A 121,896-nucleotide genomic window follows, 5' to 3' on the forward strand; every position below is an offset into this window, starting at 1 on the left:
CTCAACAAGAAAGGGATCCTTGAACACTCTTCTTGAGTTAATTTTCCAGCTCTACCTAGATGCCAGAAATCACTGCTTCTTGCCACACCAACAAAAGACATTTCTGGGAGTTATGATAAAAAAGTAAACTAGGATTACTAGTTTAGTGATCACTTTCATGGATCACTAACTTCCTGACTTTGGATTTCAGGGACATAGGATGTCAATTTTTCATTTTGCCAGATGAAGACATTAAAAAATAAACAGATGGGGGAACCTACTATCTATAATCTGCAATGACCATGATTTCATAAAAGAAAGGATATTTTATAAAACATCAAAAAGCTGTACTATGAGAACAAAAATTAAATTGGATAAATGTTTGCTTTCTTTTTAAAAAGCTCAACATTTTGTTCTCATTTTTCTTGTTCCATAAAAACAAGTGAGCAGTTGATCAAGGCTGGCAACAGGCTGGACTTTGGTAACAAGTGACTGCAGAGCAGGCTTACTTCCCCTAGCACTGTGTGCCCATGGCAGCTCACTCAGTGCCCCCCACCCCACCCTAGCCCACTAGCACTGCATACAAATGGAGCCTGTGGGTAAAGACTGGGACAATCTAACTGTGCTCTTGACACAGTTTAGGATTAAGTGAAGCCACAGATGTGATCAACAAAAAATCTTGAGCAAAGATATAAGAACAATGACAATAGTAAACTTCTAGTAAACTCCAAGTTCCATAAAATGCAAATTGACTATGCAGGAGTCCCAAATGTACCACGAAGTATAGACATGGCATGTTAAAATTAAAATATACTATACCTTGACTTTTACTCATCTGAATCTAAGATGCTATGTTGAACTAGTATGTATTAACTAAATAGTAGAACTACAGCGGACAGCATACCCAGCCAGAAGGAAGGAGGAGGCTGGGGGCTAGCCCCAAATATGCCACTAAGAGGGTCTATACCCTTAGGTAAGTTTAATCTTTCTCTATTCAGTTCAATTAAAATGATCTCTAGGGCCAGTTCAACTTGAAAATTCCTAATGTCATATACAATGGTGTGTCATCTCTCTGAAAATTTACAAGGCCTCAGGGAATAAGAAGGATGATCTACATCTTATAAAAAGCTGACCACTTAGATTGTCCTCTGAAGCATAAGGATCCACATTATGGGATCCCCAAAGTATAACACCTACCACCCTGAACCAAAGAGCTAAAGGGTACAACCTGATTAGTTCCTAAATCAACACACATTGACTTAAGAATCCACCATAGGCAAACAAACAAAAGTAAGTGTTCTCCAGGTCCTTCCTCCTAGAGTTGTACTGCGTCCTGCAATCAGTGGATAGGAACCACCACTTAACTGTGGCAGACATGTCCCCTGCATTATCTCTTAAACTTTGACACAGTCCTGCAAGTCTGGCATTATTATCCTTATAGTATGAATAAGAGAACTGAGGCTCAGACTGGTTAAGTATAGTCCAAGGTTACAACATGAGGGACAGGATTCAAACAGAGGTTTCTCTGACTCTAAAGTCCATGTGCTTTTCCCCACAGTGGCCATGTTGCATCCCTACCACCTTTTTCTTTTTTTTAAATTAGTTTGGGGGGTGGGAGACCGGGAGAGAAAGAGAAATGTCAATTTGTTGTTCCACTTATTTATGCATTCATTGACTGCTTCTTGTATGTGTCCTGACTGGAAATCGAACCCACAACCTTGGCATATAAGGATGATGCTCCAACCAACTGAGCTGCCTGGCCAGGGCCTCTTTCATGCCTTTAACATGCCCAGGAGACTAGATCAAAAAACCTGGGGTGCCTCAGACTAATGATCCCTGTATTCACCACTGGTCATTTCTGGTGAATTTCAGGAATCCTCCCTTTAGGTGTTAACCTTGGGAAGACATGCTACTCTCTCCTCTCTGAAAGCTCTTTCCCAGATAGACCAACAAGGTATTCAAGTGCCCACAGGACTTCTGACAGTATGAACAGTCTTAGCATATAAGCTCTACATAGAATGGCAAGTTTTGGGGTCAGGTCAGAACTTGCTACTTAAAGCAGGGAGATCCAAGATTCTAAGACAGAAGACTCACCCAAGTTCACCTGATACAAAACAGGGAGCTTCTGGGGCACAATGGACCCTTGCTGGTACCTAGCACTGGGTGTGGGTTCACATGGTGGTCCTGGATGAGTTTCTTTAGGATCCTGCCAACTCCACTGAAATAAATGTTGATGTAAATTCTCTACATCCAAACTTGTAGGGAATTTTTTTAAGAATTTATTTGAGCCAAAACTGATGACAATGCTGGGAAACAAGATTTCAAATGGTCCAGAGAATAATGGTTTTGGTTACTTTTATACATTTGGAACTAAGAAGAGAACATAAGAGTGATTACATGACGATGGGATAAAGAAAGGAGGGCCTGGATTACATGATAGTTACCAAGATTATGTGCTCTCTTAAGGGTGGTTACACTTCCGAGGGGTCTGAAAAACAGGCATTTCAAAAATGTGTTAACCTAGATGCTCAAAAACAATGGACAGGGCTTGCTTAAGGCAAAAATAAATCTTTTACTAAAAAGTTACTTGCCTGGGGTATGACTAGCCATCATGACCTGCCCAGTTAGGAATTTGTGATCATATCCTACTGGGAGGTTAGTTTAGACTAGATTTATTGCAGTGTCCATTTTTCATCCAATTAGTCTGACATTCAGTTCCAACCTGGTTTACTCAGATCAACGGTTAAACCCTCGCTAATTTGAGGCATCACCTGAGATCCTGTTAGAATCTAGTTACAAACTAAGGAAGGAAGGAAGGAGGGGGGGTAGGAAATAAATTAACATGTGTTATAAACCTCCTATATGTCCAATTCCCCACATCCCCTTAATCAGCTTACAAATATTTCTCACTTAGTATACATAAAAAGATGTAAGATTAGGATTAATGCCCCAATTTTTAGAAGTAGAGATTAAAGTTGAGGTAGGTTAAAACTCTCCTAAAGCCTGGATTCTAAACCAGATCTAATACTCAAGTTCTACTGCATTCTTCCTACTCTCCCAACTTGCCCACACAGAATATTATATCAAAAAAAAATGTTGGTGAAATATAAGTCACAAACCATAAAATTCAATTCAGTGTTGTTTTTTAGTACATTCACAAAATTATGAAACTATCACTACTTTATAATTTCAGAACATTTCCATCATCCCAAGCCAATCATCAGTCACTTCCCATTCTCCCTTTCCCCCCAGTCTCTGGCAACCACCTTCTGTCTATTAAATCTTTCTATTCTGGATATTTCATATAGGTGAAATCATATTATATGTAGCCTTTTGTGCCTGGCTTCTTTTTGCTTAGCATGTTTTCAGGGTTCATCCATGTTGTAGCATCTACCAGTACTTCATTCCTTTTTAGAGTTGATTAATCCATTGGATGGAAATGCCACATTTTTTTACTAGTTAAGGAGTTGGACATTTGTATTATTTCCACTTCTTGGCTATTATGAATAATGCTCCTATAAACATTTATGTACAAGTTTTTGTGTGGGCATATGTTTTTAATTCTCTTGCGTATATATACCTAGGAGTAGAGTTGCTGGGTCATATATTAGTAATTCTATGTTTAATCTTTTGAAGAAATGTCAACTATTTGCCAAAGTGGCTGGACTATTTTACATTCCCATCTGCAATACATGAAGGTTCCAATTTCCTCATATCCTTGCCAACTCATCTTCTGTCATTTCCATCATAGACATTGTGAGGCTGTAAATTGGTATCTCTTTGTAATTTTGATTTACATTTTCCTAATGACTAATGATATTCATCATCTTTTCATATATATATTGGCCATTTGATTATCTTTGGAGAAAGTACTCAAGTCGTTTGCTCATTTTTAAATTGGGGTATTTTTCTCTTTATTATTGAGTTGTAAGTGTTCTTTATACATTCCATATACTAGGCCTTAATCAAACATATGATTTGCAAATACTTTCAATTATTTGAGTTGTCTGCACTTTCTTGATAGTGTCCTTTGAAGAACAAAAGCTTTTAACATTGATGACGTCCAACTTAACTATTTTTTCCTTTGGATGCTTTTGCTTTAGGCATTATATCTATTTAACTATTGCCTAACTCAAGGTTATGAAGATTTATACCTATGTTTTCTTCTACAAGTTTTATAGCTTAAATTCTTACATTTAGGTTCTTGGTGCATGTTAAGTTGACATAGTGTGAGGAAGAGGTCCAATTTCATAATGTTGCATGTGGATATTCAGTTGTCCCAGCACCATTTGTTGAAAAGACTATGCTTTCCCCCATCAGATTGTCCTGGAACCCCTGTCAAAAATCAGTTGATTATAAATGAACAGGTTTAGTTCTGAGCTCTCAACTCTTTTCCACTGATCTGTATGTCTACCCTTACGCCAATACCACACTGTGTTGATTACTATGGCTTTGTAGTAAGTTTTGAAATTGGTAAGTGTGAATTCTCCAACATTGTTATTGTTGTTTTGTCAACATCATTTTGGCTATTCTGGGTCTCTTGTAGTTTTCAGTGTACAAGTTGTGTTTCTTTTGTTCTTTTTTATTTAATCTTTATTGAATATCTTCAAGTTTATTAATACTTTCTTCTTCCAGTTCTAACAAATCTGCTGTTAAGTCCTTCTGGTGATTTTTTCATTTTAGTTATACTTTTCAACTGTAGATTTTTTTGGTACTTTTAATCATCTCTATCTCTTTATTAATATTCTTTATTTTATGGGTCTTTCTTATATTTTCCTTTTATTCTTTAAACATATTTACAACACTTGAGTTAATGTCTTTGTCTAGTAAGTCCAACATCTGGGCTTCCTCGGGGACAGGTTCTATTGGTTGGAGTTTTTTTCCTATATATAGATCATATGTTCTGTTTCTGGTATGTCTTATGATTTTTTTTAAAAAGCATTTAAACATTATAATGTGGCCATTCTGGACACCAGATTCCTTCCCAGGGTTTGTTGCAGTTCCCATTGGTTTTTATTATTTATTGTTGTTGCTGTTGCTGTTGTTTGTTTAGTGACTTACCTGATTTAATTCTGTAAGGCCTACATTCTTTATCATGTGTGGCCACTGATGTCCCAGCTCAGTTAGCTTAGTAGTCAGCTAACAAATAGACACAGATGTCTTTAATGCCTGTACCAATATGTTCCCCAACCTTCGCCAAATTCCTCAGTGGGTGTGTTTTGGGGCATACTTTCACTGACTAGATATGTAGTTTGCAGCTCTGCCATAGCCCTATTTTCCTGCCTGTACAGCTCTGCCTGTACAGAGCCAGAAATGAGAGATTAGGACTTTCTTGGGTATGTCCACAGCCCTATACACACACGTCCTTCTAGATTCCCAGGAATTTGTCAGAGCTTTTCAAAGGCCCCAACCAACATTTTACTCCCCAGATTTTTCTTTTACATTTTTTGTGCAGCTCTTGGTTAATCCCATTTGGAACCACAGACCAGGCAGCTGCAAAGTTTTTAAAAATCTCATTCTTTGTTTTTAACAAATACCCTAGGAATAAGACTGTTTGCACATTCTGAGTCAGGTCAAATAAAGACAATTCTGTGAGGATGCAGCTTTTATAGAAAGCTCCAAACCTATTCTGTTACATTACACTGGCTGTCAGTCTGCTAGTTTTCATGACAACCATTGTAAGGCTGTTGGTTTTTAAGGCTACTATAGAGATAGGGTGAGGGGATGGGAATAGGGCAAGTTAAAATGCCCTACTACTCACTGTGCTTAAAAAGATTCAGCCATTTTTCTTAAACAAATGCTCCCCAGATTGTTGCAAGCTTTGGTTAATATCTAAAGCTCAGGAAAAGTTGATTTTTGACAATTTTTGTTAGTGTTCTCATTGCTTCTCAGGAGGAGTGATTTTTTTCAGAGGTCCTCACTCCACCATTCCTTAAGTGCTTCTCTTAAAAAATAGTTCGTAAGTATCACTTTGATTCAATTCTACATTTTTTGTTTTCTTTCTACTGACATAGTAGAATATTTCTGCCCTCTTTTTTCCTTCAGTGAGTAATCAGAAAAGAGATACGAAAAACATGTTTTCTGATTTTTTAAAAGTAGTTTCCTTGCTCTACAGTGCAAGATGGAAAAAACTGTTTCTTTCTGAGTGTAAATCCAGAAGCACAATGTTTTTAGTTCTATGCTAGTCACAAAATGAACTGGGAAATGGATATGTAATATTCCAAGAAAAGATGTTTTTTATGCCTGAGTTTCCTACAGGGAGAAGAGTGGAGCTTCTAAATGAGCCAGGTATGTAATGATTACTCAACCCCTAATTTCACTTTGCCAGCATTAAACCTTTCTCCACAGATTTCTTCAAATAGCAGGTACTGAGGTGTGTGAGATGCAGAATAAATCCATAATCAGTACATTCTCTTTCTTGAGCAAAATTGGAATTGATAAAGGATCATGGTGACAAATTTCAGAAGCCAGGGTGTGGTTAGAGCAGAATTTGCATGTATGACCTCACCCAGGAACTCCAGCATATAAATAGGTGAGGTCTTACCCAGCTCCAGACCGAGCAGTGTCCAAACAGACCAAGATCATGGCAGTCCTTGGGTCCGTGATGCCATCCCTGGGGCTGTTTCTGTGCCTTGGAATGCTGTTTATTTCTGCCAGTTCTGCAAATGACAGTGACAGCTGCATGTCCTTCAATGAAGTCATCCCCACCACTGGCATCATGGCCAGTTCAGATGTTTATGAAGACAACAAGGTCTACACAAGTGAGTAGAAGCCATTCCCTCTGTTGTCTTTTTTCTCTAAGGGGAGTTTACAAGAATTTCATAACATAACTCTCCATCTCTGTTGTCATTTATACAAAATATGCGTTTTTGACCCAAATAGGCAGTGGGGACAGAAAGAATGAGAATATGTGAGAAAGTGGGTTGGGTAGAAATATTTCTGCATACTCCCTGTGCCAACTTGAGTGACAAGGAGTCATTAAATCCCCTCAGGCTGAGACCCAGCAAGAGCACACCCACGGCAAGTCCTGACTTAATATTGGCATGTTTATTATCTTAAGTGGTGATAATTGCATCACACTTTGTAATCTTTTCACACCCATTTAATAAAACAGTGCCACTGTGGATGACCGTCTGTTGCACAACTCCAGCAGACATTGCTCACATTTAGTACACAAGCAAAAAATCCAGTTCGCTGGACAGGGGAAGTATTGCTATCCCATCTTCTATATAAGGAGCCTGAAGCTGAGAGAAGTTAAATGACTTGCTCGGGGTCTCACTGCTAGTAAGTGGCAGAACTGGCTCTTGAATCCTGTTCCTTTCATTCCTAATCAAGTTTTTCTTAAAGGTGCCTCATAATATTTTATAAATATCCTAAACCTACAAGTCAAGGCAAGTGCCTTCTAATTGCTTTCATAACAACATTTAATATAGTGGCTTATATGTATTAATTCATTTAGTCTTCATGACAACCTATTAGGTAGAGACCACTGTCATTCTTGTTTTGTAGATGAAAACACAGAAGTAGAGATGCTAGTGACTTGCTCAAGTCACAGAGCTACTTAACTGGTAGAGCTGGGGTATGGACCTGAGCAATCTATCTTCAGAGACTCTGCCCTTAACCACTATACTATATGCCTCTCAATTATAGTAATGAGAGCTGATACTTACTATGTACTGAGTACTGTTCTAGGGGTCAATGCTATTATCTTCCCATTTTACAGATGACAACTAAAGCATAGGTAAGTCAAAGTTTTACCCAAGATCACTAGTAACATAACCAATATTTGAACCTAAATAACAGTCCAGCTTTGTTCAGCCAGGCTGTCCAGCTTCAGAGCCTGTCCTCTTATACTGTGCTATCCTGCCTCTCTTGCAACTCTAACCAAGTTTTGCAGATACTGCAAGGGTGATAGCCACACCCATGGTCTACAGATTCCAGGCTTCAGCAGGTAAATGACTATAGCCTGTCTTCATACACCCATGCCAGCTTATAGGTTGTTCTTTTTTTTTTTAATTATTTTCATGGGTACTGTCACTAAACGTCTCAATTATGATAAGACTCACTATGTCCTACTCGCTCAGGCGGTGGATCTTGTCCTACAGGGCAGGGAGGATAATATTGTAATTCAAGATGAAGATAAGGAGGGCATATATGTGACCATGTATATGCTAAAGGACCTGGGGGGCCAGAGGGACTACTACAAAGGAGATGATAGAGCTCTGACTTAAGATTCTCTCTCAGGTGAAGGATTTTGCTGTTGAAATGGAACAAACAGAAACCTACCTTGTAAAAGTAGGGTAGGGGGTGCAGAGATGGGGGGTGATGAGCTTTCTGAAAGCAGGAAGGAAGGAGAAAAAAGAGTCAAAAGATGATTAGTAAGACTCCTTAAAAGGGAAAGACCCCTTGAAAGGGAACATGCTAGGTGAAAGGGAAATTGCGGCATTTACAGAGGTAGTGGTAGAGCAGAAAAAGGAGAAGGAAGAAAGGATGCAATGTACTTCCCTAAAGTTCATCTGATTTCATCTCAGAATGTGCTACAGTTCTGTGATACACTGTAGGAATGATTTAAGTTGAGTCAAAACCTTGTGCCCACAAGAGTTTGAAGTGCCAGATTCTATACCTATGATTACAAAACACTCTCTGTGATTTCCCTGTAGAGTGTCATTGCAGGACTCGGCTGGCCAGGGCACTAACTTTTACAGAAACCAAGTAAATGCCCACACAAACTAACTTCTCCTTATTTTGATTTTGAAAATCTCTAAATATCAGTGTTTGTGTCAACATTGGTAAGTCGTGTATAAATGGCTTAGCAGGTCTCAAGACAATTGCAGTTTAGGCAATATCTTACAACAGGTTCCCTGGGTCTGTCTTCACATCATTGAAAGGAACCCCTAACACAATGACATTTATGTTAAGACTGTAGTAGGTCAGCATCTGCCTCCATTTTTTTACTTCTATGGACTAGAGGGATGTAACTTATCTTTTTTTCCCGAATCTTCAGCTTTAAGGGTATTCACTATACAATATTGGATGCACAACTTTTTAAATCAATTAGTAGTTATTGATGCAGTAGGAGTACTGATGCAGATGAAACCACAGTACACAATTGAGCCAGGATGTAATTAAGCACTCAACTCTACAGTAAAAAACATAAATGTTTCAGCAGTGAGAGGAAAAGAGGCTGAATTGACCCAGCGGTGGGTCATAAGCAGGATTTTGGAAAGTTAATGGGGATGAAATGTGTGATAAGAATGAAGTAAGAATTCCACACAGACAGCAAGACATGAACAAAGACCAGGTCCAGGTCTTTGCCATGCCAGTGTGTCTGCAGAACCAGAGGAAGACTGGCTGCCCCTAGAGTGGGGGCGCAAACAGCAGTGTGAGGTAAGTTATGAGGGTCACAACAGATACATGCTGGGTACTGTAACTGACAGAACAGAGGCAGAAATGTTTAGATGCTATAGAAATAGCACTTTAAAGGTTTGGGAAAGGAGTGTCTGGATGGAAGTGTTACGTGTGGAAGTCTGATCTGGCTGCAGCCTGAAAGGAGAAAATCGTGGAAACCAGAAATCCAAATAAAACAGATGCCTAGGAGAGAAGAAAGGAGGACATGAGCCAGGGTGAGTGAGGGAAAGCAGAAGAAAGAACAGAGGCAAGAACATGCCCATGGGAGAGCTGACAGGTTTGGTGACTACCTGGATGACAGCATCACTTGTCACAGTCCACCTCACCACCATGCACACATCTAGGATGAATGCCAGGTTCTCACCGAGCAAGTCAGGGCCCACAGGACCTGGTTCAGCCCACGTTAATTGGCAATCATAAATAAATAGAACAGAGAAGTGTTTTGTGCTAGAAATAATAACAATTGAAGTTTATCTAACATCCACAATGTATTAAAGTCTTTGCATTGTTCCCTTTACTCCTTTCAAGATAAGGTATCATGATCTCCATGCGAAAAGGATAACATCATTATGTCCAGACCTAGAACTAGGCCTGGTGCAAAGTGGGCATTCAATAAATATTTGTGGAGTGAATGATGAAGAATAAGGAAACTGAGGCTCAGAGGTGAACTGATTTGTTAAAGCTAGAATTCAAAACCAGGACTTCCTGATACTATTGTTCTACATGATCCATGATTTTTGGTTTGTGAAGGGGAAGTCTTTGAAGGAATTTTGGGAGTTTGAAAGTACCCTGGTAAACACCTTAGCATTGAAGAATTCCTTCAAAAGGTATCTTTTAAGGAAGGACAGGAAATATTCTTTTGAAATTATCTCCCAATTACAGAATTCTGAAATTAACAAATGGAATTAACAATTGTCTTTGGGGTCCCCTGTGAGTACATGCCAGGCTAGGTCATAAGACTCAGCTGAATGAAGAAGGTTAGGGAACTCTAAGGGGTCATTTGACAGTTACCTGGATTAGGGCCCTAGGGGGTCAGAGGCACCCTTTCCCTCATCCTCAACAACAGAGACCAAAAGCTTCAGCATTTCTAGGACTAGGAAACAGGCTTAGCTTTAATTTGGCAATGACATTGCCAATTTTCAGGAAGCACTTGCCAGGGGGCCCATTTGACCCGTTCACATGCACCAACCCTTACTCTTCTGGCATTCCACAGCCCCTGAAAGAAGGGCAGGGTACATTCATCTGACAGATGAGACCCAGGCTCAAGAGGTTAAGGACAGCCTTGAATCTCACCCCTGGTGCATAGCAAAACCAGGACCAGAGAACAGGTTTCCTTTTATCTACCTTTTTTTTTTTTTGGTAGGTTTTATTTATTTACTTTCAGAGAGGGAAGAGAGGGAGAAAGAGAGAAAGAGAGAAACATCAATGTGCGGTTGCTGGGGGCCGTGGCCTGCAACCCAGGCATGTGCCCTGACTGGGAATCGAACCTACGATGCTTTGGTTCGCAGCCCGCACTCAATCCACTGAGCTACGCCAGCCAGGGCCTTTTATTTACCTTCTACTGTAGAAAATTTAGAAAACACAGATAAGCAGTAGGAAGAAAAGAAAAATCATCTGTAATCCCACTACCAAGAAATCATCGTAGTTAATATCTTGATAGCTTTCCTTTCAGACTTTTTTCAACTTCCATAAAAGTGGGACTGCACTATATGTACATGCTATGTGTAACTTTTTTTCAGTTAATTTTGATTTCATGACCCTCATCCCTTCTTGCTACATAGGTGGCTGATTGTCTCCTTATTATTTCTTCCTAGTATTTGTTCCTGTGACTTACAGGACCAACTCGGTGGTCCTGCGAGCACTGGACACGAACAACAACTCCATAGGCTTCTGGTACAGAGCAGACCTGACCTGCAACAACAGCGTCGTGTACTTCCTGAAGGACACACATGAAGGGTCCTTCAGCGCCAGGTGGAGATCTCCTTCCACGAATGTAACAACAGTGGAGATACAGTAAGAACCTGTACATAGGATTTGGGCTTTTACAATTTCATATTGGGTTTATGCAGTTTTATACTGATCTTGGAAGACTCAAAATATAATCTAGATATGATGTGGAAAATTCAGTACCTACACTCCTCTTCTGCCTCACCATTTTTGGCCTACCTTTTACCTGTAGGAGTTTACACATACACACGCAAACACTCACACCATGTATGTTCAACATAAACAGAAAGAATTGGTGTTAAAGAAAATACATACATGCATTCATAATACATATATATGTGTGTGTATAGAGAGATTTTTTTTCAGGACTATTGCAATAAGAGAAAAGAGACAGTATAGAGTCAGGCTCAATTATGAATATAACATGGGGAAGTGGAAATGTATAGGCAAAGAAAGAGCAGGGTAGGAATCAGTGAAGAGAAAATTACTGAAAGGAAACATCGAGGCCTGTAAGAGGGTGAGGAATTTCTAGCTAAACTGCCCTAACAGGATTATTGCTGAAGGGCATGCCAAGGGGATGAAATATCACCTGGGGGATGGTAGAAAATGAGGAACTCAGTCGGACATTAAAGGTTATCAGATATCAAGGGTAAGAAGTTCTTGTTAGTCCTGACTGGTGTGGCTCGGTTGGTTGGGTGTCGTTCTGAAAAGCAAGAAGTCACTGATTCGATCCCCAGTCAAAGCACGTACCTGGGTTGCAGGTTCAGTCCTAGGTCTGGGCGTGTATGAGGGGCAGCTGATAGATGTTTCTCCCTCCTTCCCCCCTCTCTAAAAACAAATAAAATCTTCAAAAAATATATTTAAAAAGAAGTTCTTGTTAAACTGACTTAGAAGCGTTCTTGCTAAATCTGGATTTTACAAGCGGTGCACAGATGCACTGCCTAGGAGGAGGTTCCAAAGCTGAACCTCCTCCTGACTGAAGTTTGATCAAGCAAAGAATCTTTGTCACTGGGCACCCTGTTTGCTTCAAATTCTCTATATTCAAACTGGAGAATCATTTCTTAAAACTGGTTCCTTTTAGAAATAGCTTGCAAACAGAAAGTGTGATGATTGTGTAATAACTGGCTTCCTAGTGTCACACCAAATGGACACACTCTCATTCCAAGGTGAGACCAAACAGGGGCTCACATTGCACTTTAACAAAAACCTTCCTCCCAGCCAAGGATTTGTCACCAAGTTTATTTAGAGACCCAATGTTGAGAGGTCCTTAGAGTTCTGGCCTGTCATTTTGGGCTGAAAGCACAAGTCTGACCATCAGTCTGTGTCCACTGTGAACAGCAACCAAGTCTTTGTGGATAGTGGTGGTGATGATGCGGACAAGCCACCCTACACTCACTTGCCACGCCCAGGGCCTGCTTGGACCTAGATGGCTCCCACAGAGTGACCTGCAAGAGCAGAGTCCAAAAGGAGCTGCTACAACCCAGCCTCACAGCTAGAGCAGTCTCTTCAAGGCCAGCCAAGGCTAATTAGAGCAACAACTTTTCCTTTCATCTCTCCTCATTACAGCAACAAAAGATGAAAGACCAAACAGGGACACTATGCAAGAGAAACAGCACATTCCCACTGACAGTGTGGTCTCTAGACCTTCCTGACTCATACCACGCTTTGATGCACTGGCTTCTCTGCTTGTCGGCAATGTACACACACAGCCTTGATCAGCACGGCCGACAAGGAAAGGGGAGCAGCATGTGTGATGGGAGATAAAGAAAGCAGGGAACTCCTCTGTGCTGGTAGGGCACAAAAGGGGTGTGAAGAGTTGTCTGGCCATGAACTTTACAATGAGGTTTGGTGAGGCAAGGCCATTACAGAAATGATTACTGAGGTTAAACATCACATCCTCAAGAAAGCATTTTCTAAAATCCCAGATAAGTTCCAGATCCCCGTTTTTACTCTCACACTTCCACTGCTTTGTCAGAGCACCTATTGCCACTGTGATCAATTACATAATTTGTTAATTGATTATTCATTTAAAATCTGTCTCTCTGAAGGGACTATAAATGCCACAAGGGTAAGACTATGCCTGTTTAGTTCACCACTGTCCCGTCAGCACCAAGCACAGTGACTGGCATGTTATGCACTCTCATTAACTCACTGTTGAATGTATGAACAAGAGGCTGATATAATAATGGACCTACCTATATAAGAACAACACACCAAATTCTACAGATCATTTAATGAATATTAAGCACCTACTATGTGTCAGTCATTGTTGACAACAGAGCCTGCTCTCAAGGTGCTGGCCCTCCAGTGCAGGGAGAGGCTCATAGCAAGGCAATGCAATAGAGGTGCACATCTCTTTGATCTGTCTGGATTAACGATCATAGGGAAAACAACATCACAGAGTTACTGTTAAATCTGTGGCCAGATGTGGTCTGGATGGATGTTAGAGGTAGAAGGACTGGCTTGAACAGAGACCAGAGGTATATACCAGCCTGTGGAGAATTCAGGGTGATGAAGTTGGCTGGGGTGGGGGATGGACATGATCTCCTCTGGAGCAAGATCAGGGAGGATCTTAGTTAAGACAATATAGAGCAGACCAGTATTTAATGATCTGCTAATTGTGCTGTACAAAAAGTAAGCACAAAAGGAACTAACAGGTTAGGATCCTCTGGAAAGGCAGAAATGTGAGCGGAACTTGTGAATTCCACAGCTGAGGTCCTCACCATTATCTCTCATTGATTTACCCTCCACAGAGCCTTTGCTGTCAATGTACAAAAAATGGCTACATTTTCTTCTCTGAAACTGAAAAAACAAGGTAAGTTCCTTTGTAGACCATTTACATATCTGACAGTGAACTCAATCAGCCTGGAAAGTTACTTTATGGGTACCCAGGAAAAAGTCTTTTAGTCACACAATACCCAGATATCAATTGAGCCTTCTAGCACCTTGAAACTTACTTAAGATTAGCTCAACCCCTTATCTTATGCCTTGTAGGAAAAAAAGTCATCCCCAAGACTTCTGCCAATTTCTAGGGGCCTTATGTTCCCACAGTCACCTAAGGCTCCAGAATGCTGCTTCCTCAACCATTTCTATTCAATGCCACATAGACAGCAACATGAAAGTCAGCTCCCTCCTCAATTTCCATAGGCTTCCAACTCACATAAAACCTTCACAGGTATAGCAGACTTTATAGGGAAGAAGTGGTAGGTTTGCACAAAGAAGAACTGACAGCATAAAAATACCAAAAATTGCATTCATTCTCGGAATGTCCTTCAGCTACCACCACCACTGGGAATTTGCACTGTCTCTCACAGGTTGTAGTCCTCAACTTCAAACTGTCATGAGGCCCCTTGCCCTTCCTTTCTGCTCTCTGTCCCTTTCTTTCTCTCACCTATAGAGAGCTAAAACAAATTCATGAAATTGAAGTCCAGAAAATATTGGTAACTTGTGTAAGGTCACACCAAAGGTAAATGGAAAAACTAGGACTCAAATTCCTCATCTTATATTTTTTACACTTTTCTTAGACTTACGTCAAAACTATAAAGACAATCTTTTTTTAATGAAGTTTTTAAATACAAGGTTCAACCAAGAACAAGAAACATTAACCTTTCTCAATGTATCAGTCCTCCTCAGGAGCCCCCAAACACTGCAGTACATCTACTACTGCCTATTCCCACCAGTCATACACTGCAAATGTGGTCAAAGGGGTATCCATTTTCAAAAACAAATTTTAAAATGATTATGCCTAATGAAACTATTACATAAAAGCCTTAACTATTTCATTGGTGGTTTTCCCTCTGTGAAAGAACTGGATGTTATTTTCTTCCTGAAGGACACTTTCAGTATGAACAGGAGTATAAATGCTAGGAAAGGTGGGGGAAAGTTCATTTCTAGTCAGGACTCCTTATCTCCATGCTAATAAAATCCAGTTGAAAAAAGGAAAATATAGTGGTTGTGTCAGACTTTCTGGTTCAGTGAGATGCCAGAGAAACGTCTGGGGAAATGCTAAATGAGATAAGGCAATGCCACAGACCTAAAGGCACCTTCCAAGCAGGCAGAGGAACCATGGGCCTAAGCAAGTTGCTGGACAATTCCCTTCCTTAGTCCCTTCCATGGTCACCTCAGACCCTTGAAGGCATTACTGCCAAGCTCCAGGTTTTCTGGAATCAGACATCCCACCCACCATCCACTTCCCGCTCCCCACACAGGGTTGCAGGCTTGGCTTTCTCTGCTTCTCAACAAAGGCAACCTCAGAGAACCAATGTGTAGTCAGATACTTCATGGGAAAATGACCAGTGCCTCGGAAACCACAGAAAGAGATTCAGGGGTTTGCACAGAGTCTCTTTTCACTTACTTTAAAGAAGGAGTAGCCACCCTCAGGTCTGAATGGTAACCAGTTTTTTTTGTTTATTTGTTTTAATCCTCACCTGAGGATGTGTTTATTGATTTGAGAGGGAGAGAGACTGACAAACATCGAGATAAGAGAGAAACATTGATTAGTTGCCTCCCACAGTGCCCGGATCAGGGATCACACATGCAACCTACGCACGTGCCCTGACTGGGGATTGAACCTACAAACTTTTGGTGTATGAGACGATGCTTCAACCAACTGAGCAACCCAGCCAGGGTGGTAACTAGTTCCTATAAGCTTTACATGCACCTTTAAAATCAGCAACAAAAAAATAATTGTGCCATTCAGATCATATTTGCACTGATTCATCTAATACAATATTAAGGACACTTGAGGGCTGACAACCAACCCAACAGCAAATTCGGTAGTTACATAAGTATCAATTCACTCCCCTGTAGGACTGTGTACACCTTAAGGGTACAGAGTGTTCTTCCTTTTTTTCCTTGACATTCTGTTCCCCTGAGTTTTCCCCTCCTCTACAAACATTTGGCCCTTGGGACATTCTTACTGAATTCTGTTCATGAACTCTGGCTCCAGTGTTCAATCAGATTAGCCTCATTTCTCTAGAGCCCACCCACTATCCACCAGAAGCTCTGATGCCATTTTTTTTTTCCAGCAACGATCACCACACCATCATACTCCACGATCTCCACGAGCAGGCCAACCACAGCCCGAATCCTGACCACAACCCGAAACCTAAATCCAACCTCAACTCCAACCACAACCAAAAGCTTGGCCAACAGAATCTTCCTCAGCCCCATCACAGATGCCATTCAGATCCTGCTTGTCTTTCTCACCAGCAAACTCCTCTTCTAGAGGATACTAGAACAATTGTTCCTGCATCTACTGCATCCTCCTAAGTTCAAGTTCAAGCCAGGGCTCCACCGTGTGTGAATGAAGGACTTGTGCTCTCAATGTACAACTCTACTGCCACTGCTTTGGACCAAAAAGGGGACTGGGTTGAGTAGCCAGTCCACTAACTGGTGAATTTGGGGCACACAGATATTCAACCAGATCTTTCAGGACACAAATTAGGCTTTTTGTAAACTCTTAGACCTGGTCGGGGTATAACCTGGAATTCTGGCTCTAGTTTTAACATGTTGACAGCCAATTCCATAGCCAATCTAAACTTCTGTTCATTGCCAAATGATTCCTCTGTGTTCCTGAGTCTCTGTGGGAAGCATCTTTCCTCACTTTCAGGATGACCTGATTTCTGCCCAAACCCACGCAGGTTACAGAGCTTCTATGACACATGTGACTCAACAAGGAAAGGAGAAATCGTCCTTATGCTACTGGCAACACGAATAGCATTTGAAAGGCAAGAAAATAGGAATGTACCATGTCTGAGCAGCCAGAGGGAAAGATTATGACATAAAGGCTTTATTTTTTATGTCATAGCAAATAAACAATATTTCAAACAAGAATAATGTGTTAGATTCAAATGCCTTTTAATAAGTGATTAATTTAAAATACAGAGAATGTTATCTAATTTTATTCACTTGTGTGAACACATTAAAAAATAATAGATGAGAGGATGTGTTTTCAAGGCCTGACCTATGGGTAAAATTTTCTCAATTTTAGTATTCTTCAAGTGTAAACTGGTCATTTTTCACCAAATGGTGTCTTCCACTAAGAGAAATGAGCAAAATATTTATAATATTCATAATGCAATATAAAACCAACAGCAAGCGTGATATTGCCAGTAATAACCAACAAAGTTTTCTTTCAATAATTATGCTAAATTCTAAGATGCCAACAACCAGTAACTGGCCTTCCTTTAGGGACAGTTTCTGTCCATTTCTTCTTTTTTTCTGTGAATAGGCCATACTTTCCTATTTAGTAGGTCTTTTTTTTTAACTGGACATTTTGAATATTGTAATGTAGTATCACTGGAAATCATATTCTCCCTTCTCTCCATGGTATGCTGTTGCTGCTTGTTGGGTCATCCATTTATTTAGTGACTTTTCTAAACCATTTTTGCAAAGACTGCATTCTTATTGTGCGGTCATTGAAGTCTCCTTTGTGTAATCTGCACAGATTGTGCAGTTAGCCAGTGTCCCAATTTTCTTAAATGTCAAAATTTGACAGCCTTTCTTTATAAGCATTCTCCTAATAGATGTGAGGATTTTTGTTGTTGTTTTAAGTTAGATTCTAGAGTTCTGAAAAGGTTGACTGACAGTTTCTGCCAGTTTGTTTCCCAGATTGCTTCAGTGGACAGACCAATTCTTGGAGTTCCTTATTTCACCGTTTTCTGTGACATCACTCGGTAGCTACTGGTATCCGCCAAGCACTGAGCTAAGCACTTTACATGTACTGTCACATTTAATCTTCACAACAACTCTTTGAAATACAGCCATTTACAGGTGAGGACACTTAGGCAGAGAGAGAAATATTATTTTCCCAGAGTCACTCTGTAAGTACGAAGCTGGGCTTTGAAAAGAGGTCTGTTCCACTTCGGAGCCTGTACCCTTAACCAGTCAGCCTAAGGGTTCCCTGAGCAGCTCCAGCATCACCTGAGATCCCCCAGAACAACTGGCCCCTGGGTCATGTGACAGGGAGAGGGTGTAGGTGTCCCTTGCTGACACAAGTAGGCTGCGCGCTCCAGCAGCTCTCCTCTATGCCTCACTTCCCTGCTGCCACCTCCAAGATGACCAGCAGTGAGTCCTGCCCCAGCAAGCTGGGAACACATTTCATCTCAGGTCAATGTGGAAAGTGTGACAAATACCCAGCAAAGATACTCTCTGAAGCTGGGAAATTTTTAGACTCAAAGAAATCTGGGTGAATTCAGGCAAGCAGTACAGAGGCGCCTGAGCAAGAGTGCTGCATTAGCAGACAGGTAGCCCATTCTATTCCAGCTCTGCTGCAAAGTATAAAGATAACCTTAAACAAATGCCTTTATATTCCTCCACCTCAGTTTTTTCATCTGTCAGGTGAGAGGTAGCTCAGCCATCTTTCAGGTCTCAATTTTAATTTCTATCATTGCTAGATATAGCTCTAAAGGCCTGGTCAGAGATAGTAAATAGGTGTTATTTCAATGCCGTATCTGACTGACAGAGAATGCTGGGAGCACTGTTAAGAAGGATCCTGAAGCAAAATCCAGGCTCAGAAGTAGTGTTGTACTCAACAAGTGATGTCTTCTTTGGGCTTAGGAGACAGGAATTCAAGCAGCACAAGTTCCAAGTATTTGCCATTCCTGGTCACTCTTTAAGCAGGGTGGGTAGCAGAATAAGAGCAAAGGGCTACAGAAGTACATTCATTCTCACTATTCTCAGGAATAGCTAATCCTGGTTCTCATGTTTGTAATTAACCTCCTCATGGGAAGTTAATTTTCCTAATAGGAAAGTACAATACACCAAAAGGGAAAAAATGCACACAGGCTACTACATGGAAGCCCATAAGCTCTAACCTCATGCACAATAAAAAGATGAACAATAGATGGAGACACCTCCAGTCTTGAAGCTTCTTTTTTTTTCAGTTTCCGTTTTATTTTTTTATTTTAAAAAGTTTATTTATTTTTAGAGAAAGGGGTAGGGAGGGAGAAAGAGAGGGAAGGAAACATCGACTGTCGGCCTCCCACATGCCCCCAAATGCGGACCTGGCCTACAACCCAGGCATGTGCCCTGACAGAGAATCAAACCAGTGAGCTTTAGGTTTGCAGGTGTGCATTCAATCCACTGAGCCACACCACCCAGGGCCCACCCATCAAGCGTGTAAGTACAAGGTACTCTAGCCTTCAGGGTCTGCTCCTAAGCTCTTTCTTTTCCTAGAAAATCTAAATAATGGGCGAAAGGCTTAAATTATTCTACAGAATAAATAATTGAATCTGGAGAGTGAAAATTAAAATGATTTTATTTTATTTTCAAAGATTTTATTTATTTACTTTTAGAAAGAGGGGAAGGGAGGGAGAAAGAGGGAAACAAAAATATGCAAGAGATACATACATCAGTTGCCTCTCACACTTCCCCAAACGGGGACCTGGCCTACAACCCAGCAATGTGCCCTGGCTAGGAATCGAACCAGTGACCTTTCGGTTCACAGGTCAGCAGTCAATCCACTGAGCTACACCAGCCAGGACATAGAATTATTTTACTTCTGATTGCTGGACTTTATTTTTTTGAATGTGGCCCAGCAGCAAAACTAGGACATATGGGCTACCCTTACCTGGCTTTGTGTAAGTTGCATCCATATAAATAGATAGAATGAAGTTAAATATATATACCTGATATCAGTATAAAACAATTTATTAACATATGCAAAAATATCTATTTGTTTATGCATACATATATAAACCTGTACTTAAAAATAGCTGTAGAACAGATGTTTGAGTCCAACAAACTCAAAAAAGCCTTTGGCTTAAATAACTAAATATATAGACAAAGCACATTTAAAGAGCTTGGGAAAAATTTTAAATAATTACTTTAATTGTTGAGCATGGTTTTCTTTTTAAGCCAAACAGACATTGGTTCAAATTCCAGCTCTCTACTCACTGAGTGACTTTGAACAATATAACTCCAGATTCCAGGTCGGTGAACCACAGCTAACTCTTGCCTTAAGAACATGGTGACTAAGACACCAGGCACATAGTGGCTAGCATGATGTTAATTCGTAATTCAACAAATGCCAAAAACCAGAAGTTAGTTAATTGCACAGACATCAATACAGTCTCAAATGTAGGTGGAATACATTATACCCCATAATCTGGTTAGGGTACCTTTTTTTCCTTTCCTAAACACAGTTCTCTCCTTCAGGAATGCAACCTTGACTTCCCCCCCAGTACTTTGGGAATTATTAAGGGTTATTATGGAAACAAATTAGGCTTTTGTTTGCTGAAAACACATATTGCCACAGATCTGTTTAGTTCTACATTCTAAAGGAACTCTGTCCTCAGAGGCCAAACAGGTGGCATGATAAGCATTCTTGACTTCTGGTCAAGATAGTGGCACAGGTAAACATGGCTCACCTCCTTACACAACCACATCAAAAATGCAACTAAATTTTAGAACAACCATCACTCAGAACCACCAGAAATCAAGTTGAATGGAAGTCTGACAACTACTGAATTAAAGAAACCACATCCATCCAGACTGGTTTGAAGGGTACAGATGCAGAACAGGCTGGTCCCACATATACATGTAGTAGACAACAATTTGGGAGGGATATTTCAGGAGTGAGGAGTCCCAGTCCCACCCTGAAGGAGCGCCAGGGTTCCCAGCCATGGATCCAGTTCCAGGAAGGTAAGTCCCCATAACTTCTGGCTGCAAAAACCAGCAGGGATTGAGCCATTGGAAGAAACTTCAGGAGTCCCAAGCACTTCCTCTTAAAGAACTGACTCTTACCAAAATCACTCCCTCTGACCTCTAGTACTGGGGTAGCAGCTTGAAAGGCACAGTGTCATACAGGCAGGAACTGAAGTGTCTGGCATCAAGGCAAGAGCTGGGGGACAGCTTTCTCCCAGACGAAGAGGTGGGCAGAGGCCATTTTCCCTTTTCTGAACCCTCCCCCACCACAGAACCATAGAGCCAGCAGGCCACAGCTGAGACTCCATCAACCTGCTCACACTGTTTGCCCTGCTCTGGAAATCCCAAAGCTCTGTCCCACCCACTATTGACAGTGGCTTTTCCATATGAATGGATGGTTTGGCTCAAACTTCACAACTTCCTAAATCCTCTCAAACAAGCAACAGCCAGCCTCAGTGATCCCCAACCCCGTACCTCTTGCTAAGTATCCACAAGCCCTGTTCTAGCAGTGCCAGCCTAGATTCACAGCTTGGCTTTGCCTAGGGATCTCCAAGCCCAGCACAAGTAACAACCATCTCAGGTTGCTTTATAGCTCAAACAGTATGGCCCCTGGCAAAACATAGGTGGGGGCTGACCTTGGCCTGCACCACCCAGGAAACACCAGGCCCAATGCACCCAGTGGACAGCTACAGACCACATCAGAGCATCACCACTCTGCCATGGCACAGCTGATCCTCCATGGAGGGTGGAAGTTGGTGGTCAGTGGTCACTGCCAAACCTTGTAGCTGACTGGCCTGGGTTAATCCCTCCCATTGATCTGCCAATAGCAACCAAGGCTCAACTACAAGAGGAGGGTGTACTCAGCCAACACAAAGGGCATACCTTGAGTACCCAGGTTAGGTGATAGGGGCGGCTCTGCCTCTGAACTATACAGGACACCTACTATATTAGGCTGAGCTACCAATGACAGGGAGTCATAGCAGCTTTAACTAATACATAGAAGCAAACACAGGGAGACTGCCAAAATGAGGAGACAAACAAGAATGACCCAAACGAAAAAACAGATCAAAACTCCAGAAAAAGAACTAAGCAAAATGGAGATAAGCAACCTGTCGGATGCAGAGTTCAAAACACTGGTTATAAGGATGCTCAAGGAACTTAGTGAGAACCTCAACAGCATAAAAAAGATCCAGTCAGAAATGAAGAACACATTAATTGAAATAAAGAACAATTTACAGGGAAAGAACAGTGGAGTGAATGAAGCCAAGAATCACATCAATGATTTGGAACATAAGGAAGCAAAAACCAACCAATTATAACAACAAAATGATAAAAGAATTAAAAAAAAAAAAAAGAGGATAGTGTAAGCAGCCTCTGGGACAACTTCAAGCATTCCAACATTTGCATTATAGGGGTGCCAGAAGGAGAAGAGAAAGGGCAAGAATTTGGAATTATATTTGGAAAAATAATGAAAGAAAACTCCCCTAATTTGGTGAAGGAAGCACAGAGCATCCCAAACAAGATGGATGCAAAGAGGCCCACTCAAAGACACATCATAATTAAAATGCCAAAGCTTAAAAATAAAGAGAGAATTTTAAAAGCAGCAAGAGAGAAGCAGTTAGTCACCTATCGGGGAGTCCCCATAAGACTGTCAACTGATTTCTCAAAAGAAACTTTGCAGGCCAGAAGGGAATGGCAAGAAATATTCAAAATCATGAAAAGCAAGGACCTACAGCTAAGACTGCTCTATCCAGCAAAGCCATCATTTAGAATCAAAGGACAGAAAAGAGAGCTTTCCAGACAAGAAAAAGTTAAAGGAGTTCATCACCAAGCCATTATTATATGAAATGTTAAAGGGACTTACTTAAGAAAAAGATCCAAAGTATGAACAGTAAAATGGCAATAAATACCTATCTATCAACAATTGAATCTAAAAAAAAAACAAACTAAGCAAATAAGAACAGAGACAGAATCATGGATATGGAAAGCATTTTGATGGTTGCTAGACAGAAATGGGTATAGGGGAATGGGTGAAGAGGTGAGGGGATTAAGAAGTACAAATAGGTGGTTGCAGAATAACCATGGGGACATAAAGATGGTGTAGGAAATGGAGTAACCAAAGAACTTATGGACCCCATAGACATGAACAATGGTGTAGGGATTGCCTGAGGGAGTGGGGATGCTGGGTGGAGGGGGACAAGGGGGAATAAATTGGAACTGTAATAGCATAATCAATAGAATATAATTTTTTAAAAAGAAGCATTCTCTGCAAGACAAGCTGAGGCTCTCTCTGCCTGGGTTAAACCTACTCCCCACAGGCTAGGACAACAATTATGAACCAACCTTGTCAATGAGCCCTGAGTCTGGGCTGCTAAGTACAGTGTGGTCTTAAGGACAGCAGTTTACTGAAAGATCCTTGATTCAGAATTCTAGCTTATCTTTAAATTAGTAGCTAGTTAGGAACTACAATAAATTTTACCCACAAATGAAAATGGAAAATTTCCAGGAAGATAAAGTTAGCCAGATTCACAGGTTTGGAGGAATACTTAGGGGATTTATTTTATGTTGTGGTTGTTATCTAAACTCAAGCACATAAAGAATAACTAAACCACTTTTTGAAGTATGTTTGAAAGTTTGGTATTAAATCTCAAAAAATGTGACCAAACCAGGTTCAAGTTCCTTAGAGATGGCAGGCACTGTCACTCATTCACTGCCTAATTATTCAGCATCTGTTATGCAGCAGGCACTGAATTAAGTCCTGAGGCAAAAAGAATGAATAAGGTAGACAAGGCTCTGGCACTCATGAACTTGACATCCTTGTGGGTGGCACAGACAATAAATAGCAAATAAATAAGATAAAAGGAACACATATCTAATTTTAAAACTGCAAGATAGGGGAGTATACAGATATTATTGACAGAAAATAACAGAGGGTTTCTATCTATACTGGGTGATCAAAAGGGTGACATTTAGGCTGGGATCTGAAGACTAATGGGTTTTATGAAGGGGGTGGGGTAGAGGACAGGGGCAGCATTCTAAACAGAAGAGCATGACAAGAGAAAAACTTTAAGATGTCCTATGTTAAATTATAGCAGGCTAGAAGAAGTGACAAGATTAACCAGTGAACTACAACAGACCAAAACCAACAAGAGTACTCACATTCCTGAATGTATGTTGAAACTGCGCATCAAGTTTCAGGCAGCCATCTAGAAAGACCAGCTTACCACCAACCATAATATCTGTCTGCCATGAACCTTCCACACTGTTGCCCACAACCAATCCAGAAGCATCCCTCATGGACTTTTCCCTTATGGGCTATCTACTATCCCTGAACTTTCTCCCCTTCACCTTTTCCTGCCCTATTTATCTATAGCCAATGTAAATTCTTAAAAAAACAATTTACATCTTTCTTCCCCAAACTCATTGTATGAAAAAGGCCTATCAACCCTAGGATGGCAACGTGTCTGTATTCTCCATCATACCCTGCTGCTGCTGCTGCTGCTGCTGCTGCTGCTGCTGCTGGTTTAGACTGCATGCCCTAGGACCTGGTCCTTTTCTGGCTACAATGAGGCTCAATAATCCCCTTCTGTCAGGGCAACTTTCAGCCTTAAAGATTTTTGTTAATCTTTAAGGCAGAAAATGCACAGATCTTGAAGAAGGGAAGAAATTGGTGGGACTTAGGACCTGAGAAATGGCCAATATGACCAAAACACAGCGACCAGCTTCAGGCTGGGGAGTAGGATGGTTCATACAGAGCTTGGCAGGCTAGTGGGAAGTGTTTGGATTGTACTTTAGAAGCAAGAGGAAGCTTTCAAGGAGTAACAAGGTAGGGAGAGGAGTGTTGGTAACAGCAGTGCAGGAGAGAACCACAGGGAAAGCAGATCAGTTAAGAGGCGTGTCAGTAACCCAGGCAAGAAATGCTGGCAGTTGGACTGGGGTGCTAGCATTGGAAATACAAAAAAATCATTATATAGGTTAAAGGTAAAACCTATATAACTTTGATAGATTAGATTAAGAGGTGAGTATCAAGACCAACTCCCAGATTTCTGGCTTGAAAAAAAATAAATGGATGGTAGTGTCATTTTTAGGGAAGATTGGTGAAGAATAAATTTTGAAGGAGAAATCAGAAATTCACTTTGGAAAGGTTAAGTTTGAGATGCCCCTGAGATACCCCACTATCCATCTATGGCTCTGTCTGTGAGCAAATACTTTAAAAGGTAAAAGACAAAACTAGTCCTTCTATTTCTTCAGGTTGTTATTGGCCACAGTGCTCATATTAAGATATTTGTGAAAAATGAAAAGGGCTTTTCAATTTATTTCATACTTATCATACTAAATGGGGAATTTTTACTGACTAGTAAACTGGCTGGCTGAAGGTGAACTTGGGCTGACATAACAAGAACTTGTTTCTTGGGCATCTTTAAGAATAAAAGCCTGGGATATCATTTCTTTAGCCAACAATAACAAAAGAGAAAAGGAGAAAGGAAAGAAAAGCAGTGTTCTAATTATCTTTTTAAATGCTAACACTCCTCCTGTCTCAGTGGTGAGGCAACTCGTGGGAGAGGGTGGGTGGATTTCTGAAGGACACAAACCAACTGCACAGCTGCTTAAAAGCACAACTGCTGCTTCAAAATCCACCAGCGCAAGAACCACCTTCCCCTGCTCTTCTTGTGGTGATAAGCAGTTCTTTCTGTAGCTATGTGGACACAGTGTTTATCTGGGACATTTTCCAACAGTGTCTTGCAACAGAATCTTGCTATAAAGTTAAATTGTGTAAAACTAACAATGATTTTTGTATGTGCAAGGGAGGCTAGAAATACCAGACATAACAAAAGCAAAATGAACACAATCTGTTTCCCTCTTTAAGATAACTCCATTTCCAAGACAAATATAAAAGTCTGGAGTTTAAAAAACAAAATGGACACTTATTATGGGTCTAGTCTATTAGTGATCACATATAAGGGCTATACCTCAGCTGATATTATTCTGGCCATTTTTATAACCCAATGGTGGTGACTACATCAGCAATACAAACTATTGCTGAATTCTGGTCATTCTGTTAAGTGATATGGTCAATATAATTTTTTTAACTTCTCACCTTGGAGTTGTTTTAATTTCAAGGATCATGTTTCAAAGATTTATATTTATCTAGAAACATCCAAACTTATAAGAATTTTTATGAGTTTGAGTTAAACTGACAATTGGCTAAAAACAAAAATCCCAACAAATTGAGAAAATGCTCCAGAAAATGACAGTTTTGCACTTTATTTTATACATTACAATCAAAGGAGGAGGCATAATGGGGTTACACGAAATTCACTGCTGATGCATTAGAGAGGTGGGAGAAAGCAAAGCAGGGAGATCTCTGGGACTGGATAAAAAGTGAAACAAACAGACACATACTTCTTTTACAAAGGTGGGCATAAAAGAGTTAACAGTTGATAATTAATGTGATGGTAACAAGGGGATTTTTGGTCCCTGTTTTGTCTTCTAAGTTAAAATTGTCCACGTTGCCCTAAGGTTTGGAAACATAAACAGATATTCAGAATAATAAGTTTACTGATGTTCTATGAGATTTTCAATGTGCTATTCCTCAGTAGAAAGGCATATTTCAATAATAAGCTATGCAAAAATGCAATGAACAATGTGCACTGAAGTAGCAATGCCATTAATCCTGTACATCCATCCACAATGTACTGCCTCAGATGATAGGTGTTTCTAATTTTCATTGAATAAACTTGTGCCTATAGCATATCCTAAAAGAAGTAATCCGAGTTCAATCTATTAAGAAATCTGTTTCCAGACTTTGTGGTTACACCTTTATAAATACCTCTGCTATTTATATTAGACCAGAAAAAAAATGAATACTAAAAACGAGGTAATTAAAAAAAAAAGATTGGTTCTTCTTTCAAACGGTTCTACACCAAAACATTTTGCTGAAATGAAGTGACTTTTTTTTTATTTTTAGAGAGGGGAGGGAGGGGAAAGAGAGGGAGAGAAACACTGATCAGTTGTCTCTCATATGCGCCCCGACCAGAAACTGAACACGCAACACCAGCATGTGTCCTGACTGGAACAGAATTGGTGACCTTTTGCTTTGTGGGAGACTGTCCAACCAAGCCACACACTGGTCAGGATTGAAATGAAGTGATTTTTAATCTATATAAAACAGACTCTCTAAACGATACTCAGGATAAATTACATATTTGGTTTTAAAATATATTTGAATTTAAACAAGTTTTACTCACAATGATTTCAATAAATGAGGCACTCCAGAATACAATGTGGAAGTGCAATAATTATGTGATAACTTCTTAATAGCCCAAGAAGATAAAGACATCTTTCAAATTTGGAAAGAAATTAAATCTTTCTATAGTATTAACCCCTAAAGGCTATTCTCCTTTATAGGCTACAATATTGTTGTCAGTTTCATATACTTTTACTTTATAAAGAACTCCCACAGGAAGAAATTTCTGGAGACTTTCCCAGATATATACGGCTACATTTTCTGTTGTGCTGTAGAAGAAAAGGAAAGATCAAAAGACTAATAAGTAAAATGTCATGTTTAATATTTTCAGAGAACAGAAATTCTATTTTTTAAAAGGTGTCATTAAAAGAACTTTAGAAATCAAGAAATAATTAGATAAAATGTTAAAATCAATTCTTCTTTCTTACTATATATTAGGTAAAACAGTCACACCCACCTTACAACATCTGCAAAGTATGGCACATCTAGATCCAAATTCTTATGATCAAGGGGCTTCATAATTGCCTCCTATAGGCAAAACAAAGGCAAAACACCAATTCCATTTATGACTCAAATTCCAAAGTGTTCCACCTTTGCCTCTAAAACTTATCACTGAACCACTAACTCAATACATTTAAGTATTTTATCTGTCTTACAAAGCATTTTCAGAAAGTTTAAAATTGTGAAATAAAGTAAGTTCTCCATAATGACTGGTTATCCTAATTATTGAAGGCACAGAGGTTAAAAAACCAAGAAGTAGAGAATTCACTGGAGCTCTCTCGTAACAAGCCACTGTGATTTAGAATTCAATTTACCCTTTCCTGTATTCTGTCCAAAAAGTTACCAGAAATACTTCTCCATAACAGTCTCACCTTCAAGACAATGCCACAATGTCAATGGACAAAGATTCAGTGAATATCACATTTTATAAAGGAGGCTAAGACTGAAATTATGTTAATAGTTCTAAATTTGTCCTATAAGGAGTAATTTAAGAATAACCTTGAACTCTTAGAAGAAAAACTATAAAACATAAATGCTATTGTTTCCTAATGCTCACATATATTAACAAATGTTTTCCCATATGAATGGGCAAGAATTGTTATTGCCTTAATTCTAAGTTTTTATCTAAACTGTACAAAACTAAACATTGTCTAGGCATTTACTTTTAGCCAGATTGTACAAAATCTAAGCAATCCAATTTTCCATATAGTATGGTCCAACAAGGGTACATTAATAATAAAAATAGCAATCATTTTTGAGCAAAACCAGAATCATAAAAATAGGTCCTAAACCAAACTAACTTTAAAATAGATCAAATGATATCCACATGGATATCAATAAAATAACTATCTTTGTTTTATCTTCAATTCCAGTTTAAGTCCCAACTTTTCCATTGAAGCCTCTTCAACAGAGCTCTTGCTAACTTGACTGTATGCCCCAAAGAGTCACTTTTACTGATGGGAATGTGTGGTGTACTTCAAAGTGCTATACAAAGGTGTATTTATTTCATTGTATTGCTTGCTTGGTATATCTCATATTTCTCATATTGTTGTCTTGTAGTATTGTATAACACTCTATGAATATGTAGTTTATGACCCAATTAAACGCAAAAACTGTCTTTACAGCTTTCCAGAAGTACTTTGAGCACAGTACACTTTGTTCATTTACTCATTCTTATTCATTTATTCAACCAACTTACTGAGAACTTAGTTTTTTCAATTTTTTAGTTTATTTAAAAAATGTTTTCACTTATACTTTACATTCAATATTATTTTGTATTGGTTTCAGATGTACAGCATAGTGGTTAGACAATCATATACTTTACAATGTGTCCCCCCAATATTCCCAGTACCTACCTGGCACCATACATAGTTATTATAGTATTATTAACCATATTTCCTGTACTTTACATCCCCCCATTCCCATGACTATTCTGTAACTACCAATCTATACTTCTCAATTTCTTCACCCTGTGAGAACTTATTCTTTACTTTCTAGAAAAAAAATAATATGAGCACTCCATGTGTAAGGGCTATGTCTCATTCATCTCTGCATTCTTAGTACTTAGCTGAAATAGTGATGCAAAATAGGCAAACTTGAATATGTGGATGATAAGTAATCTGAAAGAGGTAATGACAATCAGTAACAGCATTTTATGAAACAAATGCCAAATTTTAGAACAAAAGTCAGACACAGAATTGAAGCAAAGAACTAAATAAACAGGTGAAATGATAGCATAATAAAAACCAAGCTGAAGGAACAATACTCCCACCTTTGTAAAGGATTAACCATATGCCCTAGGGCAAGTCAGGTAACTGTTAAGCATCTCTCAATCTAAGGCATAAATAAATTGGCTTAGATATCATCAAAGGTCTCTTACAATGAAAGAATTAAATGATACAATCAGTAAGTCCTTTGCTGAACACATTATTTTGTGTTATCCTTATAATGAAGTGTCCTACTGACTTTATAATAATGCTAGAGTAAATAAAACAGGATCATGTTAAAATCTTCAATCAAAGGCATAAGGAAAATTCAGAGAAAAAAGCTTCAAGAAGAAAGCTGCATTTGAGAGAACAGAAGTATTTGTTAAATAGAGGAAATCAGGATATGTCAACAAGCAATACAATATGAGCATGCCACATTTATTCCTGTGATTGTTAATACAACTGTGACTAATTTTCATAAAGTCACCCAAACACCATTAGAAAAACATGAAAGAGTTCCCCAACTACTCCCCCACTCCCACAACCAATTCCACTCACAACATCACAGGACCTCTGGAGATCCTTGATTAAGAAAGTGCAAAGGGAACCATCAAATATTATGCTTAGAAGACAGCACATCATAAGCGCTGAACAGCCATTACCTCCATACACCCTTTGAGGTCAGTCAAATTCATAACCATTCCCGTAACAGGATCAATCTAAAAAGTATAAACAAAGGTGAGTATTATTACAATATGCTCATCATATTTAAACCTCTGCTAAATTAGTAAAGGCTATACACTACGCAGTAATTGTGCCTACATTTGTCTTCATGCCCAACAAAATCATCAGTCTCAACATGGGAGCACCAAATGCTCCAGGCATCCTTTCACCTGTACTGCTCTCCTACCTGTCCACATATAGCACATTGAAGATGGCATTTTGGGAGAGGAAAGCCCTGGAATGGCAGCAGCTCACATATACAAAGGACAACAGTAAAGCAATACTGACTGGAGCAGAATTTTTCAACATAGAATCTATCATGTTGGCAGAAAGGACCCAAGAAACTATACAAACCACACAGATATATTCAGCACGTACCTCTCCATGTACTGTCACCACAACTATGGGAAAGAAAACAAAATACCAAAAACCAATATGACTTTCAACGAATTAACATCCAAGCACAAGTTAGCAACATAAATTATGAGATCTCTGCCCTGCAAAGCCATATTTATATTTCCCCCCAAACATCTGCTCTCTTGGTTAAGATCTTTTATCAACCAAAGCAAGAGTCAAACAAGACAGAACAGCTTAGCAGGACCTTTAGCGAAGCAGAGGAGCTTAGCCAAAGCCAAAACGATATAATTCTCCTTATAATGTTGATGTACTGGTTAGGAATCTCCATGAGGTAGGATCAAGATGCTGCTCAATCACTGCCTGAAAAAGTAAAAATGTACAGGAAGAAGTCCAGCCACACATCGGGTTGGTCCAATTTGGGGCAGTACCCTTCTAAGCAAAAAAAAAAAACAAAAAACTACCACTGGACCTAAAACTCTTTTGGGGTTGGGGGGAAGCTAAAACTCTATCCCTTTACTTAGATGAATGTATACAGTTTACAGTAATGCTTTGTAAATTAACAAGTGCTTATATGAAGCATTTGAAAAGTCTTCATAATCAGAATGCTTTACAAATTAATAACGTTTATATTTGTTCAGCTCCATATGAACACCGTGGGATATTATATCATAATATGATTATATGAACAGACTAAGAATGAGAGGTATCATATAATAGATCAAGTAAGTGGCACTAACTAATCTAGAAATCCTGATCTTCCAACACTTTTCCTGGTCTTTACTCCATCATACCATATGCTATAATACTCGATGGCTTATGTACCTGTTTTTTTGAGATATCAGCTATATCTCAAAGAATCAACTCTCTTACTCTTGCATAAATTAATTACTTTCTGGAAACACTGCCGGCAAAGCTTTAGACCCAACCTATCTTCCTAGCATACAGCATATTCCTAGCCAATATTCCTCTTTTGTTGGTCATTACTTACTCAAAGAATATAATCTAATTTTAACATGAGCCTCAGCAACGCCTAATTAGAATAAAACATGGTGTCAAAAGAATCTCATGTACACTAAGGCCAAACAAAAAATTTAAACCACTCATTGTTTTCAACTATCTGTAAAGGAGCAGACAACTAATTGCAAGGTAAAAGTTAAGGCACGTCCAACAAAGGCAACAGCTGTTTTCATTTTGAACTTCCATTTAACTTCTCATTCAAGACCCAAAGCATTACGTTCTGTCCATACGACTTTTTACTCATTAAGATTATATTTGCTAAATATTCTTCTACACTTATTGAAAAGGCTAAAATTGCATCCATTTTCCTCTCACCTTTGTAATTGTGCCCATGACCATTTGGATTGTTACATTTCCCAAACAGTTTTAAGTTTTCTTCATTGCTCAGAGACTTGCTGATCAGGGGAAAAAACAAAAACAAAAACAAAGTCAACATGACACCAGTTCAAACACCCTCTATTCCCTACATTTACTATTTGTTCTAGCCTTTGAAACCCTTCACAAATTATTAATACTTTGCCTCACCACATGGAGAATCATAAATCAATTGGATTTCATAATTCAGCTTTATACCAGGAAACACTGAACGCTCCCTAATTAGACTAACGTACCATACAAATTAGCATAAACAAACTCAACCTCCTTTTCTTCCACAGCAAGATTCCAAAAACTGATCTGCTCGAGGTCTTTCCATTGTTCAATTCAACAAACATTTACTGAGTACCTACTACATATTAGGCACAGCTGAATGATAAACAAAAGATGCTTATCCTTAAGTGGCTTAAGATCTCATTGCTCCTGAAAAATAATTACATGACCTATTAGTCTCTTTTTTAACAATCTTGCTTTATTATGCCTCAACTACTGCCTACTGATAACTTCACCAATCCACTGAGGGGCATGCAAATAAGGGAAATTTTTAAATTTCAATACTCAGTTGTTGTTCTAGGCAGATAACTCTTTGCTTAAGGGATATTTATACCCATATCTATCCAATTTTTTCATCTTTAACGAGTCCTTACTACAGTCGTATATTCAAGCTTTGTTATACAACCCTTTTCTTTTTGAGACCCTCTTTATTATTTCCCTCACCTTCTCTTGCTCCTGCACTTCTTACGTGTGGAGTGCTACTGTTTACACAGCTTTTGCACAAAATTATCTCATGGTACGTTCCACAATATTGACCAGATTGTACACTCGACACACAAGCAGTGACATTTGCGTGCTGAACACTGCTGCATCCTGTTAGCTAGCACAAGACCTGACAAGCACGCAAGAAATACATTATTATCCTTATTTTACAGCCGAGTAAGCGGATGCTCGGGAGTGGAACTTACTAATGAGTGGCAAAACTCTCCTCAGAGTCAAAGAAGTCAGAGTTTCTTTAGTGCCATAAAACATTCAGTGTTCTGGGTTCAAATTCCAACTGTGCTGCTTGCTCCCAGAGCTGCCTTAGGAAAAGTGAACATCTGCATTCATGGTACCTTCGGTAAAAGGGGGATAAAACTCGGCATGTTGTAATTCTATTGATTCCGGTAGCTCCTGGCATGTAGTATTAGCTACCACTTACTGAGTGTTTACGATGTGCCTGACACTGTGTAATCTGGGCAAGTTACAGAAACCCTCTGAGATAACGAGGAGAACCTGAGGGACAATGAATTTGCTTCAGGTCACAGATCCAGCGGAAAAAAACATCTTACTCCGCAGTCGGATCGGGATACACAGCCCGCTCATTGCCTTTTCACAAGATGCTGGTCACTCCAGTAGTCACGTTACGGCGTAGGCAATGAAGCCTGGCAGCCATCAAACAACGGCGGGCGCGTCCCGCCCCAGCGTCGCGATGACGCGCACACCTGCGCCTCCTGTGCCGGGCCCCGCCCCCACCCCTGACGCTGTGGGACAACCCACCAGTGGAGCCGGTGGGTCGCGCTGAAGGAGACCAGGCGGGAGACTTGCGCCCTGCGAGGACGGCAGGAGACGTCAGTACTCATTTCCTTGCAAGCCTGCGCGCACGACCGGTACCTCCTCTCTCTGCGGGCGGCAGGGACTGCGGTGGGACTTGCGGTAGGGTATGCGGTAGGGTATGCGGTAGGCGGAGCTTCCCCGCGGCTGCGCAGCCTGCTACACCCTGCGGCTGGGCTCCCTCTGCCGGCCCGGAGTACCTAACGTCATGCCTTATGGTAGAATGGGATCTCGGGATAGCCAAAACTCAAGTGGGGATGGGCATGGTTAGCAGCGGTCAAATGAGTAGGGTTTTAATGCCGATTTTTATTTCTGTTGAGCCTGAGGTCACGTCACTCCGGGTACACTTTGGGTCCCAGAGGGACTTCTGTGAGACGCTCCTCCCATTCACTTCTAGAAAGCCCTGGATTACAATAGAAACCTCTACTAGCTGGTTACTCAGAAAAACCCAGGGGCCGTCTTTCAGCATAAAAGGAGCAGGAATTCCAGGGCAAGTGCCGGACTACGTGGCTTTCAGAGATGATACTGCCTTTAGACTGTTTCTAAAGATTCTTATTAAGGAAGATTCTCAAGCTGTCCTCATGCACAGGCATGCATGAAATCGCTTATCACTCCGGGTCGGCATAATGCGGATACATGCACAGGTGAACACGTACACTTTAGCAATTCTATGTCAAATGTAGACACCTCCAGAATGAAAGGGTCTTGTTTACTCACACCTACTCATAAGGAATATCCACACATCCTACCGGCACCAGTACCACGTCACCTCTTGCATCCATTCATGTTTTCATTAAATATTTAATGAATACTTTGAGGCTGGAACTGTTGTAGGCACTGGGAAGGATAGATGAAATCATGAGTGTGGTAGAAATATAAGCCCAAAAGGTAATTTCTCTCAAAGTCTCAGGTCTCCAGCTATATATTGTTTGTTCTGTATTAAATTATTTATATGTTATGTAGCAAACATTCTTTACACACTTTTCAAAAATGTTTCTAGCTCTGGCTGGTGTAGCTCATTGGATTAAGGGCCAGCTTCTGAACTGAAAGGCCGCCTGTTTGATTCCCAGTCAGAGCACATGCCTGGGTTGTGGGGCCAGGTCCCAGGCTGGGAGCTGAGAGAGCCAACCAGTCAATGTATCTCTTGCACTCTGATGTTTCTCACTTTCTTCCTCCCTTCTCCTCTCTCTAAAGATAAATAAATAAAATCTTTAAAACAAATGTTTCTCATCTCCCCTTTGTGCTGTAAAGAAAACTTCAAAGAATTGTAAACTTCAGAGATTTAATATAGAAAATATCTTTACAGATAGAAAAGTACAGGCCCAGATAAGTGAATGACTTAACCAAGATCACTTATGTTATAAACAATATTTCTTGGGCATTGACTACATTGGAGGTACTCAAACAGTGGTTACACGAACACTGTACTCATTCCAAAAAATAGTTTTAAAAATCAAAATAAAATAAAAGGTAAGAAATAGAAGGAATTTCTGAGAAATTACTTTACCTATTTGCTTGACTAAAATATATCATTGAATTTGCAGTTCTTGCTCTAAAACTTTTTTGTTAAAGCTAATTCTGTATAAAGGTACTCACTAAATTCACCCTCAGTGATCCCACCATCAACTGAATTGTAACCCCTCCAAAAAACTAGTATATTAAAGTCCAAACCCCCAGTACCTCACAATATAACTTTGAAAATAGTGGAAATAGGGTCTTTGCAAATATAACTAGTTAAGACAAGGTCACTAGGGTAGACCCTAATTCCTTTTCACCTCACTTGTGGACCATATATCCCTCAAGCATCTGGACACTGGCCAGTGATGAGTTGGGCTTAGGGAGAGGAAGAGGCCCTGCCTAGGCTTTGAGCCTTAATTATATGCTCACTCGGTTTTACCAAAACTTTCTGCATTGGGTTACTAAGCATATGCACCTAGATTATAAAATAGCATTCATCCCTTTTCGTCTTCAAGAACCTCATAGATTCCAAGGCCAAGGCAGAATTCAGGCATCCTTGGGTCAAAATCTTATGATTGTATTACTAACCTTTATATGTTTGAACCTCACTCCCCATGTAGTAGGATAGAGTAAAGGTTTATAAACAGAGGAAAGACATGATCAGATCTGTGTACTTCCCAGATGACAACTAGTTTCCTTCACCTTTCAGACCCAGGTTCAGATCAAACCTCCCTGTCTTCTCTGGGGGAGTACCATGCCTTTTTGAGGACTTCTGTGAGATATCAGGGGATTTATGTTCTTATAATTATCTCAGCCTCTAAGCTCCCACATCTGATATATTAGTCTTCTTTAGGCATCTTCTTGCCATTGTGTACCTGCTACTGTTCTGTCTCACTAACCCAAACACAAAACTTACAATTTTTACTTTATTGTCACAATGTAAACCTTCATATGTGGCATCTGTCTGCATGGAACACTTCACTAAAGAGTTAGGGTTTGTGATGTTTACAAAAACTCCTAAAGAAATTGAGAAGAAACTATATTGGTCCAAGACTGTGTGCAGTGACCTAATCATGAATTCACATTTGCTCCCAAAAGACATGTTGGGCGTGTTCTACAGCAATATACAACATGCAGAGGGAGTGTGGAAGGTTTAACTGGCCTGGGATTGGAATTCAGTGGAGGGAAAGAGTATAACTGAAGGAACAGAGAACAAGGGATTTTGAGGGTATTGTCAAGAGTGTGGTTTAAGTGACAGACCTAGGCTGACTTGTACTATTAGTGATAACTGGTGGGGAGTTTAGAAATGTGACGATTAAATGGTCTCTGATGCCACCTGTTGCCCAACTAAATGAAGAACCACCAACTTTTCATTAATCTCTGAAGAACTACCATATTTTGTTGTGTATAATGTGTACCTGTGGGTTCATGGCCATTATACACAGGATTATTATACCTGTTATCATGCCCATGGTTTGTAATCATTATACCCATGTATAATCAGCATCCTCATTTTTCCCTCAAAAATTTGGGCAAAAAACTGCTCATTTTATGTGGCAAAATATGGTATATACCCGAAGATTAGAAGAAATTCCAGATTTTGACTGTGTCCTTCAAAACAACACTCTGCCAAGACTGAGTTGGGGGCAGGGAAGGAGATGGTAGTGGGTGCTTCAACCACAGCTGCAGAGAAACAGTCAGTTTAAAAGAAGCCATTAAGCATGACACAGCAGGCTTCCTGTCCTCTATGAGGACCTGAGGACCACTGGTAACAGACAGACTGTGATAGAAAAAAAAAAACAGGTGATTTTCAGATCTATATTCATATTCTACTGTCTACAATTATTTGTATTTCTTCTCCCAAGTGTGAGGACTTCTGTCACCCACCTATCTGTGATGGTAATGACCCAGTTCTAGTTTTTCTTTCATGTATTCTTATTACCTAGAAGATATATCCAATAAATACAAATTTAAAACTCTCTTCAAGAGGTTGTATCAACACTTGTTTAATGTCTTCAAGGAAAAGCCCTAAGAAATATAAAGCCATAATTACCTCCTGTATTCTTTTTAACTGAAATTTAAAAACTGAAACTTAAAAACCAGTTGTTCATGGTTTGGAAGGTAAGGTGGCCTTTTTGGTCTCTCTTTTGTACAGAGCACATGCATTTTAAACCTAGTTCCAAACCCTATGCTTCTTCCATCACATGGTGACGTAGGTGCCGTGAAACCCGTAAGGCATTTGCACAGGCACCTCTGCTCGGCCCAGTTCGTCAAAGTTCTTGGCATCCAAGACTAAGAGGAAATTGCTTTTATTCTAGAGAAGAAAAGACAATAATGAAAGTTATCCTTTCTTTCCTATCAAAAATATGTCTGTCCTCCACTGGTCTCTAAAATTCCTAAGGGAGAGACCATATCTTATTCATCTTCATGTCTGTCCCTGGCACCAGCATACTGCCTTGCCTCTCCATTTACTAAACATTTGCTGAAAGGCTGAATTGGACTGAAAGGAAATTAGGGATGAAATTTATACCTAGAGTGAAAAAATTACATTGTTTATATCAATCACCTTAATAGGATCTCTTTGAGTTTAAGGATTTATCTGCCCCTTTTCAATTTCCTGAGACACAGAAATTCTTTCTTCCAAATTAGAAATGCTTCCAGCCCTGGCTGATGTGGCTCAGTTGGTTGGAGCATCTCCCCATGGGCCGAAAGATTGTGGGTTCAATTCTAGGTCAGGGCACATACCTGGGTTGCAAGTTTGATCCCTAATCAGGGTGCTTGCCCTGATCAAGCTCTTATAAGAAGACAACCAATCAGTGTTTCTCTCTCACATAGATGTTGCATAAATGTCTCTCTCTCTCTCCCTCTCTCTCTCTCTCCCCTCTCCCTCTGTTTTGCCCTCTCTCTCTCCCCCCTTCCCTCTAAAATCAATGAAAAAAAATGTCCTTGGATGAGGATTTTTAAAAAAAGAAAAGAAAAGAAAGGAGGGGATAATGAGAGGAAAGGGGGAAGGGGTTTTCAGGAACATGTATAAAGGACACATGGACAAAACCAAATGGGGGTAGGATCATGGGTGGAAAGTGGGGATGGCCGGGGTTGGGGAAACTGGGGGCGTGGGAAATGGAGACAACTGTACTTGAACAATAAAAAAAATGTGGAAAAAAAAAGAAATGCCTCCAATTTGTGTTGATTTAGAGCTGTTCAAATGTAGCATTGCCAGGCAGACTGAGATCTGCCCAAGTATAATTTACAGGAGTGGTAAGTCCGTGGGATGAGGACTAACACCTCCTAAGCCCATGGCAGACCTGACAGATTGATCAGAGCACATTTCTCACCAAACCCTTTAAAGGGCTTAGAATTCTACACACCAAACAGCCACTAATACTTGGTCAAAACTGGTACTCAGCCCTGACTGAGGTGGCTCAGTGGGTTGGGCATTGTCCTACAAGCCAAAAGGTTGCATGTTTGATTCCTGTTCAGGGCACATGCCTGGGTTGCAGGCCAGGTCCTCGGTTGGGGGTTGTGCAAGAAGCCAATGGTTGTTTCTCTCCCTCTCTTTCTCCTTCCCTTCCCCTCTCTCTACAAATAAATAAATAAAATCTTAAGAAAAACTAGTACTCGGGGAACCTGTTTGCCACAAAATTGCCCTATATGAAAAGTTAGATATTATTGAGCTACCAGGGCTTCCCACATTAGACTTTTGGGTCACTCAACTGAAATTGGCAGCACAGATGGTGGTATGAATATTAGACCAGAAGAGAGAACACTGAAATGAAATACTGGCTTTACTAGTAGGAGATCTATTACAATTCTCTTTCAACTGCCTTCAGTTACAAATTCCACATGTGTAAATGGTATCCCACAAAGTTGTTTTGGTGACTAAATAAGATAAAATGTATACAAGTACATTGTAAATACATTCTTATGCAAACTAAAATTATCGTAACTCTATAAATAGAAATTTAAAACAATAAAAAGTATGGATTATGATTAAAAGGGTACACAAATAGTAAGGAAAGGAAGAAAAGAGAGAAGGTGGCACAATGGGAAGTAAACTAAACTATAAATGGCATCACTAAATATAACCCTTGCAAGCCTCAGTGTTACTTTTCATTCTGACTAGTGACAGAGAAATACATTCACCTGGTTGGGGGTTATCACCACAGAAAGAAGAACCCCGCCATCTTCTTCACTGGTCCCTGGTACTGGAACAAAAACAGGTTCTGAAGGATAAAAGCCATCTTCTCTCCAAACCTGTAAGTCCACCCAAAAAGTATTTAATAGAAAATTAGTGAGACTTCCAGCAAGATGGAGGAATAGGTGGACGCACCATACCTCCTCGTACAACCAAGATTAGAAAACCAATAATTTACAACAATAATTTACTATCAGAATAACACCCAGATCCGGCAGAGGGTTTATCTGAATGGAAGTCGGGCAGCCAAGAAGCTGAAGTAGACACGTTCATCTGGACTGGTAGGAAAAGACAAGCCGGGCGGGCGCAGGGCTGGCTCGGGTCAGCGGTGCGCGGAGGTCAGGGGAAGGTATGGCGCGAAATCGGCGCAAAAGCCATCCGGCGCGCAAGAAGGCAGCGGTGATCCCTGAGTACGCAAGCTGCGGCTGGCAGACACAGAGGGGTAGCGATTGTGGACCAGGGCAGAGCTCGCGGCCCAGAAGCCCAGACAAGGGTCTGAGTCCAGGGGAACGGAACTACCGCCATTGTTTTCTCCCGCCCCGCTCCCGCCCCACCCCCACATATAACATCACAATCTAGCGACTGGGGTGCCCAGCCCCAGTGAGCACCTAAGGCTCCGCCCCCCACCATAACAGGAGCGACCAGACCGGAAACAAAAAAGGAGAGACAGAGGAAAAAAAAAAACCATGTTTTCAACAGAGCAGATCAGTCCCCCAGGACTCATCCTTTGGAGCGACCAAGAATTAGCCAATCTATCAGATGCACAGTTCAAAACACTGGTGATCAGAAAGCTCATGGAACTGGTTGATTTTAGACGAAATTTAGATGAAAGAATGCAGATTACCATAAAACAGATGCAGGAAGACACGCGGAGGAGAGCCAATAGTGAAAGGAAGGAATATGAGTCTCAAAACAATATAGTGGACCAGAAGGAAGATAGAATCAACCAAGCAGGAAAGCATGATGAAATAAGAATTCAAAAAATTGAGGAAAAGATTAAGAGCATCCAAGACACCTTTAAACGTTCCAATATCTGAATTATAGGGGTACCAGAATCGGAAGGGGAAAAGCAACAGATTGAGCACGTATTTGAACAAATAATAAAGGAGAACTTCCCCAATCTGGCAAAGGGAACAGTCTTCCAAGAAATCCAAGAAGCTCAGAGAGCCCCAAAGAAGTTGGACCCAAGAAGAAACACACCAAGGCACATCATAATTACATTAGCCAAGGTAAAAACGAAGGAGAGAATCCTAGAAGCAGCAAGAGGTAAGGGGACAGTAACCTACAAAGGAGTTCCCATCAGACTATCAGCTGATTTCTCCAAAGAGACCTTACAGGCAAGAAGGGGCTGGAAGGAAGTATTCCAAGTCATGAAAGACAAGGACCTACATCCCAGATTGCTCTATCCAGCAAAGATCTCATTTAGAATGGAAGGGCAGATAAAGTGTTTCTCAGATAAGGTCAAGTTAAAGGAGTTCATCATCACCAAGCCCTTATTTTATGAAATGCTAAAGGGACTTATCTAAGAAAAGAAGATAAAGAAAAGACATGTATAGTAAAAGGACAGCAAACTCACAAATATTAACAACCACACCTAAAGCAAAACCAAAAGAAACTAAGTCAACAATCAGAACAGGAACAGAAGCACAGAAATGGAGGGCACATGTAGGGTTAGCAGCAGGGGGGTGGGAGGAGGAGAGAGGGGGAAAAGGTATAGAGAATAAGTAGCATAGAATGTAGGTTGAAAATAGATAGGGGGAGGGCAAGAATAGTACGGGAAATGTAGAAACTAAAGAACTCATAAGTATGACACATGGACATGAACTAAAGGGGGAAAGGTGGGTGGGAGGGGGGTACAGGGTGGAGGGGAGAGAAGGGGGGAATGGGACAACTGTAATAGCATAATCAATAAAATATATTAAAATAAAAGAAAATTAGTTATGATGTGGAAGCTTTCAACAGCTTTTTTTCCCCTCCCGAAATGACTTTTGCTGTCAATATAATATTCCAGCAGTAAAAAAAAAAAAAAAAAAAAAAAAATCAGGCTTACTGAGTCGAATATAGGAGAGATAGAGGGAGCTTTTGGAGCTGCAGATTCCATCGCCATCAAACACAGTCTGTGAAATTACAATTTCCCACCAACCTGAAATACAGGTATGCCAGCAACCTTCACCCCATGATTTCTCTCAAAACAACACCAAGCACAGAACTATTTTTCTGGGTCTGTGGTTCATTTAGATTCCCTAGGGGAACATACTCCTACCTATGTAATTCCATGGTTCTCACACTTAATAAAACTAAATGGCTGAGCTGCTTAAATATTAAATAATCTCAGAAGCTACCTTAAACAAAACAGAAACTAATTCAAAGGGCAGAACAGATCTTTAAAAGGTATGTAAAAGGAAAGAGATTTTCATTACCATCAGTGTCTTGTTCACCACGTCAACCTTGATCAGAGAATCCCCCACCAAGTGCCGAAAGCCACAGCCGTAGAAGAAATGATACTTTTTGCCACTGCATTGACCATAGTTGATCTGGGGAAATTCAATACCTCCTTCCTCTTCTAAGTTTTCAGGATGTAGATTTTCATAAGAGCACCAAATCTAAAAAAGGTCCCAGAAGGATTTGTAGTGATTGCTCAATATCCACTTACTTTCTTCAATGCAGGTTGGAACAGGAGCAGGGGGTGGGAATTGATACTCTGTAAGAGTTTCTAACAGGGCTTGGAAACAGAGGTTCTATGTAATTTTTTAATATTGTTCCTCTTTCCATCATGTATACGAATGCATAAAAAATTATCAGGTTTTGTGACTAAGCCGCTAGGAGGTACAAGTGGGCTTTCTATTTTACTAAAGCCAAAACATTGATAGCTGCACAATGATCTGCCTGTGATAAGCACACATTATCTAAAGGGTAGGGATGGTCAATAACAAACTCAAATGTTTAAACATTTTACAACCATTAGAAAGTTGCACATATCTATTTCAAAATACAAAATGGATCAGTAAACACAGTGCTCACTCCCAGCCAGAATTGTGCAGTTCTTGTGCAAGCAATGTACCAGGACCTTACACTGCTCAGACTAATGTTATGAAACTTATTGTGAATCAAACATTGTGGAGAACAGTCAATGAATAAAAAGACACCAGTAAAATTCAAAGTCTTAGTCTAATGTTCATTCATAGCTTACCTTGCCATCAGCCTGCTTCACGGCACTGGCTGAAGAATAGGACAGTGGGTTGAGGTTCTCCCCCTCAGGGGCATTCAGACTGACATGTAAGGGCAAAACGAACCTCCGAGGGAAAGATCTGGCTATTGATTCATAGACCTATTCAGGAAACAGAAATAAACAGGTGGAAAATTGTCATTCATAGCATAACAGCATATCCCAGTAATTTAAATTCAGGCAATACTATTGGCATTCCTAAGTAATTCATAAAGGATCCTTTTCATTCATTCATTTATACAACCAATACCTGCTGAATACCTACTATAGGTAGCATTTTAGACACTGGGAATATAGCAGTGAACAAAACAAAATCTTTGGCCTCATGGGACTTACAGTCTAGTAGAGAAAGAATGACAATAAATGTTATTCAATTAGTATCAAATAAGCAAATGATTAAACTAGCCCAAGGTGTGATAGTGATAAGTGCCATTAAAAAAACACACTACAGGGTGAGGGACGGCAGTGTGACAAGGGCTGCTCCCTTCCTCGGGTTTGGTCAGGATAGACTTCTGTGTGGAAAAGGGTTAACTTAGCAGGCCTAAGTTGCTCAAACCCTGCACATTCTCAAGAAAGACCTGTTTTCATATCTGGCCCTTGTCTGGCACCTTGGACTGTTCTGTCTGGTGAAAGCGTTTTGGCATGCCTGATGCCTTGAGTCACACTGTACTAGTTAACCCAGATAGTTTATGCTAACAATGTCATTTATAATGAACCTCTACTTTCTCTATGGTGGTCTGGAGCTTCAGTAACTGAGGTTACCCATGTAGGAGCTATATGTCTATGTGCAGATCCCCAACAAAAACCCTGGACAACCAGATGCTGATGCATGGGTCACCAGCCAGCAGTGATCACAGAACGCTGCAGATGGCTCATCGAAACTCGAGAAAAACATACACAGAGACAACCAGGTCCTGTGGAAGAATAGTAAGAGCAGGGCCACTCCTCACGTGGGGAGTGCCTTGGCCAGCCTCTCTCCTGGAGGGCGCTGCTTGGCCACCCTCCCTGGTGGGGAGAGTGTGCCATTCCCCCTCTGGAGAGGCTTTTTATTGGTTTCATTTCCATAAGAATTCAGGTAAAAGCTCATTACTTGTTATGAGGAAGTAAGGATCAAACAATAGATAACAAGGAACTCTGAGGGTCTATTTTGAGTCAGGGTCAAAGAGCTGTAAGACTTTTAAGGAACAAAATGACTTCCTCCTTGGACCGTTCTCATTCAACTAAGAGCATTCTAAACAAAGCAGGTCTCACAGGATTTTACATATTCTTTCTTAGCCTGATCACCCAGGGAATCCGCCCTTTTCAGCACAAAGCTGCACCATCCTGTCATTGTTTCAGGCTTAGGTGGAGCAAGGGAAGTGAGGCAACCAAGAGATAAGGAGATTTTCTCCCAGAGATGAGGACTCAGGCTAAGTCAAAGCCGAGGAGCAAGGGTCCATCACCCCCTTTTGCTGTAGCCCCCAAAGTCCTTCTTTTGGGGGCCTCCCACGTGATCGTGCCTGTCTTAGGTCGTTCCCCCCTTGGGGAATCTTACCCATCTTTGGCTAACCGACCAAGCTTTGGGATTCAGTTATAAATGAAGCAGCAGAAGCAGCGCTCCTGCCAGGGAGATAAGCTTTTGTCTCCTTGCTGGCTTACAGTCCAAGGCCACTCCCTCAGCCTTAGCCTTGGTGGGGGTTACAGCTTCTGATACCAGGCAGGGTGGTTCCCAACAAGATGCATGCTTCCAAGGACTCTGGTATCCTTCAGACTTCAACCCCTGCACCTTTTCCTTTTGCTGATTTTTATGCCTATGAATCTTCCCAGTGAATTATCCACAGGTGGTCTTAGGGACCAACACAGCCTCTCTGCAGAGATGATGTTTAAGCAAGAGACCCTAGTAAAATCAGTATATTTTTATGACAATAAGATGCTTTAAGTACATATTTCTCCTTTAAAATGTTGTAAGATGGAGCCAAGGTTGCGGGTTCAATCCCCAATGAGGGCACATACAAGAAGCAACCAATGAATGCATAAGTAAGTGGAACAACAAATGGATGTTTCTTCTCTCTCTCCCCCCTCCCTCAATCCCTTCCACTCTCTTTCTAAAAATTAATTTTAAAAAATATTGTAAGAGGGAGAACTGTCATTTCTCCCCATATACCTAGTTCATATTATCTCCATCTCATGCAGAAATACTTTTACTGAGTAAAGATTTAGCGCTATTTTGAAGCTGCATAAAGAGTTAGCTTTTTAAAAATTACTTTTAAATTTATTTAAATATTTTTTTTCTTTTGCAAAACCATACCTGAACAAAAAGAGACTTCCAATAATGGTAGATTAGATAATGTGGATAAACTGTCCCTTTGAGAACAGCTAGAACACCTAGACAAAATGTTTAAAACAGCTGTTTGAAGGCACTGGTGAGCAAAAAAAAAGCAGGGAAGAAACACGGGATGGCGATTTGGGAGGAGGTAAACTAGGTATTGGGGGTAACTCTTCCTCTAAGGACATAAGTTGTTTTTAGGAAAAGGCAGTAAATGGCTGGAGAAAAATCAAGAATTTTCTTTAGTGAACTTTTTAATTTTGAGATCATTGCAGATTCACATGCATTGTAAAATACCAAAAAACAAATTATTTAAAAATGGGCAAAGGGGACTTCCAATCAAGATGGTGGCATAGGTAAACACAGATTGCCTCCTCACACAACTACATCAAAATTATAACTACTCTATAGAACAACCATCATTCAGAGTCATCAGAAATTGAGCTGAATGAAAAGAAGACCTACAACTATGGAATTAAAGAAGAAACCACATCGAGACTGGTAAGAGGGGTGGTGATGCCTAATGGACTGGTCCCACACCCACATGGGGCAGATAAAAATCAGGAGGGATACCTCAGGAGTGAGGGGTCTCAGCCCCACACCAAGCCCCACAGCCCAGGCTTCCAGTGACAGGAAGATACGTCTCTATAACTTCTGGCTGTAAAAACAGGCAGAGATTCAGGTTATGGAAGACAGAAACTTCTGGAATCCCAGGCAGTTCCTCTTAAAGGCCTCATGAACAGAATTATTCAGACTCATTCCCTCTGAGCTCCAGCATGGGAGCAGCAGATTGAAAGGCATCAGAAACATACACAGAGGAACTGAGTTGTCTGGTATCAGGGTGAGAGCTGGGGAACAGCTTTCTTCCAGACAGAAGTGCTGACAGAGGACACTGTACATTTTCTGAACCCTTCCTCCAAAAGCCACTAAGCCAGCAGGCAGGTACCATACCTGAAACTCCATCAGCCTGGCTCACACTGTTTACTCCACCCTGGTGATTTCCTGAGACTCTGCCCTACCCAACTTTCAGGCTCACCCAAGCTGTTTCCAGTGGCTTTTCCATGCAAATGGCTTGCTTTGGCCCATGCTTCAGATTCTCTTAAATTCTCTCAAATAAGCAGCATCTGGCTTCAGTGAGCCCCGTACCTCTAACTAAGCTGGCCCAGGCCTGCCACTAGCAGCAGCTGGCCTTGGTTCACAGCTTGGTCTCGCTTAAGCACCTACAAGCCCAGCCCAAGTACCAGCCATCTGCAGATCATTTTGTAGTTTATGCCAGGTGACCCCAGACAGAACACAGACAGTAGCTGGCCTTGGTCATGCCAACAGCAATCAAGTCTCAACTACAACAGGAAGGTGTACACAGCCTACATGTTAGACACACCTTGAGTACCCAGCTAGGGAAGCCATGCAACCAGACCCTACAGGACACCTATTACATTAGGCCACTCTACCAAGCCTGAGAAACGTAGCAGCTCTACCTAATACATAAAAACAAATAAACACAGGGAGGCTGCCAAAATGAGGAGACAAAGAAATGTGGCCCAAATGAAAGAACAGAACAAAACTCAAGAAAAAAAAAAAAACTAAACAAAATAGAGACAAGCAATCTATCAGATACAGAGTTTAAAATACAGGTTATAAGGGTGCTCAATGCATTTAGTGAGAACCTCAATGGTATAAAAAAGATCCAGTCAGAAACAAAGGATACACTGATTGAAATAAGGAACAATAGCCCTAGCTGGCGTGGCTCAGTGGATTGAGTGCCAGCCTATGAACCAAAAGGTCGCTAGCCCAACTCCCAATCAGGGCACATGCGGGTTGCTGGTCAGGTTCCCAGTAGGGGGCATGCAAGAGACAACTGCACACTGATGTTTCTCTCCCTCTCTTTCTCCCTCCTTCCCTCTCTATCTAAAAAGATGAATAAAAATTTTTTTAAAGAATAATATACAGGGAATCAACAGTAGAGTGGATGAAGCTGAGAATTAAATCAGTAATTTAGAGTACAAGGAAGCAAAAAACACCCAATCAGAACACCTAAAAGAAAAAAGAATCCCACCCCCCCAACCCCCCCCCCCCAAAAAAAATGAGGATTGCATAAGGAACCTCTGGGATAACTTCAAGCATACCAACATTCAATCATGAGGATGCCAGAAGGAGAAAGGGAAGAGGAAGAAATTGGAAACCTATTTGAAAAAAAATGACAGAAAACATCTCTAGCTTGGTAAGGAAATAGACAAACAAGTCCAGGAAGTGCAGAGAATCCCAAACCAGATGAATCAAAAAAGAGGCCCACAACACAACACATCATAATTAAAATGTCAAAGCTTAAAGACAAAGAGAGAATCTTAAAAGCAGCAAGAGAAAAGCAGTTAGTTACCTATAGGAGAGTTCCCATAAGACTGTCAACTGATCTCTCAAAAGAAACTTTGCAAACTAGAAAGGATTGGCAAGAAATATTCAAAGTAATGAAAAGCAAGGACCTACAACCAAGATTACTCTACCCAGCAAAGCTATCATTTAGAATCAAAAGCAGATGAAAAGCTTCTCATACAATAAAAAGCTAAGGAGATAATCACCACCAAACCATTATTACATGAAATGTTAAAGGGTTTTCAAGTGAATCTAAAAAACAAAACAGAGCTCCCAGCCATAGGAAGATAAGCTCTGCTTCCTCACACAACCAAAAGAAGGATAACAACTAATTTAAAAACAAAAAACAACCAGAACTGCCAGAAAATCAAGCTTTTTGGAAGTTTGACAATCAAAGAGTTAAATAAGAAGCATTTATCCAGACTGGTAAGAAGGGTGGAGACAGGCAGCTGGGGTGGCAAGGACATGGGACAAAGCGGTAGCTGGCAGACCAGGGCAGGCAAGGTGGTAGCAGGATACCCCACATTCATGTGCAGATAAGCCAGGAGGAACAACTGGGGAGTGAGGCAAACCGCACAGCCTAGGGTTCTAGCCCAGGTAAATAAAGCCACAAAATCTCTGGCTGTAAAAACCTGTGGGGGTTGCAGTGGAGGGAAAAATCTCCCAATCTCATAAGATAGTCTGTTGGAGAAGCTGACAGGATCTTAGAATGTTCACAAGCCCACCCACCAGGGAATCAGCACCTGAGAAGGCACAATCCACTTGTGGGAAGTGAGAGAAATGACTGAAAGCTGAGCGAGAGCTGAGCAAACTAGCAAGAGGCATTGTTCCCTCTTCACCCCACCCCCACAGACATGCCAAAACACAGCAAAGTGGGTTGTGCCACCCTGGTGAATACTTGAGGCTCCAATCCTTACAACGTAACAGCTGCACTGAGACAAAGGAATATGGCCCAAATGAAAGAACTGACCAAAACCCAGAAAAAGAACTAAACAATGAGGAGATAGACAACCTATCTGATGGAGAGTTCAAAACACTGGTAATCAGGATGTACACAGAAATAATTGAGCTCGTTCCCAAAATGAAGGCTATACAAGTGAAATAAAGGAAAATATACAGGAAACCAACAGTGAATGGAAGGAAACCAGGACTCAAATCAACAATTTGGAACAGAAGGAAGAAATAAACATACAACCAGAACAGAATGAAGAAACAAGAATTAAAAAAAAAAAAAATGAGAAGAGGCTTAGGAACCTCCAGGACAACTTTAAACATTCCAACATCTGAATTATAGAAGTACCAGAAAGAGAAGAGGAAGAGCAATAAGTGGAAAAGTTATTTGAGCAAATAATGATGGGAAATTTTCCCAATCTGGCAAAGGAAATAGACTTCCAGGAAGTCCAAGCTCAGAGAATCCCAAAGAAGTTGGATCTAAGAAGAAAGACACCAAGACACATAATCATTAAATTACCCAAGATAAAAATGAAGAAGAGAATCCTAGAAGCAGCAAGAGATAAGGAGACAGTCACCTACAAAGGAGTTCCCATCAGACTGTCAGCTGATTTCTCAAACGAGACCTTGTAGGCAAGAAGGGGCTGTAAAGAAGTATTCTAAGTCATGAAAGACAAGGACCTACATTCAAGATTATCCAGCAAAGCTATCATTTAAAATGGGATGGCAGATAAAGTACTTCCCAGGTAAAGTAAAGATAAAGGAGTTCATCATTACCAAGACTTTATTATATGAAATGTTAAAGGGACTTATCCAAGAAATAGGAGATGATCAAAAATATGAACAGTAAAATGACAACAAACTCACAACTATCACTAAACAAACAAAAAAAAAAACAAAAACAAACTAAGTAAACAACTAGAACAGGAACAGATTCACAGAAATAGAGATCACATGGACAATTATCAGTGGGGAGAGAGAGGAGAGAGAATGGGGGAAAAGGTACAGGGAAAAAGAAGCATAATTGGTAGTACAAAATAGACAGGGGAAGGTTAAGAGCAGTATAGAAAATAGAGAAGCCAAAGAACTTATATGTATGACCCATGGACATAAACTAAGGGGGGGGGGGGGGGGGAATGCTGGTGGGAAAGGAGATGCAGAATGGTGGGGAATAAAGGAGAGGAAAAATGGGACAACTTTAATAGCATAATCAATAAAATATATTTTTTAAAAAAGGTAAACAACAGATGACAGAAACAAAGCCACAGGGGATTCAGATAATACAGTTATCAGACATTAACAAGTCTGACTATGTTGAAGGAAATTCTTTTAAATTTGGAATTGTAGCAGAGAACTAGAAATTATAAAAGAAAACCAAATCAAAATTTTGGAACTGAAAAAGTGCAATCAGTTTAAGAACTTAGTGGCTAGGTTTAACAGCAAAACACAGCTGAAACCTGCACACAAATGTTTATAGAAATTTTATTCATAATTGCCAAAAACTGAAATCAACCAAGGTATCTTTCAATAGGTAAAGAGATAAGCAAAGTGTGGTACATCCATACACTAGAATATTATTAAGCAATGAAAAGAAATGAGCTATGAAGCAACTGAAAGACATGGAGAAACCTTAAATGGGTGTTGCTAGGTGAAAGAAGCCAGTCTGAAAAAGCTACATACTATATGACTCCAACTACATGGCATTCTGGAAAAGGAAAAACTGTAGAGACAGTAAAAAGATTAGTAATTGCCAAGGATTCAAGGAAGTAGATAGGTAAGAACAGGTAGAATGCAGTATTTTAGGGTACTGAAATTATACTATTAAGGTAGATATAAGACATTATGCATTTGTCAAAACCTGTAGAATGTAAAACACAGAGTGAAGTCTAATGTAAACTATGGACTTTAGTAATAAACTATCAATATTGGTTCATTAGTTGTAACAAGCACACCACACCAAGGCAAAACGTTCATAGGGGAAACTGGGGAGGTAAAGGGGAAGGGACTATATGAGAACTCTCTGTACTTTGTGCTTTATTTTCCTTTAAACATAAAACTTCTCTAGAACACAAGGTCTATTAGTTTTTTACTCTACAGCAAACAGAATACTTAACAGTAAAATGTTGAAAGTTTTTCTTGTCAAACTGAGAACCAGATAAGGATGCCACTGACATTCAACAATGTACTTCAAGTTCATTAAAATAAGGCAAGAAATTGAAAACCAACAAATGCATTAATCTGACACATATTTTTGTTTTGGTATGTGTGTGTATAAACTGACAAGCTAATTCCAAAATTTATACAAAATTGTAAAGGGCCAGGAATGACCATGATACTCACTATAGAAAAAGAATTAGGAGGACTTGGTCTACTAAACATCAAGAATTTTTATATAGTGATAGTTATTAGAACAATATGGTACTGGTCCAAGCATACCATGAAACACAATATAGTCTAGAAACAATAATAAATATATGGATACTTAATGTTTCAGAATTAAAACTTCCTCTAGAAGATAATATAAAAGAATATTTTCATGACTTTAGCACAGGAAGATGTCTGAAACAGGATATACAGTGCTTTACTCATAAAGGAAAAGATTGATAAACTCAATTTATGGAAATGAAAAGGCCAAGAAAAACTTAGGCATTCTTAAAAAATAAAAGAGCTAATTGACTCATATTGCAGATATCAAGACCTGTCATACGACTATAAAACATAAATAAGTTAGTAAGTATAAGTAAACTTTAAAAGCAATATTTTCAAAAGATTTTAAAATAGGAAGTCCAGGAAGCTCAGAGAGTCCCAAAGAAGGTGGGCCCAAGGAGGAACACACCAAGGCATATCATAATTACATTAGCCAAGAGAAAAATGACGGAGAGAATCCTAGAAGCAGCAAGAGATAAGGAGACAGTCACCTACAAAGGAATTCCCATCAGGCTGTCAGCTGATTTCTCAAAAGAGGCCTTGCAGGCAAGAAGGGGCTGGAAAGAAGTATTCCAAGTCATGAAAGGCAAGGACCTACATCCAAGATTGCTCTCTCCAGCAAAGCTTTCATTTAGAATGGAAGGGCAGGTAAGTGCTTCTCAGAGAAGGTCAAGTTAAGGAGTTCATCATCACAAGCCCTCATTTTATGAAATGTTAAAGGGACTTATCTAAGAAAAGAAGATAAAAAAAACATGTATAGTAAAATGACAGCAAACTCACAATTACTAACAACCACACCTAAAGCAAAACCAAAAGAAAGTAAGCAAACAAGTAGAACAGGAACAGAACCACAGAAATGGAGATCACCTGGAGGGTTAGCAACAGGGGAGTGGGAGAGGGAGAGAGGTGGAAAAGGTACAGAGAATAAGTAGTATAGATTGTAGGTACAAAATAGGGGGAGGGTAAGAATAGTATGAGAAATGTAGAAGCTAAAGAACTTATAAGTATGACACATGGACATGCACTAAAGGGGGGGGAATGTGGGTGGGAGAGGGTGTGCAGGGTGGAGGGGAGTGAAGGTGGGAAATGGGACAACTGTAATAGCATAATCAATAAAATATATTTTAAAAAAAGAAAAAAAGATTTTGAAATAAAACCACAGCTAAAAACAATTTATATTGCATAACCCCACGAAAAATTTTACCTTGGACTCAATATCAGAAAAAAATGAAATCCTTCAGCTACAGGAACTAATATACTTTATTAGAGAATTACGGTTATAGTCCTTTTTGCTATCCCTTCCAGTAAATTTAATTTACAAAATTAGTACTCAAGTGTCATAAGCAGCTAACAACAAGTGCTTCAAAACAAGTGCTTTCTATTAGGTATTAGGTAAGTACTTCATATTATTTTTAAGTATTAAGTAAGTAAGTGACAAAGCTGTGTCTTTAAAACCATTCTCTCTCCTTATTTGCCAAAGAGGAAACAGAAACAGCTAATTCCAAACCAAAACCAGGACTTGGCTAGTTAAAAATTATTTTGCCAACACCTGACAAATCAGAGATACCTACCTGATCAAGCTCCTTCCCAGCTTTCCTAAGATTCTGCAGTTGGTAAAGGTCTAGGTTTCTTCCATTATCTTGACAGCACAAATCAATGATAACACAGCCCTGGTCCTCAAAAGCATTGATTTGATGAAAAGTAACAAAAGGTTTTGTGTAGTACATTCCTGGAAGAAGCTGCAGGGGGAAATCAGACAGTGAAGGAAAAAAAAAAAAAGACATTTCATTTTATTTTTATTTTTTAAATATACTTTATTGATTATGCTATTACAGTTATCCCATTTCCTCCCCTTCACTCCCCTCCACCCTGCACACCCTCTCCCACCCACATTTCCCCCCTTTAGTGCATGTCCATGTATCATAAGTTCTTTAGCTTCTACATTTCCTATACTCTTTTTGCCTTCCCCCTGTCTATTTTCAACCTATAAGCTATGCTACTTATTCTCCATACCTCTTCCCCCTCTCTCCTACTCCCACTCCCCTATTGCTAACCCTCCAGGTGATCTCCATTTCTGTGGTTCTGTTCCTGTTCTAGTTGTTTGCTTAGTTTCTTTTGGTTTTGTTTTAAATGTAGTTGTTAATAATTGTGAGTTTGCTGTCATTTTACTATACATGTTTTTTATCTTCTTTTTCTTAGATAAGTCCCTCTAACATTTCGTATAATAAGGGTTTGGTGATGATGAACTCCTTTAACTTGACCTTCTCTGAGCACTTTATCTGCCCTTCCATTCTAAATGAAAGCTTTGCTGGAGAGAGCAATCTTGGATGTAGGTCCTTGCCTTTCATGACTTGGAATACTTCTTTCCAGCCCCTTCTTGCCTGCAAGGTCTCTTGAGAAATCAGCTGACAGTCTGATGGGAACTCCTTTGTAGGTGACTGTCTCCTTATCTCTTGCTGCTTCTAGGATTCTCTCCTTCATTTTTATCTTGGCTAATGTAATTATGATGTGCCTTAGTGTGTTTCTTTTGGGCCCACCTTTTCTGGGACTCTTTGAGCTTCCTGGACTTCCTGGAAGTCTATTTCCTTTGCCAGATTGGGGAAGTTCTCCTTTACTATTTGTTCAAATAACTTTTCCACTTGTTGCTCTTCCTCTTCCCCTTCTAATACCCCTATAATTCAGATGTTGGGAGGTTTAAAGATGTCCTGGAGGTTCCTAAGCCTCTTCTCATTCTTCTGAATTCTTGTTTCTTCCTTCTTTTCCATTTGGTTGTTTCCTTCTTCCTTCTGGTCCACTCCATTGATTTGAATCCCAGTTTTCTTCCCATCACTATTGGTTCCCTCTGCATTTTCCTTCATTTCACTTAGTGTAGCCTTCATTTTTTCATCTAATTTGCAACCAAATTTGACCAATTCTATGAGTATCCTGATCACCAGTGCTTTAAACTGCACATCTGATAGGTTGGCTGTCTCTTGGTTGCTTAGTTGAATTTGCTCTGGAATTTTGATCTGTTCTTCCATTTGGGCCATGTTTTGTTTTGGTTTTTCTTGTGGTGCCTATTACATATGAGGGGTGGAATCTTAGGTGTTCACCAAGGCAGGGTAATCCAATTACTGGGTTGTGATGCTGTATGCTGGGGGGTGGGGAGGGGTGGTCCGAGAGGGAACAGTGGAATTTGTTCTGCTTTCTGTTGGCTTTCAGTCCCTTCTGCTGCCTCCCCCAGGCAAACTGGGCCCTCTGGCACTGATTTACATTGTGGGTGGGCCTGTGTGCATTCTAAGACCCTGTGGGTCTCTCCAGTGAACTTTCCTGTGAGGCTGGGAGTCTCTCCCTGCGAGTCAACCCCCACAGGTGTTTTCAATCAGTGTTTAGAGGCTTTATTTCCCAGTGCTGGGACCCTGGGCTGCTCTGTCTCTCTCACTCCCCACGAATGTGGGACCTCCTGTGCACAAATGTGGGAACTCCTGGTCAGCCAGCTGTCTGGTGCACAGTGCCTCACTTCATAATCGCCACCTCCCTGGGTCTGCCTGTTGCCACCCCACCCCCAGGGTCTGCCAGCCACTGCCTGCCCAGCCAGGGTGCCTTGTGTGCCCAGTGCCACCACTTTTTCTGCTGCGACCCCTCTCCACCAAGTCTCCCAACTCCACCCTGCCTACTGGTCTGGATGAATGTGTCTATTTTAACTCCTTGGTTGTCAGACTTCCATACAGTTCAATTTTCTGTCAGTTTTGGTTGTTATTCTGTTTCTAAATTGTTGTCCTTATTTTGGTTGTGCGAGGAGGCACAGTGTTCTACCTACGCCTCCATCTAGGCCAGAAATCCTATTTTATTTTTATTTTTTTCCTTTAGGGAACAGATGCAACAAGTACAAATTAAGACACACACACACACACACTCACACACACACACACACCACCAGCACCACCAGCACCCCCACATCACCATTACATGACAGGCCAGATTGGTGCAGAAAGTAGTACTTGAAATGCAGAAGCAAAGATGCTCTGATTTAAGTATTGCTTGTTTAAGTCACCTAACCTTGTATCAATCAACAAACTGGGGCAGTTTAATATAACTACCAATCAGCTGTTAGAACTTAAAAGTCCTCATGAAATATGTCCCAATGTTTTAAAGGATAGATAAGTCTTATATTCTACATGGTTAAATAGAAAACACTGCTATTAAATAACTTATGATAAATTTAAGTGATTAATCTTTGAAAAATGCATTCATTATTAAAGTGGAATTTTTATAATAAAATAAGAGTATAGTAAATGTAGGATACTATCTCTTTAGAGAGGGGAAAAATAAACATATATCATGCTGCTATTAATCAGGGGTATAGAAAGATAGCCAATATTCTTTGGACTTTAGTAGGATTATCATATTTACATATCAAGAAGTTGTAGAAGCAACTAATTAAAGTATGTTGCTGCCATGACTGGTGTGGCTCAGAAGGATGGGCATCATACTGCAAACCAAGGGGTTACCAGTTTGATTCCCAGTCAGCATACATGCTTAGGTTGCAGGCCAAGGCCCCTTGTTGTGGGCATGAGAGAGGCAACTGATTGATGTTTCTCTGGCACATTGATGTTTCCTTCCCTTTCTCTTTCCCTCCCTTCCCCTCTCCCTAGTAATAAACATATAAGATGTTTTTTTTAAAAAAGCATCATTGCAAAAGTTACAGAAGACCTTTGCATGAACAAAATTCTCTTTTGCAAATATTATTATATGGAAAAACCCATGTTAAGAGGGTTTCTAGATGCCATTTTAATTGAATCAGATAATTAAAAGGATAAAGCCATTTCCTACAATGTTCTAATATGGTAAATCCACTATATTAATTAATAAGTAGCTAGCCCTACCTATGGAAGAAAGTAATATTCTTGATTAAGAGTCATGCAAGTAATGCCCAGAGAAGATAAAAATCAACCAAATGAAAATTTGCCTTTATTTTCAATCACCTTCATAATAAATACTCTTAAAATACCCCACCTGTCCAGTGTGCTTATCCACCACATGGAACCGTGTATTGTACTGGGGTTCCCAGCTTATTCCATCAGAAAAAGCCTTCCCCCGAATTTTAGAAGTGATGATTTTCCTCAGGTTCATCTTTACAGGTTGTTCAATGAAGATTATATAGTTCTTTGTCATTCCTAAAAGGTTACAGCCAACATTAGAATGTCATTTGGTAAACGTGAGTGGTCTGGAATGTGACAGGGACTTGTCTGAATGCTTGCACACATTACCACCCACCTAAACAAGGCACGCCAGAAACAGTGCTTCACTGCTGCCCAGCCTCGTTATACAGGTTTCCTGTTCTGATGTGCAAATGGGAGCTGCTTGAACACTTTGGGTTCAGTACCCTCAACTTGCTTTTTATCTTTTTTTTTTCTTTTAAGATTGTTTTGGTTTAAGAAGAAAGTAAAGAAGCATAATATTAAAGTGTGGTTTATGATCTAAACCTTTATTCTTTAATCCTTTTGCTATTTATACTGGGGGTAAGGATCCAGGAGCGGATTGGCTATAAAGGTTTAGAATACAAAAGATAAATATTCTGAGAAAAAGCTGAAGCAATCCACATATAATTTGAATTTCTCTGCAAAATATAGTTGAGATCTTTTCATATATGATTATTTGTGGTCTCTAAAGTTACCTGGAATTTCAAATCCTATCAATTAATTTTTACGGTTAAATTTTTTTTACATTAAGACTTGAACCTTTTAGAGTTGTTTCAGGTTCACAATAAAATTGAGGGTAAAGTGCAGAGTTTTCCCATACACCCTCTGTCCTTATGCATGTATAGCCTCTGCATTATCAACATCCCCCACCAGAGTGGTGAATTTCTTATAACTGATGAACCTACATTGACACATCATAATCATTCAAAGTCCATAGTTTACATTATAGTTCACTCTTGTGGTTGTCAATTAATTTTTTACTAATTGCTTATACTAAAGTAACTATCTTTTCAAGCAGTCATTCAGCTAGGGTGAGAAGTATATTACTAAACAGAATACCTGGCTGGCGTAGCTCAGTGGATTGAGCGTGGGCTGGGAACCAAAGTGTCCCAGCTTCGATTCCCAGCCAGGGTACGTGCCTGGGTTGCAGGCCATAAGCCCCAGCAACCACACATTGATGTTTCTCTCTCTCTCTCTCTCTCTCTCCCTCCCTTCCCTCTCTAAAAATAAATAAATAAAATCTTTAAAAAAAAAACAGAATAAATGTAATTGGAATTAAAATGCAGCCTTGGTCTCATTGTCACCATACTCTAATAAACTGTATTAACATAGTACTTGTCAAAGCTAGTCCTTCTGCTATAGTAACATAAAAGCCGACCCCATTGCAATTTGCTTCATCTCTGGACTCACCAAAGCTATGGTAGTAAGAAGGTTTCAAACTCTCTGTAGAAGCAATAGAACATATCACCTTGGCTCCTTGGATTGTGTCCCCAAGGTCCACCTTCTCTGGAGGAACTCGAATAATATTATAGCAAGAGCCTGGAAAATGGGAAATTTGGTCTTAACTGCTTTACATACATTTTAAGAATAAAAGATAACCCTTGCATTTATGGACTAGGCAAAAGCAGTTAAAAAACTTATGCAGTATGCCTGGTACCCGTATTTCATGAAAGGTTATTTCAAACAGACTTAGATACTAAAAATATATAAACTTTATGAAAATCATTAGCTAAGGTTTTGAAACAACACACAAAACAGTTTATTATATTTTAATGCTCTCAAATGGTTATCCTCTTGCTCTCTGAAGATGAACTCAATCTCTACTTCATAGGAGAAGATAAGGTAGCATCCAGGAATACCCTCAAATTCTATTTGTCCCTCTCCCCACTCCCCAATCCCAGCTACTACAATCCCATTTGCATCCCTGTCCAAACCTTCCCTCTGGTCCTCTGGATCCCAGGGGTGGCTTGAGGTCCCATTTCATCCTGTCTCATCAGCAGTCATTCATCTGACTATTACCACTTCTTCAATAATCAACTCGGGTATCCATCCACTCCTCAAGTAGTCTTCCGTGAGTCCTCCCCACCCCACAGTCATTTGTTGCCCCTTCTTTATGCCCTGATTATCTCTCAGACAGTCACAGCGCTTATCTCATTGTCCTGTAATTATCTATTTGTTTATCTGCTTCTAATGGGAAAAGAGAAAAACAAGTAGAGGTTTTTAAGACCAGATTTTTCTGCTGGTCTTAAGTTCATTTTTGCATCTTCATTTTTGCATCTTCAGTACCAAACAAGGACTAGCATTTAGTAAGAATACCATAAACAGCTATTGATGGATTTACTAACAACATGTTTATTAAATCATTCAATGAATGAGCAAATATTGAGGTCATATTAAATTATCTTCCTAGTATTAGAATTACCAATGTAGGTTCAAAAGAACTGGGGAAACTTACAGGTTTTTTGCAATCACAAAGCTTCTTTGGGAACAAGATAACCCATAGAGTTCTCTATTCAGTTATTCAACAACTATTTATTGAGTGCCAACTATATTCCAGGCACTTTTCTAAGTGCCATAAGTACCATATTCTAGATACTTGCATATAACTGTACAAAACTTTTAAAAGGCTCTTCCTTTATAAAGCTCAAATTCTAATAAATCATACAGTAAGTAAAAATATAATACATCAGATGGTGGTAAGAATGGAAAATAAACCAGGGAATGGGGACTCGGAGTAAGTATAGAAAGATGGGTATTATTATTTACAATTTTAACTATGGTGGTCTTGGAAAGCTTTACTAAGAAGATGACATTTGAGTAAAGATCTGAAGTGAGTGAGGAAGAGAGTCCTGAGGATATCTGGGGGAAATGTCTTCCAAGGGGAGAAAAAGAACAAATGAAGAGTCTCAGCCAATAGTAAGGTTGGATTTTGGATATATTTTGAAGGCATTGCTGTAATTATTACTTTTTGACCAATTGGATGTGGATGTGAGAGACGGAGATGTGAAGGAAGATTCCAAAGTTATCATCCTGAGCAACTGGAAGGAGGGAGTTACCATCAGGTGAGGTGGGAAATATTTTAAACAGAGAAAGTTTAGGGGAAAATATGAGAAGTTTGGTTTTAGACAAGTTAATTTTGTAATGCCTATTAGACATTCTAGTAAAAACACTGAGTAAGCAATTAGACATAAAATACTAAGAAGGTCTAAGTTGGTAATATAAATGTGTTTTCAGAGTCCATTATATATAAAATATTATACTTTATACAGTGATCAGTTATTAAAAAATTAAAAGAAAAGCTCTATCATTCAAGAGTACTATATCACCAAGTAATTACATATTTTACAATATTACTGACAACTAGTTGGATTGATTAAATGTTTTAGAGGATTTTTGTTAGTTTTTTAAATATCTAGAAAAGCTAAAACAATTAAAAGCCTTTTACTTACTAAGGTTAGAAATTACCAGCACTTTATTAGAATGAGAATTTCTAAATTTCCCCCAACCACATCTTAGGTCGTTGAGCTGCCCGCAGCTACACGCACATTTGAGTTCCAGTTCAAAAACTCCTCGCTGAACCAAATAATTAAGCAGAAGAAAAAATAAATCCAGTTTCAGTTGAGATTAGAAGATAGTCCCTGTCTTGGCAACTGGATAATTGACAATTACTCAATCCACTAACTGTAAACACTAGTAGTCAATGAACTGTTCTAGCTGCAAGACATGATGGAATGAGCAAGGGAGACAGACACCCAGGAAACACCCAGCAGAGGAATGCCTATAAGAGTGACCTGCCCAATACCGTGAGTCCAACTCCAGAAGATTCTTCAGGACTCCCTAAACAGCAAATTGAGGCAAAGTAACAAGCACAGCCTTTGGTGGTTGATGGTAGGGTTTCTCAAAGATCCAGGGGCCACTTGCACCAACATCACCTGGGACCTTGTTAAAATGCACCAAGGAGTGAGGGAGTTATTAAATTCTTGGTCCCTTTTCAGGTCTGCTGAGCCACAAACTGTGAAGTGCAGTAATCTACATTGCTAGGAAGCATTCCAAACAATTCTTAGACACACTGCAGGCTGAGAATGTCTGATCTAACAATTATTTTAGAATACACAATTCAGAATGGTTAAACAGTATTTCTCATTATGAACCAGTTACAAAGTTATCCACTTGGATTTTTGTGATCAAAACAGATAGCTGGACAAAACACTGCTGAGTCAGTTAACCCACTTGCTGGAACATTTTACCTAAAAGGATGTTTGCTCTTTCCTATTACAGCTTTGAAGAATGCATCTCTACCTAAGGTCAGGTAACAAAGTAGAGAGAGAGCTGGGTACCCTGTCTCTACCTGAATCAGTAAAAAACAACCTTGCAGTATTCATTTTCTTATACACTCACATGTGTAAATATGGAGAGGTAGAGATGAATAACCACAAAGCTGATTACTCACCAAAGTTACACATTAATCTATACAAAAGGCTTTAGGATATAGATGAAAGACTGATTCACAATTAATATAGTCAGAAAGATCTAATACACATTCTTTTCAAACAAAGACATGTTGTAGTCAGATATAAGAACATGAATTTGGATGTCCTGAGAGTCTTCCATACTCATACCTGAATAATTATTAAGATAGTCTAACAGAGTATGACTAATAGCAGCTTTGTGTGTGGTTCAGACTTAGTGCCAGGTCTGGTTTCAGACACAAGCTTGCCTAAGAAAGTATCTTAACTTCTCAAGGTTCACTGCCCTTGTCTATAAAATGGAGTAATAACAGTACCTTTCTCAGAGAGGCATTATAGAATTGAATGAGAAAATATATAGACGCAAAACTTACAAAGTACTTACAAAACTCAACACCCCCCCCCCAAAAAAAAGAAAGAAAGCCAAAAAACTAACCCAATTAAAAAAATGGGCAAAGGACCTAAATAGACACTTCTCCAAAGAGGACATACAGATGGCCAATAGACATATGAAAAGATGTTCAACATCACTAATCATCAGAGAAATGCAAATAAAAAACACAACCAGATACCATCTCACACCTATCAAAATGGCTGTCACCAATAAATCAACAAACAAGTGCTGGCGAGAATGTGGAGACAGGGGAACACTTTTGCACTTTGTGGGAATGCAGACTGGTGCAGTCACTGTGGAAAGAAGTATGGAGATATGTCAAAAAATTAAAAATGAATCTGCCTTTTGACTCAGCAGTTCTACTTCTGGGAATATATCCAAAAGAACCCAAAACACTAATTCGAGAGAACATAAGCACCCCTATGTTATTTACAATGCTTAAGACCTAGAAGCAGCCAAAGTGTCCATCAATAGATGAGTGGATGAAACAACTATAGGATATTTACACAATGGAACACTACTAGGCTGTAAAAAAGAAAATTTTACACTTTGTGACAGTGTGGATGGACCTGGAAAACATTATACTAAGTGAAATAAGCCACTCAGAGAAAGACAAACACTATATGATTTCACTCATATGTGGAATCTACTAAACAAACTGAACTAGCAAGCAAAGCAGAGACACTCATAGATGGAAAACAGCTAGTGGTGGGGGAGTTTAAGGGGTGGAGGGTTTGAGCAAAAAGGAAAAAGGACTCATGGACAGGGACAATAGTGTGGTGATTGCTGGAATGGAAGGGTATAAGGGGACTAAATGGTAATGGAAAAATAAAGACTATATATTTTTTAAAAGAAAAGAGAAGATATAGAAAAATGCTTAACAACACCACATACTAGACACTTGATAAATCTTAGCTATCATTATCAGCTATTAGAATGTCCTGGAGCAGATTAGTAGGCAGTTGGGGAAGTATGAGGATGACCAGGAAAGAGATGTGATATACACGGTTGTAAATGCAACTGCACTGTAACCTTAACTTACTTTGTGATGTATTACTCCCATTATAAAAATAAATTCTTTCCCATGTGACAGACAGTGCATCTTCGCTATATCTTTGCTACAGAATTCTAAATTTCTTATAATATAGTACTTCTTAAAAATTCAAGTTTAAGAAATACATATTGAAAATCTCTACAATGCTTATGAGCCAAAAAGCACCATGGAACATTAAAATATGAGTGATTCTGAGGTTAAAAAATCAGCCTCATAAGCATAGCTGACCAAATCAGCTAAGCATATATGCAAAAGCACCACAGAACACATACTCAAAGATAAATTATATACTTTAAGTTCAGTAATGCCACTTCAGAGATTTTTTTCTGAACCTTTCAAATGAAGTTTCATATGTTTACATCTAAACCATAATAGAACCCTAGGAAGATAGTTTCCTCCTAATTATTATTATGTTTTAATCCTCACCTAAGGATATGTTTATTGATTTTAGAGAGACAGGAAGGGAGACAGAAAGGGACAGAGGGAGGGAGGGAGGAAGAGAAAGAGGGAGAGAGGGAGACATCCATGTATGAGAGAAACATCGATGGGTTGCCTACTGTACTTACCCCAACTGGGGATCAAACTGCAACCTAGTTATGTGTGCTCTGAACAGGAATTGAACCCACAACATTTTGGTGTATAGGACAATGATCCAACAAACTGAGCCACCCAGCCAGGGCAAAATTGCAATTATTTAAAAAAAAATCCCATCCCACTTTACCATGTGGTCCATAGGAGTTCCCCATATTGTATGCTGTTCCATCTGGGTCATAATGAGGATGTGCAGTGGCTCCATTCACAGCAATGAATTTGCTCCAGTCTACCTGCAAATTTAAGACCATCAGAGACTTTTAAACGTTACACAGGCAGATCTTTATTTCAATGCAGAGAGTAGAGATGTGTCAGATACCATTAAAGTATCTGCAACCTAATATGAAAACTGCAACCTAAGCCCTAATATTTCACCTTTGAGAAATCAAAATCATTTTCCCACTAAAGAAAGAAAACCTAAGACCAAAAATATAAAAACAAAAACCCACCACTACCAAACAAAAAGTGGACAAAAATGCTTATCCAATAAGGGTAATTTTCCCCCCAAGATCATAGAAAAGTTCAAAAGAATAAGAATTAAAATTAAAATGTTGGTCCAAAATATCATTTAACTTTTAATTAATGTGTTCAGCTAAAGCAGTACAGATCTAGACAATTTCCAGTCCAAGTCTACCTACAGCTAGGAAAACCATGAGCTGGACAAAGTAGATCTGTACTGTTGTATTTTTCCTTTACCCTAGGCTTCAGATATTAGGACTAAGGAAGAAGTCTAGAATTATGGAAAAGCAACCCCACGAGTCATTCTAATCAGGACAGAGTGTACACCATGAGTAATTTTGGTTTTGTTTGGTAAAGGTTCCTATTTTTATTCAAATATCTACTATACTGAGAACTACTTTTGAATAGAAAGAACTTTGGGGGCCTATTTTATTCATTTTTTAAACCTACATTTTACCTTTTCTGTCTTTTCCAGAGTTTCAATGTCCAATTTATTCATAAAGTTGGTCTCAGTACTAACATAATAATCTCCCTTGTACCGCACATAGTTGACATTCGTGTTGTCGGTTATTGCTGAAACCAGATCCCAGAGTTACTTAAACACCACAATAGGAGACAGAAAGCAGTTGAGGCATCCTTTCATACCAAAAACATCTATTTCAAGATTTATATAGATTGTTATATATCATAGTAATTTAAATAATCAACAGTGTCATGTGCAAACTCTAGGCACATTAATAGCCACTTACCAGGCAGCTCAAACTTGGACATGAAACGTTCAAAAATATTCCTGCATGGATCAGGGAGAGCCAGTGTGCCAAATTCTGAGATCACAATTCGATTATGAACAGTGTTGGCCTTATATGTATCACTCTGTAGAAACTTGCTCTTATATGTCACTGCACCCTTCTCTATCCTAAACTGGTGAAGCAAAGCCATTCCATCAAACCAGTGATTGTACCTTCAAATAGGAGCAAACATAGAAAAACAAATATTAGCAAGAAAAACATGGGGTCAAAATGAAAGATTTCAAACATAGTGATAAGGAAATGGGATGAGTTCCCAGCACAACCTGAGAACATGAAATTAAGTGATGCTTACATTCCTTCTGACCCTTAGCCCTGCTGAAGACCTCACACTTCAGAAGGCTAAAGAAAAACCCTATGCCCATGACTCCTAAAACAATTCTGACCTTGACCTTTGAAAGGAGTAAATTCTGAGATATTCTAAGTTAAATAACAGCAGTCCAGAGGGTTGAAGGAAGAGACAAGAAGGGGTTTCACTTAATTTCATCAGTTAACATCAGGGCAAAACCAATAAAAGATTGCTTACATTCCTGAGTTTAAGTTGAAACGTTGAGTTAACTTCCAGGTGGCTATTTCCATCATCTAAAAGAGACTAGCCAGGCATCACCATATCAGAGGACTTCTTGCTTACACAAGAACTTTCCACAATCAATCCAAAGAAGCAAACACTTTACCCTTACAGACTGCATCCATACTAGAACGGAGCCGCCTTCACTTTATCCCACCCACCTTATCTGTAGCCAATATAAATTCTTACAAAACAATTTACATCTTTCTCCCTGCTACAATGTTATATAAAAAAGCCCTTCAGCTCCAGGACAACTGGCATGCTTTTCTTTTCCACCTAGCTGTGTTGCTTGTTTAGATTTCATGCCCCAGGACCTGGTCGTTATCTTGCTAGCAATGACCCAAAAAATCCTTTCTTTTAAAAAGGATTTCAGCAGTGAAAGTTCTTTGTTTTACACCTAAGAGAATTGCATAAGAGGATATGAAATGCTTGACATTTCCCAAATTCAAATGGGTTTCTAAGATTTAAAAAATAGTTATTTTTATATCTTATATGTATTACATTGTCCATTTACTTTAAAATGTTTCAAATTTATCAAAATTATGCAAAAGTCAACAAAAAAGATAACTGCTATTACTGGATAATGATTTTTGTCCATATAATTCCACTAGAAATTATCTATTTAAATAATGGAACATTGAAAAATTCTAAGGAAAAGTTTGTGGTTTTACTTTTAAAAGGGTTTAACATCATACAGTCTTTTCATTCATGTCCTTGACAGTTTGAATTCTTAATGTCTTCACCATGGGTAAGCAAGGCTATCATCACCATCTTAAAAGTCATTTCTTTTTATTGTGGTAAAAAACACAACAAAATTTACCATCTCACCATTTTTAAGTATACAGGTTAGTGTGAAGTTTGTTCACATCACTGTCAAACAGATCTTCAGAACATTTTCATCACAGTGAATTATATTTTTAATGTAATGTTGGATTCTGTTTGTTAATAAAATGCTTATTAGCACAATGTTAGTACTATATATTTTTAGCTTTTCAATGATATTCATTAAATATAAATAAATAATGGTTTTCTTTTTGCACCACCTTTATCATGTATAGATATCAATATTATCCTTGCTTCATAAAAAATGGAGTGTTTCCCTTTATTTTCAATTCTCTGAAGTATCCTTTTTTAAAGTATATTTTATTGATTATGCTATTACAGTTTTCCCAATTTTTCCCATTTATCCCCCCTCTGCACTGCACCACCCAACCCTCCAGCATTCTCCCCCTAGTTCATGTCCATGGGTTATACATACAAGTTCTTTGAATTCTGTTTCCTATACCATTTTTTACCTCTCCCCATCTATTTTATGCCTACCAATTATGCTTCTTATTCCCAGTACCTTTTCCCCCATTCCTCCCCTCCCCCTTCCCACTGAAAACCCTCCATGTGATGTCCATTTTTTCTGATTCTATTCCTGTTCTACTTGTCTGCTTAGTTTTTGTTTTCATTGTTTTTCTTTATTTTTTAGGCTCATTTGTTGATAGTTGTGAGTTTGCTGTCATTTTACTGTTCATAGCTTCTTATCTTATTCAACTTCTTAGATAAGTCCCTTTAACATTATATATCAAATGGCTGGGTGATGATGAACTCCTTTAACCTGACCTTACCGGGGAAGCACTTTATCTGCTCTTCCATTCTAAATGAAAGCTTTGCTGGATAGAGTAATCTTAGATGTAGGTCCTTGCCTTTCACGACTTGGAATACTTCTTTACAGCCCCTTCTTGCCAGTAAGGTTTCTTTTGAGAAATCAGCTGATAGTCTAATGGGAACTCTTTTGGAGGTAACTCTTTCTTTTCCTCTTGCTGCTTCTAAGATTCTCTCCTTATCTTTAATCTTGGGTAACTTAATGATAATGTGCCTTGGTGTATCTCTCCTTGGGTCCAACTTCTTTGGGACTCTCTGAGTTTCTGGGACTTCCTACAAGTCTATTTCCTTTGCCAGATTGAGAAAGTTTCCCTTCATTATTTGTTCAAATAAATTTGCAATTTCTTACTGTTGTTCTCCCTCTGGCACCCCTATAATTTGGATGTTGGAATGTTTAAAGTTGTCCTGGAGGTTCCTTCATTTTTTTGGATTCTTGTTTCTTAATTCTGTTCCAGTTGGGTGTTTATTTCTTCCTTTTGTTGTAAATCATTGATCTGAGTCCTGGTTTCCTTCTTGTAACTGTTGGTTCCCTGAATATTTTGCTCTATTTCACTTTGAGTATCCATTTGTTCTTTCATTTTTCAACCAAGCTCAATCAGTTCTGTGATCATTTTGATTACCAGGGCTTTGAACTCTCCATCAAATAGGTTGGCTATCTCTTCATTGCTTAGCTCTCTTTCTGAAGTTTTGTTATGTTCTTTCATTTGGGCCCTATTTCTTTGTCTCAGGGTACCTGTTAAGTTGTAAGGAGGCAGGGCCTTAGGTAGGCCTCACTCAGGCAGAGCAATAGTCCTTGTTGTGCTGTGGCACTGCCTGTGGGGGAGGGGCCAGAGAGGGAACAATGCAGCTCCCCTGCTCAGCTCTAGCCCCACTTTCCAATAAACCCTTGTGTGAGACTGGGAGTTTCTCCCACTGTGGAAACCCCTGCCATAGTCCACAGTTAGCTCTGAGTCTGTTTCCATTCATCCAGCCCCGCCCATGCAGTCCTTGCCCAGGTTCTCTCTGTCCACTGGTCTTATTGGTCTGGTTGGTCTGGTTGACTGTTTAATTACTTGGTTGTCAGAGTTCCACAGTTTGCTTTTCTGGCACTTCTGGTTGTTCATTGATTTTAGATTGGTTGTTATCCTCCTTTTGGTTGTGCAAGGAAGCAAAGGGTTTCTACCTACGCCTCTATCTTGGCCAGAACTGTCTGAAGTAACCTTTTGAGCATTGAGACTATCTAATAGTTGAAGGTTTGGGAGGCTATTCTTGTGAAATAATCTGGGCCTGGTGCTTTCTTGAGAAGTACGGTAGTTCCTTAATGAGCTTCTCTTTCTTCTCTACAAAAACCGATTTGCTTAAACTTTCTATCACTACCAGTTTTGATAACCTGTATTTTCTCAGGAAATTTGCTCTTTTAAAGGGTTTTCATATGTATTAGAAGAGAGGTATGAAAACGCTCTTGTAATTTTTTTATCTATTTCAATGGTTTCTTTCCCACTGTCATTTTTTATGTAGTACATTTGTGTTTTCTCCCTTTTTCTTATCTTAGCTAGTAGTTTTTCTATTTTGGCAATATTTTTCAAAAATATTAAAAGTATTAAACAGCCCTGACCAGTGTGGCTCAGAGGGTTGGGTGTCACCCCACAAAGTGAAAGGTCACTGGTTTCCCGGTCAGGGAATATCCCTGGGTTGCTGGTTTGGTCCCCAGTGGTTGGGGTGTGTACAAGAAGCAGCCTATCAATATTTCTCCTTCACATTGATGTTTCTCTCTCTCTCTCTGTTTCTCCCTCCCTTCTCCTCTAAAATAAAAAACAAAATAGTTTCAATAATTATTGCTGTTCTAGTATAACTCCTTCCAAAACCACAATATGTAGAATGAAACACAAAAAAAGTCTGGGTATAAAACCAGACAACTTCCTCATTTAATATACTTCATCCTCTTTTCTTCCCTTCTTGTTTTTCTTTGCTATCATTTCATATTATTGACCCACATTGAAGTCTCAATCAAAACCCCTGAGTAATTTTTAACACATACTGTTGTTAAACTACATCTCTTTCATCCTTGTAAACTTTCTTTTCTTCATTCACATTTACCTTTAATAATTCTCAACTTCCTAGATTCCATCTCCCAAGATCCTTCCAGGCCCTGTCATTTCATGCATTCATATATTCAAATCAACCAACACTTCCAGGAGCTGTGCCAAACCCCATGCTTACAGGCACATTAATAACTATGCCACAAAGTGATTACTGCAGCAATGGAGAAATGTTCAAAACTGCTTTTCATGCACAGATGCACAGAAGGAGCAACATGATGTGAGGACGTGGGAGTCAGGGAAGGGCCAAAAGGGAAGGAAACATTTGGCTGGTTTGTTAAGGGTGTTTGTCAGGCAGAGAAGGGCATCCTAGGGACAGGTGATTTTAAAAAAACAGCTGTGAAGGCACATGGCATCTTGGAGGAAGAGCCAGTTAATCAATTAGTGTGGGGGGAGGCAATGATGATGGAGACATAGGCCAGCACAAGGCCTACCAGCACTTAGACTTAGGGCTTGAAGACCTTCAGCAGGAAAGCCTGGAGTTTTGAAACTGGAGACTGAAACTGTGAGACCCGCCTCTTAGGTCACTCAGGACATGGCACCAAATATGGGAAAGAGGAGCATCCAGGTTGGGAGAAACAAGCCAGGAAATGAGGAAACAGTTCCAGTGAGAGAGGATGAGAGCCTAAACTGAAGCTGTATAGTCACAAAATCACAAAGTCCAGAAACAAATCAGAGGTGACTGGTAAGAGGGGGTCCAAAAAGCCACACCTGAATGACTAGCTGGATGACAATAGTGTAACAGAAATGGAGGATATGTGAAGATCTAGTGTTGGGAAAAAGCAAAGAGTTCAGTGGTGAATAAGAGTCTGAACTCTTTGTAGAACATCAGGGTAGAGATGTTCCACAGCCAGCTGGCAAAATACAGGTGTAGTGCACAAGGGGTGAGGGTGGGAGGTGCTTGTCTGAGAGGATCTATGTGTGGTAAGTATAGCCACAGACGCAAATGAGAGGTAATAACTACCATCTACTGAGCACTTACTACTCGCCAGGGACTGTGCTAACCACTTTACTGTATCTTTTCATATATAATTTTTTCACACACACACATTACTGTGACAAATTATCATTTCCATTTCACACACATGGACACCAAGCTTCTGAGCAAGAACAAGCCCAGGGTCACAATCCTGGTAAGTGTGAGAACAAGAATCGAACTCAGTGCTGACTCCAAATCCTGGGTGTACAAGAAAGGTGAACTACAAGAAGTTATTTGGCAGGAAAGGGAAAGAAAAGAATGAAAATGTACTAAGTGGCAATTTTCATCAGCCATTGAAAGAGGCTCTGTATGTGCCTGTCTCCTTTGCTCTTCAAACCCAACCATCAAAAGCGATATTATTAGCCCCATTTTCCATGTGGGAAACCTCGCTCAAGATCATAGCACTGATAACTGATGAAAATGGGACTTGAACCTCCTCCATCATACTCCAAAGACAGTATTTCCACAATCCTGAAGAAAGCATACAATGAGAAAAAAGGGAATATGCAGGGCAGAGAAAGGGATATATCGGCATTAAAAGAACAAGGAAGTGAAATGAGCAACAAAAAATTATTTCAGAACACGCAATCAGAGGGAAAGAGAAAATATCATGTGGGAACTCAGGGATAAGAGAATTTTAAGATGGGCGACCAGTAAGGTCAAATGTTGTACAAAAGTCTGGCTGAGGACTAAGGATCCCATTGCATTTAATAATTAACAGGCATTGGTGACCTTTCTGAGGACAGATACTGTAGAGTGGTGGCGTTTAAAGCAGATGGCAGTGAACTGACAAGATGTCAGGAAGTATAAAAACAGAAGCAGTGAGGGGAGAAGAAAGGACAGCTGGAGATGAAGGTGGAACAGAGAATGAGGGTGTTGAGGATAAGAGGACATGTGCAGGCTGAGAGAAGGGGTTAGTGAAGGAGAAACAGAAGCAGGGGGCAGGGTATGAATGATGCAGCAAGGTTCCAGAGGAGAGGAAGATGGTGGGGAGGCAGGAATGGGTATGTACGTGGGGAGATTTGGAGGTAGGAAAGGGGGAAACTGAAGGAGCCCAAATCTAAATGCCCCTCTATTCATTATGAAGTAGATGGGTTTATCTGTTGAGAGTGATAGGAACAGGGAGAATGAGGGAGGCTTCCAGAAAGGGACCCTGTGGGAGGCTGGAACCAACGATGATGGCACCAAGGACTCAGTAGGGCTAGAAATCATAATCTTGTCATGAATCAATCCTCAAGTTTACGTGATTTCCTCTAGCAGGCCGGAATGGTGAGTGGAGGAAACTACTGAAATCGGTCAGAGGAAAAGCAGCAATCACCAGGAAAGTGAGGATGGTGGTGAGAGTGTCTCTGAAGTGACTCATTTTGGGATCTGCACCAGGGAGAAGAAATTAAAGCAGAGCTGATAAACTGAGAGGACAGAAAAGAACAAGGAGAGGAGAACTTGATGCCACTGCACATAAGTTGAACAGGAATGGAGGAGTGTGAAACTGGAGTTTAAGCAGAGAGTAGAGTTTCAGAGTTTAAGATTTCTAGGGTAGGTAATTCTGTAGAATAAGTTCCAATGTAGCCTTGCTACATGGCATTGTTGTAGTGGCACAGAGGGGGACAATCATGGCAGTGGGATGGCCAAGGAACTAGGCCTCTCCACTACCTTCATCATGGATCCTGGAGTCATTCCAGGAGACTGGTAGATATTGAGATGCTGAGAATATTTACTACTCTGCCCAGATTCATATCACTTAAAAACAAACAAACAAAAATGATAAGCATACCTTCAATGAAATCAGTGACAAAAATTTTTAATTGAAAAATGTCATGTCATGTCACTACTATGTCTGCATGCTGACAGAGACCTATTATATGGCATCTAGCCAAGAGATCAGAGATTCACAGCTAATGGGGCTATGCTTATCCACAGATGAAGGGTTACAAGGACTAGCTCTTCTCCCTTCCTTTTAAGTCTAATCTGGGAGCCAACCACGAAACCAAGTGTCACTGCGTCTTCTCTTTGACCTGAAGATATCTGTACTCGGTATCCAAGAGACAGGTCAAGACCCTGTTGTTGCTATAAATGCCTACTGCTGGCTCTGAAAAAACCGATTTGAACGACAAATCAAACACTCATGAGGACCAGCCACACCACCCACTTCCCTTACAAAGATGTTATCTTTAAAAGAGGCCTGTAATGAAAACCTAGGTATGAGTAACTCTGCTGCTTTGTTTAAAATTTACTACATCTACTTCTGTAGCAGATGAAATACCATATGCCTTCTAAAGAGGTTGTTTCTCTGTGGAGATTGAACCAGTAGTTTATTTTTTCCTTCTCCTCCTTCTCTTTCATTTTGCCTCATAATCTTTTTTCAAATTATAACTTGTATGAAATCCAAATCTGTGAAATAGGGAAAAGAAAAACAGAGTTTATCTAGTTTGGGACAGGGTCAGCTCACTCACCCTCTTTTTTTCTGTACCCAAACCACCTCTCCATTACCCTGCCCCCCAACCCTAGTCTCCACCCAGGGCCTCAAAAGTAAATTCTTAAGGGACTCCTGAGCAGCTGTTGGGATGAGGGACCACTGCATTTTATTGCCTTTGAGCACTATCATAACAAGTCTATTATCCAGTGAAGACAAGATGCAATAGATTCAGCAAATTAAAATACTTGGGATATTAAGAAATACATCTTGTTTCCAGCCAAGATGGAGGCATAGATAGACACACTGTGCCTCCTCGCACAACCAAAATAAAGACAACAATTTAGAAACAAAATAACAACCAGAACTGACAGAAAATTGAACTGGATGGAAGTCCGACAACCAAGGAGTTAAAATAGACACATTCATCCAGATCGGTAGGAAGGGTGGAGTCAGGCAGCCAGGCGGAGAGGGGTTGCAACACAAAAAGCGGTGGCACCGGGCACAAAAGGTAGCAGCTGACAAACCTTGGGTACACAAGATGGCAGCGGGTGGACCCTGGGCACGCAGGCAGCGGCTGGCAGACCCAGAGAGGTGGAAATTGTGAAGTGAGGCACGGCACGCAAGGTGGCTGGCTGACTGGGCAGTCCCACATTTGCACACAGATAAACCAGGCGAAATTGGGCAGTGAGACAGACCATGCAACCCAGGGTCCCAGCTTCCGGAAATAAAGCCTCAAAATACCAATTGAAAAATATGTGTGGGGGTTGAGGCACAGGGAGAGACTCCCAGCCTCACAGGAGAGTTCATTGGAGAGACCCAGAGGGTCCTAGAACATACACAAGCCCACCCAAATGGGAATCAGCACCAGAAAGGCCCAGTTTGCTTGGGAGAAGTGGCAAAAGGGACTGAAAGCCAACAGAAAGCAGAGCAAGCGCCATTGTTCCCTCTGGACACCCCCGCAACATATAGTGTCATAACCCAGTGACTGGGTTGCCCTGACCTGGTGAACACCTAAGGCTCCACCCCTCATACATAACAGGCATGACAAGAAAAAAAAAAAAAAAAAAAAAAAAAAAAAAAAAAAAAACAGAACAAAACATGGCCCAAATGGAAGAACAGATCAAAATTCCAGAGCAAATTCAACTAAGCAACCAAGAGATAGCCAACCTATCAGATGTGCAGTTCAAAGTACTGGTGATCAGGATGCTCATAGAATTGGTCAAATTTGGTTGCAAATTAAATGAAAAAATGAAGGCTACACTAAGTGAAATGAAGGAAAATGCAGAGGGAACCAATAGTGGTGGGAAGAAAACTGGGATTCAAACCAATGGAGTAGACCAGAAGGAAGAAGGAAACAACCAAATGGAAAAGAAGGAAGAAACAAGAATTCAGAAGAATGAGAAGAGGCTTAGAAACCTCCAGGACATCTTTAAACCTCCCAACATCTGAATTATAGGGGTATCAGAAGGGGAAGGGGAAGAGAAACAAGTGGAAAAGTTATTTGAACAAATAATAAAGGAGAACTTCCCCAATCTGGCAAAGGAAATAGACTTCCAGGAAGTCCAGGAAGCTCAGAGAGTCCCAAAGAAGGTGGGACCAAGGAGGAACACACCAAGGCACATCATAATTACATTAGCCAAGATAAAAATGAAGGAGAGAATCCTAGAAGCAGCAAGAGATAAGGAGACAGTCACCTACAAAGGAGTTCCCATCAGACTGTCAGCTGATTTCTCAAAAGAGACTTTGCAGGCAAGAAAGAAATATTCCAAGTCATGAAAGGCAAGGACCTACATCCGAGATTGCTCTCTCCAGGAAAGCTTTCATTTAGAATGGAGGGGCAGATAAAGTGCTTCTCAGAGAAGGTCAAGTTAAAGGAGTTCATCATCACCAAGCCCTTATTATATGAAATGTTAGAGGGACTTATCTAAGAAAAAGAAGATACAAAATATGAACAGTAAAATGACAGCAAACTCACAGTTATTAACAACCACACCTAAAACAAAAACTAAAGCAAACTAAGCAAACAACTAGAACAGGAACAGAACCACAGAAATGGAGACCACCTGGAGGGTTAGCAACAGGGGAGTGGGAGGAGGAGAGAGGGGGAAGAGGAACGGAGAATAAGTAACATAGATGGTAGGCAGAAAATAGAGAGGGGGAAGGCAAGAATAGTATGGGAAATGTAGAAGCTAAAGAACTTATGACACATGGACATGAACTAAAGGGGGGAAATGTGGGTGGGAGAGGGTGTGCAGGGTGGAGGGGAATAAAGGGGGGAAATTGGACAACTCTAATAACATCATCAATAAAATATGTTTTTTAAAAAAGTTATCTGTTAAAAAAAAAGAAATATACGTTGACCATGCCCCTAATTTTTTATCTATTTCCAATAACAGCTAGGAAAGAACAGTTGGACCACAATCAGATTCCCATCAAGTTGTAGCTAACAGAAAGTAGAATGTATGGCTACCATGGCTTGGGGAAGAGAAGTTATTGTTTAATGGGTACAGAGTTTCAGTTTTGCAATACAAAAAGTAGGTGGATAGTGGTGATAAAAGCATCAATGTGAATGTACTCAATGCTGCTGAACTGTACATTTAAATTATTAACTGTAAATTTTATATTATGTGTATTTTACCACATTTTTTAAAAAGGTCATTGTTCCTGAAATATCATCCAGCCTTTGAAAATAATGATTATTCAGATTTCATAGCAACATAGATAAAAAGCTGATGATAGTGTAAACTATTTTAAACCAAGGCAAAAAAAATTGGTTACTATCATCTATATTCATATATCCTATATCTACTTAGATATCCATATATATATACATATACATATACTCAAATGTATATATACACTCCTATATCCATATATATATGTATACACACACATACTCATATAACTGGGTAGAAGACATGAATAGACATTTGCCCAAAGAAGACATACAGATAACCAATAGGTACATGAAAAGATGTTCAATGTCACTAATCATCAGGGAAATGCAAATCAAAACTACAATGAGATACCATCTTACATTTAGTAGACTACATATTATCAAAAAAGACAAGAAGTTGTCCTGGCCAGGTGGCTCAGTTGGTTGGAGCATTGTCTCACACACCAAAAGGTTGCAGGTTCGACTTCAGGTCAGAGCACATATCTGGGTTGTGGGTTTGATCCCTGGTCGGGGAATGTATGGGAGGCAATCAGCATATGTTTCTCTTACACTGATGTTTCTTTCTCTTTTCTCTTTTCCTCTCCCTTCCTCTTTTTCTAAAATCAATAAACATGTACTCGGGGTTGAAGGTTTTTTTTTAAAGACAAGAAATAGCAAGTTTTGGCAAGGATGTGGAGAAAAGGAAACCCTTGTGCACTGTTGGTAAAAATCTAAGTTGGCATAGCCAATATGGAAAACAGTATGGAGGTCCGTCAAAACATTAAAAATCACTAACAATAGAACTGTTATGTGATCCAGCAATACCACTTCTGGGTATTTATCTGAAGAAAACAAAAACACTAACTCAAAAAAATACATGCACCCATGTTCATTGCAGAATTATTTACAATAACCAAGCTATGGAAACAATCTAAATGTCCACCAATAGATAAATGGACAAAGAACATGTGATACATATGCTATATATACATATCATATATACAATGGCATATTATTCAGCTATAAAAAGAAGGAATGCTTGCTGTTTGTGACAACATAGATGGACCTTTTAGTCATTATGCTATGTGGAATAAGTCACATAGAGAAAAATAGAGAAAGACAAATACCATATGACCTTACTTATATGTGGAATCTAAAACAAAACAAACAAATAAACAAAAACCAAATTCATAGATATGGACAACTTATTGGTGGTTGCAAGAGCTGTGAGAAACAAAATGGGTGAAGGTAGTCAAAAGGTACAAACTTGCAGTTATAGAATAAATAAGTCATGGAGATATAATGTACAAAATGGTGACTATGCTTAATAACACTATATTGCGTATTTGAAAGTGGCTAAGAGAGTAAAATCCTCATCACAAGAAAAGAAAATTTTTGTAACTATGTATGTGATATGTGTTAACTAGACTTATTTTGGTGATCATTTCACAATATATACAAATATCAAACCATTATGTTAACCACCTGAAACTAATTTAATGACACATGTCAATTATACCACAATAAAAAATTCTACATTTTTTAAACAAACCTATGGGAAGCCTAGCATGAAACACCAAACAGAGGATGTGATACAGATATTTCCCTATTGTTTTCTATATTTTAAAGTTTCATACAAATCCAAACTTTCAGATGAAAAAATGTCTAACATTTAAAAATGTTTAAAGCAAAGCAGATTCCTTCCTTACTATAGGGATTTCTTCACATCATTTTAAATGCCTACTAGACACATGGAGAAATAATACACTGAAGAGTTATTCAGCATTTTTTCATTTATCTACATATATTTATGAGTTCTATTTAAGTACAAGGCACTGTCCTAGATATTGGGGACATGAGGTGAACAAGAAAAAGTCTCTGCCGTCATGGAGCTTACTTTCTAATAGGGAAACAAAGCTAATAAAAAACATAAAAATGACATTGATTATGTTTTGTAAAGAGTTAAAATACTTATTACATTATAGGTAATATAATAAATAATAACATTTTTAGATTGGGAAATCAGGGGAGGCTCAATTGACACGAAATTTGAGCTGACATCTGAATGATAAGAATCAGACTTGAGAAGACAGGTAACAGAGCAAAGCCATGACTCTGAGAGGAAATAAAATGTGTCCAGTTTGGGGAACTGAAAGAGCCATTGTGTCTGGGAAGTACTGGGTGTGGAAGTGGTATGAAGAGAAGACAGTGCCCCTTCCTTCAGGAACTTGTGGTGAAATAGAGCTTGGTACAGAATTTCTGATACTTCTCTTTTGGTATAAACCTTCAGAGAACTTCAAATTCATACCTACAGAACAGAAATGTCAAGTTTTTAAACAGAATTAAGTCTCCATTTTTTCCTTATAGACAGACTACCTTCCTCATCTGCAATGAAAAGGGATCACATGGCAATGTCAGCCTCAGAGAAGAAACAGGTATTAATGTGTATTAAATAGAGCAAGTCCATGCTAAGAAATCCAAATCTTCCAAAACTCAAGGCTTACTTGTCCTTGCCAAATTCAAATTTCCCAGGTCCAATTCGAAGTAGAGATCCATTGAGCCACTTAGGAAAATGTCCTCGGACTTGAGCAGAGATGACCTGTGGAGTCTCCTCCACTGTGGTCAGTAATGGTGCAATATATGGAAGACTTTCCTGCTTACTGAAGATCACTTTTGTCTGATGACTATTTTCTATGTACTTCTTCAAAACTGTGAAGAAGAAATCAAAAACACAAAAAATGTTTACCAATCTTCTATAAATATGCCTATTTCTCCCTACTGGTCAGGGAAATGTAAACCTAATCCAAATATAGTCTCCAAATTCCTCTTTCTCTTTCCTCATTCTCAGATCAGTTCTTTGGTTCTTCTTTTATTTATTTTTTTAACAACAATCCTTTTTCTATCTTTGCTGTACAAATATACTTAGGAATTAACTCAGGACTTTAATTATTATTATTATCATTTCTTATCATTGAACAGTACTCATCTTTTCACAAGATGGAATCTAACCCTAGATGTGCTAATACCAACCTCACTGTTCTAATAAAAAATGACCTTCATTTAACATTATCATAATTATGTTGACCTTAGTACTTTATATACACCAGAATGTGATTCCAAAAATTTCATAGGGATTTATGGAGAGCATTTAATAGGATCTACAATTTAATTTCTTCTATTTCAATGTACACATGAATGTTACATGGCATTTTCTAGAAGGGTGTCATAAACTAAATTATGAAGTGATATGTAGTCTAAAATTACCTGAAGCTCAAAAGCCATAAGAAAAAATTAATAATTATATAACGAGGACCTGGAAATTGTTCCTATTATTTCACACTTAGTGTTCAAAAGGCAGTACTGCCTCACACAGAGGGGCGGTCAAATATATAACTAACGAGGCACTATAAAACACAGTCATTTATTTTATTTCATAAAACCTTAACAGTGAGATAAAAGCCTAAACTAGAACAAATAAGACATAGAGACACTATTCCTCTAAAGTGAAATTTGCATTCTTTTAGTAAGATATTTTGCAGTGTTACCCTGGCTGGTGTAGCTCAGTGGATTGAGCGCGGGCTGTGAACCAGGCATCGCAGGTTCGATTCCCAGTCAGGGTACATGCCTGGGTTGCAGGCCATGACCCCCAGCAACCACACATTGATGTTTCTCTCTCTCTCTCTTTCTCCCTCCCTTCCCTCTCTAAAAAATAAATAAATAAAATCTTTAAAAAAAAAAGATTTTACAGTGTTATCTTTATTACCTCATTTCTTTAAAAAATGTAGTTTAAAGTGCATAAGACCTTCTACTTTGCCTTATGTAGCAATTCAGTCAAACTCAACTATTTCCTAATTTCACAAATAAAATTCACTCTTACCCTAAATGCCCTTCCCAATAATCTATCTCTGAGGAAATTTTACCTATTGTTCAAAGTCTGTCTCAAACACTACTTTCTTTAAGATGCAGCATAATATAACGCTTAAGAATGTGGGCCCAAGGAGATCAGGTAGTTAGTATGGAATAATAACATGAAACATACACATAAAAATACAACACAAATATGAGTTTAATACATATCCACTGTTTCATTGCCCAGCAACCATTTTCCCTCCTGGCAACTGTACCTCTAGGATTTTCCTCTGGTGAGGCACCTCCTCTGCCTCAGTTCCTGTGCTGGGTAAGTAGACTTGACTCCACCCCTAACTACCAGGACTGGACAAATGACGGACCTGGCCAATCAGAGCACAATAACTGCTTTAGTACTCAGCATGGTACCCAATCAGAATGAATGATACACAATGAGAAGGAGAAGAAAAAAAAAAAGAATGTGGGCCCAGCCTCTGCCTGGCTCCAGAATGCTTGGGTTGAAATCTTGCCTACTATTTTTCAAACAAATAGCCTCGAGCAAGACAATTAACCTCTCTGTATACTTCCTCCTTTCTAAAATGGGGATAATGGTAATTCTTATTTTTCCTAAGACTATAAATAATAAGTGAATTAGGTAATGCAAAGATTTAAAAAATTGTGAATATTCAAAAAATCTTAGCTATTATTTATGTAGCTTTAAAAATATGTTCATTGATGTTAGAGAGAGAGAGAGAGAGAGAGAGAGAGAGAGAAATGTGGATGCTGACTGGGAATCAAACTGCCAGCCTTTTGGTATATGCACTGATGTTCCAACCAACTGGACCACACTGGCAAAGGCTATTTATGTAGCTTTTAAGGATCAATCCAACAAGATGTAATACATTCTTTTTTTAGATTATGAGGCGGACCCCAAAACCCAGACTTTATTTATTAAAAAATTGTGTTTTCTTACATGTTTAAACTTCAGTCACCTTCAAAGCACTCTCCATTTGATGCAGTACAGCTATTGAGATGTTTTTTCCACAGCTCAAAACAGTTTTTGAACTCATCGATTTTGATACCTTTTAGTGCTTCTGCAATGTTTTTGTTTCATCTCTTTCACATAGGCAAAATGTTTCCCTTTGAGGACTTTTTCATCCAAGAAACAAAAAGAGTTGCTAGGGACAAGATAGGGTGAATAGGGAGGGTGAGCCATGGGGCTCATGCCGTTTTTTGATAGAAAACTGCTGAACACTCAGCTCAGTGTGGGCAGGTGCACTTGTAAATCACCCATCATGAAATGGGCAAACACACTGAAAGAATCTTCAACGAAAATTCACTAAAACCTAAAGCAGCCTCTCATGACAATGCCTGCTGGTACACTGATACAGATGGGTTCCTAGAACACTCATCTAGCAGGGGAAGCCTGTACTATAAGAGGCCCACTCAACAGAAGATGATTCTGGGGTTCTTTTGTGTCCCCCTCATATTTATTTATTCAACAAAGTGTTGGGCACCGCTGAGGGTTAAAAAGGTGTGACCTTTGACCTTTACTCTTTAATCTCAGCACTGTTCCTTGGTAATCACATCTAGAACCTTAATGTCACCAATTACTTTTTGCAGGTGACTCAACATGTCAAAAGAGAATTCCTCATTATCCCCCTTCCAAATCAATTTCCCACCTGCTAAATCACCTAGCTTCAACATCTCTGTGGGCCTTGAATTCTTCTTCACATTCACTAACAGGTTAAATTCTACTGATTATACCCCCACAGGGCTAGAAAGAGGATGCTAGGGGGATGATATAGGATAGCTTGTATAAATTTAGTAGGACTCAGAAGTTTGCAAGGGTGCCTGGAGTAAATCCTTTGCAAGAACTTATCCTCTGGCTGGGTAGCTCAGTTGGTTAGAGCATCATCCCATATCCCAAAGTTGTGGGTTTGATCCCCAGTCAGGGCACATACAAGAATCAACCAATGAATGTGTAAAGAGTGGAACAACAAATCTATATCTGTCTATCTGTCTCTCTCTCTTTCTTTCTTTCTCTCAAATCAATAAATAAAACTCTTTTTTTTTAAATTTACCAGTCCACCTCTCCAGGGCAACCCCACAAGTTTTTCTTCTGGCTTGAACTGTCCTAATCAGAACTGATGCTTCAGCTTTTCTTGCCTATCAGTCAATTCCTTCCTACTGTCCTAGTTTAGGCCCTCACAACCTACTGAGGCAGGAGATAGTCAGGAAGGAAACTCCAGAGGCCCCACAGGGCTAAGATAAAAGACATCCATACATGACAAAGATCCCCTAAGACCAGTTGTTCCTGTTTTCTGAAATAACGCTGAACCATGGTGGCTCAAGAATGCACCTGCACAGAAGATGCTACACAACCCCTGATTCATTATAATAGCATTATAATAAATTAACATTGTGAGACTTCCTTCTCCAGTAGCCAATCAAGAAAATCATGGGAGACCACACATGCGCAACTCCTTGTACATGTGCAATAGAAGCCCACCAAAGACTAACCAGGAAGCTTCTGCACTATAAGAATAGAATCCCTCCAGCCCACAGGATCAATCTCTGCTCAGAGTTGGCCCGCTCCCATGTTCTGTGGAGTGTACTGTCACTGAACAAATCTTCTCTCTTTCTTTATGCTATAAACTCTGTGTGTTCGGTTTAATTCTTTGTCCTCGATCACCAAGGACCTGGTTACCTGTGCCCACCTGTGACACTACTAGATGGTTAGTATCATAGCCTCTTATTTGGAAGGAGAAATCAGATAAAGGAACTCTCTTCTAAACCAGGACTTCCTAAATGGTGGGTCTCTTGATCCCCTTAACCCCTGGGATGGCCAGAGAATCACCTCCTGTTCTAAGCAATTCATTGAAGCTCCAGATTCCATCCAATTTACTCCAGTGTGAGATAAAAAGATTATCATTTTCTATGTGTCCTATGATGTGGAAAGGCTGGGAAGCACTGCTACTAAATCAATCTTCTTAAAGACAGATTTAATTATATCACATACTCCTCCATAAAATCTTTACAAATGACTGACTCCTCACTGTCCATCAAGTAAAGTCTAAACTGCTTGGTCAGACACTGACGAAGGCACTGTACAATCTCACACCAACCTGCCTGTCCAGTTCTGCCTCTCACTCCATCGGAGTCTGGACCATTCCCCACTGTCTTCTCTTCTCCTCTCCTCTCCTCATCATAACTGCATCCTTCTCTTCACCTAGCATATTTCTCATATCCTTCAGGTAAAATGCACTTACCTTACTCATCCTTCAAGATCCAGTGCCCTTGTCACCTGTTTTATAAACACAACATTCCTATTTCTTATAGCAAAAACTGATTCTCCTTAGTCTGAACTCACACAGCAACTATTATAGCTCTCTTATGGCACTTTCGTATTCTATTCATGCAATAAAGATGAATATTCTTCATGATCTCTCCTACCAGGACGCCCTGAGTACAGACAAAGTCTTGGTTTTTGCCTTTACCCCAGCACCCAACACATTGACATGCATTGAATTATTGAATTAAATAATTTAAAGTTTATAGCATACATCAGCATGATTTCTCATAGCTCTATATCAGCCCATTTCAAAAAATAAAATCATGAGCACTGGCTGGTGTGGCTCAGTGAATTGGGCACTGGCCTGTGAACCAAAGAGTCACCGGTTTGATTGTCAGTTAGGGCACATGCCTTGGTTGCTGGCCAGGTCCCCAGTAGTGGGTGTATGAGAGGCAACCACACAGTGATGTTTCTCTCCCCTTCTCCCTCCCTTCCCCTCTCTCTAAAAATAAATAAATAAAATATTTTAATAAATTAAAAAATCATGTAACAATAGTAGCTATAATAGAAAGCTTCAAAACAATAAACAGAGTATTAAGGAAGCCCCTCAAAATGCAAATAGAAGAACCAGATATTTACATCAGAATGTAAAGCAGTGATTTTCAATTGAGAAAGGCCTAAATAGTGAATATTTTTCCTATTGCAAATCTAACAGAATCCCAAAACCCTGAAACCTGCCCTTGTAAATCGTATAAAATATACAAATGGAAATTTTGTTTCCCTGACGAATAAACAAATCCTGACTGTCTTCTTAAACTCCCAGCTCCACACTTCCTGCCTGTATCTGCTTCAAAAAGAGTGGAAAACTTCAGAAGCCCCCAGTATTCTTCAGAAAAGGCATAGAATTATAAGTTCAGACTGGTAGGAAGAGGAGGAGGACAGGACAAATCCCCTACCTGGAATCCGGTGTATCACAGATCGGAAAACTACTGCAACGGTAGAAAGATTGTGGACAAAACGGAGGAAGAGTTGAAAAACCATTTTTGTATTAAGTAGCAGCAGATCCTGTGATTTCCAGATCCTCACATTCATTAGCAGTGAGGCTAAATAAACTTCCTGGGCAGTCCCTGGCTCACAAACAAAAAATGGAGAGGAGGCATGGGGGATGGGACAGACGAGAGGCTTCAACACTCGAGAAATCTCTCTCACTTTCACTTCCATGACAAGTGCCCCAACAACCTATCTATAATAAGTAGTGTTTGAAATATGAAATTAAACTACCAACAGTGGTCTCCCTCCCTAAACTTTCCTCATTCAAATCTGTCCTCACACTTCAATTAAGCCAGTTGATTCATGGATGAATTTCCTAATGTTACTCCTCTCCCCTGAAAGGTCCAGATCTCCTTTCTGTGCAGAATAAAGTCCAAATGTAATCTGTCAACAAAGAACTCTACAACCTGGCCAAAACCTACCTTTAATCTTTTTTCTCTCTGCCTTTCTAGCATTTCATTCTTCCTTTTCTTTTCTATTCATTTAATTTACAAAACATTTTCTCACAATCTAGTGTGAATAAGGAGGGTCCTGTGAAGGTATGCTCTTAAAAAATTTTAACCATATATAATTTAATTAATTCAACAAACTTTTTTTAGCACCACAGTATCAAATACTGCACTACAAATTGAGAAAACCAAGAAACAAAATTCAGTTCTGATTCTCAAGCAGTTTAGATGATACGTTATTCCCCTTTGTGAATTCTCAGTCCAGTGAAATGACTATAAACGTACCACGTTTTTGTTCTTCTAGCCTTTTGAACAAAACTTTCCCTGCCTGAAATGTTCTCCCTCTTCCTTTTTCAGACAAGATTGGGCACATTCAGGGTGGTATGGCTGTAGACCTCCCTCTTCCCTTTTCAAAAACCCATTTGAAAATCTACCTCATTGACCCCTTGCTAAAAAGCCCCACTCCCACTAGGAGTTACTAGCACTGCCACAGAGATTCTTTTAACATGTGCACATCATGTCTTCCTAGCAAAGGCACCTAAGTGCAATTTCAAGAAAGGAGTGGTTAAAATTTTCAGAACGGAGAAAAAAGAGCATATTAAACTACTCTGTATTTCCCACAGTACCTAGCATAATATGATGTACAAAGATAGTTAATATATATTTTCATTTGTAATCAGTGAAAAATACAAACTTGTGAAATTTTATTGAAATGAAAGAGTGATACTAGAATGTAAATTAAAGGGCAATGTAATATTAGAAGTGTAAATTAAAGGGCAAATAAGCCTTAATTAGGCATTCAAGAACTTCTCTAAGAGGTTACTATTCTGCCCACATGGTTTCTGACAGTAAACACATTGTTTCACTAAAAATCAGTTAGTTTTAATCATACCAAATGAAGAGATCAAATTGATTCTCTGAACCTGCACAGGAAGAATCAGACACTAAGCAATGGAGACACCATCAAGATATAAGAAGTATATTATGAAATCCATTCTGAAACAACCTGTTAGACTTAGCTTTCATATTAATAATAAATGCTTAGAAAAAAAATAACTCATGAACATTTTAATAGTGGTGGGCCAATAGTGTCATCTTTGTATTTAGAACATTCAAGAACTCTGTAAGGTAAAAGAGTAATTCAAAATCCAGGTGATATGGTATACCACATCAAATATAGTCTTCTGGTTGCATTTAATGTTTTAAAACCCCATTTGTAACAGTTACTTGACTGGCCTCTATTAGTGTATCTCTCTACAAACCTAATAATTCTTCCACTTAATAATCAATATGTTTAATAAATATTATTTTACTGTTTGCAGTCCTTTCTTGTATGAGTATTTCATTATGTGGTAGGTATATATGCCTTGAAATAATTTTGTGAAATGAGATTTTACTTCAACATTTAAAAGGCAACAAGACAAACATGCTGTCCACCTGAAGAATACCAAATCCTTGTGGTATTATTTATAAATATGTCCAAATTTGTGATTGCTTACATCAGCAAAATATATTTATTAGACTGAAAAATATATAATACATTGAATTATATATGTGACTTAAAAATGAGTGCTATGGTTTTTAAAATCTGATTAATATAGTTATTACATATAATTATATAACACAGTGAAAATTTTTCAATGAAATCATAACAGTGCCACCTTGGTTGGTGTGGCTTAGTGGATTGAGTCCTGGCCTGTGAACCAAGAGGTCACTGGTTCAATTCCCAGTCAGGGCACATGCCTGGGTTGCAGGCCAGGTACCCATTTGGGGTTGTGCAAGAGGCAACCAATCGATTTATCTTTAACACATTGATGGTTCCCTCCCTCTCTCTCTCTCTCCCTTCCCCCTCTCTAAAAGTAGATAAACAAAATCTTTAAAAACATAAATTTAAAAAAGGAAAGTAAAATAAAATAAAACAGACTACTAAAAAATCATAGCAAGCCTTCCATCAAAGGGAAAATATTGTTTGCTACATAAATATTAGGGATCCACTAGTCCAAATTCAATTTCTGAATTATAACAGGATTGAAATGATTCATCAAAGTTGCTTTGTTTAGCCAATCTCTTTACTTCTGTTTTATAGTATATTTTATTGATTATGCTATTATAGTTTTCCCAATTTTTCCCCTTTATCCCCCCTCCACCCTGCACCCCCCAACCCTCCAGCTTCCTCACAACTTAGTTCATGTCAATGGGTTGTACATATAAGTTGAGTTCTGCTTCCTATACCACTTTTGACCTTTCCCCATCTATTTAATGCCTACCAATTACACTTCTTCTTCCTTGTACCTTTTCCCCACTATTTCTCCCTTCCCCCTCCCCACTGAAAACCCTCCATGTGATGTCCATTTCTCTGATTATGTTCCTGCTCTAGTTGTTTGCTTAGTTTTTGTTTTGGTTGTTTTTATTTGTTTAGGTTCATTTGTTGAGAGTTGTGAGTTTGTTGTCATTTTACTGTTCATAGTTTTTTATCTTATTCAACTTCTTAGATAGGTCCCTTTAACATTTCATATCATAATGGCTGGGTGATGATGAACTCCTTTAACTTGACCTTACCGGGGAAGCACTTTATCTGCTCTTCCATTCTAAATGAAAGCTTTGCTGGATAGAGTAATCTTAGATGTAGGTCCTTACCTTTCATCTTTTTAAATATATCTTTCCAGCCCCTTCTTGCCTATAAGGTTTCTTTTGAGAAATCAGCTGATAGTCTAATGGGAACTCCTTGGTAGGTAACTCTTCCTTTTCCTCTTGCTGCTTCTAAGATTCTCTCCTTATCTTTAATCTTGGGTAACTTAATGATAATGTGCCTTGGTGTATCTCTCCTTGGGTCCAACTTCTTTGGGATTCTGAGCTTCCTTGACTTCCTGGAAGACTATTTCCTTTGCCAAATTGGAGAAGTTTTCCTTCACTATTTGTTCAAATAAATTTGCAATTTCTTGCTGTTGTTCTACTCCTTCTGGCACCCCTATAATTTGGATGTTGGAATGTTTAAAGTTGTCCTAGAGGTTCCTTCATTTTTTTGGATTCTTGTTTCTTAATTCTGTTCCAGTTGGGTGTTTATTTCTTCCTTTTGTTGTAAATCATTGATTTGAGTCCTGGTTTCCTTCCTGTCACTGTTGGTTCCCTGAATATTTTGCTTTATTTCTTTTTGGATATCTTTCATTTGTTCTTTCATTTTTCAACCAAGCTCAATCAGTTCTGTGAGCATTTTGATTACCAGGGCTTTGAACACTCCATCAAATAGGTTGGCTATCTCCTCCTCATTTAGCTCTTTCTTAAGTTTTGCTCTGTTCTTTCATTTTGGCCCTATTTATTTGTTTGGGGGCCCTGTTAGGTTGTAAGTTATAAGGGGGCAGGGCAACCCTCCTTGCTGTGCTGTGCTGCTGCTTATAGGGGAGGGGCCAGAGAGGGAACAATGCAGCTCACCTCCTCATCTCTAGGCCACTTTTCAGCAAACTCTCATGTGAGACTGGGAGTTTCTCCCGACGTGGCAAACACCATAGTCCACAGCCCACTCTGAGTCTCACTTTCCCCTTAAGTCAGCCCCACCCTCAGCCCTACGCCTTGCCAGTCTGGTTGTTCTGTTTAACTGTTTCTTTAGTTCCGTGGTTGTCGGAGTTCCATGTGGTTTGATTTTCTGGCACTTCTGGTTGTTTATTGATTTTAGATTGGTTGTTATCCTCCTTTTGGTTATGCAAGGACGTGAAAGGTTTCTACCTATGCCTCCATCTTGGCTAGAACCTCTTTACTTCTGGACCTCTAATTTTATCCCATACCACACAACTGCTACAACTTGTAAGTACAATTCATTAACAACAACATTGATATGGTTGTATAAAAAAGCCAAGTCATATGAGGTTCTGGTTATTTCTGGGTTTTATTTTTACCACAAGAAAATAATTATAAATGAAAAACTTTTATTAATCATGTAAAATATCTAACAGTGAAAATAATCAAATGATAATATTAAATAGAAAGAGGACATATAGTTCATTACATATTGAGAAACTGGACAAATCACCTTTAGGTTGTAATTTTTTATAATACTGACCATGAAAAACATTTCAAAACTATCTCCAAAGCCATCTGCTATTTAAACAAAATATTTTTAATGTACAATATTGTTAAACATTATCAAATTAACTCACTGAGTCCTCTTTTAGAAGTTGAAGGCAAGAGCATTTAAGAAAAAAAAAAGAATACATATATAATTTAAATAATTTACACTTTTATAAAATACACCAAATATTTGATCCTCCAAAGAAAACCTACATATTCCATATCAATGTCCAGTTTAAAGCCCCCTTCAAATCTAGAAAAGAAATTCAGGGATTTTCCCTTCTATGTTTAAGGTACACATTTTCTTTAACAACTTTTAGAGCATATATGTCATTCTTTCATTACAACAATAATGGGTTTAAAGTCTCAGCTTATTTTAAGTACACAATTTTATCTGTGCAATGTGTTTGCAATCACTGTAAACCTCTGTTTCAGAAGCTCTCTTTTTTGTATCAGAAAGTTTTCAATAGTATTGGCTTCTTTGAAGAGTCCATCTATCTCATCAATATAAGATGCATCTACTGCTGCTCTCTCACTAATGGGGAAGAAAGGTTTTATGTTAAATTAAATAGTTAAATAGTTATGATATCAAAACACACTATCATAGTGATGTTTTTTATTATGCTATATTTGTTAGTTATTTCATTTAAATAGTTTTGTACATTGGAAAGCTTCTGTTTACAAACACTCTTCAGTGAAATTTAAATTAGTCCCACAAATATTTTGACTACTCAAATTCTCCTGATACAGCAGATACATTATACATTATAATTCTAACATCAAAAAATATGCAGTCATGCTTCAATTAACAGTGGGGATATGTTTGGAAAATGCATTGTTAGATGATCTGATTATTGCACAAACATCATAGAGTGCATTTATACAAACCTAGATGGTATATAGCCTAGTACACACTTAGGCTATATGGTATAGTCTATGTTCCTAAGCTATAAGTGTGTATAACACATTACTATACTGAATACTGTAGGCAACTGTAACACAGGAAAGCATTTGTCTAAACATTAAAAACTTATAGTAAATATAAAATATAAAAATTGTTTAATGGTACACCTGTATAGGGCACTTAGTGTGAATGGAGCTTGCAGGACTGAAAGTTGCTCCGGTTGAGTCAGTGATTGAACGGCAAGTGAATGCAAGGGTCTAGGACATTACTGTACACTACTGTAGACTTTATAGACACTGGCTCACGAGCAAAAAATGGGGAGAAGTGATGGGGGATGGGACAGATGAGAGGCTTCAACACATGGGGAATCTCTCTCACTCTCATTTCCATGACAAGTACCCCAACAACCTATCTATAATAAGTAGTGTTTGAAATATGAAATTAAACTACCAACAGTAGTCTCCTTCCCTGAACTCTCCTCATTCAAATTTGTCCTCACACTTCAATTAAGTCAGTTGATTCATGGATGAATTTCCTTATGTTACTCCTCTCCCCTGAAAGATCCACAAAGCATTCCCTGCTACTTCCTTCTGACAGGGTCAGAAATAGAACATTGAAGGTGTCAACAATGCTCCATGAACAAAAATGTAGGCACACAGACTGAAAATTTGAAGGAGAAACTGGCTGGGTAAGGCGTAAATCACCATAACAGTAACTGTCAGAAGGGAGTGAAAGGTAGCCTGAGAATCAGTAAGAACAAAAAAATTAAGAAGGAAAGACAATGGAACATAGGGGATAGTCATAGTAATGCTGTCTGGCTATTGCATGTTGGAGCAAGTGGTCATATTAAAGAACTTTGTGATATTCAATTTTTTTTTTAAAAAGAGGTTATTTTAAATGGAGAAGGTATAGAACTGAGGATTCAATTTTTACTTTGGAAATTTCTTTTTGGTTCCATTGACTTTATCTGGCAAAAACTGACTCTCTCTGGCATTGAACTGGTGGAATACATAAAGTTTATCTATATTTTACATCATTATAACCTGAAAATATTTCCAAATATTTCCAAAGTACAGGGACAGGCTGCCTCTACACTATCACAGAAAGCTTTTACTGAAGTGGCAGTGGCACTTATACTTGTTAAGATAGCTCCTTCAGAACTATGTCATTTTATAGGATCTTAGGTGCTCAACAAATATTTTTATAGCAAAGCACTCTGAAGACTATCCTCCCAGCACTGGGGGAACAGTCTCCTCTGTGCTGAATCAGGTCAGTGCCTGACTATTAAGGTTGTAACCTGTGCACTCAGAACTGAGGTTCCATGAATAAGAGAGAATCTACTGCCAAGCCCCACAGATACAATTCCCATCAGAGGAAAACAAAATTCCTCCTGAGCCACATAGCCTTCCATTACTTACAGGAAATTCAGCTCCATTAGAATCTATGGGACCACTGTTGTACATGTGATCTGTCATTGACTGAGACATCATTATATGGAGTATGACTACACACTATTTTAACCACCACACAAACCATTATTCAAATACAATGACTGTACAGTAGTTTTAAAAAACATGTTAAAACCCTGGCTGCTGTGGCTCAGTGGATTGAGTGCCTCCCTGAGAACCAAAGAGTCTCAGGTTTGATTCCCAGTTAGGGCACATGCCTTGGTTGCAGGACAGGTTCCCTGTGGGGGGATTGTGTGAGAGGCAACCTCATATTGGTATTTCTCTCACTCTCTTTCTTCCTCCCTTCCCCTCTCTCTAAAAATAAATAAATAAAATCTTTTTTTAAAAAACCCTTATAAAACATGATTATTTCGCATCAATATTAAAATTCATCCTTCAAATATATACAGATATTTAAATAGTTCATATATTTATTTTATCTTTAATATCACTCTATTATTATCATTAACTTCATCAAATGGTAGTTTTCTAAAAGAGGTTTTATCATAAAATGTTAATGTTATATCATCTAATGTTAAATGTTATATCATCTAATTAGAGACCAAAATATATCCAGCCTAGTATTCATTCCAGGAATAGCAAACAAAGGATATTCAGTGGAAAAGTTGGGGTTATTCTTTGAAAATAACAAACTTATTATAAGAAATTGAGGTAGAATTTAAAAATTCCAAAATTATAAAAACTGGATAGGTTCTACAGCCACTGATCTAAAGTTCCCATCATGGAGCTTCCAGAAGAAAACTTCTAAAATAAAGTCTCAAGAGAATATACTATTAAGTACTTACCTTAAGATCTTTGCATATGTAGATAACATCAGATTAATTTCCTTGCTCATATCTATTAAAAAAATCACTAAGTTAAGTTATGAAATACCACAAACCTTCTGTGTTTATTATAAAAATAAATATAGAGAAATATAAGCATTGTATATACATCACCATTCAAATCTTTCTCCAGGGCTTCGTCTTTATAAAATAGTCCAGAGCTTTCAGAGAAAGAGGAATCTGATTTTCCAAGAGAGGGCAGTGGCAGACTATCTGGCATTTGAGGCTAATACAAGAAAGTAAAAGAAAACAGGTAAATAGTCAAGAAGATCCTTAGGATATATATTTTCTATTTTTTAAAAGCAAAATAAAACATTTTTCAGAAAAAAGTAAACATGCTAGAAATTACATGATCTTGTATCCTAATTAGTCATTTGAAATTCTATAACCAAGGAAACTTTTAGTCTCAACAAGCACCTTGTTCGACATACTAACTTTTGTTTTGACTTTTTTATTAGAAATATGGTATTAAGCCCCTGATGAAAAGGTTTCCTATATCTTGAACCAGTAGATGTTTCCACGGCAATATAACAAAACTTTCATAGCCAAATGCTTGAAAGTTTTTGCAAGTAACATAAACTTTAAACAAGCAAATAATGCCCCAAATGCAAACATCAATTGGTGGGGATAGTAGTGAAGAAGGGCAGAATACAGTGTTTTTATTTTAAAAGATCAGCAACTCCACTACCTAAGTATCCTACTTATTATAGAAAAATAATTATTTAAAGTCCTGGGTATCATAAAGATATGAATTCACTTCTGTCCCTAGATCACAAATTACCACAAAGAAGTCTCCCAACAGTTTCTTGGTAAACTATATATTTAGTATAAAAGCAGCTGGAGTCACCATTGTTCCTGCTGTGACAATCCCAGCTCTGGGAATATGAAAACTTAAATTACATTTATCAACAGAACTTTCTTAACTGGAAGAAATTTGAGAATTACCATGTTTTGCCATGTATAATGTGTACTTTTTGACCAAATTTTTGAGGGAAAAATAAGGATGTACACTATTTTGTACATGGTATGTATAATGATTACATACCATGGTTTATAATAATGGGTATGATAATCCTGTGTATAATGCACATAAAACATGGGTGCGCATTATACACAGCAAAGTATGGTGTATATACAAAACAAAATAAAGTAAACCCTGGCAACTGATCGATGTCTCTCTTTCTCTCTCTCCCCCCCTCCCTTCTGTTCTAAAAAGAAAATACATAAAATCTTACAGAATCATAAAATAAAATAAAACATTAAGGCTCAGGGAGCATATAAATTACCTCCAACTCTCTTGGTCTCTTGCAGTTACCAGTATCAGGTTTTACAAGGTGACTTGCCATCATGTTCTGTAGACAAGAGCTGCAAAATTTTGAGCAATGCCAAATTTAAATACCAACTCCATGCTACACAGCTCTCTTAAAATTTTCCCCTTCTGTCCACTCACTGCCACTGCTAATTGAGGCTCTCATTATCTGTCCCTTACCTAAACTACACAGTTTTTCCCTTCTCAAATTTATCCTACCAACTGCTGTTTGGGCAGTCTTTCAAAACTCTGATTACCATATTCCCTTAACCTTTCAAAACTCTAACTACTGCATTCCCTTATCTCAAAAACTTTCCCTTTACTATTCACTGATCCAGAATAAGTTCAAATTCCATCCAAAGTCCTATAATACCTAGGGCCAATCTACCATTCCCATGAGTTTCCTCTATTGCTTCTGTATACAGTCAGCCAAGCTAGTACCTCTGGCGCTAGTGCCTTGCATCAGGATTCATTTAAGATTCTTCTACCATTACAATATCTTAATGTTCAAATAGATATTATTGTTCATCTAAGCCAGTCTCATTTTTTCACAGACATGAAAACAGGGGCAGAGATAAGTTGACCAAGTTCAAACAAGTAAAACTGGGACAGCCTAAACCAGATCTTGTCTAGCCTGAAGTCTACTCCTACCTTCATGTACCATAAAATTTTTCTTTTAAATTATTTTTCCATAAAAAATTCTGAAGATAATTTTCCTAGGTGTCTGAAGGATTAAGTTTAAAAAGAAAATGTTGGAAACTAGAATGGTATAGACTCTACATCTTAAAGAATAGGAGCCCTGTCTACACTCAAGCTATCAATTAACTTAGCTTGTTTTTGAGAAATTATGCTGATGTCAATAACTTTTTTAAAGATTTTATTTATTTATTTTTAGAGAGGGAAGGGAGGGAGACAGAGAGAGAGAGAGAGAAACATTAATGTGCGGTTGCTGGGGGTCATGGCCTGCAACCCAGGAATGCACCCTGACTGGGAATCGAACCTGCGGCACCTTGGTTCACAGCCCGCGCTCAATCCACTGAGCTACGCCAGCCAGGGTTGATGTCAATAATTTTACTTAACCTGCTTGATTAGTCACATGTAACATTCATATACATAAGCTTGTAAAACAAATAGTAACGATGTTTGTTTAGTAAATTCCATATAATGCTTCTACATTCCTGTCAGAACCTTTCTGGTAAATTTAAGTGTCATAATAGTAATATGCAGAAAACACTACACATGCACCATAGTGCTGGCTTTGCCATGGGAAGTTTGAAAATGTCTCATAGAAACTACCATGAAAGTTACTCTTCTCCCTTCCCCCTTTTCTCTCCCCTTTTCCTTTTCCACCTCTTCCCCTCCTCTCAAAAAGTAACTGCATGTGCACAGATGTCAAGTATAATTAGGTAATTCTGTTTCTGGGAAAAAATTATTTCTGTCACAACATACGGCCTTACATGAATCCAGGCCTGGTCAAGAGCCTGGGCCTTGTCCTGTAACAAACACCATTCAGAGCCACTGACATCAGCTGTGCAATCCACGGCTTCAATAACGTCGTCACTATCAAGCTCGACCCCTTTGCCTTATACAATTTTTTCCCCTAGTCTTCTCTTTCTCCTCAATGCCACCTCAACCCCTCGGGCCATTTCACCTACCTTGTTTCTCATTTCCCACCACCACCCCCCTCCCTGCCTTTCCTCCCTACTGGTGAGTCAGCCCCACTACAGACCCTAAGAGAAAGCCTTCACCCTCGCCCACTATTTTCTTTCACACTCGCACAAACAGTCATGCCTCCGGCCCCAACCCAAAACCAGTCTACCGCCCGCAGTGCTCAAGACCTCTCGCCTCAGCGAACGCGCGGGAATGAAGAAGCCAGCTGCGTGCTAGTGCGCAGGCGCAGGCGCCGCAGGCGCCGTAGACGCTGCGGGCGTGGACGGCCGAGAGAAGCCGTGGTTGTTCCCGCACACAGCAAGTGCTAAGCACGTGAGGGAGCCGGAGCAGCCTCCGCCTCCTGGAGCCCAGCCAGGTGTCCCGTCCCAGTCCTCAGCGCGCTGTGACAGAAAGGCGGCTTTTTTCCGCTTCTGTCTCACTCGTCCCTTCGATTCGAAATCTACGTGAAACAAAACTTTCTCCCTGCCTCCCAGCGTGTGTTTGGGGAAGAAGAGGAAAAGTCTAAGACTCATTTCTCCAGAAAGAACGTGGAAGAATTGCCAGAGCAAGACTAGGTTGTGTCCCAGAATATCATTTTGGAATCTCAGAAAAGGAACACAAAATAGTACACCCACCCCCACTTTTATGTCGTATTCCACATGGTTTGTATGACGGGAAGGGTTTATATATGAATCCCCCTGCTCTGCAAGCAAGCCAGACTTCAAGATCAGAGCCCCCCCCCCCCCCCCCCCACACCTTGACTGCTTTTTCTTTGGCACAACCAAACTTTGAGAATCATGCCCTTTTAGAAAATTACTTTCCTGATATGCCAATGAGTTTAGTCCACTTAATTGACGGCATTCATGAAACATTTTGTAACACACATGATCTGCATACTTGAAGCTGAGCCTATTGGGTGCTTTAATGTGGCGACTTTGACCTGTAATTTCAGAGATAGACATTCAAATTTATGCCCAGTTAGATGATATGGAAAGAAAAAAGGATATCAGCTCATAAAACAAAGGTCAGTAACACCCACCCCCATAAATTCCAGGTAGCCTGTCTTATACCTGTGAAAATTTATTACCCATACCTTAACCTAGACTAATAGTAAGGACCTATAGGAGAAGCTCACACCCTATGTCTCAAAAAGTCCTATGGGAAGAGCTTTATGTGTTACAACAGAACTCGTGGTTGTAACAGCCCCTCCAATTAACTTTTCCCTTCTATAAAGTACCTCCTTTATCCAGGCATGAATCTCCACATGGTTGGCCATATCTGCACGTTTTGTATTGTGACCTTTCTTTTCCTGAGTAGGTACTTTTCTGTAAGGGAATACCTACTCCACTTTTGCTTACAATTGACACACCTTAGGAAATTATATTTAAAATATAAAATTTAACGTTTTTCTTTCTTGGTTTATTTATTAGAGAGAGGGGAAGGGAAGGAGAAAAAGAGGAAGAGAAACATTAATTGGTTGCCACTCATATGTGCCCCAGCTGGGGCCAGCCCACACCCCAGGCATGTGCCTTGACGCCAGAATCCCACCAGCGACCTTTCACTTTGAGGGTCAGCCCAACCAACTGAGCTACACTAGTCAGAGCTCCTTTGGCTTATTTAAATGCTAGTTGTCATACAGACTTGTAAGTGTTGTGTGTATATGTTTATTTATTGGCTGTTTGTGAAAAAGCCAATTGTTTTAAATAAGTTCTTAGAAAACACATGCTCAATTTGTTTAACTTTATTTGCTAATATTGTGACCTATCAATCACTTAATAAAACTAAGCTAGATAACTATGGTGCAGTTATTGACAGTCTTTAAAGGATGTCAATCAATGTTGAATTTTCCCCATCTGTGGTAAAGTGAGGGAAAAAGTAATGAAAATTCCATAAAGCTAATGTGTTTTTTTAAAATGTCATTTATTCTGATACTATGTCCTAAATATTTTTGTTGTTAAAGTGTCCTTTCATGAAATAAAAATATAAAGATTTTTAGATTTTTAATGTCCTTAGTAAAATATAAAGTTGTCCATTCAGTGTTTACGTAGTCCTTATTATCATCATTATTGGTATTATTTTTATGGTCATTAAATTCCAAAGTGTGTAAAATACTGGTCTAATTCCTCTCCCAGCCTTCACAGGGAGTTATCCAGTTTTTTAAATATTTCCAGGAAGCCCTGGCTGGCGTAGCTCAGTGGATTGAGCTCGGGCTGTGAACTCAAGTGTCACAGGTTCGATTCCCAGTCAGGGTACATGCCTGGGTTGCAGGCCATGACCCCCAGCAACCACACATTGATGTTTCTTCCCCTCTCTCTTTCTCCCTCCCTTCCCTCTAAAAATAAAAATAAATAAAATCTTTAAAAAATAGTATTTAAAAAAATCTTATCTAAATAGTATAAGCTAAATGAGTAAAAAACAAGTGAGAGGGTGAATAGCATTATTGTTGTCTAGTGCTTTAAAATATTCAGCCCTGGCTGATGTGACCAGTGGATTGAGTGCCAGCCTACAAAGCAAAGGGTCACAGGTTCAGTTCCCAGTCAGCACATGCCTGGATTGTGGGCCAGGTCCCAGGATGCAGCACATGAGAGGGAACCACACATTGATGATTCTCTTCCTCTTTCTCCTCCCCTCCCCTTCTTTCTAAAAATAAATAAATAAAATCTTTAAAATAAAATAAAATATTCAAAGAATGCCCTCACCATTGATTGGATATCAATCTGTTAGGTCTAGGATCCACAGCAAACCAAGGCCGGGAAGGGGAGGGAGACATGTCTCACCCACTAACTCAGCAGTCCTGAGCCTGATCTGAAATATTGCCAGGTGTTCCAGCATCACAGGAAACACCATTTTTACATGGGAGGAGGGGAGTCCTTGAAATTCTGTGTATCGATTCCACTGTCTGGAGAAGAATCTATACACTGTGTTTTCATCCCAAAGCCTGCAGGAGAGGGTCCTCAGCACTCAAAGAAAAGGCCCATAAAACAGCTTTGGTTAATTGCCTACCTATCTGTTTTATCAGGGAGTCCCTAGTGCTTACAGAAAAAGCCCATAAATAACTTTGGGTAACTGCCTCAACTTTAATTAACTGCCTCCTGTTATGTATGTGATTTACAACAAGATGAACAAATGGGGTCTGGAGCAAGATAAGAACTGGAGCTAACAGACCCCCACACATACCTAAATTCTGGTAGTCACATCCCCCAGGGAAAGCTGGCACCACCCTTACCTGTCAATCAATATGTGGCTTCTTTACCCGCATTGTGCCAACTATGTAAGTCCCCAAGACAAAGGACCTGATGACTTTGGCCACTCTTACTTTGCCCTGCCCTGAACCTATGTCTTTCAACCCCTACCTTAGCTAGGCTTGTTTTCTTTCGTGAGAATTTATCACTAATAAATCCTATTTACATAATAATAAATTTGCTGATCTGTAATTTTTACTGTGTCTGCAAGAAGAACTGAGTTTCTCCTGCAACAATCCCGCAAAACAAAAGGGTGCTTGTTCAGTTCCCAGTCAGGGCACATGCCTGGGTTGTGGTTCTGTCCCTGTCCCTGTGTATGTGTGTTTGTGTGTGTGTGTGAGAGAGAGGCAACCCATAGATATTTCTCTCCTTCTCTTACTCCTTTCCTTCCCTTCTAAAAGTAAATAAATAAAATCTTTTAAAAAATTCATAGAGCTGTCATTGGCCTCATTTAATCTTAAATGTCCCTATGAAGTAGGCAGCACATAGAGACATTTGGGTTACTCTATATCAAAGAAAAAATTGTGTCCCAAAACTAAGAAATGTGTTAAGTTATGCATTCTATGTCTTTACAGCGGGAGAACTACAATTGGCAAAATGCCATTTAAAATTAAACTTGTTTGGTCCTCTGCTACTGATCACTATTTGACACTACCTCATGCTTTCATGTTATTGGCCTGATTGGACATTACAGCTGGAGAATGAAAACTTATTTCAACTTGAATCGTATGTGTATTCTTTTACACTTCTTAATGTGCTATGTTTTACTTCTGATAATCACCATACCAAGCACCTCCAGCCATCCTGCCACAGACTTCCTTTGTAATGACTACTGTGGATATAATATTTTATATTATACTATATTTTATAATATAATATTTTATATTATATTATATATTATATTTTATAATATAATATTTTATATTATATAAAAGTATGATATAACTTTTATATGATAACTCATATAACTTTTATATGATAAAAGTATGATATAAAAATATTTGACCTTACATATGACCTTATAAAATGAAAACACTCTTGTTAAAACAAAACAAAAATATTTGAACTAGCTGGTAATGTAAGCATTATGTTTTGTAACTCTAAAACCCCTGTATTCCCATACAGTCTCTGTACTGGCAATGAAACAAAAACCAAAAGTCACCTTACTAATTACCTTTCTAGCAAGGTAGTACAACTTAGCACATACTTAAGAGAAAATTATCTAAAAAACTTTGTTTCTACTATTTTCAAGCCTGTGATATTTACACTCTGCTTTCCAAAAGTTATGTTTTAGGTGTTAAAATTACATTAACTATTTTAATAGGGCTAATTATTCAGCACTAGATAAGAAAATTAGATAAGAAAGTTTTGTGCTTAAGTATGAGTTGAAAATCTCAAACAGATTAATGTGAAAAAGATGCTTTTAATTGAGCAAGCAGGTGCTCTTTTTAAAGTTGCTTGGATGTGCTTCTGAAAGAGGTACAAACTTTGGACAATCAGAACTCCAACTTTTACAGAAGAAATTATTTCATTAAAATGCTGATTTTACATTAAAGAAATACGCATGTTTTCTGACAATTTAAAGTTCTATTGCCTTAAGAAAGAGCTCCTGTTTGAAGGCGGGCCCCTGGCGTGCCAAGAAGTCTCCTCCTCCCTCCATTTCTTCCTTCTTCTGCCGAGCTGTCTGCATTCCTGCTTCGGACGCTGAAGGGGCTGTCACCTTCCCCTGTCTCCACAGCCTCAGAAAAAGAAAAGAGACCTCAACCTTTCCACATCACTTTTTCTTCTAGGAAACTATTGAGCACAGGTAAGAAATATCATTGCTCTTTATTTGGAAACCAAAGCATGGTGATTAGAGGTAAACAAGCTAGAAAAGCGATTGAGAGAAATTTAAGTCGTCTGACATCACTATGATAGGCAATCAAGTCAGAGTAGAAACTTGTTCTCTCTTTTAGCCAACTTTGGAGAACACCATTTTAGAGCAAATATTCTCAAACTTTTTCTCATGACTTCTTTACATATCTAAAAATTATTGAAGACCTTGAAAAATTTTTGTTTCTCTAGGTTATTTACTGTATTACTGTCACTTACTATTTGAAATTAGAACTGAGAAATTTTAATAATAGCGACCTATTATTTATTTTAAAAATAATAATAAGCACATCACATGTTAAAATAAATAACATTTTTAATTATAGATCCACAAAAAAACCTGTGAAGGGTGACATTGCTTTTTATTTTCACAAATCTTTTTAATGTCTGGCTTAATAGAAGACAGCTGCATTCTCATCTGCATCTGATTCAGTCTATGTAATATCACACAGAATGCAGCCTCTGGTAAACTCCAGTGTGTACCCATGAGAGAATGAGAATGAAAGAGACAGATTACATCTTAAAATTACTATGACAATAGCTTTGACTTTGTGAACTCCCTGAGTACTACTGCTTTGGAATGATAAAATAAATAAGCTCTTCTTTAAAGGGAGTCTCAACTCTGAATCACCTACTTTAAAAACAAACAAAAATTTGCCAAAGGTTGATAATCTTGGTGTAATCTGCATCATCACCTTAGTCTTGGCTACAGTTGGGTAATATTACCGCATTCCCCAGGAGAATCTCACAATAAGAAGGGGGCTGTATCTCTGTTTTGAAGTATGAATAACAAAAATTAGAACACTCTTAAAGTCCTCTTTTCCTTTTGCCTATGTCTAGCTATTTCAAGTCCTATTAAATCTTCCTTTAAAATTTCTTTTTAATTTTGATTTATTCATATAATACCTATATGAATACTATGAATTCTTACTTAAATTTCTACATGAATTCTTATAGTAGTTTCATAACATGTCTCTAATTTATTACATGTAGCACTGTCAGCTCAGTAACCTGCTTTCTAATTGCTGATGAGATTAAATTCAAATGCTTCTACATGACTTGCAAAGCTCTCCATAATATAACCCCACCCTTCCTTGTGTTCACAGCAGGCAGCAGGATTGTTTCGATATAATAAAAAATATGGCCCCACTCAGTACCCCCCACCACCACATCGTTGTTTTTGTTACCACATAAATGTGTTTAAACTTTGAGCATTCTTTAAGATTAAATTTAATTTTCCTTTCAAACAAGGCCATTTCAATTATTTTAGTTCTGTTTTGGCTTTTTGTTTTTAGTCTGTATTTGGCAGTTAATTATGTATCTTTTATTATTCATGATTTATCTAAGTATTTACCTAGGTTTCTACCCACACCTCCACCACACCACACTCACACACATACATTAATAAGATGGCAAATTTTTCTAGGACAAAATAATTTACGGAACTTAAAAGTTGGGTTTTGAATCTTATTCAAGATGACTACATATCTGATTTCAAGGAATTAGGTAATGTGGTTCCTCATTTAATTCCATATTATTCCACAGAATTGGAATTCTGCAGCAAGGTTAAACATAATTACAGTTGCTTTTCAAGTTCAAGGCATTCTTACTTTTGACCTACTAGCATGGTTTTAAACTCCTACTAGCTTAACAATGGTGGTTATATAATAAATATTCAATAAATATATGTTGTTTTAGAATTATGAGGAAGTAGTTACTAGGGCATTTGCCACAAATAAATGGTTGTTTCCTTGCAATCTTATCTAGAATCTAGAATTAAAGAATGCTTGTGCTGGAAAGGACCTTAAAGATTGACAATTCAACTCCCTGCTTATCCAAATAAGAAGATTGACACCCTCAGAATTAAATGACTGGCACCAGATAAGTTTGGAACACATGTGGCCTAATTGTCATCATGATTTTCTACCATCCATTAACCTCTAGGTAGTTTCCAAGGCTTGAATAACATAACTTGTTGTTGTTGTTGTTGTTGTTGTTTCAAAGAACTAATTGTCCCTGCATATTCTTAGGAGGATCTTTCTGAGGTGGTTTATAACTCTTTAAAAAAAGAGTCAATAATCTGAGTATCTTACATGAAATACTTTTAAGCATTTTTATCCAATGGAAACTATAATTTTTAAAGATTAGAGTTGAGAAAGCAAAGGAATACAGATGAGAAAGGAAAAGGAAAACTGGAGGAAGGAAGTGGGAGGGGACATAATACTTGTAATCATAGGTGTATTAAGATTTAACAAAAAGAGTGGTAGCCTGGTTGGAGTAGTTCAGTGGATTGAGCGCGGGCTGCGAACCACAGTGTCACAGGTTCAATTCCCAGTCAGGGTACATGCCTGGGTTGCAGGCCATGACCCCCAGCAACCGCACATTGATGTTTCTCTCTGTCTCTCATTCTCCCTCCCCTCCCTCTCTAAAAAATAAATAAATAAAATCTTTAAAAAAAAAGATTTAACAAAAAGAGTGGTAAGAGATGAAGGAATTCAAAATCAACACATCAAGTAAAGAGAAACTACCAGGGAAAAAAAGAAGAGGAAGAATATTAGGGAAATTATTCTATTTTTTTAAATATGTTTTCAGACTTACCCCCATTTTCTTTTTCTCGTTGGCTTTAAGATGGAAAGTTTTAAGACAGAAAAATCTCTACTAGCCCTTTATACATTGTTGTCATGATGACTACTGTGTACAAGTTCTTTTCAGGTGTTGAAGATTTTTTTTAAAGGACAAATTGTCTTAAAGAAATTCACTTTAAAGCTGGGCAGAACTATTTGTCATCAAAACAATCTTAATTCACTGTAAAATCTATTTCAGAAGACTGAGTGGGGAGAGTTGAGGGAGGTAGGTACCGAGAATGATTAACTAGAAATGTAGGAGTCAGGGAAGTTTTCCTAGAGATGTTTGAGCTGGGATTTAAAGGATGAAGGAGGGCTTGGCGGGCAGTTAGTAGGGAAAGTTCCAGTCTTGGGCAGTGCGGGGGGGGGGGGGGGGTGCAGGCGGCAGGGCAGGAATAACTGGCAACAATTATATAGTGGGGGAGAGTCTGGATGCAAGAAAAGTGAGTATTAAAGCGGAAGATGCATAAGTGATGAGATCTTCATTTAATACAGTGCTGGTGGAGATGGAGAGGTTACACCAAATTATAAAGACATTTCCGAGCTATAATCTACAGTATTTATGAGGCAGAGAAAAGGTTAGTCAAAAAAGTCAAGAAGGGCTTCCAGGTTTCAGTTTTGAACAAGTCATTTGGACATGTTTGGGAAAGTAATTTATTAGTACAATATATCTTACAGTTGGACTGAATCTGGAGCCGGAAATTGACATTTACAAGTTATGCACATCGCAGTAACTACCACCTTCTCTCTTTATTGCCAAACTTCCTAAAAGAATAGTTTGTATTTACTGTCTATACTTTTTCCCCATCCCATACTGTCCTAGATCTTTGTCAACCAGCCTTTTGCTACCTCTGCTTTCCCCAAATTTTTCTGCAGACACCAAAACTTCCTAATTGTCAAGTTCAATGAACAAGTTTAAGCTTGTATCTAAGTTTGGGCTCTGCGGTATCTGATTTCAAGCAGCCCCCTCCCTGATGCTCCTTTCTCCCCTGACTTCTCTGACATTTCTCTCTTAGTTTTGTAAAACTGAACCAATTATTTTCCACTCCAGTCTCTCTGTCATTCTCTCTTTCTTTAATGATGTAACACTCAACTGACTGCTCAAGTGAGAAACTTTGAAGTCATCCTGTTTCTCCTTCTTCCATTTGACCCACTGCCAATCAGTTAAAAAATCCCGCTGTCTAATCTCTTTTGAAACCATCCCCTCCCTTTCATCCCCCCAGCCACCACCTTAGTGTATATAGCCTTGTCAACTCTCACCTTAAATGCTTTGGTTTGTTTGTCTTAACTGTTAAAATTGCTTCTAAGGTTGTTTTCTAGCCTTTGTCCAATTTTGCTCCATCAATTCTGTTTTCTACATTGCTGCCAGATTATTGACTTTTTAAAACATAAATTTGACCACATTTTTCTCCTACTTAAAGTAAGGCAGTATTTTCAGAAAAAATTGCAAACTCTTTAACCTAATTAAACAGGATAATCTGACTCTTCTTTACAAGTTTTGTCAAACCAAATTTCATTGCAAGTTGCTTTTTATGTAACTTGAATTAGGCAGAATCAAACAAATGTAATATAAAAATAATAGTCTCACTTTATTAGTGAATTAGTGAGGCGAATTAGTGATGCAAATTAGTTTATCTAAAATGGCATGATTTCACAGTGGTAAGCCAAGTGAGCTGTGCACTGTGACACTACTGCCACATGGAAGTGTCTCTTCTGCCTGGTAGAATGGGCTGCTGCCATGTCAGTATTATGTGATCAAGGCTACTCTTCAAATATCTCAGAAATTCTTGAGACATACAGGTATTGTGCTGTTAATTTTTTAACATTCACAACTATTATAATTTTAAATGTTTTTATATCTGAAAATGATGTTATCAAAGTGCTAAGGGGTATTGTTACTGCTTGTGCTGAAAAACAAAGAAATCAAGTGGTACGAAATTTAGGTGCAAGTAAACAATATTAAGAAGACCAAAGCATCATGATGATTGCTGTGTAGAGAGAACACTCTGCAAGATATTAGTAAAAATGCCAAGAAAGTTCAAAAAAGAAAGAAAGAAAACACTTTGGTTATATATTTATAGACTCCAATGATATCTTCTCACAAACTTTTATATTTATTCCCAAGGAAAAGTTAATTTTGAACTATGTTAAGATGTTCAGAAACACATTCTTTCTGTAAAATCTGACTGCATTTGCTTTAATTATGGTAAAAATAGTGAGGCTCCAAACGAGCCATGTTCTCTCAGCCTCCTGGCTTCTGCTTACATTGTTCTCTCCTCGTGGAATGCCCGCCCCCCCACACACACACACCCACACCCCGCCTTGAAAATGCCTGCCTCTCTTTCAAGGCAGCACAATCATCTTTTCCTCAAAGAAGCCTTCTTCAACACCACCAGGCAGAGAGGATCTCTTGTAAAGCCAATGGTTACAACATTTATTATACTATTTTGTATACTAATGATTATATACTTATCTCTCTCACTAAACTCTGAGTAATTGGAGGGTAAGAACTAAGTCTCCTGCGTGTGTGTTTTGTCAACTTTCTAGCCCCATGCCTGATATGTAGTGGATACTCAACAGTGAATAGATGAATGAATTCAAATATTGTGTATTATTATTATTATTTTTAAGGTAATTTTGTCCTCTAAATCCATTTACTCTTTGACTAACTAAATACTGTAGTAAACACTATTAATTTTATCCAATTCTTACACATACTACTTAGTACTTTTCAGATAAATTACTTTCATAAAATATGTGTGCACTATATATTAAAGTTTATAGAGAAGACTGCCCTAGACATTATTTCCCCAACTTTATACATATATATTTGTACATTATATATCTACAATTTAATAACTATCTACATTTGTATGAGTGTAAGCAACTGCACCTAGATATAACTGTTAAATAGCCACCAACTAACAAGTATTTTGGGTCAGCTTAATTTAGACTAAGTTTTTGCAACTGGGTTTTAATTTCCTGATCCCTCTACCACATATATTTGGCCTTAGCAGTCTATGCTAGAAAAATTTGAGTCAGTTGTCTACCTATGAGCATAAACTTATAAATACCCCTGTGTACATCAATGACAATTGTGACTCAACCACCTTTGGAGCCCCAACCATAACTGCCCTCAGGGATGCAAGGTACTCCTGAGCTCTAGAATAGGGCTTCCTAATCATTCCTGTGGCATAGACCCCCATGGGCAATCTGACAGTCTGTGGGCCACTTCTCAGATCAGGTTTTTACCTGATAAAATTAAATACCTAGGAATATAAAGGAAACTCATTATGTTAAAATAGCACTGTCAAAAAATTTTTAACAAATTTTGGTATAGTACATATGTGCCTTTTTATTAACACATTAAATAACAAGATCTATTGGTGAGACTAATAACTTCTGTGTATTTCTAAGGAGGAATGAGTTTAAACCATGTATTTCAAGATCTCTGCAACCATTACAACATAATAGGAAATCTGTATTTCTACTAGTAACAGTTACTAGTATTATAATAACACTGTGGTTTGTTTCCTATAATATAATGAAAGGGACTGTTAAACTTGAATTAGAAGAAAATAAATACAGAGTGGGGCAAAAGTAGGTTTACAGTTGTGATGACATGAAATGCAGTTTTTTTTCCTTGTATTATTTAATTACTGTATTATTTCCCATATCAACAACTGTAAACCTACTTTTGCTCTACTCATATGTAATTTTTTTCCCAGCTAATTTCACAAATTTCCCATATTTAGAAATCCTGTTCCATAGGGAAAGGTCTAAAAGTATACACTTCATATTGGAGTGAGGTGGGTAGGCTGGGGCAGAGGAGAAAAGCAAAAAGAAGAATTTTTGACATTTTTCAAATCCTTTATTATTTGATTTTTAAACAGAGATATTACATTTATGTATTGCTTGTATAAAAGGCATAATATCCAGATTCCAGTAAAAAAAACTGCTGCTGCCCAAGGAGAAAGAGTGCCCTCAGATGCCAGAGCCCTTTGGCCTCCTTCTACTTGCCGCCACTCCCAGGTGGGAGCACCATTTTTACCATCACCTCACCTTTAGCACTTTGGTAACCAACCTTTACTTTGTCACACACAGGAACCCACTGGTTGTAAGACAGATAGAACCAATCTGCAGTTAAAGGACAGGATTAGGTATGTTTCTGGTATATTGATAATATATTCAGTTCAATAATAGGGCAATAATTCAGTTCAATAATGGGCCACTTATCCACCTTTCCTAACATTGTTTAATGAGAAAATGCTTTCTAGATTCCAAATATCTGATGGTGTGCAAGAGAACATTTGAACACGTGTATTCATAAGATAAAGACTCCCATCATTTGTTAAATGTCCAGAGTGTTCATCAGCATACTGGGTGATAGACTGACTTCTGAGTTTGGAGGTAATATAAGGCAGTAGGGAGAAAAAATCCCCTTTGTGTAAGAGAAACAATCACTATCTTTTAACAGATGACTCTTTGCTTTCATTAGGAATAGAAATGGCTGCTGAACCAGTAGAAGACAATTGCATCAACTTTGTGGAAATGAAATTTATTGACAACACACTTTACTTTGTAGGTAAGTCCAAAGCAATAGGCCAAATACAGAGTTCAGATAAATGTATTCAGCTAGAAAAAATGTTGTGAGATGAACTATTAAGTGACTCCTTACTGTCATCAAATTCTACTGTAATGCTAATGATATTCTTGTCTGAAAAAAAAAGCATTGGACTTCTGGAAATGAACCATAATATACCAAAGGCTCCAGCACCTTGTCCTACCACATGACCTGGCACTTTCATTAGCAGTAGCCCACTTACAAGGTGGCAGCAAGCATATATCGTGTAAATTCCACAAAACTGGGTACATTCAGAGAATACAATTTCCCAAAGCAAACTGGCAAACTATATAAGAGATACCTTAAATCTAGAGCTCTGTGAGTTAAATATACCATGTAATGTAAATATATTTGACAAATACAAACAGATTTTTATGATTAGTCTTTCACAGGCTATTTGGCTTCATTTGAAAGCTTCAAAGAAAATCCTGAGACAACCTTCCATTGAAGCAATAAATTGCAGAGTGAAATCTATCACTTTATAAAATTTCTTTTTAGCTACAGATTTTTATTTATAAACCCCAGATTTAGGTTTCATATCTAACTTACCAGAGAATACACTAAGTCTAAAGAGCTTCATTTTATGGCACATTATGGATGATTATATAATATTTCTGATGAGGCCACCAACAAAGGCCATCACCAGTAAGACAGGAGTTAAAGATTGGGGAGTGGCAGAAAAGAGTAACAAAAGGTAGGGTGAGAGGAGATTCTGAGTTCAAATAAGAAATTAACATTTTGTTTCTCTTTTTTTCCCTTTAGCCGAAGATGATGGTAAAGTATAAATTCATTTCTCTTTCTTTGCAAAAGTAAAAGTAGCTACTTGAGTAAGCATCCCACAGACACATCCATATCACCATTCTCAGCTGCAAGAAACTGGTACCAATCTATATGAGAAGCTAATCTTCCCTCAAAGGAATTTGGAGACAATAGCACAGCCTTGGAATAAAGCTGACCATAAAGGATACAAAAAAGAACCTCTAGCAAAATTGTTTCTTTAGCCCTGACCAGTGTGGCTCAGTTGGTTGGGTGTCAGCCTGCTAAGTGAAAGGTTGCCCGTTCAGTTCCTGATCAGGGCACATGCCTGGGTTGTGGGTTCCATCCCTGGTCAGGGCATGTGCAAGATGCAACTGATTGATGTTTCTTTCCCACATCAATGTTTCTCTCCCTCTCTTTCTCCCTCCCATCACTGCTCTCTAAAAATGAATAAATAAAATCTTTTTAAAAATTGCTTCTCTACACATTAGCAAATTTTCCAGTTCTTAGAATCTACGAAGCAGATGTTGCTTGTTATATAGATTTTGAGGTTAGCAAGATGTCATGGATTCTCTAGAGTACATAGGAAGAGGGGGTTAAAACATGAGAACTGTAAGCCAAAATCAAGAACATCTTCAATCCTCTCTCTCAGAAATGCTTTGGGAAGAAGCCTGGGAGGCTCCCAGGGAAATAAAATTTTCAAAGTTGAGAAAGTAGGGAAGGTTGGAGCAAGCAAGAACTATGAGTTTGAATCATTAAGTCTTAAGAGGTGGATGTACCCAGCCCTTGACCTTTGGACATTCAGGAAGGATCCTAGCCACATCTAGCCTGCCATCCACTAACACACAGGTGGCAAACACAAGGCCCATGGGCTGAATCTGGTCCTCCAGCTTGTTTTATCTGGCCTGGCACCTTGTTTCTATCCGGCAACAGCACTGAGCTCTTGCTTAACTGTTAAGGAGTAGTTACATTTGTACAGTCCTAAAAGTACATTCGGCCCTTTGAAGGCAACCTCGAGGCTGATGTGGCCCCCCGGTGAAAATGAGTTTGACACCCCTGCTCTAACAGATGCCCAGATTCTCAAAGGTCATTAGTTTCTCACACTTTGCCTTAAAAATAACCCTTCTTCATTTTAAGGTGATTCTCACTGGCCTAGAAATAGAAAAGAGTAACTTTTTAAAAAATAGTATTCATGTTTTTTTGGTCCAGCTTTATTGAGATATAACGACATGTAACTTCTCATGTTTCTTAAAGATGGCCCTACTCTCCATTTATTAATTCAGTATATACAGGGTGAGGTTTACAGTTGTTCATATGGAAAATAATACAATAATTAACAAATAATAATATAAGAATAAACTCTGCTTCATGTACTCTCAACTGTCAACCTACTTTTGCCCCAACCTGTACTGGCATTTACCTCTCAAGCATTGTTCCCCTCCGTGAGCATACAGTTGTAAGCAAAACACATTTCCCATAGGGACAAGCAGGCACTTAAGGGAGGCAATTGGAATGTGGTAAGTTAAGGCACAGATGCTGTGGGAGCATATGGAAGGGGCACCTACTTCAGTCCAGTAGATTCTGGGAGGGCACTTTAAAAGAGGGACATATTTGAAGAGTGAGTAGGAGTTAGTCAAGAGAAAATATTCCGGGCAGAGAGAAAACCACATGCAAAGGTCAAGATGTGAAAGAAAGCATGGCATGTATAAGGAATTAAAGGTATTTCAGGCCCTGAGTGGTTTGGCTTGGTTGATTGGAGCATTGTCCCACAGACCAAAAGGTTGGGGGTTTGATTCCTGATTGGGCACATGCCTAGGTTGTGGGTTTGGCCCTCCATACGGGAGGTAGCTGATGATGTTTCTCTCCCTTTTTCTCTCCCTCCCTTCCTGTCACTAAAAATCAGTGGACATGTCCTCTGTTAAGGATAAAAAATTAATACTTCAGAAAGGGAGTAGGGAGTAAGAAAATGATGAGAGAATTATTTATAGGATGCAGATCAAAAAGGTCCTCTCATTCTAAGATTGGAATTTGAACCTTATCTTTGGGTAATGGGGGCTCATTAAGCACAATATGCATCATCTAGAATACAGATTGGTTTGTCGCAAGAAAGAGATCCAAAAATATAGTGGCTGAGTAAGAAAATATTTCTCTCAAATACAAGTCCAAGCAGGCAGTTCAAGATTAGTACAGTTGAATGCAGCCAGATGTTGTTGGGACCTAAAATTTCTTTTGTCTTGTTATTCCATTATGCCCTAGTTGTTTGACTCACATACCTGAAAATCATTACTACGCTTCTTGGGTCCACATCCTAGCCAGCAAGAAAGGGCTCAAAATAAGAGGAAGATGGCGTCCAGGGTGACTATGAATGCGGCCCAAAACAAAATCGTAAATTACACACAGAACTTTTTTTTTGCTCATCAGTTTTCATTAGTGTTTGTGTATTTAATGTGTGGCCCAAGACAACTCTTCTTTCAGTGTGGCCTAGAGATGCCAAAAGTTTGGACACCCCATAGAAGTCATACACAGAAATTCTACTCATATTCCATGGATTAGAAGTTTAGCCACACCATCTGAAAAGAAATCTGGGAAATAGGATCTTTATTCTGGATGGCCATGTGACTCATTAAAATTCAGAGATAATATGGTCATATATCTGAATTTTAACTTTGATGAAAAAGTCCTTCTGTCTTCAATACAAAGACCTGATGTGGGGCACTGTGGCTCAGTAGGTCAAGCTCCTGAAAAGCAAAAGGTCACCAACTCAATCTCCAGTCAGGGCACATGCCTGGGTTGTGGGTTTCGATCCCTGGTCAGGGAACATGCAACAGGCAACCAATTGATGTTTCTCACATCAGTGTTTCTCTCACTCTCTTTCTCCCTCCCTTCCTGTCTCTGTAGGAATAGATAAATAAAATCTTTTTTTTAATTGATGTGGGGACAGAAAAGGGGGATGCCAATTAAGAAGCTATTGTAGTCCCTATAAGAAATTGTGGGAACATGAATTAAGGTAGGCAAAATTGGGTGCCAATAAAGAGCTGTGAATGGATTTTAGAAATACTTGGGAGAATCTGAGTATATTGGTGTTGGATTGGAAGAGGATAGAGAAAAAGATGATACCTATATTTTCTCACTTAGGTGATTTGTACCATTCAGTGAAATAGGTAACACAAGAAGAAGAGCAGGGTAAAGTGTGAAGAGCAAAAAGGAAGATCGATGATGAATTTAGTTTTGTATCTTGTCTGTGGGGCACCCTAGAGGAAATGTCCAGTAGACTCTTGGACATAATGGTCCTGAGCTCAGTATGAAAAGTTGGGCTGGAGATACAGCTATAAGAGGATTATGTACAGAAATAACATCTGAAGCTATAGGAATAAAAAGACAAATCAGAGGAAATGTGTAGACTGAGAAAGTAAAAGCCAAGGAATAACTCAGAGGAATACGTATGTTTGAGGATGCAGTAGAAAGAGAAGCTAATAAATAAAAGAGAGTAACTTAGGAGGAAGAAGAATAATGAAAAGAATGCCACCAAATCCCAAGAGAGATATTCAAGGTGGATGCACCGGTAATAGGCACTGTGTTGAATTTTGCAGCCTTAAAAATCAAGGGTACAAAAACAAATATTTCATTTAGCAACAAGGAGTTTGTCGGTTTTGGTGAAAGAAGTTTGGTGGAAATGGAGGCAAAGACAGATTGCAATGAGTAGAAGAGTGAATGAAAAGTAAGGAAATTATACAGTTTTGCCAGAAGCTCCATTATTAAAAGGAGAAACAAGGCTAGGACCAAGTAGAATATGATTAATGAAGGAGGCTGTTTTTTGTAATATATTTTATTGATTATGCTATCACAGTTGTCCCATTCCCCCCCTTCATTCCCCTCCACCCTGGATACCCTCTCCCACCCACATTTCCCCCCTTTAGTTCATGTCCATGTGTCGTAAGTTCTTTAGCTTCTACATTTCCCATACTATTATTGCCTTCCCCCTGTCTCTTTTCTACCTACCATCTATGTTACTTATTCTCCATACCTTTTCCCCCTCTCTCCTCCTCCCACTCCCCTGTTGCTAACCCTCCAGGTGGTCTCCATTTCTGTGGTTCTGTTCCTGTTCTACTTGTTTGCTTAGTTTGTTTTTGTTTTTGTTTTAAATGTGGTTGTTAATAATTGTAAGTTTGCTGTCATTTTACTATACATGTCTTTTATCTTCTTTTTCTTAGATAAGTCCCTCTAACATTCCATATAATAAGGGCTTAGTGATGATGAACTCCTTTAACTTGACCTTATCTGAGTATTTTTTCTGCCCTTCCATTCTAAATGAAAGCTTTGCTGGAGAGAGCAATCTTGGATGTAGGTCCTTGCCTTTCATGACTTGGAATACTTCCTTCCAGCCCCTTCTTGCTTGCAAGATCTCTTTTGAGAAATCAGCTGACAGTCTGATGGGAACTCCTTTGTAGGTGACTGTCTCCTTATCTCTTGCTGCTTCTAGGATTCTCTCTTTCATTTTTATCTTAGCTAACGTAATTATGATGTGCCTTAGTGTGTTCCTCCTTGGGCCCACCTTCTTTGGGACTCTCTGAGCGTCCTGGACTTCCTGGAAGTCTATTTCCTTTGCCAGATTGGGGAAGTTCTCCTTTATTATTTGTTCAAATAACTTTTCCACTTGTTTCTCTTCCCCTTCCCCTTCTGATACCCCTATAATTCAGATGTTGGGAGGTTTAAAGATGTCCTGGAGGTTCCTAAGCTTCTTTTCATTCTTCTGAATTCTTGTTTCTTCCTTCTTTTCCATTTGGTTGTTTCCTTCTTCCTTCTGGTCCACTCCATTGGTTTGAATCCCAGTTTTCTTCCCATCACTATTGGTTCCCTCTGCATTTTCCTTCATTTCACTTAGTGTAGCCTTCATTTTTTTCATCTAATTTGCAACCAAATTTGACCAATTCTATGAGTATCCTGATCACCAGTACTTTGAACTGTGCATCTGATAGGCTGGCTATCTCTTGGTTGCTTAGTTGAATTTGCTCTGGAACTTTGATCTGTTCTTCCACTTGGGCCATGTTTTGTTTTGTTTTGTTTTGTTTTGTTTTTCTTGTCATGCCTGTTATGTATGAGGGGTGGAGCCTTAGGTGTTCACCAGGGCAGGGCAACTCAGTCACTGAGTTTGTGACATTGTATGTTGGGGGGGGGGGGGTCCATAGGGAACAATGGCACTTGCTCTGCTCTCTGTCAGCTTTCAGTCCCTTCCACCACTTCCCCCAAGCAAACTGGGCCTTTCTGGTGCTGATTCTCATGTGGGTTGGCTTGCGTATGTTCTAGACCCTGTGGGTCTCTCCAATATCTCTCCTATGAGGCTGGGAGCCTCTCCCTGTGCCTCAACCCCCACAGGTGTTTTCAATCAGTGTCTGGAGGTTCTATTTCCTGGAGCTGGGCCCCTGGGTTGTGTGGTCTGTGTCACTGCCCAATTTTGCCTGGTTTATCTGCACTCAAATGTGGCCTGGACAGCCAGGCGCCTTGTGCACAGTGCCTCACTTCACAGTCGCCCCCTTGCTGGGTCTGCCAGCCTTCTGTGCACCTGGGGTCCGCCCACTACGGTCTAGTGCCCGTGATGCCTTACATGCCCGGTGCCACTGCTTTTTGTGCCTAGACCCCTCTCCACCCAACTGCTTAACTCCGCCCCTCCTACCGGTCTGGATGAATGTGTTTATTTTAACTCCTTGATTGTCCGACTTCCATACAGTTCAATTTTCTGTCAGATCTGGTTGTTATTTTGTTTCTAAATTGTTGCTGACCTTATTTTGGTTGTGTGAGGAGGCACAGTGTGTCTATCTACACCTCCATCTTGGCTGGAAGTGATGGAGGAATTTTAAATCTCAAAATGAAAGGAGCTTTGTGTTTTTCTGATTATAAAAATAATGTGTTATATTAATAATTGAGGTGATAACAATAAGAACATAAAGAAAAATAAAAACATGAAAACTTAGAAATAATCATTACTACCATTTTGATGTAATATTTCTATACTATAAATTTATATGTGGGCAAAAGTAGGTTTATAGTAGTGGGCACATAAAACACGGAGCTTATTTTTTTATTATTGTTTATTAACTAGTGCACTATTTATTTGTACCACAACTATAATCTACTTTTGCCCACCCCTGTGTGTGTATGTAATGCTATACCTAAACTTCTTTTTCTAGTTTAATACACATGGACATCCTTCCATGGCAATGAATAATTACAGTTACATTAAATTTATGATATTCCATAGTAAGAGCATAACAAAACGTATTTGCTGAACCCCAATTTGTGGGCATTTAAATTGTTTCCAGTTTGTTGTTATTAACAGTGCTCCCATAAGCATTCTTGTAGAGAAATATTTACATGTTTTTCTGATTGCTTCTTTATTTTTTAAATTATATTTTATTGATTATGGTATTACAGTTGTCCCAATTTGTCTTCCTTTGTCCCCCTGCACCCAGCAGCCCCACTCCCTCAGGCAATCCCCACACCATTGTTCATGTCCACAGGTCATAAGTATTAATTCTCTGGCTACTCCATCTTCTATACTCTACTTAACATCCCTGTGGCTATTCTGTAACTATCTATTTGTCCTTCTTAATCCCCTCACCTCTTCACCCATTCTCCCATACCTCCCTCCCATCCAGCAACCATCAAAATTCTCTCCATATCCACGATTCTGTCTGTTTGCTTAGTTTGTTTTTTAGATTCAATTGTTGATAGATATGTATTTATTGCCATTTTATTGTTCATAGTTTTGATTTTCTTTTTCTAAAATAAGTCCCTTTACCCTTTCACATAATAGTGGTTTGGTGATGATAAACTCCTTTAGTTTTTTTCTAGTCAGGGAAGCTCTTTATTTGTCCTTCAATTGATAGCTTTGCTGGGTAGAGTAATCTTGGCTATAGGTCTCTGCTTTTCATAACTTTGAATATTTCTTGCCAATCCCTTCCAGCCTGCAAAGTTTCTTTTGAGAAATCAGATGACAATCTTATCAGAACTACCCTGTAGGTGAATAACTGATTTTCTCTTGTTGCTTTTAAGATTCTCTCTTTATCTTTAACCTTTGGCATTTTAAGTATGATGTGTCTTAGAGTAGGCCTCTTTGCATCTATCTTGTTTGGGATTCTCTGTGCTTCCTGGACTTGTATGTCTATTTTCTTTACCAAATTAGGGAAGTTTATTTTTTCAAATACAGTTCCAATTTCTTTCTCTGTGTCTTCTCCTTCTGGCACCCCTATGATGTGAATGTTGGACCTCTTGAAGTTGTCCCAGAGGTTGCTTACACCATCCTCATTTTTTTTTTTAGATTCTTTTTTCTGCCTGTGGTTCTGATTGGTTGTTTTTTGCTTCCTTATGTTCCAAATCATTGATTTGGTTCTTGACTTCATTTGTTCTACTGTTGTTTTCCTGTAAATTATTCTTTATTTCAATTAGCATATCCTTCATTTCTGACTGGATCTTTTTTCTGCTGTTGAAGTCCTCACTAAGTTCCTTGAGCATCCTTATAACCAGTATTTTGAATTCTGCATCTGGTAAATTGTTTATCTCTGTTTTTTTTAGTTCTTTTTCTGGAGTTTTGACCTGTTCTTTCATTTGAGCCATGTTTGTTTGTCTCCTCATTTCAGCAGCCTCCCTGTGTTTGTTTCTATGTATTAGATACAGCTGCTATGACTCCCTGTTTGGTAGTGTGGACTAATGTAGTAGATGTCCTGTAGGGTCCAGTAGCACAGCCTCCCCTATCACTCAAGCTGTGTACTTGAAGTGCACCCCTTGTGGCTGAGTACACCCTCCTCTTGTAGCTGAGACTTGATTGCTGTTCGCAGGTCAATGGGAGAGATTTATCCAGGTCAGTCAGCTGCAAGGACTGTCTGTGACCATTGACCACCAACCTCTGCCCTCTGTGGAAGATCAACTATGCATGGGTAGGGTGGTGGTTTTTGAAAATGGTCCGTAGCTGTTCATTGGGTATGCAGACTCTAGGGTTTCCCAGGTGGTCAGCCCCACCTGGGCCAATGTCAGCCCCACCTGTGTTCTACCTGGAACAACCCTTCATGAGCCATAAAGCAATCTTAGATGGCTACTACTTGTGCTGCACTTGAAGATTCCTAGGCAAAGCAAAGTTGTGAATCTAGGCTAGCTGCTGCTAGAGCCAGGACTGGAGCCACTTAGCTGTTGCTTGCTTGATAGGATTTAGGAAGTTGTGAAGCATTAACTTAGACTAGCCATTTATATGGAAAAGTCACAGTTAACAGTTAGGGTGGGCCTATAAGTTGGGTGGGATGGAATCTCAGGGGTTCTCTAGGCAGGGCAAACAGTGTTAGCTAGGCTGATGGAGTCTCAGATATGGTACCTGCCTGCCAGCTCTGTGGCTCTGTTGAGGGAAGGCTCAGAAAAGTGACAATGGCCTCTACTTCCCTTTCTGTCTGGGAGAAATTCTCCCCCATTCCTGCTTTGATGCCAGACACTTCAGTTCCTCTCTCTATGCTACTGGTGCCTTTCTAGCTGCAAGCCTGGGGGTGCTGGATCTCAGAGGGAATGCATCTGTATAAGTCCATGTATGGGTTCTTTAAGGGAAACTGCTTAGGGCTTTGTCTTCCACTGACTCAATCCCTGATAGTTTTTGTGGCCAGAAGTTGTGGGAACTTACCTTCCTGGCACTGGATAACTGTATTGTGGGATGTTGGTTGGGGCTAGGACCCCTCACTCCCATGATATCCCTCCCTAATTTTTATCTACCGTATGTGGATGTGGGACCAGCCTGTTCCATGCCTCTGTCCCTTCTACCAGACTGGACGGATGTGGTTTCTTTAATTCCATAGTTGTTAGACTTTCATACAACTCAATTTCTGGGCAGTCTGAGTGATGGTTGTTCTGTATTTTAGTTGTTCTGATGTGGTTGTGTGAGGCAGTGAGCCATGATTACATATGCCACCATCTTGATCAGAAGTCCTTTCTGATTGTTTCTTTAGGAAAAAATCAAGAAAATAGAATTTCTGGGTTGATGGAGAAGAGGGAATGATTAGTAAATCAAGATTTCCAGAGAAGCTACATCAGAGCACAGATAGGGTTAGCCTTGAATACCAGAAGGGACACCTTTTCTACATTCTCTCATGGGACAAGAAGGGTAATAGAAATAACTGGCGGTGCCACACTTAAATTTGTAAGTTGCATAGTAGGAAATCACTTACTGAAAGTGAAAACAAAGGTGATGATGTCGAGATTCTGAGGAGAGTAAGGAGGTTTTGAAATTATAGCTATGGCCTATGGAAGAGGGCTGAACTATATAAAAAAAATATTGACAATTGATATGTTTGTATGGCACCAGTTTGTGCAATGATATAACTGTTTACTCAGCAGCCAGGTTTGGAGTTTTATGGTAGAAAGACAAATGAACAAATGAGTTCAGGACTGGAAGACTGGCAAAAGTGTAGGTAATATGATGAACAATAAGGTCCAGACTGAATGGAGAATGAAGGAAAGACAGGATAGTTAGATAGGGAGGAAATGCCTTTTTAGAATAAGGAGGATTCAGTTAAGTGTAGGAAAGTATAAAACAACTAGGAGAGGAGATTTTGATCAGATAGCAGAATATTTGAATTTAAAATTTCAGAGGTAGAATAGTTCTGGGTGATAACAAGAAACTGGTGTACCCTTAGAAGTGGGTTAAAAGACATTGTGAAACTTAGCTGCTTCTGTAGCAGAAAATTGTTATTGGTAGTTATTGAAAACTGAAATACATAATATGCCTATTTATAAATTTTTTTAATAAAATCTTTTTAATGAGATTTAATGTTTATTCTAGAAAACCTGGAATCAGATTACTTTGGCAAGCTTGAATCTAGATTGTCAATCATACGAAATATAAACAACCAAGTTCTCTTCATTTCGCCACAAGACCACCCTGTGTTTGAAGATATGACTGATGCTGACTGTGAAGGTATTTTTTAAAAATATGTTTACAGCCCAGCTGGTGTAGCTCAGTTAATTGACAGTGGGACTGGGAACCAAAGGGTCACAGGTTCATTTCTCAGTCGGGGCACATGCCTGAGTTGCAGGCCTGGTCCCCAGTAGGTGCACCCAACAGGCAACCACACATTGATGTTTCTCTCCCTCTCTTTTCTCTTAATTCCCCTCTCTAAAAACAAATAAACAAAAATCTTTAAAAAATATATGTTTACAAACATAGAAACGACAAGCTACTTCTTATTCCATTTTACTGCTTACATTTTTCTATTACAAGTTTACACCTGAAATGAAAAGTCATAGCAGTAGTAATAATTTCACTTACAATAAACTTTGTAGGGATACAAATGTTTTAGTTGGGATGAAAAATCGATACAATAAAGATATTGCCAGGAGTTGGGAGGAGGACAAAGGAAGTAAAGGGAGTCAAATTTGTGGTGACAAAAGGAAACTACATTTCAGATGATGGGCACAAAATAGACTATACAGATGTTGTATTATAAAATTGTACACCTGAAACTTATATAATGTGATTAACCAATGAAACCCCAATAAGTTTAATTTTTAAAATGTTTTTAAAGATATTGCTAGGGGTCATGCTGCTCTGGGCCTACATTTGGATCACCAATTCCTTCATTGCAATTGCATTAACTGTATAAGATCTCCATAGAGTTGGATCCTTAACACCTGCTGGTTATAGCTGAAATAGCTAATAGCATTTTCAAAACTCAGAATTAAAAACAAATACACAAGCATTTCAAATAAGTCTGTCTTATGCCATAAATTTAGAGTGCCTTAGAAAATGAGTAAATTTACTGTGCTTTCCAAGGTATGAATTCAAATATCAGAGTTTAGGCAGAGTTGAAACAGTGACTGTGTACTTTTTTTTTAAGATTTTATTTATTCATTTTTAGAGAGGGAAGGGAGGGAGAAAGAGAGAGAGAGAGAGAGAGACACCAATGTGTGGTTGCTGGGGGCTGTGGCCTGCAACCCAGACAGGTGCCTTGACTGGGAATTGAACCTGCGATGCTTTGGTTCGCAGCCCACGCTCAATCCACTGAGCTATGCCAGCCAGGCCAAAACAAGGTTTTGTTTTGTTTGTTTTCTTAGGACTTTATTTATTTATTTTTAGACAGAGGGAAAGGGAGAGAGAAAGGGGGGAAGAAATATTAATGTGTGGTTGCGTTTCATGCACCCCCAACTGGGGACCTGGCCTGCAACCCAGGCATGTGCCCTGGCTAGGAACTGAACCTGTGACCCTTTGGTTCACAGGCCAGTGCTCGATCCACTGAGCCACACCAGCCAGGGCAGTGAATGTGTACTCTTGAAAAATACTTAGCATATTGTTCTCCAGGTCCATCCATACTAAGTGAAATAAGCCATTCAGAGAAAGACAAATACCACATGATTTCACTCATAGTAGAATCTAATAAACTGAACTAACAAGCAAAATAGAGACAGACTCATAGACAGAGATCAGGGTGACAGCTAAGGGGGTGGGGGAGGGCAAGGGCTGGAAGGAAAAAACAGGAAAAAGGACTCATGGACATGGACAACAGTGTGGTAATTTCAGGGTCAGGGGGTGTAAGGGGACCAAATGGTAATAAAAATAAAAAATCCTAAATGTTTGCCTTAACAGATAGATTTTTATGATTCTGTTTAAAAGTTAAAGACAATCTTTTAGAATTCAGAATGTCTCTTAAGCACTCAATTTGCTGCTTTTGTGTTGTAATACACATTTGAGTGTGTTTTAAAGAACATGTGAGCAGCTGTATGCAGTCTCAGCTAACCAGCTGAATCTCAGTGTAGGATTAGTAATGGGTCTACTAAGGATTATCCCTTGGCTAATTTTCATAAATATTGATTTGCAAAAGTTCTTATAACTAGTGTTCTCATTTCTTAATGTTTATTGCAGATAATGCACCCCGAACTGAAATTATCATGTCTATGTATAAAGACAGCCTTCCTCGAGGCATGGCAGTAACAATCTCTGTGAGGTGCAAAAAAATGTTTACTCTCTCCTGTGAGAACAAAAGTATTGCCTTTAAGGTAAGACTGAGCTTAAATTTGTTTTAGTCATATTTATGTGAAAAATTAGAAAACCTAAATATCCTCAGTTCAACTTTTTGTCTAGAACAAGAATGGCAAGAAGCCAAGAACCATTAAAATAGTTACTAAAAATTATCCAGCTCTCTGATTCGTTGTAACATCAGGCTTTTTCTAAGTCTGCCATATGGAAGAAGTATAACTGTGATTTCATAACCTGTCTCTTCTGAATAATCATTCTATAATAAATAATAATATTGACATATATGAATTATTATATTTAAGAAATGCATACTCTTCCCAAATAAGTTTTCTTAAACAAAATGAAACTAATTATCTTTCTGTAAACCCTCTATATACTCTGTGAATTATGATGATAATATTTTAACCCTTAATTTTTTTGTTCTTGCTTCTCAGCTGCATCCTTCAGCTTTCAGTTGATGTATGTTATTTTTAATGTAAATCTAAGTGAATAAAATTAACAAGATTAGCTGTAAAAACAATGACATAATGTATCTTAAAGCCATGTATAAATTATTTCTAGTCATTGCTTTTTCTTCCTCTATGCTCCGTTTTTTTTCTCTTGAAGAGTTCCCAAGTGGGGATTTACTGGTAAAATACTGCTGTGGGAACTGAAGGTTAGAGTATGGCCTTAGTAGACATGCCAAGGGGCATGTCTCCCATCCACTTGGGAGGGAGGAAAAAGCCAATCTAAAATATAATCCAAGAAAAATCAGTATGTATGCCACAAATACAGCCTCCAAACAAATCCTTTAGCCATCACCTTCCAACCAGAGTGCTACCCTTTTGGGTCCTGACAAGCAGGAAGCTTAGTTATCATAATGGCTTTCCAGGCCTGGGGATGGGCGGGCAGGGTGGAGAGGATTAAGCACGTTCTTCCTTAGCTACAAAATCAGAAGGGAAGGAAGGGGATGGCCAAACTCAAGCCATGTGGGGTAAAGGAAAACTAATTCAGCTGCAGAGACCGATTCCGAGTCTGGGATAAGCCTGAACTCTAAGTGCATTATTATTGAGAGAGCCTAGGGAGTGTTAAAAAAAGATGGAAATAATGCTACTATATGCCTATAGTAGGTACTGGGGCAAATCCAGGTTTGCGAAAGCCTGAAGCTTACACAGTTTGGGCATGCCTTTTAAAGAAAGAGAATATAAAATTACCAAAGAAATAAAGTTGACAATTTATTTAGAATAAGAAACGAAGGGGCTTTAGAAGAGACCTCTGCATGTTGGGGTAGAGGGGGATGCTCTGACATTTAAGCTTCATTAGCTTCATAGCAAATCTGCTTCTGAAAGGAACTCAGTAAATATTGGAGGAAGGGATGGAGGGTGAGAGAGAGGAAGGAAAGGAAGGAGGGAGAGAGGGAATGAAAAGAGCTAGTTTTAGTTCATGCTCTTTAATTCATTTTCCCCCTACTAATAAGGATCTTAGCAGTGATTATAAATATAGGCTAAATTCTACTAGATAATAAAACACAACTGGCTGCCATTATGTGCTCATCTTTCTGTGTTGGTTACTAGCTATTAAGTCCTAGTGCTTATGGTTACCCCTGTTTGCTCTGGGTAAGAACCTTCATGACACCAGCAGAGATTTCTTCAATAAGTTACTGTTAGTGTCTATTTCTTGTATATGTCTCCAGGCATGGTCTGGATTCTCTCAAACTTGCTAATGCACTTGGGAGAGGGGAAAAAAAAAACCAAACCAGATATTAGGTCAAGCTTAACTTTCTCTGGGTTGATGTTCAATCCCTCCTGATGTAAACAATCCCGTAGGCCCTTGGAGCACTCGAGTTTCTTACATAGGATTGTTTCCACATTCATTTACTGTATACCTTCCCTATGATGGCTAAGAATAAACAACACCAAAACCAAGGAAAGCTACTGTCTCGGGATTTCCTTGCCCCTGTTCTGAAACGTCTATCCATACCCCCACTTTCAACTACAACTTTTCATGCTAGGTTTGAACTAAGGTTTAGCTCCCTCTAACATTTCTAGAGATTCTGAAGTTTTGGCTAAGGACTATTTCCTACTTATACATTCAAGTAGGTTAGTACCAAATTGGCTCCCCAGCTTAAGATCTCTTCCTAAATTCTGGAATACAATAGAGAGCTGCAGAAATATACATCTGTGGGACAACTAGTTTATACTGTTATCAGTATACTCACACTTATTGATAAAGAACAAAATTTAAGAGTTATGACTATAAATTCCATAACTGACTGAGAAGTTTGGAGGTACCCAAACTTCTTTCAGGTATTGTAGGAGGAAGCTGGAATGCTATTAATATTTTGGATCTGGAGGTTTCTCCATCAGTCCTTAGTTAGGATCATGAGAATTTTTGCCACTGTGGGGTCAAAATTAAGTTCAAACGTCTGCTGATTCCAGAATTAACATGGAAAGAATCTTGGATGGTCCTTGGATTTTCTAGTCCCTCTTGAAAAATAGGCATGATACAATAAAAAAAAAAGTGTAAGCAATACTGTCAGTTAGGTGACCAGCAGGATTATAGTTTCAAATGATCTAGCTAATCTTGAGAAAACCCTATTCTGTGTCTGAAAGATATAAGAATCAGAATTTAACCTTGCCCTAGCCAAGTAGCTCAGTTGGTGAGAGCGTTGTTCCGATATGTCAAGGTTGTGGGTTTGATCCCTGGTCACGGCATGTAGAAGAATCAACCAATGAATGTGTAAATAAGTGAAACAGCAAATCAATGTTTCTCTGTCTCCCTCTCTTCTCCTTCCTCTTCCTCTCCCTCAAATCAATATAAAAAAAAAAATAAGTAAGAATTTGGCCTTTCAGGGCAGAGCCCAGCCAAAGACTACTTTCAGAATAGAAATTCAGGACTACTGTGGAAGTGGAGTAGTTGGCAGGGAAAAGTCAAAGGCTGCTGACTAAGCCACTATGGCAAGGTTATATAGGAATCAAGGACTTAGCCCTAGAACAGCTGTAGTGGGTCTATTTACAGTAAGTTTCAGTTCTAGCCTCCAATGAAGGAAGGAAGCAGCTAAGATTCCTGTCATTTCTGCCTATCTCACAGTTAGCTCACAAACTACAGCTAGACTAGGCCTGTGGGTGGAGGTTATGAGTGTCTTTAGTTCTGAATGGCTGGAAAAGACAGGAACTGACATTAGCCCAGAAAGGCTGTGGTCTTTGCTAAAACTGACTCTATCTTCAGCAGATAGGGACTTCACTCAATGGAAGAAGAGAGAAGGAACTGTATGATTAATAAATAGGAAAAAACTATAGACCTAGACCAGAATGTGCATTTCATGGTAGGAAAAGCCAAATGGACAAAGATAATGGGAGATTAGGAATTAAGAGAGAGAGATTGGTATTTTTATATTCAGAGATGTTTATCTTAATTCATGATAATGCAAACTTCTTTAGTTCTATGCAGTAATACACTTTAAAATAAACTGCATATATTCTAATTGTTCACATCCTAAAAAATTAACATGTTTTTCTCTATAGGAAATGACTCCTCCTGATAGTATCAATGATGAAGGAAGTGACATCATATTCTTTATGAGAAGAGTTCCAGGACATCACAATAAGATACAATTTGAGTCTTCATTATACGAAGGACACTTTCTAGCTTGTAAAAAGGAGAATGATCTTTTCAAACTCATTTTGAAAGAAAAGGACAAATATGGGGATGAATCTGTAATATTCACTGTTCAAAGCAAGAACTAGGTATTAAAATTGCATAGCTTGAACTTCCTGAGTTTTTGTGGTTGAGAAAGTTTGTAAGAGTTTGAACCTATAATTGTAGTGATGAAATAAAATGTATAGTGGTCTCAAAAGATATTACTAAGAAATGAATAATAAGCTTTCACAAAATTGAATTGACTCCCCCTTATCGGATGAATAAAATATTTGCATAATGTAAAAAAGAATGCATAGTTTGAAAACACATTCTATGTTGTTAATTGGAACATGGATCATACTCAATGGAAGTGTTTTGAATCTTTTGGGTTATGTTGAAAGATATTGATATTTGAATTTTTAATTGTTAAGAATATCATTAAAGCCATTAAGATTTTGCCCTGGCTGGGTGATTCAGTTTGATAGGGTGTCACCCCATACACCAAAAGCTGCAGGTTCGATCCCCATTTGGGGTGTATATGGGAGGCAAATGATCGATGTTTCTCTCTTACATGGATGTTTTCTTCTTTCTCCCTTTCTCTCTCACTAAAATCAATAAACTTATCCTTGGATCAGGACTAAAAAATATATACCATCAAGATTTTATAAAGAGACCACTTCAGCTGACTAATTTCTGCCAAAGTCAGGATATCTTTAAAATTCAGATTGATCCTGAGTCTAGCAACATATAAAAAGGATTATACATTCTGAGCAAGTGGGATTCAATCCAGGAATGC

At 38.9% G+C, this 121,896-nt stretch overlaps 5 protein-coding genes and 1 long non-coding RNA gene across 12 annotated transcripts; 2 read left to right on the forward strand and 4 right to left on the reverse strand.

Moving 5' to 3' along the window:
- Nucleotides 1-6,543: 6,543 nt before the first annotated feature.
- On the forward strand, nucleotides 6,544-17,097 carry PLET1 (placenta expressed transcript 1). The gene is made up of 4 exons (XM_028514853.2): nucleotides 6,544-6,740; nucleotides 11,202-11,400; nucleotides 14,088-14,149; nucleotides 16,362-17,097. Exons 1-4 carry the CDS (start codon nucleotides 6,563-6,565, stop codon nucleotides 16,559-16,561), a joined length of 639 nt encoding a protein of 212 aa, XP_028370654.1. The 5' UTR covers nucleotides 6,544-6,562; the 3' UTR covers nucleotides 16,562-17,097.
- Nucleotides 17,098-26,222: 9,125 nt separating this feature from the next.
- PTS (6-pyruvoyltetrahydropterin synthase) lies at nucleotides 26,223-33,617 on the reverse strand. The gene is made up of 6 exons (XM_028517232.2): nucleotides 33,442-33,617; nucleotides 31,849-31,928; nucleotides 30,538-30,560; nucleotides 30,099-30,155; nucleotides 27,687-27,757; nucleotides 26,223-27,498 (listed from the first exon to the last, which is right to left on the reverse strand). The coding sequence occupies exons 1-6, from the start codon at nucleotides 33,522-33,524 to the stop codon at nucleotides 27,375-27,377; spliced, it is 438 nt and encodes a 145-aa protein (XP_028373033.1). The 5' UTR covers nucleotides 33,525-33,617; the 3' UTR covers nucleotides 26,223-27,374.
- A 3,419-nt stretch (nucleotides 33,618-37,036) lies between these two features.
- Nucleotides 37,037-81,829, reverse strand: BCO2 (beta-carotene oxygenase 2). 3 transcript variants are annotated; one of them, XM_036028560.1, is made up of 12 exons: nucleotides 81,603-81,828; nucleotides 76,010-76,214; nucleotides 63,102-63,313; nucleotides 62,810-62,925; nucleotides 62,024-62,126; nucleotides 56,799-56,927; nucleotides 55,423-55,583; nucleotides 51,999-52,166; nucleotides 42,339-42,476; nucleotides 41,569-41,751; nucleotides 39,097-39,207; nucleotides 37,037-37,267 (listed from the first exon to the last, which is right to left on the reverse strand). In XM_036028560.1, exons 1-12 carry the CDS (start codon nucleotides 81,736-81,738, stop codon nucleotides 37,154-37,156), a joined length of 1,776 nt encoding a protein of 591 aa, XP_035884453.1. In that variant the 5' UTR covers nucleotides 81,739-81,828; the 3' UTR covers nucleotides 37,037-37,153. The 3 variants fall into 3 exon arrangements, with proteins under 3 accessions (XP_035884453.1, XP_035884455.1, XP_035884454.1); XM_036028562.1 differs by lacking the exon at nucleotides 76,010-76,214 and having other exon boundaries at nucleotides 81,603-81,829; XM_036028561.1 differs by lacking the exon at nucleotides 56,799-56,927 and having other exon boundaries at nucleotides 81,603-81,829.
- LOC118501197 lies at nucleotides 70,212-73,680 on the reverse strand. Its single transcript, XR_004903817.1, has 2 exons — nucleotides 73,205-73,680; nucleotides 70,212-71,115 (listed from the first exon to the last, which is right to left on the reverse strand). It is a non-coding gene; the product is annotated as an uncharacterized LOC118501197 (long non-coding RNA).
- A 4,678-nt stretch (nucleotides 81,830-86,507) lies between the features above and the next one.
- TEX12 (testis expressed 12) lies at nucleotides 86,508-92,605 on the reverse strand. 3 transcript variants are annotated; one of them, XM_028517013.2, is made up of 5 exons: nucleotides 92,552-92,605; nucleotides 90,691-90,769; nucleotides 89,519-89,630; nucleotides 89,366-89,417; nucleotides 86,508-86,742 (listed from the first exon to the last, which is right to left on the reverse strand). In XM_028517013.2, the coding sequence occupies exons 2-5, from the start codon at nucleotides 90,751-90,753 to the stop codon at nucleotides 86,598-86,600; spliced, it is 372 nt and encodes a 123-aa protein (XP_028372814.1). In that variant the 5' UTR covers nucleotides 90,754-90,769; nucleotides 92,552-92,605; the 3' UTR covers nucleotides 86,508-86,597. The 3 variants fall into 3 exon arrangements, with proteins under 3 accessions (XP_028372814.1, XP_035884458.1, XP_035884456.1); XM_036028565.1 differs by having other exon boundaries at nucleotides 92,533-92,587; XM_036028563.1 differs by having other exon boundaries at nucleotides 92,462-92,565.
- A 4,651-nt stretch (nucleotides 92,606-97,256) lies between these two features.
- On the forward strand, nucleotides 97,257-121,495 carry IL18 (interleukin 18). 3 transcript variants are annotated; one of them, XM_028517681.2, is made up of 6 exons: nucleotides 97,257-97,412; nucleotides 104,579-104,686; nucleotides 105,488-105,499; nucleotides 115,293-115,427; nucleotides 117,369-117,502; nucleotides 120,986-121,495. In XM_028517681.2, the coding sequence occupies exons 2-6, from the start codon at nucleotides 104,608-104,610 to the stop codon at nucleotides 121,205-121,207; spliced, it is 582 nt and encodes a 193-aa protein (XP_028373482.1). In that variant the 5' UTR covers nucleotides 97,257-97,412; nucleotides 104,579-104,607; the 3' UTR covers nucleotides 121,208-121,495. The 3 variants fall into 3 exon arrangements, with proteins under 3 accessions (XP_028373482.1, XP_035884459.1, XP_035884460.1); XM_036028566.1 differs by having other exon boundaries at nucleotides 104,600-104,686; XM_036028567.1 differs by lacking the exon at nucleotides 97,257-97,412 and adding an exon at nucleotides 104,238-104,261 and having other exon boundaries at nucleotides 104,600-104,686.
- Nucleotides 121,496-121,896: the final 401 nt, after the last annotated feature.

Source organism: Phyllostomus discolor, chromosome 6, assembly GCF_004126475.2.
Source record: "Phyllostomus discolor isolate MPI-MPIP mPhyDis1 chromosome 6, mPhyDis1.pri.v3, whole genome shotgun sequence".
Lineage (NCBI taxonomy): Eukaryota > Metazoa > Chordata > Mammalia > Chiroptera > Phyllostomidae > Phyllostomus > Phyllostomus discolor.

What these genes read in the sequence shown, in the direction of transcription:
- PTS (XM_028517232.2), bottom strand. Translation starts at nt 33,524, where the DNA reads ATGAGTACTGACGTCTCCTGCCGTCCTCGCAGGGCGCAAGTCTCCCGC. An exon ending in TGGTGACAGTACATGGAGAG is followed by an intron (nt 30,156 to 30,537) that starts GTACGTGCTGAA and finishes TATACTTTTTAG; the next exon opens with ATTGATCCTGTTACGGGAAT. An exon ending in TACTTTGCAGATGTTGTAAG is followed by an intron (nt 27,499 to 27,686) that starts GTGGGTGTGACT and finishes TTTCTTCTACAG; the next exon opens with CACAACAGAAAATGTAGCCG.
- PLET1 (XM_028514853.2), top strand. Translation starts at nt 6,563, where the DNA reads ATGGCAGTCCTTGGGTCCGTGATGCCATCCCTGGGGCTGTTTCTGTGC. An exon ending in AGACAACAAGGTCTACACAA is followed by an intron (nt 6,741 to 11,201) that starts GTGAGTAGAAGC and finishes ATTTCTTCCTAG; the next exon opens with TATTTGTTCCTGTGACTTAC. An exon ending in TCTGAAACTGAAAAAACAAG is followed by an intron (nt 14,150 to 16,361) that starts GTAAGTTCCTTT and finishes TTTTTTTTCCAG; the next exon opens with CAACGATCACCACACCATCA.
- TEX12 (XM_036028563.1), bottom strand. Translation starts at nt 92,502, where the DNA reads ATGACTGTTTGTGCGAGTGTGAAAGAAAATAGTGGGCGAGG. An exon ending in AGAGACCAAGAGAGTTGGAG is followed by an intron (nt 89,631 to 90,690) that starts GTAATTTATATG and finishes TTCTTGTATTAG; the next exon opens with CCTCAAATGCCAGATAGTCT. An exon ending in ACATATGCAAAGATCTTAAG is followed by an intron (nt 86,743 to 89,365) that starts GTAAGTACTTAA and finishes CTTCCCCATTAG; the next exon opens with TGAGAGAGCAGCAGTAGATG.
- BCO2 (XM_036028560.1), bottom strand. Translation starts at nt 81,738, where the DNA reads ATGAATGTGAGGATCTGGAAATCACAGGATCTGCTGCTACTTAATACA. An exon ending in TTCTTACTACCATAGCTTTG is followed by an intron (nt 55,584 to 56,798) that starts GTGAGTCCAGAG and finishes GTAACCTTTTAG; the next exon opens with GAATGACAAAGAACTATATA. An exon ending in TGGTGATAACCCCCAACCAG is followed by an intron (nt 37,268 to 39,096) that starts GTGAATGTATTT and finishes TTTCTTCTCTAG; the next exon opens with AATAAAAGCAATTTCCTCTT.
- IL18 (XM_028517681.2), top strand. Translation starts at nt 104,608, where the DNA reads ATGGCTGCTGAACCAGTAGAAGACAATTGCATCAACTTTGTGGAAATG. An exon ending in GACTGATGCTGACTGTGAAG is followed by an intron (nt 115,428 to 117,368) that starts GTATTTTTTAAA and finishes TGTTTATTGCAG; the next exon opens with ATAATGCACCCCGAACTGAA. An exon ending in ACAAAAGTATTGCCTTTAAG is followed by an intron (nt 117,503 to 120,985) that starts GTAAGACTGAGC and finishes TTTTCTCTATAG; the next exon opens with GAAATGACTCCTCCTGATAG.